This window comes from Natator depressus, chromosome 12 (assembly GCF_965152275.1).
Source record: "Natator depressus isolate rNatDep1 chromosome 12, rNatDep2.hap1, whole genome shotgun sequence".
In the NCBI taxonomy this organism is placed as follows: Eukaryota; Metazoa; Chordata; order Testudines; family Cheloniidae; genus Natator; species Natator depressus.
This window is the reverse complement of record NC_134245.1, coordinates 16,069,199-16,213,377: the sequence shown is the minus strand read 5'-3', so window position 1 is coordinate 16,213,377 and position 144,179 is coordinate 16,069,199. Positions and strand designations below refer to the sequence as shown.

The following is a 144,179-nucleotide window of genomic DNA, read 5'->3' as shown; positions in this document are numbered from 1 at the left end:
TTTCATATCAGTAAAGATTCCCCCCACGTACACCTAGAAAAATTCCTGCTTTCCCTGGAACTGATTAGCTTTCTCGCTTAGCTTCTGGTCGGTTGGTTTTTCATGGTTCAAAAGCCTTGTAGTACTGCCAGAAAACTTGAAGCATTATCCCATTATCACTGGGGATCAATATATAACTTTACCTCCAAAAATACTTTTAAAATGTCTGGTTTTCTTATGGTCACTCCTGTGCATACTCTTAATTATGGTCGTGACTAATTTTAACAAGTTAGCTGATACTAATTCCATATCCCTGTGTAATATCTTCCCCAGCTGATTTAGAAAATCAGAGGCATTTAACTGTAATTGTTTAGGTGGATTGTTTAAAGAGCCAGCACACAGCTACATGTGTATGAAATTACACATTCGCAAATTGAAACTGTTTCTTCCAGTTTGTGGACTGTGCTAGAGACAGCTTGGATAGCCAGAGTAAAAGAACATTATTCCTAAACTCAGCAGTTTAAATTCCCCAAAATATAAAATTAATGCACCTAGATTTGTCCTCTAATACTTAGTATTTCTATATCTACTTAAAATTACAGTGAGGCGAAAGCTGCAAAATTCTCATTTGAATCTTCCCAAAGTGATGGGATCTGGAATTGGGAGTCTGGCCTATTGCAGAATATGAGCTTTTGGGCTATCAGTTTCATAGCTGGGTCTGGATCTCTAACATATCAAAAATTCAAGCATCTTTGGATTTAGGGTTTTAGTTTAGCCCATACTTTGTTAAAAACAAAGTAGGAGGGGTCTCCAGTGATGTGTTTTATGATGTAAAGCATGGTGTATGAAGTGATTCATATCCTATTATGATGATCCTCTAGGGGAAGCCAAATGGTAACTTTTTACCAGGCAGACTATGGTAAAACAGTTTTGGGGTGTGTAATTAGTTAGGGGGAGGTAGCTGTGAGCTGGGAAATAGGTGAGACTATATATTCTCCAGCCCTTCTTGAGGAGTTCCCTACTGAAACATTCCTCCTGCCAACTTCTTAACTGTAATAAACTATAACACTTTTTGGAAACTGACTTTATTTGCGGAGGACTCTTCTGTGAGTCCTCCCAATGTACGTTAAATGAGGGGTGGTGCCTCATCCCACTTCTTATACAGTGTAAAACAGGGAGACCATGTTGTTTAAAAACCCAACAAACCTTACTACAGCCAGAGCCCTGGCACAGAAGCACCTTCTTCCCCTAGAACTGGTGACAAGCAGTTCCAACCTGCAAGAGACCACTTTGTTTCAATTCCCCAGCCTCACCCTCAAACCCCCACCAACCTGCAGCCCAGCTACTATGGGGAAGAGAAGCCCATTACAATCCCCTACATGGAATTGATATAAAGTCCTTCATTCACACGTTGTCTTTTACTTCTCGTGATTACTGTATACCCTGTACCGATCTGTATCTTTCCTATTACAAAAGGAGTACTTGTGGCACCTTAGAGACTAACCAGTTTATTTGAGCATGAGCTTTCGTGAGCTACAGCTCACTTCATCGAGCTGTAGCTCACGAAAGCTCATGCTCAAATAAACTGGTTAGTCTCTAAGGTGCCACAAGTACTCCTTTTCTTTTTTCTTTTTACGAATACAGACTAACACGGCTGTTACTCTGAAACCTTTCCTATTACAGGAGTTGTTCCTTTCAACTCCTGCTCCTCTCATTCATACTGGCTTGACAAAGGTGCCTCTTCCTAGCTTTTAAATCCCTTCTAGAGGGAAGTGTATTGACTTCACTAGGATAGATTTTTTGTGAGAGGACCAAGTCTCTGCCGTTTGAGCTAGACTCTCAGGGTGAGAAGTATGAGAAGCTCATGCCATCTGTAGATTGGGCATAGTGTGGGACACGCACAGGTAGCTAGCCCCTGCTTAGCAAAAATACATGTAAGAATATCTTGGCTATCTCTGGGCACTCCCATTTCCTCCTTCTGCCATGACCTCTTCAGTGTGTGGCATTTTTAAACCTCTTTCTAACCCTTGTTCATTCTGCTGCAGGATTTTTGACATTTTCTTATTTTCTTCTGCCCCGTGTTCTCCCTGAATCATTTTGTGAAGAGTGAAAGCCTCCTCACCCCTCCCAATCCTGTTCTCTTTTCCCAGCTCATTTTTATATGATTTGCCTCTTTTTTTTTTTTTAACCTGCAGCAGCTGCTTTACAGGGCTCCTGCTGTGCAAATCGCCCTTCACACAGAAGCTCTTCCTGTCAGTGACTGACGAGAGGTGCCAGCAGCAGGTTGGGAGACTTTTAAAACCAACGAGTTGGCAAATCAGCAGGTACCTGTGAGCAATTCTGGATCCGCCCCTAGGATTAGTTCCTATCTTATATCAAAGGGTCCTTAGGATGATGTGGCCCACAGGCAGTGTTTCAGGTTGAAAAGGAAGCTCATAGTGTCTGGCTGCATCCATCCACTCATTTTTGTTTCGTTTTGTTTGAAATAGAATGACAACAGCAGTTTGCTCTGTTTTTGTTATTTTTACACAGAGCCATAAAGAGACCATCTACACAACAGCCTCAGAGAGAAGAAAATGCTTCTAGCAGTTAGCATTAGCTGCCACTTTTCTTCTCCAAAGAAAGAGCCACTTCACCCCATATGCAGTTCAGAAGGTTGCAGGTGTTAGATGATACTCCTAAAGCCAAAGGGAAAAGAGGGTTATGAGCTGTAAATACCAGCTCATCTTCATCTAAGACATGGGTGGGGCTGAGGACAGGAATACTTTGGACAGAGCTTGTCCCCCATGTATCAGACAGAAGGTAGTGTTGTCCAGTGGTTAAGGCACTAGAGTGGGACTCAGGAGATTGGGTTCTATTCCCAGCTCTGTCCCTGATTTGCTGTGGGTCCTTGAACAGATTTAAATAAGTTCTTTCATTTAGCAAAGGTAAAGACACCAAGTCAAATCTTATGGCCTTTACTCAACCAAACACTCAGCTGAATTAATAAAGTTAGTGGGAGTTTAGACTGAGTAAAGGCCACAGGATTTGGTCCACTGTGAGCTTTTGACTTGAGTGGTTTAAAACATTGTGTGCTCCAAACTTCCAAACAGCTGTAAAATGCAGGAAATACAAGTAGCCATGGTCTGAAGTTTTCCCCATCTGTTCCCAATATTTAATAACTTGCTGTCTTCTCTGAGCATGTTAAATGTATTTATAAATCTAAAAAATATGTTTTATTTTATGTAATGACCTTACAATCATAATAACCTCTTTGCTCCAAATTGCTCTGGGCACCCTGTTCTACCATGTGCAGGGTACTAATTTTTCCTTAGGAATTTATGCCTAAATTACACATTTTAAAAGCAATATTTGACTTATAGTTCTGTGTGCTTGTATTCTTGTGCAAAACTTCTGTACAGTAGATTATCTCTTCTGACTGCACAGAGATCAGCCAAAAATATGTGTGAAACATGCCTCTGCACACACCCTATGTGTGAATTTTTGACTAAGTACAAGAGAGAAAAAGCTTCAAGAAATGTAAGTGCATGGGTATTCAATATGTTTTACAAGTGGTAAAGAATAGTCTTACCTGCTGCATAAGCAAATCCCCTCAAAAAATTTATCTCAAATCTCACTAGGTATCTTAGGTACTTACAGGTCCCATCACCCTAGAATCTAAGTACCTCACAATCTTTTTATCATCACAACATTCCTGAGAGGATAGGAAGTTCTTCCTCCCATTTTCCTGATCGGGGAATTTAGGAACAGAGAGACTAAGTGACTTGCCCATGCTCACACAAGATGTTTGTGGTAGTGCAGGGAATAAACCTTGCTCTCCCACAACAAAGGCTAATGCACTGGACAATCCATGCCCTCTAGACACAGCTATGTTCACCTGTGAGAAACACTGGCTGACATCCTGGCCTCATGGAAGTCATTGGGAATTTTGCCACTGATTTCAGTGAGGTCAGAATTGCACCCTCAGTTGTCTTTTTTCAAATATTGCAGAGTGTATCTGTTTGGATATAGGACTACAGAAGTGAATAGTGGGGAAAATATATTGTCCATTCTCAAAATAAGTATACCCAAATATTGCATTGACAGAAAATGATCTTAACCAAATTGTGCACTCATGCAATGCGTACAACCTCAACTGATGTCTGTAGTAGTTCCATATGCAGACGATGCACAGTGGAGATCTACCCTGTGTAGAACAGAGGGAAATGTTACCCTGAGGATGCTCTGATCTTTCTGTGCCTCACAGCTCTGTTTTATTGCAATGTAATCTTAAAACAACCTGATTTTCTTTTTTAAATGACTGTAACTTTTAAGACTGTTTAGAATTAATGTTTACAATTTGAAATAAAGAATATACTATAGGACTACATCATACCCATTTGTAAGTGGATGCAGCTTCATTGAAGTTAATGGAATTATGTCTGTTTAAGCAAGGGCTAAAACTGGCCCATTACCAGTTGTTTTCCCTTTAAAGATACATATCATTCAGGAAAGGTAAGATTTTTTTGGTTTAATTTGGAGATTTTTGTAATAACTTCATTAAAATGTATTGATGTTGTTTGATTTTTCATATTTTTGGCTCCTAGACAATTGAAGGCAGATGTGAGGGGCTGGGTAGATGAGTGGGAGGAGGATGTGGTAACTAGGTTCCTATTGGTTTTAAATCCTCATTTGCCTAATACCCATCATGATGACTTTGTACACTGACCAGCTAAAATTCATAATGGTTATAAAATCTCCTCATTTTACTGTAAACATTTTGTAATGTTTCTAGGTGGCTCTTGTCATGCTGTCTGGAAGAACTCACAACCATTGGTGCCTACCTCAGGGAAGATTGTCAAAAACTGGGTTGATCCCCCAAACTGGTGATATGTTCTATAATTAGCTTTCACCAACCCACTAACAAATATGATCTCCTGGATTGCTATAACAGTCTTACTATGGAGTCACAGAGTCCCCTTAGGCTCTTCAGTCTATATTGCCACCCAGGCAAGCTGCACTTAGTGATAATTGGTCACCTATACCAGCGGCTCTCAAACTTCATTGCACTGCAACCCCCTTCTGACAATAAAATTACTACATGATCCCAGGTGGAGGGAGAGGAGGCTGGAGTCTGAGCCCTGCCGCCCCGGGTGGGGGGACGGAGGGCTGGAGCCCGAGCCCTGCCACTCTGGGTGGGGGTGGAGCTTGGGCTTCAGCTTCAGCCCTGGGTCCCAGCAAGTCTAATGCTGACCCTGGTGACCCCATTAAAATGCAGTTTGAGAACTGCTGACCTATACCAAATATCACAAAATATTCAGGTTACTTCCAGCCCCAAGGGATCATTCACATACCTCAGCTCAGTTTGTAACTCAGATCTAACACCAAAGACAATGCTTGTAGCCAATCCTGTAATAAACTAACTAAAGGTTTATTAACTAGGTAAAAGAAACAAGAGTTATTACAAGTTAAAGCAAGGAAGCACATACACACAAGTGAGTTACCAAAGTTCCTAAAGACGACAGAGATGTAGTAATGTGTCTCTGGCCCTGTGAGAGTTCAAGCGGCAAAGACATGAAAGGTTTTCTTGTTAGGAATATAATTAATGTCAGTCAACATGGTTTTATGGAAAATAGCTCCTGTCAAACAAAATTGATTTAATTCTTTAAAGAAAGCACAAGTTTAGTTGATAAACGTTACCTCATAGCTGTAATATACTTAGACTTTTGTAAGGCATTTGACTTCGTACTGCGCAGCATTTTGATTAAAAATTTAGCACAATACCATAAAAATAAAGCACATTATGTAGAATAAGAACTGACAGATCTCAAGAAGAAGTTGTCAGTGGGGAATGCTCACTGAATGGGGGTGTTTCCAGTGGAGTTCGGCAGTGATCAGGAGTAGGCTCAACATTATTCAACATTTTTGTCAATCTAAAAGTAAATATACAATTATTGACCATAAAATTTGCAGATGACATACAGATTGGCAGAATGGTAAATAATGAGGGCAGTCACACAGAGCGATCTGGATTGCTTGGTAAGCTGGGCCCATTCAAACAAAATGCCAAATGGAAAGTTGTCTATCTAGGAACAAGGAATGCGGGCCATCCCCGCATAATGGGGGACTCTGACAAAGATTTAAGCATCATCGTGGACAAGCACCTCAATATGAGCCACGAGTGTGATTCTGTGGCAAAAAGGGCTAATGTGATCTCTGGATGTATAAAAGGGATTAGTGAGTAGGAGTAGGGAGATGATTATACCTTTCTATATGGCATTAGCAAGGCTGATACTGAAATACTGCATATAGCTTTGGGGTCCCCATTTTTAAGAAGTTGAAAAATTGGGGAGGGTGCAGAAAAGAGCCACAAAAATTATTTGAGGGCAGAAAATGCCTTACAATGAGAGATTTAAAAGAGCTCAACCTGGTTAGTGTGTCAAAAAGCATATTGAAAAGTGACGGTGATTAAGTGTGTAAGTACCTTCACAAGAAGAAAATACGGGGTATTAATGGGCTCGTTAATCTGACTGAGAAACGCACAAGAATCAATTGTTGAAAGCTCCAACTAGACATATTCAAATTGGAAATAAGGCTCAATGTTTTAATAGTGAGGGTGATTAATCTTTGAAACAAACTACATCTCCTGATGTCTTTAAATCAAGACCTGATGTCTTTTTGGAAGCTTATGCGTAAGCCCAATACAAGTTATGTTTCAGTCAGCCACAAGTTATTGGACTCAGTACTGGGGAAATTGGATGAAATGTAATGCCCTGTGATGTAAAGGAGGTCAGACTAGATGATCTAATTGTGCTTTCTGGTCTTATCTCTATGAATCCCCTGCTGTGTTTGCAATAGGTTGGCATGGAATGCCACTTTGGTGGCAGTGCAGGGACAGGACTGGGAGGGGTTATGAGTCTGCATTTATGTGGATTCAGTGGTCCTAGTACTCTGTACAACTGATGCAGAAGGTCATGGACATTGGGTGGAGGTGGTGAGGGGAAGTTTGGCCGAGTGTATGTGTGTGGGGATTCCATCTCCCCATTAAGAAAAGGAGTACTTGTGGCACCTTAGAGACTAACCAATTTATTTGAGGATAAGTTTTCGTGAGCTACAGCTCACTTCATCGGATGCATGAGCTGTAGCTCACGAAAGCTTATGCTCAAATAAATTGGTTAGTCTCTAAGGTGCCACAAGTACTCCTGTTCTTTTTGCGAATACAGACTAACACGGCTGTTACTCTGAAACATCTCCCCATTCTCCCTGAACTTCTTGGGCTTTATGTTGGGGGAGCGAATTTCACCCTTTATTTCTATGCAACATTAAACAAAGCTTCATTACATTGGGCTTCTGTAACATATAGGTCTGGCTAGAAATGTTTAAAACAGAATAAAAGTTAAACTAAATGAAACATTGAAGAGGCAAAGTGCTCTATGTGTGCTAAATGTTAAGCTACAGTAACACATTGTTAAGTACCTAAGACCAATGCATTGAAGGGGCCACAGCACCACCCAAGCCATAATGTGATGTGACATGGTAAATCCTACAGGCTGTCTACTCTGGGACACTCAGGAAAGTTAATCTGAATTAACTAAAACTGAATTTAAAGTGGATTACTTAAACTGCATTAAACCCCTGTATGGACACTCATTCCACACAAGAGTTTAATGTGGTTTGACTAATCCACTTTAAATTCATTCTTTTAGTTAATTCAGATTAATTTTCCTGAGTGTCCCCATGTAGAAAAGCCCTAAATTATCTCAAGATATTCAACTAATAGCCATCAAATGTAACTTTTCACAAGAATAACCATTTCAATGACACTGCTATTATAAACTCTTCTGGCTAATATTTGACTTGAAATATCAGTCTTTGTGATATTGTATTTGGAATCTCTGGTACTGACTTACAAGCATTCTTATCCTTTTACATGAAAATACTAATTTATTATTTTATTTCTTTAAATTTATACAACAAAAAAAGGTGTGTCCCAGCTACTCTGAAATGATTTAAAATACAACAATAACAAAACCAGCTCCAACCCCCTAGAAAAACACTAGCACCTTTCGCTTTTCATTTCCACTGCATCAATTCCTTTGTTCAACAATTCCTTTGTTCACAATTTTAAGTCAATAGTCTTAGAATTTTTCTCATAGATGTTACTGAAGGTACTGTTCTGTATTTTACCTGAATGAAGAAAAATGCAAATGCACTGGATTAGGAGTCAGGAGACCTGGGATCTATTATCAACTCTGTCACAGACTTACTGTGTGACCTTGCCCAAGGTCATTCAACTGCTTTGTGTTTCAGATCCCCTACCTATGAAAAGGGAATAACAATTAGAAGCAACTAGGGAAAAAATCCAAACTTTTTTTTCCTATTTCAAAGTTACGTTTTTAACAAAAAAATAATTTAAAACTCCAAATTTTGAAAAATTCAAGCATCTCTAAAAAGAATACTTTTTTGCCTTTGTACAGTGTTCGAGATAGTTCAGTGAAAAGGGCTATGTAAATACAAAGAGTTGCTAATTACCTTATAAAAATGAAAAAGGGAGTTACATCGCTAAGGCCTGGTCTATACTAGAAAATTAAGTTGGCTTAACTACGTCACTCAGAGGTCAGAAAAATCCCAGGTTAAGTCAACCTAACCCCCAGAGTAGACAACGCTAGGTTGACCGAAGACTTCTTCTGTCAACCTAGCTACTACCTCTTGGAGAAGTGGATTACCGACACCAGTAGGAGAATTCCTCCCGTCAGTGTAGACGCTTCCTATGCCAAAGTGTTGCAGTAGTGCAGCTGTGCCGCTCTAGCATTTCAATTGTGGACAAGCCATAAGCTGACTACTGAGTAGAAACATACACAATACATAGAAGCATCAAGAGGACCGTTCCAGGGTCCCACATGGAAATTCACATTAATTGAGACCTTGTATTATTTATTTTTCTAGCTACTTCCTGCCTTTTTCTAATTTTACTTGTTTGTTTTGGTTCTTTCTAGACTTTATTCCCTATTTTTTCCAATGCACTTTTTCCTTTTACACTCAATTTCGTTAACTTCTAATTCTTTGACCCTGTTTCATTATTCTCTCCTTTCTTTTAATTTTTGTACTTTGCTTCCTCCTGCGCAATTCCAAATCTGTTATTTCTTACCTTTTATAACTATCTTAGGGTCACTTTTTAATGCCTTCTTTATGTCTTAGTTTCTTCTCTATACCTTAACTCACTTGCTTTCACTTTTCCTTTAATCTATTTTTTGCCTGAGTTTCCTTCTTTGTCTCCTCCCCACACCTTCCCATATTCTTTTTCTTTTCTGCTGGATGCTGCTGTACTGGGAGAACAGCTGTGCCCTTGATATTTTCATGATAAAACTGCTGAGGACAGAAAATGCTGATGGATTGAATCGGGAATATCAAAAACCCAGGGTATACTTTTAAATCTGAATCCACTAATCCACAAGAGTTCTGAGATTCTAATTCCAAAGCAGCTATCTCAGCATCACTATTAACAGGCATTAATTGTTGGTTTTGTTTTCTTTTTGGAAAGTGAGCTAGTTTCAAGTTTTGTTTAGCGTTGCAATCTGTAAACAATAGAATCACTGAATTGTGTAGAGGCAAGAATTCAGGAGCATAATATGAGGTCAGCCTGTCAACATCCAAAAACACTTAGCTGTCTGTCTATCTGATTGCTTGACAGGCTTAACATGCTTAGCAAGCCAATCCAGTAGTCAGCCTCCTCTCATTCTTCTGAGAATGAGATTATTGCTATTGCTGTGCCCCTGGTTCATTTTCAGCTTCTGTTCTCTCTAGATCTACTGTGGTCAGTTTTGCTGTGTAGGTATGGAAATTAAGCACATGGTTTTCATGAAACAGAGTCAGTGTCCTCCTGACATGCCCTGCAATATTTTGTTGAATCAAGCTAAGTTGTATTTCAAACTAAGTTAGGTGTTTAAAATTCTGTCTATTAGAGACAGGTGCAAAACAAGACCCTTATTTTGTCTGCAAAAGTAGAATGGAAAAGATACAAGAACTGTCAGTTGTGTAGTAGTTTAGCGTTTTTGAAATCCTGGATAGGACCCAAAAATACATAGGATCACAAATCTCAAAGTGATGAATAGTTCTTAAAAAGTTAGCTGTGTGGTTTTGGGGTTTTTTTAACCCCAAAAGTTTGGTTCCAGTTTTGGGCAGAGACTTGAGTTGGTTCTTATTTCATTCAAACTGGTTTGCCTTTCCCTGATAGAGTCCAATCCTGAGTTCTGAGCACCTCTTGTCAGCTAACTACTAATGCCCTCAATCCTCGTTGACTTCACTGAGATTTCTAGACTTGAACCCAAAGGTTCTGTCACATTGTTGTCTTGTTTCCCGGGTCCATCCCCACTGGTTACTAGAATTGCATGAAATAGTCAATCCAGAATTCAAAACACTAAAAATCTGCCCAGGTTTGAGCTTGTGATGGAGTGTTCTTTTGCAAGTTTTTTCTGCACCCGTGCAAGTTTTGTTGAAATTGTGCATGGGATTTTCTTGCCCCGTCTCAGGATGTCAATACAACTCTCATGGTGCATCTTTGAATTACAGTGGGTTAGCTGGGACGTATTGCATGGTATTTCTTCTGGTTTACTGATTGGCTAAACTTACTGAATGTGGTGAGGAAGGTTGGCAGAAGCCATCCTTCTGTTCTTCAGTGGGGAAGAGTTGCTGTCTGATCCCGCAAGAAAAACCTGTGTGTATCTGTTATTTATGCTTTTCATGAAGTCGCAGTTATTATCAGTGTCACCATTTTACAAGGAGAACACACCCTTGAGAATTTGTTCTGTGGTGGCCTCAGAGGCATGGGCTAAGATCACCCATGGTGTTAATTGGTGTTTCTGCCCAGTGAAGCTAATGGCCATAGAAACTGCCTCCGCTGTCTGTCTATTTATGGAGATCTACACTCCCCTAGCCTACTTGCCCAGTTTAATACCTTTCCTCAACCTGCCTGGAAAAAAAAATGCGTTTCCAGTATCTGAGATTCTGTAGAAGCTTTCTATTTATAATTAGTATAAAGGAGAAATAGCCCCAGGAGAAAGATCAGCGTTCTCTTCTGCTCAGGCATCAGCGTTACTCTCCCCTTAATGAAGAGAGTCAGCAACAGCAGGAGCAGAAAAGGCATTTCTTCAAGATGAGTCCCACATTACCACAGAGTCATATCTCCTCCTACAGTGGCCACCCCTCAGCCAGGCTGTTCTGCCTGCAGACTTAAGAGAGCTGTTGCTGAAAAGTGTAGGTCTAAGTCAATGTGGAGGACTGTGAGATCAGCAAAGCATTTGGAAGAGCCAGGGGCTGAAGCGCAGGTTGTCCACAGAAAGCATGATGACAGGTTTCAGAGTAACAGCCGTGTTAGTCTGTATTCGCAAAAAGAAAAGGAGTACTTGTGGCACCTTAGAGACTAACCAATTTATTTGAGCATAAGCTTTCGTGAGCTACAGCTCACTTCATCGGATGCATACTGTGGAAAGTGTAGAAGATCTTGCTTTGTGTGTATATAATAAGATCTTCTACACTTTCCACAGTATGCATCCGATGAAGTGAGCTGTAGCTCACGAAAGCTTATGCTCAAATAAATTGGTTAGTCTCTAAGGTGCCACAAGTACTCCTTTTCTTTTTGAGAAAGCATGATGTTGCTACGACCTTTTGATACATCAATTCAACTGGAAAACGAAGGGCATACTGCTGTCAAGGCCATTAGTGATGGGAGGAGCAGGAAGGTGGGGATGAGGCGAGGTAACAAAAAGTTCTGTCTCGGAGGAGCTGAACCCATTGTTAGATTTTTTTCAGATTGTCCTTGTCAAGGCGGATTCCCCACTCTGGCACGTCGAGTGCAGAAGGTGGGCGCCCTCAAGGACTCTAAAACTTAATACTGGCCACTCCAGGCTTGTATTAAACTCCCAAGGTTACAGCTTTTCTCTGGCCTTGGATGGGTAGATGCTGCCACCACCCAAGTACAGAACCCGTTTGAGAGACCAGGAAGGCGCACTTGGGAATTTCTTCCTGTGGGGTACCCTCAAGCCCTTTAACCCTCCCTCTGGGGAAGAGCTGAGAAAACAAACAAACAAACAAAAGGAAGTCAGCTGTTGCCGCCAGCTAATTAAACAACATGCACACAAACCTGTTAAGACACAAAAATCCAATCCTGTTCTTAAAAAAGGTAAATTTTATTTAAAAAAAAGAAAGGAAAGAAAATTCATTTGGGAACTCAGCTATTTTAAAAGAGCAATTACCAGGACTAAGCACCAAGAAGAGTTTTCTTGAGGTACAGCTTAAAAATTACAAGCAAAACAAAAGCATTGGGGTTAGCAAAGAGGAATCCACAAGCCATAAAGAAAAAAAGGGATAAACCTAATTGCGTCTTCCTAGACATTTCCTGATCTACTTACATCTCTGGGGTTTCAAATGAGTGGTTTCTGGGTATGATAACTGATGATTTTTCATATCTGACCCCAAGCTTCTTACAGCATCACTGCTCTGTCCCCCCTCCTCCCCGGGAGAACAAACAGACAGACAAAGGGGAAGCTTTTTCTCAATTTAAAAAAGTTCTGGCCTTCCCATTGGCTCTTTTGGTCAGGTGCCCACTCATTTCCTTTTACCTATGCATAGCAGTGAGACTTTTTAACCCTTTACAGGTAAAGCCAGTAGAGAACAGCTACGAAAAGGGATTTTATAACTAACTGGCTGGCTGGGTGTCTATAAAAGGGAGGCCCCGCCCCCTTCATTTATCACAGCACTTATGGAGAAAATGTTTGGAGCTAGTCTTGTTCAACTAAAAGTACCTCTTTATGGGACACCAGTTTCATCATTTTTAAAAGGGAAAACACATCATGTAAGTAGGGGACATTTATTGGGTGAGACTTCAAGATGAACCAGGGTAACCTCTAGCCCTGGGAGTAGTCTCTAACTAGCATCTGCCATTCAGCCTCCCCCAGCTCAGCATATTATGTCCCTAAACCATTCCCTTATTTTCATTCAGCCATTGCTTCAGTTAGAGAGAGAGAGAGAGCAACCAAGAACTAGATATTTCTACCTGATGATGGTACGATTCTGCAGAATCTCCCTTATCAATGCTCTCCTTTGTGCATAACTACTCCCTTCGAGTAGGACTTTGGGGTAAAATGTCGATAACTTTTCAGATGAGCAACCAGGGTTGGCAACCTTTCTTCTTTGCCTTCCCCTATGCTTCTAAGCTGGGTTGAGAGCTCTGATTTAATGCAGGGACCAACCTGGCAAGCAAAACACAGAGAAGATGTTTGCAAAGCAACCTAGAAACAGCAAACTAGACAAGTCATTCTTTCAGAAAGCCAGTTGCCCCCCTCTGCCCTGAGATTAAAACCTAGCCATCTATTTAGAAGCTTATCTCAGTACACTCACAACTTTGACCGTTTAGGCTTGATTGGATTTATCCCTGGCACACCCACCTCATCCCAAGGTGTGTGACCAGGGACACATCAGTGATTTAGGGCCCAATCCAGTGTTGATTGCTTTCAGTTCTTGCAGATTCGGGGCCTTACTTCTTAAACTAAGAAACATTTATATTAATGGCTTGGTCCTGTGGCCTTTACTCATGCAAAATACGCACTAAAGTCAATGACAGTTTACCTTTTGCAGATCCTGAAAAGGTAACGTATGGTGTCCAGCTATGCAACAGAGAAGTGCAAAGGTCTACTGCAGGATCTAGGTTCAAGTTTTAGCATTGTTGTTTCATAAATACTTGGCTAAATACATTTCAGCATCTGTAGTATGGGGTGGGGGCGGAGAAACAGGAAGTGAATACTATTACACAAAGCAATGAGACTCTTAACATCTTCCATAGACAGTCTCGCTAGACTGCTATTTGGGAGTTTACCTAGATGCAGTTTCTTGATAGAAGTATTTTCTACTGACTATTGTCCTGTTTTTTTGTTTCTTTTGTAAAAGTCCCTCCTTTTCCCCCCCCCGCCCCCGGCCATTGCCTTTGTGCCTAGTATTTCCCACACTTTATTTCCTAAAAGACTAGCAGGTTTGACGATGCATTGTGATTTCTTTTCTACGGGGCTTTATGAAGGAAGCTGGAGGCAGCTCTCATTAGTCTCACTGACATCTTTTATCACTTATCAGAGGAACAAGCAAACGGAGAGCAATTCCTTTGATCATGGCAAAAGTAGAAAGAGTATTAAAAACCCTATGAAGATTTGCTAAGTAGAAAGTGGAAAAGGCAGTCTGTGGGCATGTTTCAAAGAAGTAACATGATTTAAAGTTGCCAGATTTGCTTGTATGTATTAAAGAATTGTTAATGATGCTACATTCTACATGCATCCTTAGATATTTTTTTTTTTTAAACAGGCAAAGAAGCTCTTAGGTAGAAAGGATGGATTAGATCAATTGGAAAATATCTTTAAAAGGTGAGCTGTGTCGGAGAGGAATTCTGTGAGGCAGTGAAAATTGTTGAAAATAAAAATAAGGTTGTAGCAGTCGCACAATGGATTGGGGCAAAAAAGTGGCTCTCATGGGAGAATATTCAAGAATCTGTTAGGGAGGCATGCGGTGTTGGTAATAGTTATTGGATGTTAGTGAAAATTGTTGATAGACATTTGAAAGCTTGTAGTTTTCCATGTATGACTCCCTGCCCCATTAACTGCCCATTCTGACTTCAAAGTGCCATTTCTTCTTCCGTGTTTAGGAAGATAAGAGTTGTCCCACAGGATGAGACCACAGGTTCAGCTGACATGCTGCCTGCAGAGCTGGCTTCTCGTCATATACCTTGCCAAAATGTGCAATACTGGCGTGACCCCTGCAAAAGGAAGGAGAATAAAAGGGACATACCTCCTCCTCCACAGCTTTCTGAACACCCTGGCACCTTTAGTATAGCTGCACACTTGTCCATTTTTAGCCTTGCACCCCACCTGTGCTTTTGAGTGGTAGCGTGTTTGTGTAATGCTTACAGAATCCCTTCCTGACCAAAGGATCACCTTGCACCCTGAAGCATGAGGTTTCATTCCCTTTATCTCAGTTTGCATAGCTACAAAGGCCACAATTATGCAGGTATTTTCTTACAACGCAGACACCGTGCCAGCTTAATCCCTGCAGTATTCTTTACTACTGTAGCTAATTTTAAATGGTGTTGAATTTGATTCAGCTGCTGTGCATTTCTGTAGCACCTTTTATGCAAGTATCCCCAGAGCACTTTCTGATCAAGCTAAAATTAGCACTGAACTACAAACAAATTCCTAAGAGTCATTTAAAAAAAAAAGCTAAATATGGGCTATTAATGCATATGTCTAGTTAGAAGTTACAACAGGCAGAGGGCCAACTACAGCTCTGTTACATCGGAGCAACTGACAGGAGAGACTGAACCAGTTGGCCCTTACGCAAACAGACTTTGAGATTGAACCTATTGTGATGGCAAGGAGCTGTTATGTATTAATCTAAGACTACTGATATGTAATGAGCAAGGTGAGGTCAATTTCAGTACAGTTATGGTGGGTTATTGGAATGTCTTGTATGCATGTGCTCTGTGACCCACTTGACATGTGTAGATCATGTATTCAACTGGCTTCCACAGTGCCAGGATGAGCTACAGTCACAGCATATTGGGAAGGGCAGATTCATATGTTACCATTGTGACTCTGACAGGCCAGATGCCAGCCCATGCCAAGGCCCCTAAGCTTCAATGAACACTGACCAATGCATAGCTGAAAACCAGTCTGGCTCACCTGTGTGTTCTCATTGTTAAAACAGATGTTAAGTTTATAAGAATGTGCTTAGTGTTTGGATTTTATGAACTGCTTCTGAGTTGCTGCATGCATCAATCTCACTTATAATATCTGCATCCCAGGTTATAAGGTAATAGCTAAGTGTTTGCTATGAAACTGGAAATAGTCAGGGAGTGTGAAATGCTAGTTTTACCACAAGAGGTGTCATCTCCTGCTCAACAAAAGAAGGCCGATAGACACCAAATGAACCATTGTGGAACATCAGTGAACAAGACTTTGTTGATTGCTGCCCCTACACCTATAAGAGAGGATGTACACAAACTCTTGTCCCATCACAGTTTGAACTTTGGGGGAAGGGGAAAAAAAATCCCTGACCAGAAGGAACTGTATCAGTTTGCTGTTGGGAATTTGGAGAGGGCAATATTTCTAAACATAAGCAAGGGATACCCAAGCTGTTTAGCTTGGGTTAGCTCTTAAGGACATAGAGCTTCACACACTACAGCAGCTTCTGTTGCTTTTTGGAACCTAAGACTAAACTGATATGTGTGTGTTTGTGTGTTTACCTGCATTAACCTTGTAAATAACCAGTTCTTTTTCCTAGTTAATAAATTTTCAGTTAGCTTATTACAGTATTGGCTACAAATGTTACCTTTGGTGAGAGAGCTAAGGTACAATTGACTGGAGTAAGTGACTGGTCCTTTGGGAGTGGGAGTAACCTGAATATTGTGATTTTTGGTGTAAGGGACCATCTATCACAAAGCCAGGCTTGCCTGGGTGGCAAGATAGTTGGAGTGCCCAAGGAGGCTGTCTGTGACTCCCTGTTAAGGCTCTTATAATGCTTGAGGAGTTCACACTGGATACTTGGGTTGGCAAAATCTAATTATAGAACACACAACCAGTTTGGGGTTTGTGCCCTGGTTTGTAATGGTCTGCCCTCAGGTTAGCATCCACGTTTGTGAACCACTCCAGACAGCGTGACAACTATGTATAGCCTGAGCCACACGTTTATTTATTGTAACATAAAAAGCCGTTTCTAAGGCTGTAGGTTTTTGTCAAATATTAAAGATACGAATGCAGCAGCTTTCCCAAAAACATAGTGACATTAGACAGGACAGGCTCGAAGTCCAGGAGATGTAAGTCTGGGCAATATGTTTTAGCAGAATTCTTGTTAAAGTTCTTTAGTATGAAGAAAAATGTGAGTGGAACAAGAACAAAATAGAGATTACCTGGGCTGTAGCAATGGGAAAAGTAAACTCTGGCAGAATTGTTTATTATAGTGCAAAAAAAAAAAAAAATGCTGGCCATATATATGTGTTACATTACCTACCAGCTTCTGGATAGACTCTACTATGGTCTGATCCAAAGCCTTTTGAGTTCAGTGGAAAGACTCTTATTGACTTCAGTGGACTTTGGATTTGGCCTCTGATAAGCAGTGTTCCATGCTGCTAGACATAATTACAGGGCATTCATTCTTGCTGATTTATCAAATGAGTGAATGCAGAGAAGAATCAATGTACAGCACTTATTCCGAGTTGTACAGTAGATAGTGTGGTTTTGCTGGCATGATGGTGATAATTCTCCCTGTAACACCTAAATGTGGATGCTGAGCATTTGAAATGTGACTATTATTGAAGCAACTGGGCCCAAACCAGAAACCTGAAAAAATGGAGAATTACCTGGGCCACAGTCTGGTCAACACATCCTGAAAATCAGCAGTGAACAGAGCTGGAAACCCAGTAAGATGTAAGTCAAGATGCTGCAGTTGGGGGAACAATGCATTAGATGCGAACCAACCTAACTCAGGTGACCATGGCCAGCCCTCTGTGGAGATAGAGGTGGTTAGGGACTATTTAGAAAAGCTGGACGTGCACAAGTCCATGGGGCTGGACGAGTTGCATCCGAGAGTGCTGAAGGAATTGGCAGCTGTGATTGCAGAGCCCTTGGCCATTATCTTTGAAAACTCGTGGCGAACGGGGGAAGTCCCGGATGACTGGAAAAAGGCTAATGTAGTGCCAATCTTTAAAAAAGGGAAGAAGGAGGATCCTGGGAACTACAGGCCAGTCAGCCTCACCTCAGTCCCTGGAAAAATCATGGAGCAGGTCCTCAAAGAATCAATCCTGAAGCACTTACATGAGAGGAAAGTGATCAGGAACAGTCAGCATGGATTCACCAAGGGAAGGTCATGCCTGACTAATCTAATCGCCTTTTATGATGAGATTACTGGTTCTGTGGATGAAGGGAAAGCAGTGGATGTATTGTTTCTTGACTTTAGCAAAGCTTTTGACACGGTCTCCCACAGTATTCTTGTCAGCAAGTTAAGGAAGTATGGGCTGGATGAATGCACTATAAGGTGGGTAGAAAGCTGGCTAGATTGTCGGGCTCAACGGGTAGTGATCAATGGCTCCATGTCTAGTTGGCAGCCGGTGTGAAGTGGAGTGCCCCAGGGGTCAGTCCTGGGGCCGGTTTTGTTCAATATCTTCATAAATGATCTGGAGGATGGTGTGGATTGCACTCTCAGCAAATTTGCGGATGATACTAAACTGGGAGGAGTGGTAGATACGCTGGAGGGGAGGGATAGGATACAGAAGGACCTAGACAAATTGGAGGATTGGGCCAAAAGAAATCTGATGAGGTTCAATAAGGATAAGTGCAGGGTCCTACACTTAGGACGGAAGAACCCAATGCACAGCTACAGACTAGGGACCGAATGGCTAGGCAGCAGTTCTGCGGAAAAGGACCTAGAGGTGACAGTGGACGAGAAGCTGGATATGAGTCAGCAGTGTGCCCTTGTTGCCAAGAAGGCCAATGGCATTTTGGGATGTATAAGTAGGGGCATAGCGAGCAGATCGAGGGACGTGATCGTTCCCCTCTATTCGACACTGGTGAGGCCTCATCTGGAGTACTGTGTCCAGTTTTGGGCCCCACACTACAAGAAGGATGTGGATAAATTGGAGAGAGTCCAGCGAAGGGCAACAAAAATGATTAGGGGTCTAGAGCACATGACTTATGAGGAGAGGCTGAGGGAGCTGGGATTGTTTAGTCTGCAGAAGAGAAGAATGAGGGGGGATTTGATAGCTGCTTTCAACTACCTGAAAGGGGGTTCCAAAGAGGATGGCTCTAGACTGTTCTCAATGGTAGCAGATGACAGAACGAGGAGTAATGGTCTCAAGTTGCAATGGGGGAGGTTTAGGTTGGATATTAGGAAAAACTTTTTCACTAAGAGGGTGGTGAAACACTGGAATGCGTTACCTAGGGAGGTGGTAGAATCTCCTTCCTTAGAGGTTTTTAAGGTCAGGCTTGACAAAGCCCTGGCTGGGATGATTTAACTGGGAATTGGTCCTGCTTCGAGCAGGAGGTTGGACTAGATGACCTTCTGGGGTCCCTTCCAACCCTGATATTCTATGATTCTATGATTCTATGATTCATTGCTGGTGCTCACAAATACATTCTCTGCTGTGGCCAAGGCTGGAGCCAGATGGAAACTTTTTTTTCAGAGTAAATTTATTTTCCATTGTGGTGCTGCAGCTGTTTTTACCACCATGTTATTGAGCATCACCAGACAGGGCAGCATTAGGCATAATCTAAATAGACAACTGCCTAACGGCACCATCTCTCACAGGAATGGTATTGGAACTTCCCTGATTGTTCACCACCAGCACCATCCTGATCCACTTCTGGGCCTGCAGCATTCCAGCCCCACACGACCTCTTGTGATCTTGTCTCTGTTCACTGGTGTTCAGTGGGTGCCTTTGGTTTTAGGTGCTGTCCCAAATCCTCTGCATCTCCTGCAGCCAGTGCACAGCTTTCTGGTACATCTTTGGGAATTAAGGTAATCTGCAGCCCTGGGTGAATTGTGAGCATTGGTGATCGAAACAGGGCCCTGCATCCTAAAGCATGAGCCTCTAATGACTGAGCTAAAAGACTCAGCTCTGTTAGTTAATGTTCTGGCAGGTTCATACGCCTGGCCCAGGCACCACTAAAAGGGAATGGAGCCCCACACTGAGTGGGCGTGGGTTACCTAAAGATACCCCTGCACTGGCAGCAGAAATGGTGTGTCCTTTCAGAGGAAGATGTAACACTGAAGAGAAAGGATCTGTTCTATTGTGTTATACCTTTTGGTTAGGGTGACCATACGTCCTGTTTGGTGGGGATGGTCACTTTTGTAAGCCCTGTCCCAGCTGTCCCGACTTCTTTGACAAAAGTGAGCATTTACCCATTTGCTCTTGCCAGTAAGGCAAGAGCAAACGGGACAAATGCCCAGTTTTGTCAAAAAAGTGCGGGGGCAAGCGGAGATGCCAGCCCAGTGCAGGCGGGAGGCTGGACTGGATGGGACAGGAAGAAGGGTTCCAGTGTGTGTGTGTGTGTGTGGGGGGGGGGGACGGGGACAGCAGGGTTACAGCGACTAGCGATAGCCTCGAATGGGGGGCCAATAGGGTTCGAGTGACCAGTGACAACGTCAAGCAGGGGGCTGGCAGGGTTTGAGTGACCAGTGATAGTCTGCGGAAGGCATCTCGGGCGAGCAGCTGGGGCCAGCCCTACAATAGGGGGTCCTGGGGCGAGCAACTTGGGCTAGACCTGGGGGAGCGGGGGGAGACCTTTAGGACAGCCTGCTCGGTGTCCTGTTTTCCCTTTGGGAAATATGGTCACCCTACTTTTGGTGCACTGGAAATCTAGATTTATTTTAGATGTTTTTTGAGTTACCATTTAAATGGACTCTTCTGAACTTCTGCACAGGTACACTATAGATTTAGGTTACAGAAAATGTGTTGATTTCATAGCTATTTTCAGGACCAGTTCACACAAATTTGGGCCACTCTATGTATCCACAGATGTGTCCAGCTACAAAGCCTAAGATCCAGTGTGTGAACTGTCCGAACTTCAATTCAATTGCTAAGGTGGAAAGAGAAGGGGGAGGCATTTACAAAAGGGGTAGCAAAATAGTGGCTGTAGGTTTGTGTAAAAGGTGGATGGGCTTGTGGATCAATTCCTACCTCTGGCACAGACTTTAGGTGACCTTCATCTAGTCACTTAATGTCTCAGTTCCCAATCTTCTTCTTGTATGTAGTATTTATTTCTCCCTTGTCTAATCTCTGCTCTATTGTATCTTTATCCTCTTAGGATGGAGCTCAGATCCTGCTCAGCCTCTGACTGCAGGTGATGAGTGTTTACGGTGCTGAGCGGATGACAGAGTGAATTTGAGAGTGCGCTGTCCTCCAAACATGAGTTGATATCCTGCTTCTTGTACAATATGATAGATTTTAAATGGCCTATTCAATCAGTTCTGATTTAAATTTCCTTGCAGTAAGGACCAATCGTGATTTAAAATAAGCTGTGAAGAAACAATACAAATCAATATGCCGGTTTTGGTTCCTGAGAGGAACAGTCAAATGGAAACACAGGATCAAATGAATCCATGGTTAACTTGGAGCTGAAGTTATTGGGCTAGGTTCACAGTTGTGCAGGAATATATAAATTACACCATTATTTTATGTTTAGCTACTTCCACCCTTCCTCTCTTGACATAATGAAAGTCTAAATAAACAAGGTTTATCAGACTCTCTTCTTCCCCATGTTTCTCTGGGTTATAGGCTCTTATCGGAGGATTTTTGCATATCTTTGCACCTGAATGTAAAGAAATGAAAAGGAACTTGTGCCCCCCCCCTCCCAGAAGCTCCTACCTTGGGTCCTGGAAAAGGAAGTAAGTAGCTGGCTTGGCGCTTGAGCCTTCTGCAATGTTCCCTCTAATTTTTGACAGGCCGTGTGTGCAAAAAATTTCTTCTGTGCAAATTGTTGTGCTTCTGTGCAAATTTTTGTGCGTGCGATGTTTCACCATGTGCGCGGTGTTTAGGATCTGTGTGCGCGCGCACATGTGCACAGCTTAGAGGGAACAGTGGCCTTCTGTTTCCTTGCCCAAAGTGGCTTGTTCACTTCTTCCCAGAATTCTTTGCTCTCTAGAACTGTGAACTTCCCCTTGCTTGGGTTTCTTCTCTGACTATCCACTTCCCTTCCCCAGGGTTTCTTCTTTGGCTGTCCACCTTCTGTGTGTCCTCTTTATGTCATCAGAACTGAGTTTCATGGCAGGCCTTCTAATCTCCTGGGCACCAGAGCCCTTTGCCACGGTTCATGCAGACATAAATCCTGGATTAATCTAGCCTGAGATTTGTAAAGAGCTTTGAACATGTAAGACTCTATAAAAAGTGCTGTATATTATTAATGAATTCACAGAAGTCCCTCCTGAGCTGCTGTTCCTGGAGGTGAGGTACGGTGACAGTCACAGTCAAACCTGCCTCCCGATTTCTGAGATTACATCTGTCTTTTCAGGTTTGCAGGAAGAAATTGCATAGGAAGGAGGAGGAGACCCCCTTCAAAGATTTCACCTCCCAAGGGACTTCTTTCAAAGACTCTTGCATCGTCTTCATGATTTTTTTCCCCTGCTACTGGACTGCCCCGTCTCCTCGCGCTGACTCCTAACCACTTCTGAAAGCTGGCAGCCTCAACTGTCTTTGAAAGGGGAAAAGAAAAAAAAAAAAAAAAAGAAAAGAATCTTGATGCAGGGGGATGCTTTCAAACTTTGTCTGCAGCCAGCACGCGGGGGGGGAAGGAAGCAGCATCAAAAACTAGGCCATTTCAGCAACTCACTGAAATCACAAGCACAATGCATGAAAAGCAAGGCCCACTGCTCCTAAACCTACACAATTTGACATTTTTCAGTGGCTGTGCCAAGAACATCTATGGTGTCTGGTTACTTAAAGCAAGGGAGAAACGGGTGGGTGGTGAATCTAATCAGTCTTGCCCAAACTTGAGGTCTCTTCCTTTTCAGCATAAGTAACAATGGGAAAAAGATGAAATTATAGACAGTACAATCCAAATTCCCTTTACCTGAAAATCCTTGTTATCCGAATCCCCGTGTGTGCCCCACGTAGGCCTATGATAGTTAATGACACTTCCATTTATCTGAAAGTTTCAGATATCCCCCAGGCCATTTGGATAAATGAGAGTGTATTGTGTGTGTATATATAATTGAATAGAATTTAAAAAATATTCTATAGTAACTAAAACCAGAACCTGATCAGAACCCAGGGTCAAAACTGAGAATGTTGACAAGCTAAAATGGAACCAATAAATGAACAGTCTTTTCACTCCCCCTAGCACTGTTCAGAATGCATTATGGGTTCATTTTGTTTTACTCCCCTCCCCCCATTATTTGATAGTTCTTTTAACAGTTGCGAGTTTTACTCGGTTCCTTTTGATCAGAAGGAAAAGGTACTGTAGGAACTGAGACACTGCAGTGACTCTGTCTTTGAACTCACCAGGTCTAAAAGCCGACAAGAATATTTTCTCTTTCTGCTTTCTGCTCTGCTCATATAGCTGCCTGATAAAGAGATGCTAAATTGTCCTTAAGGACAACTAGAAAGGTAGGAACTATGCTCTAAAACTCATGCAATTTATTTTTTTTAATTTTAAGTGCATTAAAAATTTAAATGTTAGACTTTTCTAAGTAGAAATTTTTTTTTCCAGACATTTTAATCCTTTTGTTGTTTAAAAAAGTTTTTTTCATTCATTTTATATGGTGCAAGTTTCCAGGTATGTGTTCTTGCAAATGCTGCAGCTCCATCTAGTGGTATCGTTGCTAGTTGTCAGAGCAAAGACAAACCTCTTTGAAACAGTAATTATTAAGAAAATGATAAGGATTTAACTTTCTGCATCTTCAGTGAAATCCTTCAGAATTTACTTCAGATAATCAGTGCAGTGTGAGCTATTATGGGTCAAAAGTCACACACAGTTTTAGGATATAGCAGCGTTTGATTTTTTTTAGAGATACTAGTGTATGAAACACAACCCAAAGTGGGTGCTTTAGTATTTTCATTGTCAAACAATAGATTTATAGGCACTTGTCTATTTGTAATGTAAGAAATTATTATATTTAAAAATGTATGTGTGTGTGTGTATATATATATAAAATAAAAAAAAATCTATGTCTATAAAATTTGACACCTCTTATAGTTCTTTTCATCTGAGGATCTTAAGGTGCTTAGCAAATATTTATTAAGTTTCATGATATCTTATACCTACATCTCGTATCTATCCACTCTATATATTTTAAAAATAAGTGTCTTGTGCATGTATTTATAGACAAAGTAGGCATGATTCTGCTCTCACACTGTAATTTAATTAATTTCATTTGAGTTACTCCTAATTTACACTGGCATAAGATCTGAATCAGTACGTGGTTTGTGTGTAGTTTATGTAATATGATCTTAATGTAAACAGGTCGGTCTTTTAGGATGCTCTCCTCATCCAAACAGGAGCTGAGATTCAGTATTTTACACCATTACAACTGATGTATCATTTTTCAACACATCTTGTCCCTGTCTTTGATCTTATCAGAAAATAAACATTCTTGACTTGATTTGCTCAGCTGCTGCTGGGCCCATGGTCTTTCTAAAGTCCAGCTGATGTCCTGAGATTGAATTTTGTGCTGCCTGTGCAAAGCTGTTGAAATTCAGTGACAGTATTTAATACTTATTAAGCTACAAAGAAGCAGATATTATCCTTTAGTGATGCAGCAGATAACAAGAGTTAATAATAAGTATGTGATAAGGAAGATCACAGGATTTCCTGTAAACAAGATGCTGCGTAGCACAAGGAGCATCCTGTCTGCATATGTTTCATAAGTAACTAGGCATCCTCATGGGCTTTTCTAGTTATTTTAGTAAATTGTGTAAATGGTATTATCTACTTAATGCCCCCAAATGATCTAATAATTGATATGGAAATGGGCCAAAGCTCAATAGATTGTATGCAATTCTCAATGGACTTTTAAGGATGGTCTGCCCAGATTTTATTTAAAATTTTCCCTAGTTTGTGTGTATTTGTGCAGTCTGCGGTTTGCTAGACGCACCAGACAGATGTTGGTTGGATGATGTTTTTTTTTTTAATATACCATTTTTAGCATGTTCTTGCTCTGTACTTGGCTTGACAGTTTTTATAGGTGTGTTAAAGAAAAGAGCAGCCACCAATAACATCAAACAGTGAAAAGAGTAAAATCATGCCGGAAGGGTCAAATCCATCATGCAGCACATACCTGCGTTACATGTTAAGAAAATGTTATCGCAAATAGTCTCATTACTCTCCAGTGTTGAACTGATGCCTACAGGAGTGACGCAAGGAATGCCACCACTCTAAGGTGAGTTGTTTAGAGTTTTTTGCAAAGAGATTTTGTCTATTTTTTTTGTGCATGTGGAAAATGTTAGATTTTCTGAAAAATTTTGACCAGTTGTATTTCTAAATGTGTTTCTGACATTTAACTTTCTCTCTCGTCTATTTGTAATTGGATGATAGTCCTAACAATCCTCCCTGAACAAACAGTTTGCTATTTCTTCACGTTTATCAATTTAAAGGTACTCAACTTTTCCCCCCTTTTTATAGGTTTATCACAAGCAGTTGGCTGCAAGTATTTGATACGAGAAAAATTTGAGCTGTGTTGGTTAGTGTGATTGATCACAAAAGAGGTGTATTTACAAGCTGGAATAATTTAGGCCACCCACCATGTGGGAAACACTGATTTAGGGCACCTGAAAAATACCTAAACATTAGGATGTTTTTGTTGAGTGGTGATACCAATAATACATAGCTTGTATGTGTGGGAGGCAGTGTTGTGCAGTGGTTACAGCACTTGATTGTGACTCAAGAAACCTACATTCTATTCTTGGGCCTTCCTTTGGCCTACTGGCTGATATTGGGCACATCGCTTCACCTCCCTGTTCATCAGTTTCCCCATCTGCAAAATGGGGATAATGATACTGATTGCCTTTGTTAAGTGCTTTTGAGATCTATGGATGAAAAGTGCTAAATAGATCTCAGATAGGCTTCTGAAGTTGATGGACAAGGATTCATTGGTAATGATTCATATCAACGCTAATGACATTGCATCATGGGATAGCTTGCAGATAATAGATGACTTCAGAGAGCTCAGAAGTGTACTCAAAAATAAGAATGTCTAAGTGATCTTCTCCGAGATCCTTCCTGTGCTGTGAGTGAAGGAAGACAGAAGGGAGAAGATTCTGGAAGTGAACTGCTGGCTAGGTGAGTTATTTAGGGTTTGGGGGTTTTGGAACATTGGTCCACCTTCTAGGGGAGAGAATAGTTAGAACTTCTGGGGGCTGTATAGTTAGAACCAATTTCCCCTTGACAGGCTGGCTAGAGTAGTTAGAAGGATGTTAAGCTAATAACAAGAAGGGAAGGTAAAAAGAGGGAAGATGTGAGCACTCATTTGACCTGAAATCAAGATGTTGAGAACAAAATTAATTTAGGAACCAAAGGACATGAAAGGAAGAAATTGCTTAATTGCCTATACACCAATGCTAGGAGCCTAGGTAACAAACAAACAGAGCTAGGATTGCTAATTGCTAAATAAACTCAATCTAGTTGGTTTTACTGAAACCCGGTTGGATCATTCTCATGATTGGAATTTTATAATCAATGGTTATAACCTATCCATGAAATATTGAGTGGACAATTCTCTAAAGGAAGAGTGAGTAGCACTCTGTCAAAAATGGCATTACCTGTTTCAGAGTCACTGATAACTCAGAAGAAAATGCTCTTTAATGGTTATGGTGAAACACAAGATGGGTATTAGTTAGTGTCTGCTACAGACCTCCAAATCATACTAGGGAACAGGATGACCCGCTCCTTATGCACCAATTTATAATGGGTAGGGAAAAAAGCTCCATAATCATGGGGGATTTTAATTTGAGTGACCTCTGCTGGAGATCTCATACTTCCAGTACTAAAACATCCTTGGAATTTCTAAATATTATAGATAATTTCCTAATTTAAAAAGTGTTGCATCCTACATGTGGGAATTGTGTCAAGAAGAGGTGTAACACAGACAAAGAAAAACTTATTACAGTTAAAAATTAAATGGTAGCTTAGGTACAAGTGATCATAACTTGGTCGCACTTGTAAATGCTTATAAATGTGTAAACAGAATAAAGACCAAACCACATATTTTCACAAAGCTGAAAACAATCATGAACCAAATCAAATGGGAGGAAGAATTTAATCAAAAAAAGGGGAATGAAAATTGGGAATTGTTTAAGAACACTTTATCAAAAGCCCCAAAAGCCATGATTGACTTAGAAGAGAAGTAAAGGCAGCTATAAAAAATTAAAAAATAATATATAACAAATGGAACAAAGGGGAAGTTTGTAATAATGAATATGAATCAGAAGCTAGGAATTGCAGAAAATTGACAAGGGAAGCAAATGGACACAAGGAAATCTGTCGCCAGTAGAACAGAGGAAAAGAAGGTTTTTAAAAGTATATTAGGAACAAAAAGCTTCCTGACAATGTTACTGGTCCATTACCAGATGGAAATGATAGAATTGTCAATACTAATGCAGAACAAGCAGAAGTGTTCAATAAATATTTCTGTTCTGTATTTTCCAAAAAAACATGATGTAGTTATCATATAATAACACTCTTTCCATTCCACTAGCATCTTAGGAGGATGTTAAAGAGCTGCTGTTAGTTAGACCTTTTTAAATCGGCAATTCCGGATAACTTTCATCCAAGAGTTTTAAAAGACCTGGTGAGGAACTTGTTGGACCATTAATGTTGATTTTTCAATAAGACTTGGAACACTGGGGAAGTTCCACAAGACTGGAAATAGTTAATTTTTAAAATATTGGCACACAAGGGTAAACAAGATTACCTAGGTAATTATAGGTCTGTGAGTCTGATGTCGATCCTGAGAAAGATAACAGAGCAGCTGATGCAGGATTTAACTAATCAAGAATTAAAGGAGGGGACCATAATTAATGTCAATCAACATGGATTTTTGGAAAATAGATCCTGTTGTTCTAAGTCAGCCATAAAAATGTTGGCATAGTGTGGGGCCGTGCCCCTGACTTGAAGGTATACATTGTCCCCACATGTGAAATAGTTGTGGGTGAGAACAGTATACCAACATTTTTATGGCTGCCTTAGAACAATGCTTCCTCAGCTCTCATCCCCTAATGCCCCTACTCTACTTGTGCTACATTGATGACATCTTCATCATCTGGATCCATGGAAAAGAAGCCCTTGAGGAATTCCACCATGATTTCAACAATTTCCATCCCACCATCAACCTCAGCCTGGACCAGTCCACACAAGTGGACTGGTCATTTCCTGGACACTACTGTGCTAATAAGTGATGGTCACATAAACACCACCCTATACCAGAAACCTACTGACCACTATACTAACCTACATGCCTCCAGCTTCCATCCAGGACACACCACACGATCCCTTTTCTACAGCCAAGTTCTAAGATACAACTGCATTTGCTCCAATCCCTCAGACAGAGACAAACACCTACAAGATCTCTATCAAGCATTCTTACAACTACAATACCCACCTGCTGAAGTGAAAAAATAGATTGACAGAGCCAGAAGAGTACCCAGAAGTCACCTACTACAGGACAGGTCCAACAAAGAAAATAACAGAACGCCACTAGCCGTCACCATCAGCCCCCAACTAAAACCTCTCCAGCGCATCATCAAAGATCTACAATCTATCCTGAAAGATGATCCTTCACTCTCTCAGATCTTGGGAGACAGACCAGTCCTCGCTTATAGACAGTCCCCCAACCTGAAGCACATATTCACCAGCAACCACGCACCACACAACAAAAACACTAACCCAGGAACCTACCCCTGCGACAAAGCCCGATGACAACTCTGTCCACATATCTATTCAAGTGACACCATCATAGGACCTAAACACATCAGGGGCTCGTTCACCTGCACATCTACCAATGTGATATATGCCATCATGTGCCAGCAATGCCCCTCTGCCATGTACATTGGCCAAACTGGACAGTCTCTACGCAAAATAATAAATGGACAGAAATCTGACATCAGGAATCATAACATTCAAGAACCAGTAGGAGAACACTTCAACCACTCTGGTCACTCAGTAACAGACTTAAAGGTGACAATTTTGCAACAGAAAAGGTTCAAAAACAGATTCCAATGAGAAACTGCTGAACTGGAATTAATTTGCAAACTAGATACCATTAACTTGGGCTTGAATAGAGACTGGGAGTGGCTGGGTCATTACACAAATAGAATCTATTTCCCCATGTTAAGTATCCTCACACCTTCTTGTCAACTGTCTAAATGGGCCATCTTGATTATCACTACAAAAGTTGTTTTCTCCTGCTGATAATAGCTCATCTTAATTAATTAGCCTCTTAGATTTGGTATGGCAACTTCCACTTTTTCATGTTCTCTGCATGTATATATATCTTCTTACTGTATGTTCCATTCTATTCATCTGACGAAGTGGGCTGTAGCTCATGAAAGCTTATGCTTAAATAAATTGGTTAGTCTCTAAGGTGCCACAAGTACTCCTGTTCTTTTTGCAGATACAGACTAACACGGCTGCTACTCTGAAACCTGTCATTTTTAACAGTGACGGTAATTAACCATTGCAACAATTTACTAATATCATGGTGGATTCTCCATCACTGGCAATTTTTAAATGAAAATGTGATTTAAAAAAAATTCTCTTGGATTTTTTTCAGGGAAGTTCTATAGTCTGTGTTATACAAAGGGTCAGAACAGATGATCATAATAGTCTCATCAAGCCTTGGTATCTGTGAACCTGGGAGTACATAGCATTGAAATTAGGAGGAGTTTATTTTGTATAAGTCTGATTCAGCATCAGGGAATAACCCCAGTCCAATGCCATAAATACATAGTTTGTAACTTTTGTAAGTGTAGAAACCAGAGCAATGTCCAGTTCTAAAATGAGACTGTACTAGTAATAAATTATTAATCATAGAATCAACAATAGGCTCCTAGACTGGTGACTTACTGCCTGCGAATTTCTTTTTTTCCTGTTTAAGAAAATACTAAAAGAAATGAAAAAGGCCTGTATAGGTTTCAACTATCTTCTCCTTAATGCTTATTTCTAGATTAAAGTTTGGAGTTATTTTATTGTATATTTTATAGACTTTTGTGTAGCATTCATTGCCGTAATATCTCTCAACCCATCAATGAGCTTAGCCTCATTTAAAAAAAAACCTATGAAATGAAATATTATTTTTCCATTTTTTTTTTAGCTGGTGGCACAGAGAGGTTGAGTGACTTGTGAAAAATTGCACATGAAGTGTGCAGTAGAGCTGGAAGTAGAATCCAGGTCCCTTGATTTGCCTCATCCAGTGCCCAAGCCACAATACTGTCCTTTCTCTTTCAAGTATTTATTTTTTAATGTCCACCTTGAATTTGTTAATAAGCAGCTTGTGCTGTCACCAGAGGTCTATAGTCTCAGCATTTCCGGAGATGGAATATATTTGTATTTCTTTAGTTTGTGGGGAGCATTTGGTTGGTTTGTTTGTGGCTACTGGAGGTGAGGTCATAAACTGAGCTGAAGCCTTTTATGGGCTCATAACTGACCCTGTGCCATTTGTGCACAGTTGGTTTTGCCGATTCATATGAGAAGCTCCTTGACTGGAAATGTCAAAGCAGCAGAAAATAAAATCAGCGCTTTAAATTAGACAGTTGATACATTCTCTCTGAATAGCACTCGAGATGAATGACTTCTGCTCTAGGGAATGATAAAAGTCCTGGCCAATCAGTTAGCACATAGGCAACATTAAAATGCCTTTCATGTAAAGCAGTTCGCAATGGGAGAACTACACAATGAACAGATTGCTCTTTCTTCTGCCTATGTCCTGAATTCAGTTACTAATTAGAGCACAGTTTTTCCATAAGGCAGGGGAACTGGTGTCTCTTTTGTAAGACACTTGATGATGGATGGCCTGAGGCTAGGGCCAGGTCTAGACCAGGAACACTTTGCTCCGACTACAAGTTTCAGCAAAGCATTCCTAGTGTGAATGCCATTTGCCAGCATAGCTTATTCCCTCCTTTTCCCCACAACCCCGAAGTGCAGGGGCTTCTGCCAGCATAGCTATATTGGCCAGGGATCACACCCCTGACTGACATTGTTATGCTGGTAAAAGTTTGCAATGTAGACGTGGCTTCTATCTGCATGATCAGCTGTACCCTTTCAGAAGACAGAAGCTATGGCATCACAACAGGGGTGTAGACAGAATAGGCATTAATTGAGATCTCTTATTTCCTTTCTCCAGCAGGACTTTTTTTGTAATGTTCATTAGTATACAACATGTACGCCCACATATAGTCAATAGCAGGATTAGGGCCTGAAGGCTCCATTTGGCTATGTAGGCATATCCCCAAGTTATCTCTGGGGAGGGGGTGGGGGTGGGGGGTAGAATTCCACCAGACTCTGGAATATTCTAATATGGGTCTCCCTCGGTCTCTCCTGTTGAAGCTGTTCCATTCTGTACACATAATTACGTACTGGGCCAGAGAGCCAGTGAGAGTGATTCTGTAGTCTAGAGGTTAGGGCACTCATCTGAGAGTGAAGAAACCCATCTTCAAATCCTTTCTCCCCATCAGGCAGAGCAGAGAATTGAGTGGGTGTTTCCAGCCTGCTGGGTGAGTTCCCTAATCACTGCGATACAGGTTGTAAGGGGAGAATCCACCTCCCTTTTGTGTGGAGTTAGGTGTGCTCTGATAACACCTACCAGAGCAGACCCAGCGAGGGAATGGCTGTCTTCACCTGGCTTGAGGCTGGTGCTGGGGCTTGAGCATGAGATGGCACTGAGGCATTGTGTGCATGCCCAGTGGCAGAAATGTAGGCACCTGGAGGACTTTTATTGTGAAAATGTAGGCACCTCCAAAGTTAGGTGGCAGCTGAGCATTGGGTTTTGAGGATCTCAGTGGTGCCTAAATTTTTTATTTTTTAATTTAGGCACCAAGTGCTTTTGTGGATCTGAGCCTCAATGTCTAGAGCTCAATATTCAGAACTGCTGGGATTTTAACTCTTTATTGCTTGATTCCCCATTCTGTGTTCAATGCAACAGACCACACCACTGCCACCCAATATTGATCTACATGCTGTAAACATCCATGAACACATATGAACTTCATGTATGCCATGATGATTCACAGAATGGTCACCATGTGGTTAAGGGTGACAGCAAGGATAGAGTTCAGTTCCTTCTGTTCCAAAAGCGCAGGTCCCTCCCCAGAGGCTGCTCAAGACAATCTGCTACTCTAGGCAAAACTACAGTGTGCCACCTGCTCCTATCTGCTAGAACAGAGGTTCTCAACTCGGGTGGGGTGCATAGGGAGTTCATAGGGAGCCTGCTGATAGTTTGGTGGTCATGACAGAGGGGTGACCAGGCCAAATTTGTGTGAGTGCATTGTGCCCTTGCCACCCTAGACAGAATCTGCCTCCCTAAGCAGCGGCCTAGTTTGCCTATAGGTAAAACAGCCCCTGTCCCTCCCAAGAGAATCTGTCAGCAGCATAGGCACTATGCGACACAGCTGAACAGTTCCGAGTGTTTTCAAACTTCCACTTGAGAAGCTTTCACAGAAATGCCAGGACCACGGGGAGCTCAACATCTTCACCGGTGGGTGGGGCTCCTGAAAGAATTGTCATGTCAGTGCTAAGTTGTGACATTTCCCTAGGTCATAACAGGCTCTAAAATGAATGCATTATAACTTTAAACAAAATCCTAACCATGTGTATTGCAGCTTGATCAGAATTAAAGGCCACCATTGTATTAGCCAGATGTTCCCTCTACAGCATTCTTTTGTGGTTCCTTTTCATTAGGTGTATTTTGCATGGGGTATGAATTTTCCTCTCAAGTAAGAGCTCTGTTAAAAATTGCCAGTAACAGGAATGTGGTTTCAATGCAAGTCATGAAATCATATCAGCTTTAAAAAGGAAATTAAAAGTAACCCCCATCCCCAGTGAAATGATGACCACTGGTAGCTGCTGCTCCCATTGAAGTAAATTGTAAACTATCCACTGACTTCAATGGGAGTGTACCCCATGGTATTAAAAGTCAGAAAATGATTGTGAATTTCTGAGTAGTCTTTGACAATGCTTTGATCATAGTTGCAGAAAAAAATAAGAGCTAATTTCTGACAGTATGGTCTTTAAATAATAGGTCCTGAAAATTTATTTTAAAAACATTTTCTCCTTCCTTCTTTGTTCATAAGGGTTTTTTTAGTAACAAAGTCCATGATCCTGTAAATATGTAAACACTTGCATAACTTTATTTATATGAGTGGTTCCATTTTAACTGACTATACAGATGAAACCGTGAAACTGGCTACACACAAAATACTGTCAAAAATAAACAAACTGAAAAAAGAGTTTTTTCCTGCCACAAATTACTTCCCATTTTAGTAAGCATCGGTGTTACTTGTAACTATGTAGTAAGCATTGTCTTACAGAAATGGGATAGTGTCCCTTTTAGCTTTCAATTTAAAAAAGTATGATAAAATATATCGGAATCTTAACTTTAGCTGTCTGTATTTGTAAGCTGCATTCTCCATTCAAAACTGCTTTAAAAACACATTTTGAAGTCCATGTTCTTCAATGGGAGCATGATCACATGTTTTTGCTATTCAGTGAAATACGATCAGTGATCTTTTCTTGCACTCATTGTATATACTCTCGAACTGCAAGTTCTTTTAGGGTAAACACTTTTATTTGGTCTCTTTTTGCCTTGCTCTCTTCCAGTTTCTCTTGCAAGGATAGAAAGTCTTTGCCAAGTTCATATGCCAAAGTGATCATTGTCTCTAGCAATGGAACATAATACCTGTGCCCACCATGCATCTGTAGGCAAAGTAAAGCCTTCTCTCCATATTCATAGGCACTTGCTGGGTTCTCTAGGTCTTTGTGACACACAACTAAAGCACAGAGTGTAGGGACTATTAAAACAGGGCTGTGTTTGGTTAATTTTTCCTGCAGAGCGATGACTTGCACAAGTATTTCCAAAGCTTTGGTATATTGGCCTCCCCTCAGACAGCCATAAGCTTCCTCCATCTCTGGTCTTATTAAGAAGTCGATAAATTTTTTGGATCTCCGGACACATTTAATAGAATACAGAAATCCCAGATAGTCCCTGAAGGCTAATTTTCTCTCAGTGATCATTTCCTCTGTGAAGTTTCCAGTTAGGCACTTTTTGGGAAAGGTCACATCTTCTATTTCTTCATTAAAGTCCTTCAAAAGATTTTTGTGCAGTTTTTCAAAATCTGAATATCGACGCTCAATTACAGATTTGTTGCCATCAAAACTGCCTGTCTGGATGATGATGATTTTATACAACTGGCAGGAAAAAAAAAAGCAAATAGCAAGAAATTTTCAGTCTTGTTACATAAAACTGTAGTCTTGCTGAATGTTGACAAACATATTTTAAACTTTACTTTGGTTTTGTCTGTATTGGGATTTTGCCCTGATAGGACTGACACTGGGGCAGGTGCAAATGTAGACAAGGAAAGCCACAATTTGCACCAATGGAGTTTGTCCCTGCTTGAAAAAGCCTCCCCCAGCCCCCATTGCAAATTGCACCAATTTACACCTAATTGCGCTGATCTGCATTCTAGATGACTGTGTGCAGCACTGGTTCTGCTACATCAGTGACTAACCATCAATTGCTAGAATTAGAGCACATTCCCAATATAAACAAGGTCTTTGAGATAGGTGTCCATTAAGTCAGTAATTCCTAACCACTACTGTTTCAGATTGTTCGACTAATACTTAGTGTTTGCATGTAGCGCTTGCATATAGGGCACTTTAGGGGCTTGATTTCAGTAAGAAGGCACTCGGCACCTTGGGGTCCTTAATCTGGTAAATTAGCAAATTGCTTGTAAAGGTTTAGAAGGAGCGCTTTAAATAATTTATGGTTCATTCATGTAACTGTACTCCTTAATAACACATATGGTTACTACAAACAATCATCCATAGCAAACTGAATGGATTTCCCAGGCCTAATATTGAATTTAATATATTTTTCATTGGTTATAACTGTTAGAAATATTTGCATCAGATATTTCTGGGCATTATTAATGCTCTGAAGGAAGAGGAGAGAGCTGAAGGGGACATTTGGTATATGCAAAAATGAGATGGAGCAACTGCAGAGATATTTTTTTCTAAATCATTGTCCTATTATGCAAAGCCTACCACTTTATGTAAATACTGCAAGAGTGACTGCCACCTTTCTAAAACAATCTGTTTGCTATCCAAGATCCTTCAGCAGCCTCTAGCAGAAACACTTTTTATACAATAATTCACAATTTAATAGTATTCAAGAATAAATTTCCCTGAATTTTGCACTGACCTTGATAGCAAAATGAATTTAGTAAACATCACACACACACACACACACACACACACACACACACACACACACACACACACACACACACACACACACCTCTTAGAGTTGCAAAACAAAATTTTGATGCTACATATTCTTCAAATAGATTTCCACCCAGGGCCTAATCCAAAACCCACTGAAGTTGAAGAAGTCTCCCATTAGGCTAGATCCTTCACCAATGTACTTCCATTGAAGTCAGTTGGGCTATGCCAATTTACACCAGCTGAATGGGGTTTGGATTGGGTCTAGGCGTTACTCACATACAATCTCATCCTGTTCCCAGTGAATTAAATGGATTTAGGCCCACAGTTTGCTTAAGTCAAACTGCTCCTTTATGGAAATAGACATTAGATGTTACAAACCAATACTAGCATAAGAATCTCCCTCATTCTGTTATAAAATACATTCTCTGTCCTTTGATTTTAAGCCTGATAAATCATCAGTTTTAGCAAGCTTTCTGTAGCTTCCTAAAGGTGAGGTGCCACTGCTCTGATCTCTTGTCATTCATTAACACTGTGACGTTTTCCTATACTCTGCCTTGCTCCCTGCTGATAATAAAGTACCTACTGGTTATGCAGATTCGTAACAACATTGCAAGAGAACAAGAAAATTGCACAGAATGTAAAATGATGATTTAAGAAATCTGACTACCAAGGGCAGCTGAGTGAATACTTCACAACAAACAATCTGTTAGATGACTTCATCCCTTATCCCCTCTTCCCTGGTTTAGGGAATGTCCATGAGCAAAAGAGGTGGTTTCCTCTAATAAAGACATTATTCAAATTTGTGCAGCAATTTTTTTAAGGTGAAAAATCTTTAAGTAGTTATTGAGCTCTTGGAGCTAAGTTCTACAACCCTCACACACGCTATGTGGTACCTTTATTCCTTGAGCACTTTTATTGAAATCAGTGGGACTGCTCAGGAAATCAGATATTGTTCAACCTGTGCAAGGGTAACAGACTCTAACTAGAACATGTAGAGCATGTAAACCTCCTTTGAAAATATAAGGTCATACTAGGCCAGACTCTGAAACCTTTACTCACATGCTAAATAGCACCTTATTCCAAGAGGAGTTCTGCTGGGATCAGTACACCAGTGTCAGTAATAATAATACATAGTTCTCAGAACTTTTCATCTGTTTACCTCACTTTACAGAGGAGGTAAATAGTAAACTGAGTCACAGAGTAACTCGCCCACAGTCATCCAGCTAGTCAGCGGCAGAGCTGGGAATAGAACCCAGGTCTCCTGAGAGCTCAGCACAGCAAGTAAGAATATCAGAATCTGGCCCATTGGGTTGGTTTTCCCCTCTTGACATTCAAATGTTAGATGAAAGAGCAAATTGTTTACACTAATTGGGAAATGTGATTAATAGAAACACGGGGGTTTTGGGATATGATCAATAGGGGATTTTTTCCCTTACTGTTGATAAATAGATCTGAAATGTCACAACAGTGGAAATGCATGCTCATTCACTTGCTATTGTCCCTGCCCCTCTCACTCATGCTTTAAAAAACAAATACTCTACTGCAGAACTGTGTGTGCAAGAGGATCCAGTCCAAAGCTGGTCTAGTTGTAGGATTGGAGCCTTAGGCTTTGTCTGCATATGGAAATGTGTACTTACACCAGTGCAAACCTCAAATTATAGGTATGTTATACTGCCACAATGTGGGGCTTACACCAGTGTAGCTTTGATGTGCTTGCACCAGTATGAATTTCCTACTCTGGGTCTTGTCTTAGTCTTAGATTTTAAACTCTTTGTGGGCAGGAACTGTCTCTTTGTTTTGTTTGTACAGCGCCTGGCACATGACTGGGGGTGCTTCGTGCTACTAATACAAATAACAATAATGAAGACAAGGCCTACAAATGGCTAACCCTGTTAATGTTTTTCCTCCCACTGATGCAGTCTTTATTATGAACTGCTTGTTGAAAGGCTTTTTTAGGGCAATATTCTGCCAACCATGCTTGCTTTAAGTACTTTCTTACTCTAGGAGGAGGTTCTACCCAATGTGAACAAGGGTTGCAAATAGGGTTGCCAACTTTCTAGTCACATAAAACCCAACAGTGTAGCCCCTTCCCTTCCCTGAGGCCCCTCCCCTTCCCTGCCCCTTCCCTGAGGCCCCACCCCCAATTCACTACATTCCGCCTCCCTCGGTGGCTTGCTCTCCCCCACCCTCACTCACTTTCACTGGGCTGGGGCAGGGGGTTGGGGTGAGGGCTCTCACTGGGGGTGAGGGCTCTGGGATGGGGCCAGAAATGAGGGGCTCAGAGTGTGGGAGGGGGCTTCAGGCTGGGACAGGGAGTTGGGGCATGGGAGGGGGTGAAGGCTCTGGCTCAGGGTGCAGGCTCTGGGGTGGGGCTGGGGATGAGGGGTTGGGGTGCAGGAGGGGGCTCCAGGCTGGGGGGGTGGGACCAAGGGATTGGGAGTGTGGGAGGGGGCTGCAGGTTGAGGCAGGGGGTTAGGGTACGGGGGGGGGGTTGAGGGCTCTGGGGGTGGGGCTGGGGATGAGGGGTTCCAGGTGTGGGAGGGGGCTCTGGGCTGGGGCAGGGGGTTGGTGTGCAGGAGGGGTGCAGGCTCCGGAGTAGGACCAGGGATGGGGGGTTTGGGGTGCAGGAGGGTGCTCTGGGTTGGGAGGGGGCTCAGGGCTGGGGCAGGGGTTGGGGCTCAGAATTGGGGCGTGGGCTTACCACGGGCGGCTCCTGGTTAGCAGCGCAGTGTGAGGGCTAAGGCAGGCTGCCTGCCTATCAGAAGGCCAGGAGCCTCCAAACGCTGCTCTCACCCCCAGGCACTGCCTCCTCCCAGCTCCCACTGACTGGGAACTGGCCAATGGGAGTGCGGAGCCAGTGCTCAGGGTGGGGGCAGCACATGGAGCCCTGTGGTCCCCCCGAGACCCCCCACCTAGGAGCCAGACCTGCTGGCCACTTCTGGGGTGCAGTGCAGTGCCAGGACACGTAGGGACTAAGCCTGCCTTAACGGCCTAGTTGGCCATGCTGACCGGAGCTGCCAGGGTCCCTTTTTGACCGGGTGTTCCAGTCGAAAACTGGACACCTGGTCACCCTAGTTGCAAAATTTGGCCCTGAGTGAGGCTTTCAGGTAAAGACCCATGCTGTCCAGACATCTGCAAAGTGAATGAAATTATGTTACAAATTCATTTATTAGCTTACCACATATTTAGATAAATACTGTTCTACAATTCTGGTTGATGGGATTTCAAAAAGGAGTTTGACTTGTCTACAGCGACGTTTCTCATTCCTCCAGTAGTCCTGAAGTTGCTTAGTTGTCATTGACGAGCTGGGACTTGGGGATTTACTGGTATCTAAAACAATATGTTTAATATCTCATGTTGTAGCCAGTGCATCTGGGAAGAAAATCCGTGTACATTCACCAGGAAAGTGGAGAATTGAATTTCTGATACTATATTGCATGAATAATGTGTATATCACTACCTTTAAGACTGATAAAGGCTAATAGGAACATCTAATTGTGAACACTGTTGCTCCGAAATTTGAAAGAAAATAAACTGATTACACAAAATTAAACTCATCCAGTCCACTGTAAAATATGAAGGCCTGTTAGTAAAATCCTGATGACAACAACTTTGCCTGAAGAAAACGTGGTGAAAAAAATATCCTACAAGCATATTGCAGAGCTAGGTTGTGAATTCACTATAGGTGAACAGGCTGCACTCTCTCAGGAGTAGCCACAGGGAGGTCACGACTCACACGTGCCTCTGAGTCACACTGTTGTCTTGTTTACTTCTTGCTGGGCCAGTGCTGGGGGTGGGGGGAGACAGGGGAGAAAGGGAAGGGGTACTATATGGCTGGCTCATATCTACAGCAAATTCTGAAACCCCCTGCACCTGCTCATGTGCTCTGGGTTGATGACTAGGGGGGTGGGGTGAAGCCAAGACTCCTTCCATACTCTGCCCTTTTTTCAGCTCCAGGTAGCCAGTGCAGGAGCAAAAAGGGAGTTCTTACTGCCCCAACTCCTTTTTGTGTACACATGGTCCAAGCTACAATCTAGACCACAGTAGTTAGGTCATAACCAAAGCCAGAATATCATTTGTTGTAAATGTAAAAATGGGGTATAATAGGCTGGGAAGTTAACTTGAAGGGAAATTGGGACTAGATTTTAGCAATGAAAGATACTTCTCTGTCTTTGGAATCCAATCCTGATAATTTTGCTCAGGTGAACTATGGCACAGCAGTGTGGATAATGTGGGACACCACTACAACTGCTATTTCGTATGGGCATATCTTGACTTTCCATCACTGAAATTATTTGTCTAGACAACCTAGATCATTATGAGCAAATGATTCAGCATTGCAAACAATGGAAATGCATTGCCACAAATGGATAAGAAGGAAATCACTAAACATTTATATTTTTCACATTAAAATTGTAGGTGCCCAGAAAGGCCCTTACATAGCTGAATTTGTTTTAACCTGCTATTTAGGTTAAAATACCATTAAAACGAGTTTCACTTCCTCAGGGTTTGGCCCAGTCTTTCCTAAATGTATGGTTTTAAGAAAGGTGTGCTGTTCATAACAGCATTACAGAAAGAAACATGAATAGTCAGTTTTCCTTTAAATAAAACCCATACCTTTAAAAAATTACCAGTAAATGTATTTGCACAATTGACAGCATTGGAGTTCTTACCCATTGTACAAGTTCAGTGCAAAACTTCCCACACACCATACCACAGCGAGCCTTCACCCTGGCCTGAAGAGACTACCACTGGAATGGAAGTGGTCATTCACTTTTCATTCCTGTTCTCTCCTTGGTCTCTGTGCAATGTGATGGCAGATTTTTGTGGTATATGTGAGAACTAAACTGAGAGCACTAATTTATTTCATTTCGGCCACCTAAGAGTCACCAGATAGTAACTAACTTTGATCACTCCTGTGTAGCTTAGAACGGAGTAAGTTTTTGAAGAAGGCTTTTGAAAGGAAAAGTTTGTGCTTCTCTCTCTCTCTCTCTCTCTCTCTCTCTAGAGAGAGAGAGAGCGCCTGATTTGCCATTGCATTACTCCTGTGTAGCTCCAAGTTCAGTAGAATGATGCCAATTAAAAACTGGAGTAATGCAGGAGTGAATTAAGTACACTGTTTGTAACTCATGAGACACGTAGCACTGATAGCTCCATGAAAAATAAGTAGAATGAATGGCGGAGCCTAACCTGAGAGAGCAGCAGTTTCTGGGTTGTCATTGTTCACTTGAAATGAAATTTCAGCTTCGGTTTCATTTTGTTCTTCATCTGACTGAGCGGCTGCAGAACACATAGTTATGTCTGTTACCGGCTCCCACTGACCTCCTTCTGCGGTGTGGTGCTGGTCTCTGTCCATTGCAAAGCTGTCGCAGGAGGAATACAAAATCATGCACTTCTCATCATCAGACATATTAAGAGCTTTAAAAGTCTCCCAAAGTCCATTCTAGATAACTGTTTATTTCACTGAGTTAGGGCTTGATCTGACTCCCACTGAGATAAATAAAAAGTCAGTGGGCCGAAGCTTACAGAGCTGCGAATTCCTCAACACCTATGTGCTTCGACACAAAGTTAAAGAAACAGACATTGTATATAAATATCCATAAGGGATAGCAATAAAGGAATGCTGCAGCTGCCAGTAAGATTGCTGGTGCCTACATGGTCATTTTGTCAGGAATTAAGATCAGACAGACAAAAGCAAGAATTTATGCCAAATAATATGTGTATTTAAGGTGAAATCCTGAATCGGATGTCAATGGGATGTTTGCCGTTGGAGCCAGGATTTCACCTCTTGTATTTTGCCTCAAAGTTTTCTGGACTTGGCCACAGATTAGTTGTTGAGGGGAACAAATTCTGGAAGCCCTTAAGTGAAAGAGCCAAACTGCTGGAGAGTTTACCCCCCAAGATTTAACAGTCTAGCTGCATAGGCAGTAGCTCAGGCTAGCTGCCCAAATACATTGAATCACATCTGAAAGCTTAGGTATCTGGGCAAGCTGCTGCCTTGCCACCACAGCAACACTGCTGGTTTTTAGCTCAGTCAGTCCATGTGAATGTCGACCCAAACTGGAAGTTACACCTCCTGCTGCATTGGAGATGAACCCCTGAATCTGTCAATGGCTAGGCAGGTGAATTACTAAGTTTTCTATTTATTATGTAATAGCATGTTCCTCCTGTCCCCATTGCTTGTCTGTTTCAGCTACTTGCTGAGTCTTGTCACATTCTAGATTTGTAAACTCTCTGGGGTGGGGCTTGGGTTTTGTGTGTGTGTGTGTTTTAAACTATACGTTTGTATAGAGCTTATTATAATAGGGCCTTAGCTCCCATATGGCAGTACTGCAATACAGCTCCCTAATTGGGACCTATAGGCACCACTATAATATAAATAACTATTTATAATATCATTGTGAAGAAAGGGTTTTAAAAACTTGTAACAACTTTGTCAATGATTTGTGTTTGATCAGTTATGTGAGATGAACTTTTTTGCTCACAGTTTGGCTAAAAAAGACGGAAAGACAAATAATATAGGTTACTTTAAAAAGTCACAGCTCCCATTCCTGCAGTAAAACAAAATATTAGTGAAAGATGTTATTAAGAGTGAACTGGTGCAGTATGTTTAGGAAGTGGGAGCTACTCAAGACTGGTTGGTTCTCACTTCTGCATCATTTAAGGATCTTTGTGTACAATCATGCAATGTTGTACTTAGAGGTGGGGGAATTCCTTCATGGCCTCTCTTGCAGTCTATTGTGTCAGTAGACATTTACAAGGTTGCAAAAGCACTTACTTTAACCCCTCCCTGACAGTAAGGCGGAGCAGAATTGAAGAGAATGCAGCTTCCCCAGCTCTACTGAAAGTGCGGAGGGAGAGCTGCCTCTGCTCCCTGGCTTGGGCAAGCAGCATTCCACAAAACTCTCCCTTCTCCTTGGCAGGGACCTGATTCCAAGTCCATTGGCTTAAAAAAGGTTTGGATCAAGCCCCTGATGCAGTGAGAGGTGCAGTCACAAAAGTGAAATACCTGCAAACTTCATGGAAACTTTTAAAAAACACCATAATAGAGGCTCAAACTAAATGTAAACCCCAAGTTAAAAACCACAGTAAGAGGACAAAAAAAAGTGCCAGCAGCGCTAAATAACAAAGTATAAAAGAAGGGGTTAGAGGCAAAAAGGCATCTTTTAAAAACTGTAAGTAAAATCCTACTGAGAAAAAAAGAAAGGAGCACAAACTCTGGCAAGTCAAGTGTAAAGGTATAATTAGGAAGGTCAAACAGAATCTGAAGAACAACTAGCCAAAGACTCAAAAACTAACAGCAATTTTTTTTAAGTACATCAGAAGCCGGAAGCCTGCCAAACAACCAGTGGGGCCACTGGATGATTGAAATGCTAAAGGAGCACCCAAGGAAGATAAGGCCATTGTGGAGAAGCTAAATGAATTCTTTGCATTGGTCTTCACTGCAGAGAGCATAAGGGAGATTCCCACAACGAAGCCATTATTTTTAAGTGATAAATCTGAGGAACTGTCCCAGATTGAGATGTCAACAGAGGAGATTTTGGAACAAATGTATAAATTAAACAGTAATAAGTCACCAGGACCAGATGGTATTCACCCAAGAGTTCTGAAGTTCAAATATGAAATTGCAGAACTACTAACTGTAGTATGTAACCTATCATTTAAATCAGCTTCTGTACCAGATGACTGGAGGATAGCTAATGTGATGCCAATTTTTTAAAAAGGCTCTAGAGAGGATCCTGGCAATTACAGATTGGTAAGCCTGACTTCAGTACTGGGCAAACTGGTTGAAAGCATAGTAAAGAACAGAATTATCAGATACATAGATGAACATGATTTGTTGGGGAACAGTCAACACGGCTTTTGTAAAGGGAAATCATGACTCACCAATCTATTAGAATTCTTTGAGGGGGTTCAACAAACATGGACAAGGATGATCAGGTGGATACAGTATACTTGGATTTCAGAAAACCTTTGACAAGGTCCCTCACCAAAGGCTATTAAGCAAAGTAAGCAGATAAGAGGGAAGGTCCTTTCATGGATCAGTAACTGGTTAAAACACAGAAAACAAAGGGTAGGACTAAATGGCCAGTTTTCAGAATGGAGAGAGGTAAATAGTGGTGGGGACCAGTGCTGTTCAACATATTCATAAATGATCTGAAAAAAGGGATAAACAGTGAGGTGACAAAATATGCAGATAATACAAAATTACTCAATATAGTTAAGTCCAAAGCAAACTGAGAAGAGTTACAAAGATGTCTTACAACACTGGGTGACTGGGTGACAAAATGGCAGACGAAATTCAATGTTGATAAATGCAAAGTAATGCACATTGGAAAACATAATCTCAACTATACATACAAAATGATGGGGTCTAAATTAGCTGTTATCACCCAAGAAAGAGATATTGGAGTCACTGTGAATAGTACACTGAAAACATCTGCTCAATGTGCAGCGGCAATCAAAAAAGCTAACAGAATGTTAGGAACCTGTAGGAAAGGAAAGACAGAAATATCATAATGCCACTATATAAATCCATGGTATGGCCACACCTTGAAAACTGCATGCAGTTCGGGTCACCCCATCTCAAAAAAGATATATTAGAATTGCAAAAGGTTCAGAGAAGGGCAACAAAAATGATTAAGGGGGTAGAACAGCTTCCATATGAGGAGAGATTAAAAAGACTGGGACTTTTCAGCTTGGAAAAGAGACAACTAAGAGGGCATATGATAGATGACTATAAAGTCATGAATGGTGTGGAGAAAGTGAATATAGAAAAGTTATTTACCCCTTCACATAACACAAGAATCAGGACTCACTCAATTAATAGACAGCAGGTTTAAAACAAACAAAAGCAAGTTCTTCTTCACACAATGCACAATCAACCTGTGGAACTCCTTGCCAGCAGATGTTGTGAAGGCCAAAACTATAACAGGGTTCAAAAAATAACTAAATAAATTCATGGAGGATAGGTCCATCAATGGCTATTAGCCAAGATGGGCAGGGATGCAACCTCATGCTATGAATGTACCTAGCCTCTGATTGCCAAAAGCTGGGACTGAATGACAGGGGATGAATCACTCAATGACTGTCTGTTCTGTTCATTCCCTCTGAAGCACCTGGCATTGGCCACTGTTGGAAGACAGGATATTGGGCTAGGTGGATCAAAGGTCTGATCAGTATGGCCATTCTTATATTCTATGAATGTTTTCACTGCTCTTTCAGTCTTTGTCAACCACTGCTCATTGCACATTCAGAATAGCCAGTTATTTAATGTTCAGTTAGTCAACCAGTTTGATTTATTACACTGAAATCCCAGAGAAACAAGTTCATTTTATAGACTATATACTTGAAAAACCTTACTTTTTAAAAATGGGAATGTGACAATAAGAATCACAAAAAAGCAGATTAAATTATAAAACTTACCTTAAACACCTGTAAAGTAAAAAATGGCTGATCAAATTTAAACTAGATATTCCTCCTGAGCTGCAAGTTTTGATGAGCTACAGCAGAGTGATATTTGTGTTCAAGATATAAACCTCTGAAAACATAATTGTATAATGGAAATGCTGACATGCTCATAAATATAATGGTTCTAAAGGTGCCACCCTGGTGATTAAATAGGCCCAAACTTCATTGTTCATTGTATTCAAAAGTATAGTACTACATATATATATATATATATGAAGGAATAGTCTATCATTGTAACATACAAAAATTAATCTAAATTATTTTAACTAATTATTAAACTACTATTTACCTTAACATCTAAAAGCACAATGAAGTGAAATCTGCACTACCATGCACAAAGAGAGTCTGTTGCTTTGAACAGGTTGTTTCATGGTAATATTTATACTGAAAAATACCATTCAAAGTTATTTAATTGAATGCTTATTAATATTATAAAATATAACACACAAAATACAGACCTTTGAGCTTCTGAAGAGTTTTCAAGGGTGATGAGATTGCAATGGGAGCCTTGTTTTTTATTTTCAGAACATAGAAAAACATGTCTGTTGTCTTGCAGCAGACAAGTTCTTTATTTTTACAAAAAGGAAGGAGGAAGTCTTGCTTAAATCTGACTTCCTCATTCAGCTGGTTTGTTGCTTTAGTGGGTGGTTACCTCAAAATGAAAATGGCTATCTGCCTTAAGTCGTTTTTCATATAGTTTACAAGCAGGATAAACCTAATCCCGTTCCCATTGTTATACTCTTTTTTTTTACATTTTTTTTTTTAACAACATTGCAAGTTACAGATAACGCCAACTTTAACTTGGATTGTCTTGGTTTCTGTCACAAGTCTAACTCTTTTAAAGTTAGATGGGTATGTATTTGCTTACATTGTGAACAGACAACCATGGGTGAAATCCTTGACTTCAATGGAGACAGGATTTTTTCACTCATGATGATAATATACAGCTATATGAGAATTTAAAATTTTAAATCTGCCAGTTTATGTGTAGCCATATTATTTTATGGTTCTCAAGGGTCTGAATACTCTTTGGTCTTGCTAAAGGAAAGTGGCAAAGAATCTCTTTCAGCATTTTAAGACCTATGTGCTCAGTTATTTCAAGAGAAGGAACTCCAAATATAATACCCTGCAGAAATATAAGCACATTGTTATTACCAGCATTGTTCATTGACTCTAAAAATAATTTTTCAAACTTTGACTTGATTACTAAAACCTGTCAAAATGATAATTAGCAATCTCATAAAATTAACAACAATAAAATTGGCATATCAATGAAACTCTGAATATCAACAGAATAAATATGTAATAATATGTCTCTTTATATCCCCAGTTTCATTTAAATAATCAAATGAAGCATGAAAAATGGATTTAAGAGCACAAAAATAGATTATACAGGTTCTCTCTAAATGTGAATTTTTTTTAAAGTTTAAGCAAGTTTAGCTGTTTGGGAGTACCAGGAGCGTGTGGGGGCAGGGGGAACCTTTTTCTTATTGTAAAGAAAATATAATTCTTGCAACCTGTATTGAGTGGTACATTGAGTGTTCTGGTGAAACATTGGTTTTGATTTTTCACATGCAGAACAATAGTGCAATTTTAATAGTGGTAGCACACATTCTGAGGGAAGAAAAGATTTTCTAAAAGGTTAATTTAGCTGACTACTTAAAAATTATGGAAAGTTAGTAGTGATTGAGGCCTGGATCCACATGCACTGGCTCATTCATCATGCATTTTGTATAAAATACTTCCATTCACTTCATTTGTCTGGCATATACAGATTAGTGCACACTACTAAAAGATGATACAGGTGTACTTAGGGCTATAGAAATAATTGTGACGTTATATTGTATTATTGGACAAATGGTATGTTTCTAGTCCTATGTCCATATGACTTCAGCACATAAAAATAGCGTCCCTAAGAGATGTCAAGACTGTATCGCGCAGTTCAGCTTGCTGGAAGGAATGTGGTATTCATTTTAGGGAGAAAAACCTGACAGTTCCAGTGAGGGAGGCTTGGGGGTATCAGCTGCTATGTTGACTGCTGTATTCAAGCATGTGCACATCAGAGATCATGTTATTCATAGATTATAAGGCCCAAAGCCCCACTGTGGTCATGTAGTCTGACCTCTAGTGTAACACAGGCCACAGGGCTTCCCTGAACTAATCCTGTTTGAATTAAGGCATATCTCTGAGAAAAAATCTAGTCTTGATTTAAACTTTCCAGTGATGGAGAATCCATCCCAACCCTTAGTAAGTTGTTTCAATGGAAAATTGCCCTCACTGTTAAAAAAAAAAATCTGTTCCATATTCTGCTATTGTCCACTGGGGATAGTAAGAACAAAAATCTTATTTGGCCATCTGACTACATTTGTCCATTCAGATTCAAATTGATAAAAATATTTAAATATAGAATACACAGTGTAGTGGGTGCCAGCTTGTCTCAGACAAGTCTCAGACAAGCAGCTTGTACATTTTGTGAAGACACTAGTTTTCTGAAAATGTTATCTTCCTGTAATGAGCATAGCAAGTTAACATTGTGCTAATATTTTGAGGATCCTGACATGCTAATTATCCTGTTTACTGGAGCCATGTCCATGTCTCAGTCAATTCATGGCTGTGATATTTGTATTACCAAACAGTACTCCGTTCCCTTTCTTAGCAAACATGACTTGAGTGTCCATTGTTTTTTTTCTTTTATGGCTCAAACTGTGTAACTAATCCTTGTTTATCAACATCATGATTCATTAGACACTGAGTGACAGAAAAATCAAGATGAGGCAGAAATGCCCAACACATTTATCTGAAGCCCTTTTTAAATTACATTACTGATATCTAAATAGTGTGGTACTGTCACTTTACATGTTTCCCCCAGAAATCTGCCTTTTTGGTTTTTTTTAATGCAGCAGGGTATCTGACGAAACAGAAAAGTTCAGCTGCTGTACATTGATGAAATTGTGACAAGTGTGTGTCAAAATACAATGCCAGTACAGCACAAAAAATGACTTCATATTAACTTGTATAATGTTTAAATGTATAATATTGTTTAATTTGAAACTGAGATTTGTTTTGCCTCAGTTAATATTGTAAAAGAAACAGTGTAGTCTGCTTCCTTTTATCAAGAATGTGATTCATGAAATTTATTTACACACCTTGATGGAAAGTGTGTTCTTGTGTCAATGTTAAAACAAAGGTGGGGCCTTTAAAGTGGGATTAATTTAATAATGTACTCACTTTAAGGCCCACTTACACTGCCAGAGTGATATAAAGGGGCCTTAATGTTCTGTAAAATAACAATCAGGTGCCTTGTTCCTTCTGTGATTTTTTCATAAAAGTACAGCTAAAATTCATGATCTTTAAATCTGTGTGATAGAAGTCATTAAATTTAGCTTGAGTAGTGAGGCTATTCTATATACAGAAAGTAGATTTGCTAAATGAAATAATGTAGTCATTTCCCTCCCAAAATACCTGAAAGGATCAGTCCATAATGTAGGTGGACTACAAATTTATTTTCAAAATATTCAATTTGTTTTTGAATTACTGAAATACAGATGGGAAAGGCAATCACTCCTAATATTTTAGATGGTTCATTCTTATAACTTTAACAAACAATCCAATTTTATTTTCAAATGTGATTAAGATATACTCGGATTAAGATTTATATGCCAAATTCCCAGTATAATGTATTTATCGGCAAGTTATAAACCCCATGAAATTTGGGATAATAGGATTTATAATGGACATACTGATGCATTCTATAGCAACACAAAGGGAGCCCTAATAATGAAGGAAAATGCCTTTGCTTTGCATAGATAGCCATCTTGAGCATTAACAGAGTATAACTTGGTGTTATGATGTGCTTTTAGCTTGCAAAATGAAGGAAACATACTGCACAAATCTTATTATTTTTTCAGCACTGTCTATTTTTGATAAAGTAAATATGACTTTAAAGTGCAATTTTACTCTAAAAAGTGACTGTGTAAAATGATACTGTGGTGAGGTTGTATATTCATTGTGTCTCACTAATTACATAACAAATTTTATCCATTTGTAAGGAAAACATATTTTTCCTTACAAGCAGTCAACCCAACTCACCTTGGATTCTGACATTCAGACTGAATCTAGTCCATCTCACACATCATCACAATAACCGAGGGTCCTTACTTGGGCCCTCTCTCCATTTTACCTAAAGGTGGGCATTTTTCAGTCCATAACTTTTACCACAGTTATGTTCTCAAGCCGTGATTCTGGCTGCAGCTGAGCTTTTTGTTGCTTGTGTGTTAATTTTGCATCTACTGGGTTCTGGAGACCTGTGAGGACCAGAACAGTACGTACTCAGCATAAACTAGGACAGCCCCAAGGATTTTTTAAATTAATGCTGTGTTGCAACAATTGCTAAATTACATTAAAAAAACACATTAAAAGAACATTAAGGATGCAAAGTCAAGCTCTGAAAAATTAGGAAATACCAGATTTAAGGTTGCCTGTGAAATCTTAATTTGAACTCCTTCTGCATGTGCATTATGATACAGTCTTTAATTACAGCTTTCTATGCTTATTGGGAGCTCACTGCTGGAAGCACAAGCTTCAGAGAGGGCAAATGTTTTATATGATTTAAAGGAAAACAATTATTTAAGTCACCGGTTAAAAACACTCTTATATGCCTAAAAGGATGAACCATAAATCTGCCTAAAAATAAATGCCATGGTCCAGAAACCCAAAATAAATAATGAATGAGAGAAAATATTTGCTTATATATAGATATACACACACACACACATAAATAAAAAGAGGGTCAGTTAAACAGCTGCTAAGTTTGGATTTTAATACATTCATGTATATGGTAATCTTATTTTGTACTACTACTTTTCACTTTCCTAAGAGTCTGAAGCATTTTTAAACTGGATATTAAGATTAGAGGAAGTTTAATGTTCACACAAAGATGTGTGTAAGTAACTGTGCCATAAAGTCTTCACTATTGAGTATCCCATGAAGCACTATTTAAAATAATTATCCTGTGAGTTCTGACTGACAATGCTATAGATTGCGGAAAAGTTTAATTTCATATTTGTATTAATTTAAATAGGTTTATAATAGTATTATTATAATGACTGACTGACATTGAATTCTAAAGGGAACATTAGTGGTTAATTGAAAGCATGCAGTTAACTGTTAACATGGAAAAATTTTGACTGGAAAACCTTTTTGCTATAAAGCATTGAAAATTCTGCTCAAGACTTCTTTTTAAAAGTGCTGTATGTCTTTGAAGTAGCAAATGTGCTAACTGATGCAAGAGTGGCTGTGAATTTACTTACCAGAAGAAAAAATTACAAGATATCAAGTGGATTTATTTAACTAATGTACAGGTGCCAAATAATGTATTGACCACACATATACTGTATAATTAAAGTGTTATCCTGCCAAAATATTTTGTCAGGGCCCAATTCAAAGCTCACTCATTCAACAGGAGTCTTTCCAATGATCTTCGATTCAGGCTTTTAAATCCCCAGTTATGCTGACTGTAGGTAATCTAGCATACAATATTAATTGGATTCTTCACAAGGATAATGAATGATTTAACAATACACCCTTCGCTTTTTCCTACTACATAAAACTGATGTAGCAACTGACATCTTGTGCATTGCAGCATATTGCCTAGTTAACTAAAAAAATAAACTTCCTTCTTCTTCTATCAAAGTGTAAATGAACATTGTGCACCGCCTCCAGTTTGGATAAATGCAGTCTAACTTGTCTGTGAATGTGCAAATGAGGTAAGTGAATGTCTGATACAGCATCATGCATGGATATCAGGTAACCATACCAAAATATGTTAAATTTGCACTTACTGTTTCTTTTATGTGGAATTGGACGCTTTCACATTTAAAGAAGCGTGGTAATCAAACTGGGTATTTGCACATCTAACAGTTAGTGATTGTATCTGCATCACTGATTGGGCCATATGTGCACTGCACATAAGTTCATTACACATTTAAAGTGTGGGTTGTGAGGACCTGGGCATGTTGAGTAAATGCACATCTGAGGGATGGTGAATATATAGGCATGATGGGCTATTTCATATCTAACGGACCATGTTTTGGACAGACCTGGTCATTATACATCTAAAGGGTGAGTATGTACTTGTACAAGACAGGTCACTGCAGGTTACCTGCACAGCTACAGGTCACTGCATGTCTAAAGTGAAGATGTAGCAATTTTATCACAGATCTTGCAATATTTGGTGTTTTTCTTCAATCCTCAGGTTCCTGTAATTTAGTGAGAATCTCTGTTTTCATTAAAAAAAGTGCTGAAATCAAAAATATAAAAAAATCTCCAAACTATGTTGTGTTTAAAAAAAATCCAGAACAAAACAGCTCATTATTGTTAAGCCAATCTCATGATTTTTTAACACATAGTGTTGCCAGTGCTGGTGGTATCATGTTAAGAAGCCTGGGGCTGGTGTACTTGGGGGCACATTATGTCATGCATGTCTAAGGGGAGAGTGAGTTTGCGAGTGTCATGTTCGTTTAGGCATGAATGCAATGGTACATCAGGTTGCTGGATATCTGATGGGGGCATCCCAGCTTATTAGCAGTTTGTACAGATGCAGGTGGGGTCCTTGTAGAGCTAAGCGGCTCTGTGTAGTGGTTTGTGGGTTTACATGGGGTTACTACATGTCTTAGGGGCCCAGTGCAGAGGTTGCTGTTGCCAAGGACACATGGGCTCAGTGCACATCTAGGGGGTGTTGTGATAATTGGGCCTACAGATTTATCTAAATTGTAAGCTCAACTGTGAAAAATGAATGACAGTTCATAAAGTGCCACAATAACCTATAACAATAAATAATGATGGTAAAAGATGCAAAAGGGCGATTGATTAGTACAAACAAAAAGCCCTACTGATAAAATTCAAAGATTGTGCCTGATAAACAGGAAAAATGTGGGACCAAAATTGGTGTATTGGAAATTAGGTCTAAGTGGTGGATATCACTACAGAAGTTTTTTTCTCCTGCTGATAATAGCTCATCTTAATTAATTAGCCTCTTACAGTTTGTATGGCAACTTCCACCTTCTCTGTATGTGTAGATATATGTCTTCTTACTATATGTTCCATTCTATGCACCTGATGAAGTGGGCTGTAGCCCACGAAAGCTTATGCTCTAATAAATTTGTTAGTCTCTAAGGTGCCACAAGTACTCCAGTTCTTTTTGTGGATACAGACTAACACGGCTCCTACTCTGAAATAAGAGGATTGGTTATGCTTCCCATCACTCCCTTTTGGGGTCCGTAAAAGAAGAGACTGTGGAAGGAAATCCAGCATTTTCTATCCTTGCTTTACTTTTCATTCCTGTTTCATGTGTTTTTGTCTTCTAGGAAATGGAATTGGCCTTTAACAACAGCAACAACTGCAGCTTCAGCCGATCTCAACTAACTTCTAATCTTTCCCCTGAAAGGATGGGTTTTACCTATGGGCGGCAGGTACCATAGACTGTGGGAAGCTATGCCTCCCCAAACAGCCAAGTGTGGCCACAACCATGCTCCGCTCCCAGACCCCTGCTTCCCGCTCTGCGTGCAGCTCCAGTCCCCCTGTGCAGTGGCCCTGTTTCAGGAGCCTTGCCACTCGTCCTTCCAGGGCTACAGTGGGGGGCCAGTAGCCGTGGCTCTGGGCTCCGGGGGGTGGTGGTGCAGAAGGGGCGGGGCCTTGGGTGGAAGAGGCGGAGCTGGGGCCTAGCCTCCCCCAGCCAGTCGTTCACGTGCTGCCCATGGTTTTAACATCTTTAATACCATCTAAGAGACTGTCCAACAAGGGAATGGGAGGTTCTTTCTTCAAACAAACAAAAAGAAACCTCTCTAGCTAAAAGGAAAGGGAACAAGGGCTGTTAAAATGAAAGCCTTATTTGATACTTTATATTCCAAATGTTTTAACTGCCCTTCCCCTACCCCACCATCTTTCATACAAAATGTAAAGGTTTGCCATGGCACTAAGCTGCCTGAGTCCTCTGTATGCCAAACCATGTTCAAAACTGGGCCAGTTACAGGGTCACATTAAATCCTTGGAGTCTTCGGGCCCATATATTTTGCCTAACTGAATGCACCAGGGACAGGGGCAGCTCAAGGGCCCAGGGCAGGGTAGTGCTGCTGGGCAGGTGTCAGGGCAGACCCCAGGCCTGGGCTCACTGCATGAGGAGTACTGATGGGTCTGGGCCCCTCCCCCCCACTGCCACTGCTCACTCTACTACCCCCCTAGGACAGGGCTACTGCCTGCTCCTGAGCCCCACCTTCACTCCCCCACTGCAGCTAATAGCAAGCCAGTTGCTGAAAGATTCAGCCAATCAACTTGTCCTACAGCCCACCTGGTTAAACTCTACCAATCGCTAGACAGCGAGTCTGATGGCTCAACCAATCAAACCTCTGCTCCTCTTATGTTCCCTCCACCCCCTCTCTGTAGCCAATCTACGGGCCGGTCGGGATTAAAGGATTTAGCCAATCAATCCCATCGGTTTGACTCCTCCCACACGTCTGTTCCCGCCTTCATCTGCGGCTCTGCCAAGCATGATGGAGTGGAAATCCCCGCGTAGGGGCAGGCTGTGAGTGTCGGCCCAATAGGAGGGAGAGTGGCCAGCTCCGGGCCTTGTAGTTGGCTCCGGCAGATGGCAGGGGGCGGTGCTGTTTGTATAGCAGGGTAGGTTTTACAGGCCGGGCCGCCGAGTGGGTGGGTTACGGGCTGCGTCGCTCTGATGAGCCCCACGGGGGTGTGAGCGGGCGGGGAAAGTCCCCGCGCCGGCGGCTCCGGGCCCTGTCAGGAGGGGCTGCCTGGGCAGCAGCAACGAGGCGGCTCGCTGGTCCGAGGATGAAGAGGTGAGTGAGGGGTCCGGGGCGGTCGCGCTGCGCGCCGGGGCTGCCGACCGCTGCCCTGTTCGTGGGGCTGGTCCCGGTCCCGGTCCCTCGAAGTCGGCGGGGGCTGCTGGCCGCGGACCGTGCCGCTCTGTACGTGAGGCGACAATACGGGCCTCACCCCGGGGCCGCGCTCGGCGGGATAGCGGCGGGCCGGCACAGGGTAAGTGCTGAGCGCCGTCAGCCCCCCCTTGTCCCGGGCGCGTACCGGACGGGGAGGTTGGGTCGCCTCGGCGGGCCTGCGGGGTTAGACGTTGGCTGGAGCGCCGCATAGCGAGACGTGGGTTCCAGTTGTGCGCGCGTGTGACCTTTCCTCTCCTAGGACTTCGCACAGTGAGGGGTTTGGTTTCGCCTTTTCCACCAACGTGCAGCTGGCAGGTAGGTAGGCTGTGCTGCCTACCTGAGTTAGGCCCCGATCCTGCAGCTGGCTCCGGGAACTCACGCAGAACACTGAAGTCAGCTGGGTGAGAGGTTCACACTGTCAGACGTGACTGTAGGTAGGATTAAGGATTTAGTAACATAGTGATCTCTGGCTTTTGTCAGGGGCACACTGAAATAGATAAGGGCTGTGCAGGGGGCACTGATTTTTTTTTTGGCTAGTTCAGCTCACAGCTTTAATGTAATGATCTGGTCACCAGTCATCCCATTTATTTAAAAGTTTAAACCTCATCTTCACTTACACACGTGCCCAAAAGTTTAAGAGAAAAAGTCTAGGTTAATGAAAAATAAAAATTTGTTGTGTTTTTTTTTTTTAAATCAGCATGGAAATGTTTAAGCATATTTTATGCTGTTCAGAAAATAAAAATTTTTAACAAGTATAAGGAAGTATATATTAACTTGTAAGGCAAGAACATTAAATCTGACTGAAAATAGTGTTTTCATCTTTCATCTCAAAATATGAACACCATGCACAACCCCTCTGAATTGGAGACAACTGGCACATACTGACACAAGAAGTGTCATCCCCAAATCAAGTCTACGTACATAGTATACCAAACAGCTACAGTGTAGTGCTTTTTTCTTTTAAACAAATTATATTACCAAAACATTCTTTTTAAAACTGAAAAATATTTTTCATATTTTACAGTATTGCTTAAAAAAAGTTAAATAGTAAAATCCAAATAGTAAAAATACATTTAAAAATTCCAATAATTCATTGATCTGTGTTAAGATGCATGATTTCACTTAGCAACTATGCATTCTTTAAAATGCAGATTTTTATTTTTATTTCATTTAGTATAGCAAACATACAGCTTTGGCCTCCCTTGGATGCTATTACATTTGCCCACTCAACTACTATAGCTTCTTCCACTTAAAAACATTTTTCAGACTGTTTGACAATTTTGATTGTTTGCTCTGTACATGGGGTTATTCAAAACATGATATTTAAACTGAGGAATCTACAAGAGACAATTAGAAACAAGTTGATCCAGTTTTCCCCACTTGTTCTGTAATCTGAATCAAGGTAATAGATTTGTGTATATTCATGCTGAAACGTGATAGGAGATACAAACCACACTGCTTACTCCAAGTAATGCTATCACAAGGCAGAAACAAAGTTCTCAAATTTCAGAACAAAACTTTTACACAGTGAGATGTAACAGTATATGCTAGTGACTCAAAGGGCGACGGGATGTGGGGGAGGAATTTAGGGAACTTCTGACTGGGCTAAACTACAGAGGCTTAAACATGTGCAAAGGTTCACCCCCTTAGCCACACTTACAAAGTTTCAGTCACTTGATCCAGGTCTTTACTCCTGTTCCAAAGATGTTGTCTCTCTTACCCCTCAACCCATTTTGGTACTAAGATAGGCTCAGATATACCATGGCCATCTTTGTGATAAGAACCTAGCTGGATAGAAAAAAGTTCTTCAGTTTGTCATACGGGACTGTGACAGTATTGTTAAGTACTCTGTCATACGCAGGGCTTAATATTCATCACCGCATTGCTATGTAATGTAGTAAATTACACATGCAAATATCATAGGCTCTCTAGCACTAGGGAACGGGATGAGACCCACTGACATCAATGGAGCAGTTCACAGTGGAGATATTGTTTCAGGCTGTATTCATATGCAGGAGGTATGGTCTTTCAGCTGAGAACATCACATAATTTTAGTGGAGTGTCAGCATGCTTCCATGAGACAATGCAAATTTCAAGACAATCCCTGTGAGTGTAGGATAGGGTTTGTGATGCTAATACGGGTTAATTTGAGTAAGGCATTCCTGAGATACAGCCCCAACCCCGTGGAAAAAATCCAGTATTTCATAAAGTTCACAGATTCTAGCAGCTTGTAAGTTTGAAACCCACTGATCCTTGTCAGAAATCTGAGAATGAGCTGTGTAAACATAGGGGTGAATCCACCTCTTCAAGGTGTACATCGGGTTTGAGAGAGAGAGAGAGAATCTGAGTATGGAAGATAATTCAGAGAACACTTCAACTGTTTGAAAAGAAAATAAATTATACATGTGAATGCTTGCTTTGAGGGGATGGTGAATGGGGTGGAAGAGTAGATGGGGAGTGGGGTGGAGAGATTTGAATCTACATTGGAGGATGGGGTGTTATGGAGAGAGGGATAAATGGCAATGGGTGGTAAGGAAAGGAAGAGAGGGTTGGGGCTCAAATAGAGGGAGGAAATAGGGATTGGTGGAGTGAGAGATGGAGGTATAGGGTTGGGTGGGCCTATTAGCCCAAAATTCTACCCTACCAGGTATGTGCTGGGATCCAGGCGAGTCCTACCTGTGCTGTGTGGTCTGGGATCAGGGAAACCTTGCTTCTCTTGGTCTGCTGAGCCCCTCTCCTTGCTCTTCCATGTGAGCTGCAAAATGGGGATAACAATGTAAAGTTCTTTCAGCTCTACTGATGAAAAGCACTATATAAAAGCTAGGTACTTCAGTAGTACATCCGCTGTAAAGCTGGGTGAGAACGACAACTGTCTAAATGACCACAGTCTCCTACCAGCAAACATGTCTGTCTTTCTTAAAAAAACAAAACAAACAGAAAAAAACAGAAGGAAATTATATGGCAAAAACTTTAACTCAGAGTTAGTTACCCAGCGATAGCTCATAACCTTTCAGAATGTCAGGTTCAGCAAAATTCAAGCTCTTGGAAACAGAAATACAGGAAATAGAAAGTTAAGGTAAATGTTTGCTGAAGCTTAACTCTGCTCTCCTCAAGTGATGCCCCAAAACACACATGCTTGAAATCTGCCTTTTCGTTCCAATGCAGAGGCACTACCAGCACCTGTCCTACACTTACAACAGTGAGCGTACTCCCCTGATAGATTACCACCCTTGTAAAATTTAACAACCGCTTCTCACAGTTCTATAAACCCTTCATCGTTGCACACAGGAGATGAACTAAACCTTATGTTTTCTCCTACCTATCATTAAATCTGCAGACTGCTCTCACTACTGACAATACTCATAGATAGGGCCCTACCAAATTCGTGGCCATGAAAAATGCATCATGAACTGTGAAATATGGTGGTCATCCCCCGCCCCCGGTGATATCTGGCCTTTTGTGTGCTTTTACCCTATACAATACAGATTTCATGGGGGAGACCAATGTTTCTCAAATTGGGGGTTCTGACCCAAAAGAGAGTTGCAGGGGGTCGCAAGGTTATTTTAGGGGGGGATCACGGTATTGCCACGCTTACTTCCGCGCTGCCTTTAGAGCTGGGTGGCCAGAGAGTGGCGGTTTTTGGCCAGGTGCCCAGCTCTGAAGACAGCCCCCTACCAGCAGCAGCACAGAAGTAAGGGTGGCAATACCATACCATGCCATCCTTACTTCGGCACTAGTGGGGGGCTGTCTTCAGAGCTTGGCACCCAGCCAACAGCTGCTGCTCTCTGGCCACCCGGCTCTAAAGGCAGTGCAGAAGTAAGGGTGGCAATACTGCGACATCCTCCCTCCCCCTCAAAGAAACTAACGACCCCCTCCCCTCCGGCAACTCTTTTGGGTCAGAACCCCTACCATTACTACACCATGAAATTTCAGATTTAAATAGCTGAAGTCATGAAATTTGCAATTTTTAAAATCCTTGGACTGTGAAATTGACCAAAATGGATCATGAATTTTGTAGGGCCCTACTCATAGCTAAGGCTAAGATTTTTGTCATGGAGGTCACAGAAGTCACAGAATCTGTGATTTCCAGAGATCTCGGTGACATTTTCCACTTCAGCCCCAGCTGCTGTGGTTCCCCCCACCCTCTGCAGCTCTCAGTTGCCGCGGGCAGTGTGGGGGGACCCAGGCGCCCCAGCAGCAGTGGGTGCTAAACACTCCTCCCTCCCCATTTTGTCAGTTATTTTTAGTAAAAGTCAGGGACAGATCACGGGCTTCTGTGAATTTTTGTTTACTGCCTGTGACCTGTCTGTGACTTTTTACTAAAAATAACCATGAGAAAATCTTAGCCTTACTCATAGCAAGAAACCACCAGTGCCCTGTTATTGACATAGCCTACACAATGCTGTATTGAAATGATGCAGAGTGGAACCTCAGAGTACCCATTCACCCCTTTCCTTTGATCACAGGCATTGAGAGACTCAGACTGACGTCTCCTCATATCACAGCCAAAGCTGTGATGTTTCTCATATCACAAACACATCTACCAACCTGTCCCATGTACTGCCTCCACCATTCAGTACTGATATACCTAAAATGCTGAATGCAACTGGAGTGCATGCAGACAAATCCCAGTGGCTCTTGCCAGCTCCAGTGGGACTGCATTAAGATTGAGTGGGTGTTTACCTTAACTATGTATTTCCTGGTTTTCAGAAGTTTGAGATTCGCTGAACTCTGTTCTGGATAGACACAAGCAATCAGTGGGTAAACGTATTTGAGCTAATTTAATTTTTTTGCCATTTAATAATTTTTAAAAAATTTGCTTGCTATAGTGAATAGAACTTCGTAAGGCTTATGTAAATGCTGAGTGACTGACCATAAACTGTATTAAGGATGCCATTATATAATCTAATTAAAACTGTTACACGTTTCCAGATGAATTAAATGCTCTTGATCAAATCAGATTACAACATCGCAGAACTGGCCCAGTTAGTAAGCTATAGTTTATGTAATAGTTACAAAGGAGCCCTAATTAAATAGAGCTTCATCTTTCCTTCTAAACTTTTGTGCAGACTGCTTTAAACATTTCTGTTTACACATCTTCGTTTTCATGTGTTTTCATATTTAAGTGAAGTCTAAGTTTTAGACCGATGATATTTGAAATGGTTAAATCGCCAATTCTGCAGCAATTGATGTTTGTGGTTAACTTTACGCAATGTGGGTAGCTCAGTGATTTCAGTGCAACCACTCAGTATGGAAAGTTGAGCATGTGCATTAGTCTTTTCAGGATCAGGACATAAGACTGAATGATGAAGAACGGGGCTTCTGACTCTCTGCGTTGCAAATAAAAGTTTGTGTGGCATCAGTGCATAGAAATAAGTTTATGAAAGTAACTATGAATGCATCAAATTTCAGATTTTAATATCTGGGTTTACTGGTAATGATTTGTATTTGATCTAATGTGTCACGTGTGCAAACGCTATTAGTGTATCCTGTCAGTTCTTGATCAGCTTCAATAAAGTTTACTGGTGTTTGGCAAGGAAAACGGCAAACAGACTATTGATTCTATTTTCTCATTGGCTAATTTCCAAAACAAAAATTGAATAGTGTATTTCTATTTTTTTAATTTGAAAACAGATTGACAGCCTCTACCAGACTTCAGCTCAATGAGATGTGAAACTGTCCAGATGTTGTACCTCAACTATGTGACTTATTCTGGAAATGCAAACAGACTTTTAAATGCATTGGTGCTACCAGTTGCTGCAGTGATACAGAATGTTAATGACGTTGATATTCATGTGCCCCATTAATAAAGATGAAACAAGTAGTGTATTCAGGAGCTGAATGGCTGTGTTATTGTAAAAGAGCATCAGAAGAAGGTACTGTTTTTCAATGCAGAAATCTGTGAAAGCCTAGTGATTAGAAAATGTTTGGTTACGTTAGATGTTTCCATTAACCCTCTGCTGCTGTGTCATAGCATAACTTTTGGTTTGTTCTGAAGCATGAGAAAAATGTACCTTTGTTTTGGGCGGGGTGGGGGGGGAGGGTGAAATCAGCATGAGTGTTCGTTACAAATGAAAAGCTATAGCCACTTCAGCGGCTTCTGGATAGATTCCAAATGTGGGAACAAACTGAGTGACAGGAATATTAATAGATTGGGGAGTGGGGCTGGCTGAATGCAATAGGAGAAAAGATGTGAACCAAAAAAAAAATCACCAGAATTAGAGGGTAGATTAGTAAATCATCAGTGAAATAGTCATCCACTAACCAAAATGCAGCAAAATTATAGACATCAAAAATTTCAGCTGGAGAATATATATTTAGCCTATGGTAACTTTTACTTTCTGAATATAAATAAATTGTGATCTATTTCCCATGATTATTTTAGAGTAAAAGAGCTTTCTACAAATTGTACTATACCACTTGATGATTTTTCCTTTATCTCCTGATAGATAATCTGCAGTTAAGTGTTTTGGAACATTACTTATTAAAGTTTAATTTATACATCCTATGGCTTCTAGTTTACCAGAGCATTTAAATGAGATGACCTCTTCTTTCAATCTTGTTCTCTCTGGCACTTGTTAAAATATAAGCAACAAAGTTAAATGTTTTGTTACATTTACTACATTTTAAGGATAGCTTTTAAATGGAATGGATAGAATCCGATATCGTCTGTTTAAAAATAAGTATTGCAATGAGTTCTGTCTGATGTGGTGTCTTATGGCAGATCCCATTATAAAACCTCTCTCAATGTTTCTCACATTTCACTAACTATTCATTAGCGAGCTAGCTCAAATAACTTAACTAAACTTTCAGCTTTCTCTTGCTTCTTGGAGAAGACCTGACCTTCCTTCCGCTTAAGTCTTCATTGTTCCACTGTAAGTCTTCTCTTCATTACTCTTACTTCTTTTGCACATCACAGGAAGTTGAGTCTTAAACCTTGTGTCTTCAAGATCGGTTAAATTTATTTCCTTCTTCCCAGCAAATTTTTGTGTGTGCATAAGGTGGCAAAGAAACAGTTCTTCTAGCAAGTGCACCCCTTCCTATATGGGGGCTGTACTGTAGTAGGCTTCCCTAACTATAAGCAAGAAATAGGCCTCTTTAAGAGGGTTGCTTTCTGTCTAAGTCAGCCACTATAAATGGATGAATTACTCCCTTATTGCCCTTCCAACCACTGTAGTTGAGAGAGTTGCCTCTGTTCTGCTGGCATTGGAAATGAGATCCTACCAAGGTCAATATTTCATTCTGGATTACTAAACAGCAGTACAGTGCACTTTTAGGCACCAGGATGGCCTTTTCTAGATATTTGTTACTGAAAAGTATGATCCACTTGTTGATTAGTTGTCATGATCCTCAGAGTTGTTGCTCAGGTGTTGATCTTGAGAACCCCAAAACATGGCTGTACAATAAAAAGTAAGGGGTGTTTCTGTAACCTTTCTCTGTAGTCAGTTTCATTCCATCCCATAGGGTGTTGAGGCTGATATATTTTAAATATAATTTTTTTTAAGAAAAGTGATACACTGTTGAATACTAAATTGATCTAGTTTATAAACATTAGCTTTGATTTAAAAAAATCGTGTATTAGTCATAGTATCCTTCACAAATTGTACTTTTCAAGTTCTAGTTTTGTTCATTTCATGAAAATACTACTTAGCTTTATGTCTTTGACATAGCATTTCATAGCAATAAATACACTTTACAATTTCTAAACGTGGTAGGTTCAGAAAAAGTTTCATACATGTTCAGTAGTGTACCTAATATAACACAGAAATAAGTTTGTATCAGAAATGGACAGTCACTAAAATGCATAAAGGATCATTTGTTGTGGAGGTAGTCTTCTCAAAAGGTCACTATATGTTTGGTTTGACCTTTTTCTGGTCACTTAAAATTTAAAGACTTTCTTTTCCTTTTAACTTATATGTGGTTGTTGCATTTCATTGAATTTAAATTTTATAGTTTCTTTATTCAAAACACTAGAGAAGGGTAACTAGAATGTAATCACAAGCATATTCTGCAAAAATATGTCTGTTTTAAGCTATCTTCAATGTTACCCAACTATTTTATTTTACTGTATGTGAAAAATGATTGCATTTTAAAATGAATTCTTATTGTGCTTAATTTTAACTGTGATTCTCAAACTTAATGTTATTATGTTTGTTTTTTTTGTTTATCCTAGGCTTTCTGTTCTGGATTTAGCCCTTAACAACGACACAGAATCGTTAAACAAATGTTGGATCCTCTAGGAATTTTCCTTTGTAACTCCTGTACAACTATGTCACCAGATCATCTTTCTTGAATATAACTGCTTGGTTATAAAGCTATAATCACAATGAATTCAGGCTTATGGAGTCAAGAAAAAGCCAGTTCATCCTATTGGGAAGAGCGTATCTTTTATTTGCTTCTCCAGGAATGCAGTGTTTTAGACAAACAAAATCAAAAGCTTTTGAAAGTACCCAAGGGTAGTATAAGCCAGTTTATTCAAGATCGTTCTTCTGTGGGACACGGCAGAAATATTCCATCTAAAGGCAAGAAAATGCAGATTGGTTTAAAGGTTCTGGAACAACCGTATCCAGTTCTGTTTGTGGATGAGAAAGATGTTGTTGAAATAAATGAGAAACTAGCTGAGTTGCTTTTGGCTATTACCAGCTGTGAGGAAAGATACAGCCTATTTAAAAGCAAAAGCCGATTAAGTAAAGGCCTGCACATAGATGTTGGCTCACCTGTGAGAGTACAGCTGAGGTCGGGAGATGATAAATTTCCTGGAGTTGTTCGCTTCCGGGGACCCTTGTCACAAGACAGATTATTACCAGGGATATTTTTTGGAGTAGAACTACTGGTAAGTTTTTTGCATGCTTGATACATTAGCTCAAACAAAATTTGTCACATAGTTCAATTTGTAAAAAATGGCATCCATCCAGAAGGTCTGGATGCCCTGCAATTACTTAAAATTGAATACAGAATTATACAAAGCATCTATTTTCAGCCTTGTTACTTCCAGCACATTAAAGTCAGCTAGCAACAAGGACAACTTATGGGTGGTTTTTATTATTTTTATTAAATGAGGCTCCAATTCAGCAAAGTATTTAAGCACATAGCTAACCTTTTTTAAGCATATGAATAGCCCTGGAACTTAAGCCAATGTGACTGCTCAGGTGCTTTTAGTTACTCACCTGCTAAAATACCTTGCTGAATCAGGTCCTAATTGTTTACTGGCATTTCTCCAAAATGATGAATTATAGTCCCTACAAAAATATTAGTATTTTTAATGTTTTGGTTTCTCTTTCCAAAATCCAGGAAGAAGGTCGTGGTCAAGGCTTTACTGATGGACTGTACCAAGGAAAACAGTTTTTCAGATGCGATGAGGATTGTGGAGTTTTTGTTGCCTTGGACAAACTAGAGTTGGTGGAAGATGATGACAGTGAACTGGAGAGTGATTATGCAGCTCCAGTTGACACGATGCAGGTAGAACTTCCACCTTTGGAGATCAACTCCAGGGTTTCTCTGAAGATAGGAGAAGGTATAGAGTATGGGACAGTTATATTCTGTGATGTCTTACCAGGAAACGAAAGTTTAGGATACGTTGTTGGAGTGGACATGGTAAGAAAATCTGATTTTAATAACTTTTGCGTGTGTGTTAGTGAAAGTACATGCAATTAGAAGATAAACAGGTATCTATCTACAAGTTACTTTGGTGGAGGCTAATGACAGGAAAGTGGAAAATCAACACCGACATATATAGATGGCATTCAGCAGCTATTTTTGGCATGAGGTAATAATATAGTATTTGACTCAAAAGTTTTTAGGCAGAATAGTCTGATTAAGTTGCCTCCACTGCGTTACTTGCTTTGCTAGGTATCACATGAGGCTTGGTATTATTGAACTAATGGTTTGGCTTGTGAGTATGATTTTTACATTTATTTTGCCTTTAGGGGAAATACACTGAGTTACTTTTTCCTCTTTGTTTTGGATTTTATTTTGGTATAACCAGTTTGTTTGCATAATTGCGCATATATATTAATTTTTTTTTTTTTTTTTGGTCTGTATTTGCAAGAACACTGAGGTTTTGAAGAACGATACTTTACCTACCTATAAAATACTAAATCTTTTCTCTAAATTTAGTTGTCATGTTCATTTTGTTTAACTTACTCTTAGCAATTTCTGAAAAATTTACTTAAAATAAACAATACCCATGCTTTTGATAGAACCTGCAAAATGTTTTGGCCTGTGCTTCCTTTCCTGATTGCAGCAGCAGCAGCAGTTTGAACAGCTCCAGTGCTTGTTAGCTAACCTAATTATTAGTACAGAAAGAGAACTTAGTAGATGGCACATTCATGCAAACAGGAAATATTTTGTGAGGTGGACTGGAAGAGGTAATCTTTTTTTCTTTTTTTTTTATATTGCTTGTAAGATTTTTTTTTTTTTTTTTTAAAAGCCCATACATGTTATAAGTAAGTGGAATATTTTAACTCTTAATAAAAGAAGAGTAAGAGTCTTCCATGGTGCAAAAACCTATTGTGCCATTGCATCAGTTGTGGCATTTCTATATTAATGACCAGTATTAAATCAAGAACAATAATTTTCACATTTTTATTATCTTTAAGGCACTTCTGTTAATTAATGATCACATGTCTATTGCATGTTAAAATATTGTAGCAGAACATTATCTATTGCCAACACTTATGGATTCTGAGAATGGTGTACTATGGATTTTTCTTTCTTTTTTTTTTTTTTTTAAATTCTATACTTGAAATTTTATTGCTAAGCAAGAATTTATTTTTTCAAACCTTACATTTTTCCACTTTGTGCCACATATGGCCAAACCTGCATCTAAACTCTCAAGTGTGTGGATTTTTTTAAAATTCTGTAAATACTTCTTTTGGATAATACTTTGAGATCTTAATATTTTATTTTTAGGATAATCCTATTGGAAACTGGGATGGAAGATACAATGGAAGACAACTTTGCAGTTTTGCAAGTGTAGAAAGTACACTTCTCTTGCATATCAATGATGTTATCCCAGGTATGCTTTGTGGATTTGAAAAACACCTGGCTAGTTAATGTTAATCAGTGCAAAGTATATAATTGCAAAATAAGTGCATTAACATTTTTAAATATACCCCACTGATTAGCTTTCCTGGTATCTGCAATCCCTTCTGTTTATGCAATAACCATTCAAGTGGAGAGGATTTTTGATGGGAAGCAGATTGTCTCATGAATACTTGTGGATAAATATTTGAGTACTGGTGGTGGCAATGCACCCATTCTTGAAAAGATTCTTATTAATCATCCATCAGATTGTGTTGAGCAATTGTGAATATCTGGAATAAGAAAGTAATTTCTTGTGTAGTATGAAGCTTAGGTCATCCAGTACAATGCAAATAATACTATGTGTTTTACCAGTATCACACAATGCAAATAGCAAATACCCATAGTAATAATTTCTGAAACATCCAAGTTAAAACTGTGGAATGCATGCAGTTTGTTCACATCGGTTCACCAAACTAACCTGCAATAACTACAACCCTTTTTTGTGTGGATACTTCACAAATGGTGTACTAAGATTCAGTTTTCAAATTGTGGTTTTTCTAGCTCTGGTCAAAATGCTGTGCTCTGTGGTAATCAAAATTCTGATCTAGAATATGTAACCACCTAACTAAAATTTGTTACTTTTAGTGTATGTATGTAATATATATATATTTATTTATTAAAAAAAAATTATTTTTGGGGTTGGGGCCTAGCATAGTTGCGGTATTACACAGCTGGGGTCTGTAACTACAACCTTCTCCCCACTCTAACCGTTCTTCAAGAGTACATTCATGCTGAGGAGTGGTGTGAAATGGCACAGGCACATAATGCCACTCATGGAAGCATTATGTACATCTCCTACTCATTTGTTTAGTTTGCAGTACTTGGGGTGCACTGGATTCTGTTTTGTTTTTCCTCCAGAAAATAGGTTTCTTAGGGACTCCCACATATTATCCGTAAAGAACGTTTGTTTGTTGCAGCAGTGTTAAGTCATAAGTATTCAAAATTGTGGGTCTGTCTTAGTTGTTTCTACTAGCGACATACATATTTATGCTTTTGAATAGGAATTTTAATATCACAAAACCTGAACTCAGTGAATCTAGTTTTTCTGCTTTTAAAATGTAGACTTCAAAGTACAGAAATAATTTGTGGTCTTTTACTTAATAAATACAACTGAGTATATCTTTTAGTCATCCAAAAATTAGGTTTTGTTCCGCTCAGTTTTGTTACCTTGCTATATTTGGGCATTACACAGCAACTTATTTAAGCACATCCCTGCCTATCTTTAAGCAGGTGTGTAGTCTAGTTTATTTTAATGGAGTTACTTGCATGCTTAAAGTTAAGCATATGTTTAAATGCCTTGCTGACTTGGGGCCTAACAGGTCAAAAGGAATGACTATAGTCTTTTTATATTTTAAATACAGTTTTATTGTCGACTGTGTCATGGTAAGTTGTTGGAACTTAAAAGGAACTATACACGTTATCATGGTAAAATGGTAAATCCTTCCAAAAAAATCCCAAGTATCTTCAGGGGATGTTGTTTTGGATGGCTGGGCAGAGATAAGCTAATGTACTCCAGCAGAAGTCACTGAAGTGTATTTAAATGTACTACTCCTAAGGGGTTATGCTGCTAAAATGTAAATGAACTGCTATTCAGAAACATGAGGATTTTTTTTCATTTGAACTCTAAAAGATATGTTGCATGTTCCAAATCTTCTGATGTTATGCAGAAGAAATGATTTTCTGCTTGCATGATAACTTGCTGTTTTCAATGAACTACATTTAGCGCATTGTGCATAAAATAGGAGGAAATGCAACCAACATTATATTTAAATTGTTGCATGACCTGTGTGTGTGTTTTTTTTTTTTTTTTTAAATTCTCTTCATTTTTTGCCAATTCTTTCTGTAAAGTGTGTGTGGGGGGAGAACATCTTATACTTGGGGGGTGAGGGGAGGAAGAGTTCTTCATTGGCTTGCAATTAATAAGTGGGTTTTTGACCACATGCAGAATATGAGACATTACAACATACCAAGACAAACCACAGCCTAACAAACGTATAATTGATATAATTTTGGAAAACTGAGGCAGCTAGATTGTGGCATAAGTTCATTTAAAGTTATGCTTGTTTTGCGGGTCTTGTCTTCTATATTGTCATCTTGCAAGGTTCTATTATTTAGTTTCATTTTGCAGTGTACATTGTAGATTTTCCAGTAGCAGGGAACTGTTTCTTAAAATTTCATTCATAATCTCGTGAAAAATCCCATGGATAGTTCTGAAATACATTTTGGTTCTTCATGCTTCAACTTCTTGCAGTAAACATAAAATTGACATGTTACAAAATGCAAGTTTTTATCTTTTTGCTTGTCTGAATTGTTAAAGGATGTCTCGTGGAACAGTACATAAAATATAGTTAATAAAATGGGGGGGGGGAGAACCTTACAATGAAATTGAAGTGTTTCTTACACCTTCATCATGACATCAGACCTATTCAAATGTAGTCATTATAAAAGGCCTGATATTAAAAAAAATATTTTGTAGGTCTGCTTCCTCAAGAATATATTTTATGTGGAACATTTGTAAATGCGCTTTTTAAAAAGGTACCATTGACTTGAAATCTGGCCCACTTAAAAAACTAAGTGGGGAATACTTTCAGGTACCTACCTCAAAATCCCATCCAATTATTGTGAGAACTGATAGGCCAAAATTTTCAAATCTAGGTGCCTAAACTTAGGATACAAAAGCCATACTTAGGTACCTCATCATGAAATCAGTCTGATTTTTTTTTTCCCCTCATCCAACCTCCACTTTCTATAAGGTGATGGTAACCCACAGATACCATTTTAAATCAACAGGAGCTGCATGTGCCCAGTAGTCTCAAAAATCGGGCCACGTGTTAAGACTCTGACCTTGTATACCCAGGCTTGAAATCTTTGGCCTTAAGTTTTTAATAGGAGAAATGTTGATGATTGTTTTATTTTACTGATTCTTGGTAATGGTAGTAGAGGGACATTTACTGTGCTTTATTGTACTATGGTTTTAAAGGTTTTATACTTACTTTTTGCCTTATAAGCATAGTTGTATAACCTCTGTTATGCTTGCACCTATGTGAAAAAACTAAAATTCTACCTCTATGCCTATTCTAGAGACTGTATCACAGGACAGGAGACTTCCCAAACTTGCCTTTGCGTCAAGAGGTGGTGGTGACAAAAGCTTATTCAATCATAGTAAGCAAAAGGTCACAGGTACTTGAGAGTAATTTTACTTCTTAAAAACAGTCCTCCTTACTTTATTTTTAGGGATGTTTGTAGGAAAAGGGAGCATTTTTAATTTATTTATTTGTTCATCTGCTCTTCCTTGGCATTTGAAGTCAGTCCTTTGTGAAATCGTAATAAAGACTTCAGGTGAGGAATAGCAGCAACTCTGTTTCCATGAAAATGGCCGCAGGAAAAAACACTGGCAGGGAAATGCAAAAAAATATATTGCATAGAAGCAGAATACAAAGCTGAATGTGTGTGTGTGGTTTTTTCAGTTTTCCTGGAGGTTCAATTAGTTGGTTGTAAATAGGTTTGGAAAGATTAGACTTTTCGGTAAATGTCAATTTCTCACGCCCCCCCCCCCCCCCCCAAAAAAAAAAAAAAAAAGAACAAACCTGTTGATTGGCGATTACAGATAGGCAAAAGTAAGAAAAATGCTACTCGAGAATTTGTTTTGGTTAAGAATATTTACTGTATTTTGAATATTTACTATATTTTGACACATTACATTATAGTTTGCCTTTTAACAATGTTAAAGCTTTAACGTCTTGAATCTCAATGTCTACCTTCATTAAATAATTCTGAACCCCCTCCATAATTTTGCGCAACTGTAAAAAACAATTAAAATTAAAATGGTTAAAAATGCAGTAATTTTTTAAATAAAATCAGTTTTTTGCCAAGCCTAGTTGTAAAACTACCATCTGCAAAGTGAATATTTTGCAAAAAATATCCCCACCCCCACTCCCCGGCTCCAGTCCTACATTAAGTGGTTGTCCATTGAGGTCTGTGTAACTCTGTGGGCACAGGGATCTACCTGCATGGAATTCAGTGTGGAATTGGACCTTAGTTTGCTCTTCTACTCTGAACTAGTTAATTGAATAATTTTTATTTAAAGGGTAACCAGTTAAATAAATAAATTATATAAATAATATGAAACTTCAGCTTGGACAATTAAAATAGTTTTAGGAGCCATGTTACCTCAGTGCAGGCTTTGAACTTTGTTGTCTTTGCTGCAGGAGTACTCGCTGCCCCTGGAAAGTGGGAGGCAGGATTGCTTGTGTACAAGATATGTAATGAAATGAGCACAAAGCAGGATTTTTATTAATGCTGTTTCTTCTAGGATCTACCTCCGAGCCTGGAAATAGAAACAGATCTGAATTTTTTTACACATTAAATGGCTCTCCAGTTGATTCTCAACCACAAACTAAATCAAAAAACACATGGTATATTGACGAAGGTAATGAGGGATAAGTTACCCTTTTATACAAATGCATGCTGTTTCACATAAGGCTATACTGAAATGTTCATTAGCACCGTGGAAAGTGAGTGTTACTTGGGGGAGGGGGGAATCAAACTGTTTGTTTGAAATAGGTGTTCTGTGTTTGATGATGCCAAACATTGATGAATACCCCTTTAACCAGTGGTGGACAACCTGCGGCCTGCAGGCCACGTGCGGCCCGTCAGGGTAATCCACTGGTGGGCTCCGAAACAGTTTAACATTGACCGTCCTGGCAAATGGGACCTTGGGAAGCGGCGGCCAGCACATCCCTGCAGTCCGCGTCCCTTCCTGCAGTTCCCATTTGCCGGGAACAGCGAACCGGGGCCGCTGGGAGCTGCAGGCAGCCGTGCAAATGTAGACAAACTGTCTGGTGGCCCTCCAGCAGATTACACTGACGGCTGCAGGTTGCCCACCACTGCCTTCGAGGTATTATATACACTTAATCTTAACTTGAAGATTGTAGCTTTTCAACTCTGTTGTAGGTAGGTCTGTAACAAACTCATTGTATGTAAATGGGGGCGAGTTATACGTGTTACACATGACATTGTTGAGGCACATCACTGAATGTGGATGATACCTTCACACCTCCTCCTGGTACATAAAGGAGTTTTATCTGACTCATCCTTCTGAAGTTTATTTAACTCTCCAGTTTTAAGTGGATCATAATATTTGTCATAGTCAGTACACCAGTTGTTCAGAGTTATAACAAAATCAGCTAGTTATGTTTGATAAAACAAAATGATACAAAAATGCAAGTATCTCTAAAGTTTCTTGAAACTGCACACTTGATTTTAAGGAAATACCTAAAGCATGTAGAATCAGTAAATCTTGATAGTTTCTGCTCTTAGCTAACAAAAGACAGAGAGGTTTATACTATCCCCAGAAATTGCTTCAAAGGTCATAACAGGTGTGTGTCATCTGGCAAGGAGTTCTTATGGCTGAAACTGGGGAGGGGGACTGCTAAAAACATGGGTTTACAATGAAAGCACATACAGCAGTAACAGGCACTGAAGTCCAATAAACTTAAAAATGAAACTGAGTTAAGATCATTCCTGGCTGCCTAGCAAATAATAAATGCATTATTTCAGTGTAAAATCGGTTTGAGAGAGAATTTCTCTGATTTAAAATGAGTAAGAACTTATTTCCTGGAAACTAACAAGCGTGAAGGAGTTAATTTTGTGTTTTTGGAATTTTTAAATACTATCTCATGACAAGGCTGACAAGAAAAGGATAAGTTGCTACTTGCTCTGTAAATGCCAGTTGTGCATCATAGACCAGCTAGGGAGTTGAGACAAGACGTAAGACGCTTATAAATAGTATCAAACTAGTACATCTGCTTGTGACCTCATTTATCTAGCACTGAATTACTCATGATTTATTTACGTTTCTTCAGGTAGCAAGTCAGTTACTTTATCCTGCATGAGCACTAGATGACAGATCCTATCTCTGCATGAACCAAAATGTACTCTTACGATATGCCCAGGGGATAAATGATGTCCTAAATCAGATATTTATAACCTATAGTTAATAACAAGCAAATGTGAAACATACTACACTAGTTACTAACTGCCAGCTGTCAAGTCATTCCATGATTCCTGTTGACATGTATATTAAGACAACTGTTTTTTTTTTTGGCTTTGGCCATTCCACATAGCATATTTCTTAAAATTTGTGACACTTGGACACAACTATAAAGATTGGCAGTGTAAGAAAATTCTATTCTATATTTATCTTCAGACTAAGCCTTCCTATAGTTGCCCGCTAATGTACCCTACCCTGACTTAGAAAATCTGTGCTCTTTGCTGCATTATGCTGTGGAGTCTCCTCACCAAACACTGCAAATATTATGCCTAATTTAGGGTGATAACTTTGTGAAAGGGATTATTGTCCATTAGGAAGAGATGTGAGGTTATAAACTATTTACTTAGTTTGGCAAACTTGACTATAAATACAGGAAAAATCTAGAGGCAAAAGGAACAGTGTTTTTGTGATGTCAGGAAATGTTGCTCCACAAGCATCATAGCATATTAGCTGCCCTTTTCGTTTTAAATGAAATGAAATAATTTAGGCCTTCAGCAAAGTTACGTAATTTTGAATACTAGCTTGTGCGGGAGGAAGGGGGATAGACACTCTTCCCAAGCAGAAGACATGCATCTGGGGGACACAATTCTTGGAGCTTTTTGGCATACTGGGGAAATGTGCTTACAGCACCATATACAGTAGTACAACATGGCATATTCCCTTCTCTGTGCCTAGCAGTTCTGTTGGCTGCTGTGGAAGTGAGCACAGGTCTAGCCCTACCTACTCACCCGGGTGTCTCATACTTCCAGTAGTGTTTGGAGGCAGCGTGTAGAGAGGCTAGCTGGGGCCCGTCTCTCTCTGGGCGGCCAGGAACCACACCGCCTCACTACCTTTTGGGCTCTTGCGGGGAGTTAGTCTGGCTGCGGGAGTCTTCCTCTGTGGCCTTAGTGAAGGTACAGATAAACACAGTGAGCCTAGGTCAGGGTGGGGCAGTGGTGAGTCAGGCCCTCAGGCAGGGGCTGAGCAGTAACAGTATATAATAACAGGCCCAAGCCCTAGGTTCCAATGGGCCTGGGAGAGGGGGAGACTGCCACCCAACTTGTGGGTGGCAGGGGGATGCAGACCCTCCCACTCCACTGCATCCCAGCCCGGGGCCCTAGCAGCAGCAGAAGACCCGCTACTGAGTCAGTGGGGATCCTGGCCACAACACACTGACATGGGTTCTCGCAGTGCTGCAGCCAGACTAGACTTGGCTGCCCCCAGGCTATTCCCAGACTCCCCCTCTTGAGGTACCTGGGTTAGGGTGGTGTCCTCATGGGGGTCCAGCACCATGGATTCCTTGGGATAGCTGGCACGGGGCAGGCTCGGCAACTCCTCTGGGTAGCTGGGGCGGGGCGGGGCAGGTCGGGCCAGTCCTCGGGTTTTCCGCAGGCCGCTGGGCTTTCCCAGTTATGAGCTAGGCTGGAGGCATCTGGCCTTCCCAGCATCTGCTTTCCCAGTGAGCCCTGAGGTTGGGCCTTTATACTTCCAGGGCAACGCCTGACTCTCGGGGGCGGGCTCAGAGCTCCCTGGCTCCGCTCACTGTGGTGTCTGGAGGGGCTCGTCCCTCTCCGGGGTGGCAGGGAACCACGCTGCCTCACTACACAGCGATTCCTGGTATCTCTACAATTTGTGACTAGTTTCCGCTTGCAGTGGTAGGGAAGACCTTCTGGTGCACCTGCACAGGGACCAATCATAACTGGGCTCAGCATTTTCTATCCACAGCTACAGTAAGATATTGTTTTTGACCTACAGAGCCTTTCTTTGGGAAGCGAGTGAGCTACTTAATTGTCCCTTGTTTCTTTGTTAACAGTTGCTGAAGACCCTGCAAAATCACTTGCCGACCCATCTTCTGGATTCGGTCATTCTTCACCACCACTACAGCCGCCTCCAACAAACTGTTTATCTAACGAAAATAGATTTCACTCTCTACCTTTTAGCCTGACAAAAACGTCTCATACTAATGGTACTATTGGACATAGCCCCCTCTCTCTGTCTGTTCAATCAGTTATTGGGGATTTGAACACTGCTGCCACCCAGGAAAGTCCATCAACAGTAGTGCCTGTCAATAACTTGCATGGTCTTGAGGCAGGTTCACTGGCTGAAGTTAAAGAGAATCCTCCTTTCTATGGAGTAATCCGCTGGATCGGTCAGCCCCCAGGAGTAAATGAAGTATTGGCTGGATTGGAACTGGTAAATAATACAAACTGCACAGTCGTATTGTTTACAGTTCTATTTTCTGTCTGTCTTGCAATTTAAGTAATTGTTTTGTAACTGAGGACCAGAGCCCATGTACTCTACAAAATACCAGTAATTTGGCTTGGCTGAAATATAGTTGTCACGTGATCTGAGTGCAGCATAGTTTAAATTTTTGAATAGGACTTAATCATTTTATAACTCCATTAAAGCCTTGTTTCATCACCAAGTTATGAGATGGTTGGGATCTTTCTGTACTACAGATAAAACTGTTGTAGTTAGACATTTTTGTAGTGTAGAAGAGCCTTAAATTCCTTTTATTTGTTTCTTAGTTTATATAGGCTGCTCCATCAGAATTTGTGAATTACTGGACATCCATCATTTTCTCTTTAAAAAGACAGGGAATACAACCTACATAAAATATTGTCTGTAATAGTCTTTAGAATGTGAAGGCTGTTACCAGATGGTAGAATATTAGCACAATGATTGCCACCATAGTTCCACGGTAACTAATAGTTATATTCAGAGGCTTGAATTTAGCAGTGGATTTAAGTCATACTTAATAGGTAGAGCAGAGCAGAAAATGGTTTTCCAAGTCCTGCTCTGCTTTGGAACAAAACTGGGACTTTTCAAACATTTTTCTTTGGGGGGAGGAAGGGAGAGAAAAGAGACATCCACCCCAGAATAGCCCTAACCACTAGATACTAGCATTCACCTGGGATATGGGAGACCTAGGATCAAATCCTTGCACTGCCAGATGAAGAGTGCTCTAACCACAAGGCAACTGGTTATTTTGGGGTGGGTTTCTCTCGGTCTCTCCTGTTGGAGTGTCTTCACTTCATATGAGTAATATTTATTGGGCTAGAGAGAGACTCTATAGCCAAGTGATTAGAGTATTCATTGGGATGTGTGAGCCCAGGTTCCAGTCCATGAGTCTTTCATGTCCCATTTGAGTGTCCCAAGAAATCTTTCCTGACAAAAGTTACTGGGAAAAGTGTTTTTTGTTTTTTCCCCTCCCCTTTCAGTTTTGATGAATTAGCATTGTCATTGACAAACCATTTTGCCGAAAATTCCCAACCAGTTCTACTTACAAGGCCAATTGCACAAATTTCAAATAAAGCCACAGCTGCAGCAGAATTATGCAGATTTGTGTTATGATTTTGATATTTTTATGGTAGTCGTAGACCTGGTTGTGACTGTGCAGCAACTAAATTATTTTCTGTGCACGTAATATGATGCCTCTTAAGAATAATTTTCTATTAAATTTTACACAAGTATCTATTAAAATCATAGCAGTATACGTATGGTAAACATGTTTCCTCTCTTAAAGAGGAGGCAGATGAGGACATGGGTGCATTTTGATTTGTCACCAAAAAAACCACTGTAGCTGATTAACTTTGTCCTTCATCCTATATTTGCAGTCACAAATGATCTGCAGGCTGTGTTTTCTGACTCCATGGGCTAAACTTGGCCTTTGGACTTGCACATAGTACACTTCTGCAATAGGTCTAACATCTGTTTAATAGTCATTAATAGCTATTTCAGGGATGCTGTCAAAGGTATCTTCCAGTCTTAATCATTCTGTTCCCTGTTATAATTATACTTCAGACATTCAGACTTCCTTCATGCTCACACGGTTACAGAGGCTGCACTGGTATATTTCCCCCCAGCCCGCAATGAAAAAATTCAAATGATAATTATTTATGGTGGTGAAAAATACTGCATAGAGAATACCGTAAACTTACCTGATTGCAGAGGGGTTGAAGGGCAGAGAAACGTGGCTTTGCTGGTCTTATCATTAAACTAAAAATAAATCACTCCTGAACTGAAGCCATATATACCAACTTGTAGCCCTAAATCAGTCTTGCATCGCAGAGTAGAAAACTTGAATAGAGGTGTCTTTATCGTAGATATCTTGTCAAACACCTAAATCACCAGAATCCTAGGAATTGGAGTTCTAGGACAGTAGTTCTGCATGCACTTTTTTCCATTTTTAAAAAAAAAAGTGGTAAACCCCCTCTGTTTCATTTTCAGGAAGATGAATGCGCCAGCTGTACAGATGGAACGTTTAAAGGAACTAGATACTTCACCTGTGCCCCCAAAAAGGCTCTCTTTGTTAAACTCAAGAGCTGCAGGCCGGATTCTAGGTTTGCGTCACTGCAGCCTGTTCCCAACCAGATTGAACGCTGCAACTCTCTAGGTATTGAACATGTCCTTCTCAATTATTTACTAATGTGGATGTAACATTGTTTCTGATTTTGGTTCTTCATGCAGTAGTCAACTAGAAATACATAGCATTTAAAAGGCTGTACAAACACTACTTAATCTGATCAGTAGTTGGTGAGAGTACTATGCACAGAACACAATTTAACATTTTTCTGTGAATTATTCTGTCAATGACTTTAAAGCAAAAAAATGTTCTACCACTACTTTTAAGAAAGTTGAAGCTTTTTCTTATTGCAGTCTTATATATCATGTGACAAAGATCAGTGTGTAAATTGTGAAATGTATTGGAAATTGAAGTTTTTAATTACACTTGGCATTTCTTACTTTACTGATGGCAGCAGCAATCTTGCTGAGAGTTTTATAGAAATGTAGAGTTGGAAGGGACGTCGAGAGGTTATCTAGTCCAGTCCTCTGTGCTGAGGCAGGATACCCTGACAAGTGTTTGTCTAACCTGTTCTTAAAAACCTTCAATTATGGGGATTCCATAACTTTCACTGGAAGCCTGTTTCGATGCTTAACTATCTCTCTAGCTAGAACGTTTTTCCTAAATCTCCCTTGATGCAGGTTAAGCCAATTACATTTTGCAACTCCAGCAATATATGATCTGGTTCAGATCCTGTAAGTCCGCTTCCATTCTCCTTCAATACAGCTCATTTTGAGAGGGGAAAAAATCAGCGTGTTAATACTAACAATGAAATGGAAAAGAGTGCTTGTGTACATGGTGGAGGCATATTCTTTGGATGCAAAATTATTCAGACTGTCTTGATCTTATGCTAGATGTGTTTTGGCAAAGAGAAATAGTTTCTAAATGTTCGTACCTTTTTAAGATGGTTTAAATAAAACATGTAAAAATTAGGAAGAAATTCATTTATGCACGCTAGATGAAACTCTATTCCAGTGTAGTGGGCTCAACCCAAGTGTGGTAATGTGGGGCTTTAAGGACTTGTGCACCATCGCTGCAGAATGTGTTTCACTCACTGAGAATAAATAGTACAATAAATGCCACACTGCTTCCTTCCAGGACCTGAAGAGCAGCTCTCTGTTCCTTGAAAGTTTGTACATTCCTTCAAGACAAATTGGTCCAATAGAATGTTACATCACCAACCTTGTCTCCCTTTCTAGTATAGGGAAAGAATGGTTTCAAAGTAAGCAATATGTTGTCTACAAAACACTTATAGAAAAATCTTGATGGAGGTGAAATTTTGAAGCTTTTAAGTAACTTAAAAAAAATATTTTCAGCCTTTGGAGGATACTTAAGTGAAGTAGTAGAAGAAAACACTCCTCCAAAAACAGAAAAAGAAGGTTTAGAGACCATGATTGGAAAGAAGAAAGGTATCCAGGGTCATTACAATTCCTGTTACTTAGACTCCACCTTATTCTGGTAAGGTTTTTTTTTAAATTTTTTTTTTTAATTTGTGCAACTGAATTCAAAGATGTGGATGAGGAGAAATGTTACAAACATAATAGAGTAGCAGAGTTCTAATTTGTATTGAATGTTTTGCATTATTGCTGTGCAACGAACAGTACATATATATGATTACATACTGGAGATGAATATAGTGGAATAACTATTGTACATGTAATCCCTACAGTGGCATAACATTATTTTCAATTGAATGGAACCCACCAGGGCCGGATTGGCTCCTGACTATACATTGTGATATTCACTGAGCGGGTTAAATAACTTCCTAACATGAAATGTTTAATTTGAATTCTTGACTGGTTTCCAGTCATTATTCTTATCTTCTACCTTTATTTTCTTTGGTGTGGGGTAATTTATTTTTGCTTGATTTGTTCTTTACTTCCTCCTCTGGCCTTCATTGGTTTGTCTTGAGACTTAGTTATGTTCCTCAGCATTTTACAGACTGAAAATAATTTTTTTTCTCTTTCAGCCTCTTTTCTTTTAGCTCTGTTTTGGACACTGTTTTACTTAGACCAAAAGAAAAGAATGATGTAGAATATTACAGTGAAACTCAAGAGCTGCTAAGGACAGAGATTGTAAACCCTCTGCGGATGTAAGTAGTTGCATAGAAAACATTGTACCAGAAGTAGCCAATGAGTCTCCAGTCTAGTATAAATTTCATAAATACCTAGCCAACTGTGCAATACTATGTCAAGGGAATGAAAAGTTCCTTCCTGAGGACTGCTATTGTAAGGCAGTGAGGATAAACTGCTCTGGTGATTTTTAATCTAATTGGTGTAACTGCAGATGATCTTACAAAGAATGTAAGACGGCATAGTTATATCGGCATTTCCATTTTCTGGAACTGGAAACAAACTTGTCTCTAGCTTTAGATAAATCATATGTGTTGGCACAAAATAAGTGGTGGTAGTCACCAGTGGTGACTTGGACAGACAGACTGTTCTAACTACCCAACATCTTGATAACTATGGCATGAAAAACAGTTGTTGTGCCTCAGTTTCTCTTCTGTTTAGGATTGTGTGATTCAGATGGACTCTTCTCTTCCTCGTTAGTCATTAGTAACCATCACAACTGCTTTTAAAAAGTTTCAGAAAATCCTGCTTTGTGGGTATATCATACACTGAAATCATTTAGCAAATTATATTAAAAGAGAAATTCAAAGGTAATGAGTAGAGGTGAGAAGTTTGAGGCTTATAGAACAAAGGAAATGTTACAGTAGGACATACATAGCAATATGCAGTGGGGATTATAAATTCATCTTTAGTTCAAAAAAAGATCACTGGGGTCTATGAAAACATAATTAATTAGTAATGGTTATAGTTCTGAAGCTATACTTTGGTTTTACCATTAATAACTTCTTTGTAAAAGTTTTAGCTTTCTTCCTTTGAAGAAAAATGCTGGATTTTGAATTCTTAGACGTGAAGATGTGCACACCACTGGTGTATTTTGTGATTCCATGGCCAGAGAATGGATTGCACAGTCTATCTCCAGCCAAAGAAATCTCAGATGATTGCTAGGACAGAAAATTAAAAGCTTTTTGTTTTTTGTTTTTTGTCTCCCCTTACCCCCAGTGTTTCAAGGCTTTTTGCTACACCTTCCCACAATATAGAAAGAGGAGACACATCTCCTCTCTAATTCACAAAACTTCAACCACCTCCATGTGTCAAACACAGTTTTTAGCATTCAGGAAAAAGTGAAATACTCTTAACTGGAACAATTTCTGCAATGCTGTTGTGTACTGTCATTATAAAATTTGGTGAATACTGAATATGGTGGGGTAGTGCAAGTTAATTTGACGACTATTCCAAAACTGAAATGGTGTAACATTTTAGTATTCAGATAAATAACACAAGAAACTAATTTGTTTCATGTTTTATAAAACTCTGAATTTACATGAAGCTATCACAGAAATGTCCATGCACCTCAGAATTCAGCAGCACTCTGTCACAGAAAATTGTGGCCATGATAAAGAACTTGGTCCATTGTGCTGCAGAATACAAGAGGTCTGGCATTTAGATTTATGAGGGGAATGCCAGATACTATAAAAGTCAGTAAAGGAAATAAAGTTTTTTGAGCAAATAGTCTGTATTCTAGCTTCTGGTTATTAAGTCTCTCTTCTCTACTGACTTGATGAAAAGGTTTAGCTAATAGTTTATTAAACCAATTTCTTAATGTAGTTACGGATATGTGTGTGCCACGAAAATAATGAAATTGAGGAAAATACTTGAAAAAGTTGAAGCTGCATCAGGATTCACTTCTGAGGAAAAAGGTAATTGTAGAGGTGGTTTTTGTTTGTTTTGCTTCTAGATATCTAGTAGTTGCTAAAGGCTGACTGAAAAAATATTAATTACATATTCTATGTTAAGATATACAGAGATTTTTTTTTTTCTGTAGCACCCATCACTATAGTATCAAAACTTTGATTTAGGGATGGAGATTGAAGAATTTACTCTCCTGCTAGCTACTGCTGAATGAGGAGGCCTAAACTAGCAATTTCTGCAGAATCGAAGCTTTTGATTTCCCCCGCCCTTCCCTGTATTACAAAGGGGAAACTTCTTCCACCAGCCAGAGGAGGTCCAAGGCTGATATGAAAAAAAATCAGAGACCATGAGAGAGGCTGGAAAAAGAACTTTCTTTAGGAAGGCCAGCACCTTCCTCATGGAATGACCTTGAGCTCCTCCATAAGGCCCTTCCCCTTTCTGCTTTCAGGTCTTTCCTGAAGACTCATCTATGTTGTGAGGGAAACTAAACCTGACTTTTACTTACAGGTCTGAGACTAATTAGCTGTAAAATATATTGAAAAAAACAACAATCGCAATATTTTATCCAAGATGTGACCAGTCACTGCTCAACTATTCAGCTAATTTCCTTCTTTTCTGTTGGGAAAGTAGCATGCACTTTGCAGGTCCTGCTAGAAGCAAATTAATAAACCCTTCAATTAGAGTGATAAGACACCCCCCACTCTTTTTGATATTGAGATCTGGATAGCAGATGTCCGTCTGTCTGATCAATATTAAATAGGAGGCTGTGACACACCAACAAAGTAAAAATGGTTACCACTGTAGATATTTCTTGCATCGATTAGCAGATACTGTAATTACTTTCCTATTTCCTCTGCTCGTGGTAGCTTTTTTCCGTCTTCTCAGGATAAAATTTCACAGGGTCAAATAATTCCCTTTGGAGTAGGATATCTTTGTTCATCTGTAAGTCTTGTTATCCAGAATTTAGCCTTCATCTGTTTATGGTTCTGTTTGGTGCTTAGTAGATGATGAAGTTGAGGATTGTGTGCTCCCAAATGTGGCAGTTGATAAGTTGACATAACTACGATGCTACTAAAATTGAATGTGTTTTTTTTTGTTTTTGTTCCAATTAGAATAAAGCTGCTTAATTTTATTACAGAAAACAGTCTTGGAGATTTGTATGTGCTTTAACATGCTACTATTACTTTTATTTTTGTCCAGATCCAGAAGAATTCTTGAATATTTTATTTCATCATATTTTAAGAGTAGAGCCACTGTTAAAAATAAGGTAAAATGCTCTTTTGACTAAGCAATAAAAATGTACATGTTGAACTCTTACAGCCAGATTTATTCTGCCAGTGATGGTAGTGCCAGTGCAGGAGCTGAAGAAAGGGCTTCCACCCTTAAAGCTGGTCTAAATTATGCTCCTTGCTAACACTGCCTTCAGCCTCATTTGGGGATGTGACAGGTGCAGAGTAAGGAGGGCTTAATCATCCCCCTGCCACTCCAGCCTCAATCAAGGGGGTTGGATTGGGGCTGGTTGAAGAGCCCTGTGCCTGCCTGGCAACAAGAAACAGCTGCCAGCCTTATTAGTTAGGGGCCATAAAAGCTAGGGGAGGAGAAAGGCCAGGTACAGGGAAGGGTGGGGCTGGGACTGGGCCCGGGCCCCTGGTCTGCTGCTGGCAAAGTTTGGCTGTAAAAAAAACCTGTACATAGGTAGTAAGGTGGTGGTGGGAAACAGCTGTAAATAAAGAACACTGGTGTTTGCCTCAACCTGAGGCGTTCCTGACTGGTTTGCGAGGGAAGCAGGGGCAGAAACCAGAGGGGCCCAGCTTACGTCTCAAGACAGGGGAGTATCAGCAAAGCATATTGCTGCTTTGGCTGTGCCTACTGCTGCCTCTGGCTTGCTCCTAAAAGCCCTTTGTGTCAAGGTTTTTGGTTCCCTGGGGATGGTATAAAGGTCTCCTGCCCCTGTTTGTTGTACATGTTGGCCTTATGTGCCTGACCTTTTATGGCCCCTTTGTACCAGCATAGCTAACCCACAGGGCCCATAGAGCAATTCTGAATCTAGCCCTTACTGTGTAGCCAGTTACTTTTGGAACAATTTTTTGAAGCAATCTTAAGCAGTAGAATCTGACATAAAATATTGTGGCTTTTCAGGAAAAATGTAATAGTTTGTTGTGGAGGAGGCATAAAGATTTTGATTTCTTATTTCTTTCAAAGTTAAACACATGCAGTCCTTATTAAAAATAATTCTTTATAAAATTGTAGGGCCTCATTCTCCCCTATGCAAGTTATTCTTTCTAAGGCAGGAGGAGAGAACTAATCTAACTCACGGCGTTTTATATTCATTCTTTGGGAATAGGATGTTGGGGTTTATTCAGAATTGGCAGAGATTTAGCCCCCTAAATCTGCATGTCTTTGGGCATGCAATGGACGGCCTATTGCTTCCATGCTGTTGCCTAGCCGTTGCCTTTCTGTGGCCCCTTGACAATACATCTCTCGCAGCAGCCTTCTTGCCAGGAATTTCTCAAGGGCTTCTTTCACTGGGAATCCCTTGCTCCCCATAAGCTCTGCAATAAACTTTCCTGAGTTGCCCTGCAGATTTGAGTTGAGATTATTAAACCTATTGTGGTCAGCTCCTAGCCCTCTCCTTTGGAGCTTCTTCAGAGAAGCTTCTGTAAGTTGTGGGAAAAGATAGAGGAAGCATGCTGTGGAGCTGGCACACTCTACTTTCTTCCTATTTCTACCGTAGCCCAGATTCATGGGCTTTTGTCTCCCCTCCTCTCTCAAAAAATAAGGAAAAACTGAGTCCATATAGAGAATATTTTCAGAATATAACATGCAAGATCCTGGCCCGCTATACTGCAGTATTTCAGCACTGTTAAACAATGATGATTTCCCTAATCAATCTGTAGAAATTGTGGATGTTCCAGATTTAACAGTTTTGGGAATTTTGGATATTCACATTAAAATAGATGTAGTATAGTTTTATAGTTGAACAAAATTTTAAGAATGCTTTAAGCCCAAGGATACCCTGTGCTGTGCTTTCTTAAAGGAACACTGAAGAGACAAATCATACTTTCAAAGGAAGTTGTCAAGGTTCCTTCCCCACTCTGAACTCTGACGTGGGGACCTGCATGAAAAACCCCCTAAGCTTATTTTTACCAGCTTAGGTTAAAACTTCCCCAAGGTACAAACTATTTTACCTTTTGCCCCTGGACTTTATTGCTGCCACCACCAAGCGTCTAACAAATATATAACAGGGAAAGGGCCTGCTTGGAAATGTCTTTCCCCCCCAAAATCCTCCCAAACCCTACACCCCCTTTCCTGGGGAAGGCTTGATAAAAATCCTCACCAATTTGCATAGGTGAACACAGACCCAAACCCTTGGATCTTAAGAACAATGAAAAAGCAATCAGGTTCTTAAAAGAAGAATTTTAATTGAAGAAAAAGTAAAAGAATCACCTCTGTAAAATCAGGATGGTAAATACCTTACAGGATAATCAGATTCAAAACATAAAGAATGCCTCTAGGCAAAACCTTAAGTTACAAAAAGACACAAAAACAGGAATATACATTCCATTCAGCACAACTTATTTTCTCAGCCATTTAAACAAAACTGAATCTAATGCCTATCTAATTAGATTGCTTATTAGCCGTTTACAGGAGTTCTGACCTGCATTCCTGCTCTGGTCCGGGCAAAGAAAAAAAACAGACAGAACCCTTTGGGTTCCCCCCCCTCCCCACCTTTGAAAGTATCTTGTCTCCTCATTGGTCATTTTGGTCAGGTGCCAGCGAGGTTATCTTTAGCTTCTTAACCCTTTACAGGTGAAAGGGTTTTTTCCTCTGGCCAGGAGGGATTTAAAGGTGGTTAGCCTCCCCTTTATATTTATGACAGAGGTACTCTTTATCAGAGTTCCTAGTGACAGACTTTATTAAAATGCAATACATGCTAATCTGGAGCGCCGTATTCCACACACAAGCAGATGGATGGGCTGGAGAATTAAATGAAAGTGAGGAAGAGTGCCTCTGCTGTATGCCTGCCTCTTACTTGTCTTTTCTGCAGCACCTCACAGATGCCTTTTGTCCCTGTTTCATAAAGATGGAACACTGAGGCAGTTTGTGTAAGGGGTAGGGCAAGGCAAAATAGCAGCAACTTTGAGTTTTGTGCTCTGAGAATCCTTCTTATACCCAGGAAGAAGTTAATGCTGCTTATTACAGCACTGATCTGTGCTCTAAGGTGGCAGTTATTGCACAGACAAAGAAGTTTAATGACTGTGTGTCCTCAGGAATCCATGCTGGCTGGGCAGAAAGTCCAGCAGTGTGATGAAGTAGCTCTTCTATAATGTCCTTTCCCTGTGATCTATGGGGTTAGAGACCAGTGATGGACTCTCTCATACCCCCTTTCCCTGATGGGAGCGTTAGTCAATCTCTCCAACATGAACATTTAACTTACTAAGGTCCTTTTGCAGACTTACTGCAGGAGAGTATGATATGACTTATGATGTAATTTTCAGTCTTTCTGCTATCTTACTACTTGCACCTTCACTCAGCTTTCAGAGTGAAAATTGCCTTGGTGTGTCTCGTTTTCTGATACTCATGCATTTGAAAGTGTTCCTGTTGGTGTTTCCAGCAATGCATAGTCCTGCATTTTTAAAACATTAATCAAAATATTTCTATTCCTTTAAATGTTTTTTTATAAAACACCCTTTTCCTTAACTCTACCTGTGCTTATCCACTACTTGACCATGTCTCTTTAAGCTTTTATTTGTGGCAACCTGAAAAGTGCCTAGCATTATGAAGTTGTTATAAAAAATGAAAATACACTTAAAAGTAAAGGGAATGGTGTGAAATGGTTTTCTTATTCAAGTATTTGTACATGTGGATCCCACTCATGGTCCACGTGCACAGTATGTGTAGGAGTTCAGAATGTTTTTTCTAGCAGTATCTTTTAGGAGTCATTTGTGAGTCGTGCATGCCTCATGCACTACCTCTCCCAAGGGCATAAAAGCCCATGCAACCGCCACACGGTTCCTTCTGACTCTCTGCCAAGGGGCAGTCAGAACAACCTCCATATTCCTTGCTTAATCTTAGATAGTTTTTACTTTGTGTTCACTGTAGCTTTTTTTTAATAGTTATTTGTGTTTCCTTTAGCCTACTGGCTGTATGTAAGTATATGTTAACGATTGTTAAAAAATTCCATTTATTTTCAAGATATTTTTTATCTGTATTCTTAGGTCAGCAGGTCAAAAGGTACAAGACTGTTACTTCTATCAAATTTTTATGGAGAAAAATGAGAAAGTTGGAGTCCCGACAATTCAGCAGTTACTAGAATGGTCTTTTATCAACAGCAGCTTGAAGTTTGCAGAGGTTGGTCACAGCTGTTAGTTTGTTTATACAGATGTGACCTTTATACACAGTGGAAAATATTCTGTTTCCTAAAAAAGGAGAAATGTATATCTTGTGATATCTTAATCACTGGGTGAACATTCAATATTTATGAGAAAAGTGGTCTACTAGTACTGGTAGGAAAAAGTGCGTGACATGATGCTAGACATTACCTTTTATAGAATCTCATTGAGATGGTTTAGTGTCTCTCTGTCTTTTGACCAAACTGATTGGAAATAAGGTTAATGTTTTGGTATATTTAAAAACAAAGTTTTTGACATTTAAATAGGTTAATTTTCTTTTGTTAATCATTTAATTTTATAGAGGAGTAACACTTGTGATCCCTTCCTATGTTAAAATTGTGCAGATACGGTCTGTTCAGGGGAGGGGAATTAGTATATGTTTTAATATACTATATAAACATGGCCGGTACCTACTGCACGGGAACAATTAGGTTGAAGTCCTTTCTTCTTAATTTTTTTTTAGGATTTTTATGAGATTACAGTGATATAGTTGTAAACATTAAATTATTTTTGTTTCATTTGTTGTTTTGGTTAATATATAGACATGTAGCTTTAAAAACATTATGATGTAGCAACTATAAACCAATATAATACTAGGTGAAAATTTATAAAATGTATATTTGGAAGATGTAAATTGCATTCTATTTTGGGATTTTTGGTAGGCACCCTCATGTCTGATTATTCAGATGCCTCGATTTGGAAAAGACTTCAAAATGTTCAACAAAATATTTCCATCTCTGGAATTAAATATAACAGACTTACTTGAAGACAGTAAGTATAAATATTGCTAGGTATTGTAAAAGTAAGTAGCCTGGTAGCCATATGCAAGATTATATTAAAAATGTAGAAGTCCGCAAAATAGACTGAGCTTGGAATGAACTTTTGATGATAACCAATAATTTTTTTTTCCTTTGATCAGTGTGACCACACCCCACCTTTAAGTGGGGGAACTGTTGTCCGGCTTGCTGAGGGAAAGGGAACCGTGATTTACGGGTAGGGTGCGGGAGGAGAGGTCAGAAGCCACTGCAAAAGGAGGTGTGGATCAATGTTGTGGCAATGACTCCACCCCTGGGACCAGAAAGGTGGAGAGGGGGGAAAGAGAGTAAGCCCATTTTCTGCAGAGGAGGCGAGACCGCACCCACACTCTCTCCCCTTGAGGTGGCAAAATATCAGGTTTGGTCAGGACCTGCTGTGGGTGACACGCTAGCCACTCCTTTAGGGGATTTTGGGGTGAGGGATTTTTCCCTCACCACCAGATTGGCTGGGCTGGGGGGGAAGGGGTTCGCTTTCCCCACAGCAGTTTCAAGGAGGGCTTTGTTATGGTGTGGACTGAAAGGAGTTAAGCTATATGTTGCAACTTATCTAAGTGTGGCTCAGATGTCCAGTGCAGGTAGTCCATAGGGAAGGTGTACAGTGACTGGATAAATGGCCTGGTAAAGGATTTAAAAAGGAAGTGTTAATTAATGGAACAGGACAGAGGGATGGGTTTGGGGCTCCTATGAATGGCTCAGCTGGGAGCCAACCCCCTCCTTTCTTATAGCCCACCTTACAAAGAGGGGGTTGGATGGTAAGGACCCCGCAGTGGGTTGGCTGGGGGACCTGGCTAGGAAAAGAACGGGGAGGGCTGGCGGAAGCCCCCGGGGTAGTTATTGAATGAACATAGTTACCTGCACTATATGCTTTTATCTGCCGGGTACTCCCAGACATCTGATGAGAAAGTTGCTGCCTGATTAAAACCATATCCGGTTTTTCCTGTCCTCCTTTTGGTATAGCTGGACAATCCCTGTGGGTGCTCCACTTGGGGTGTGTCTGTGCCTTTTTGAGTGGAGATTTTTGGTAGCAGTGCCCATTTGACACACACGTGCCCTATGAATTATCGTGCCCTGCACTGGAGTTATAGGGAGCTGTGTGGATGAAAATGTCCTCAGTTTCTTCTCCACCATCTTTGGCCAGAGATGGAGTCTACTGTGTGCCTGTTTGCTATAGTATTCTTTAGTTAGCATATAGTTAGTTACCTTATAATGTGCGGTTTCAGAGTAGCAGCTGTGTTAGTCTGTATCCGCAAAAAGAAAAGGAGGACTTGTGGCACCTTAGAGACTAACAAATTTATTTGAGCATAAGCTTTTGTGAGCTACAGCTCACTTCATCGGATGCATTCAGTGGAAAATACAGTGGGGAGATTTATATACACAGAGAACATGAAACAATGGGTGTTACCATACACACTGTAACGAGAGTGATCACTTAAGGTGAGCTGTTACCAGCAGGAGAGCGTGGGGGGGAGGAACCTTTTGTAGTGATAATCAAGGTGGGCCACTTCCAGCAGTTGACAAGAATTTCTGAGGAACAGCGGGGGGGAGGGGAATAAACATGGGGAAATAGTTTTACTTTGTGTAATGACCCATCCACTCCCAGTCTTTATTCAAGCCTAAGTTAATTGTATCCAGTTTGCGAATTAATTCCAATTCAGCAGTCTCTCATTGGAGTCTGTTTTTGAAGTTTTTTTTTATTGAAGAATTGCCACTTTTAGGTCTGTAATCGAGTGACCAAAGAGATTGAAAGTGTTCTCTGACTGGTTTTTGAATGTTATAATTTTTGACATCTGATTTGTGTCCATTTATTCTTTTACGTAGAGACTGTCCAGTTTGGCCAATGTACATGGCAGAGGGGCATTGCTGGCACATGATGGCATATATCACATTGGTAGATGTGCAGGTGAACGAGCCTCTGATAGTGTGGCTGATGTGATTAGGCCCTATGATGGTGTCCCCTGAATAGATATGTGGACACAGTTGGCAACGGGCTTTGTTGCAAGGATAGGTTCCTGGGTTAGTGGTTCTGTTGTGTGGTGTGTGTGGTTGCTGGTGAGTATTTGCTTCAGGTTGGGGGGCTGTCTGTAAGCAAGGACTGGCCTGTCTCCCAAGATCTGTGAGAGTGATGGGTCGTCCTTCAGGATAGGTTGTAGATCCTTGATGATGCATTGGAGAGGTTTTAGTTGGGGGCTGAAGGTGATCTGTTGTTTTCTTTGTTGGGCCTGTCCCATAGTAGGTAACTTCTGGGTACTCTTCTGGCTCGTATAATGTGCATAGTTGTTGGAACAGTTCCCATTTTTCTCTTCGTAAAAATGTTTTAAAAATCTATTACTGTATATAGTCAGATGGCAGTTAAGAGTGCCAGACTCTCCAGGATTCAAAAGGTGCCTCCTCTGTGAGGCAATTTCCCTTCTGTGGTTGACATTCCCAGAGCCTCTGCTGTTTGGGAGATACAGATCCTTAAAGGGCAGATTCTGAAAAAATAGGGAAATCCAGTTCAAACTTCTGATGATGGATAAAGCTTTATGCCCAGCTTCAGATCAAGGGGCTGAGGTGTCCCCGGTACATAGATCTTCCAGTACTGCTAGTGCCCTGTCCACATCAAGATATTGGTCACAGGAGACCAGTAGAGAGGTCAACGGTACCTTGGTACCAACGTCCTCTATAGAGGTAGCCTCAACATCTGCCTGTAAGCAAAAGGAGGTGGGAGTAAATCTCCAAGAAAACCTCAGGCTATGTCTACACTATCATGGTAAGTCGACCTACGCTATGCAACTCCAGCTACAATATTCATGTAGCTGGAGTCAACGTACCTTAGGTCAAATTACCACGGGGTCTACACTGCGGCGGGGCGACGGGAGAAAATCTCCCATCGACTTACCTTACTCGTCTCGTCAGGGGTAGAGTACAGGGATCGACTGGAGAGCGAACTGCAGTTGATTTGGTTGGTCTTTAGTAGACCCGCTAAATTGACCACTGGTGGATCGATCTCAGAGCGTCGATCCCTGCCGTAGTGTAGACCTGCCTTTAGTCACTGACACAGAAGTTGACAGAGACCTCAAGTCCCGAGGGGAGCTCCATGCAGGCTGAGTGATGCTGGTACCGAAAAGGTGAAGAGGAGTCAGCCTTCTAAGGCAGACTCAATACTGGGTTCGGGTACTCATACCCAGAATGGCAGAGACACTGGTAAAAGTTCTAAGCCTGTCCCTGGCTACTGGTAGCATGAAAGTCAACAGTACCAAATACTGTTGTCTACCTATGGAACTAATGGAATTGAAGTCGGCTCACTCCTATGCCAGATGTTTGGTACCAGCTGCATTGGTACTGAAGCCATCTTCTACAAGTTCTTGCTTGATCCCTTCTTTAATAACATTGATATTGCAAGAATTTAGGTACCCTGAGGACTTGCTAATATCTATGGAGCCAGAGTCTCCTCTGTTAACAAGTTGGTGGTTGGAGGGGTGTCAGCATCAAGACTTGGTCACTGACCCCTCTGTTTACAGTTTCATACTCACCTTCCTATACTTGAACAAGCTGAACAACGATCTCTCTTCCCCTCCCCCCTCTTCAACATTGAAGTGTATGAAAGAGGATTCTTCAGATTCTCAAACATCCCTGCAGGGTTCCCCTGTCTATTGTGGGACATATTGCTCTCCCTCCTACACTGACATAATACAGAAGGATAGACCTCAAGTGGAACACAGATGTATGCCTCCACCTATGTCATTTGCCCCCCCCCCCCCCCAGTCGTCTTTCTGGGACTTGTATTCTATTGTCAAAATTTACAATGAATTGTCACACCACAGGAAGGGGCAGAAAAGGGCCCATTTTCCAAAACCACCTATATCGGGAAGAGACCTTTAAGGAGCAGGAAGCTAGGGTGAATAAGGCGCTGACTCCTCTCACTAAAATTTCTGCCTCATCACCGGATGCAGCCATGATGTTTCCACCACCTTCTATGGCATATGACTTCAGGCAGTTCCAAGAATTGCTGAAATGAATCACAGACACGCTTCAGATTCACTTAGAGGTGCAGGAGCTCCATCATAAACTCCTAGATATTTTGAGTACTTTGACAACTATAAGGATCACCATTCTGGTCAATTAAACTGTTATGGAGCCAACTAAGACTGTTGGCAAATCCTAGCTTCTGCACCTGTAAAAGGCCAGATAAAAAATATTAGGTTCCTGCAAAGAAATCAGCATTTCTGTTTTCTCACTCAGCTCCTAATTCCCTACTAATGGAGGCTGTTAATGAACAGGGCAGACAGCATAGCTCAGAGTCCACCCTGTACAATAAGAACTACAAGAAACCAGAGCTTTTGTCACGAACTTTTATTCTTCAGCGAAATTTCAGAATAGCAAACCATCAGGCACTCCCGGCCAAATACGACTATTTGAATTATAACAGATTTAATTAGTTTATTGAGCGCTTGCCAGAGGAACATCATGAGCAATTTAAGACCATTGTACAAGAGGGTCAACTGCTGGCAAAGACATCACTCCAGGCCTCCTTTTGATAGTGCTGTTACATTAGCATGGTTTATATCCACTGCAGTGGTTATGGAACAGCATCTTGGCTATAGCTGTTGGGCTTCCCCAGAGAGAGGTCTTGATGACCATTGAAGACTTTCCCTTTGATGATCGCACACTCTTTGCAGACTCGGCAGATGCATTTTTTCCACAGTTCAAGGATTGTAAAATGGCTCTTGAGTCCTTGAGAAATTTATGCTCATGTTAATAAGAGGAGGAGATTTAGTATCGTGCAGGGGTGGGCAAACTACGGGCTACCTCCAGCCCATCAGACCTTTTAATCCGGCCCTCAGGCTTCCTCTGTTGAGCGGGGCTCCCAGAAGCAGCAGCATGCTCCTATTCGTAGGGGCAGCGAGAGGGCTCTGCATGCTGTCCCCGCCCCAAGCGCCGGCTCTGCAGCTCCCATTGGCCAGGAACCACAGGGAGCAGCGCCTGCAGACGCGGCAGCACACATTGCTGCCTGGCCCTCTGCTGCACCTGCACGTATGGAGCTGGAGGGGGCGCATACCGCTGCTTCCAGGAGCTGCTTGAGGTTAGTGCTACCTGGAGCCTGCACCCCTGACCTCCTTCCATACCCCAGCCCCCTTCCCCAGCCCTGAGTCCCCCTCCCATCCTCCAAACCTCTTGGTCCCAGCCTGGAGTCACCCTCCTGCACCCCAAACCCCTCATCTCTGGCCCCACCCCAGAGCTCGCCCTCTCCCGCACCCCAACCCCCAATTTCATGAACGTTCATGGCCCGCCATACAATTTACATACCCAGATGTGGCCCTCAGAGGGACTTACCAGTGGAGAAGGAACTGAGGGCAGTTTGCCTGCACAGCTCCATATAGCCTTGGTGTGGGGCACAAGGATGTGTGGGTCACGAGCACAGGAAAAGGGGCACTACTACCAAAAACGTCAGCTCAAGGGTGCAGGATGCAGGCGTACCTGAAGTGGACCACCGACGGGGGACACATCTCAAAGAACTCCAGTTACTGCACAAGGTGAGTAATTGCTCCTCCTCTTCACAATAATTCAAAGCTCCATCTTGAAGATGTTTTAGAATGTAGATTTGTGTCTGGATATACTCCTTTCCTCTCTCTCTTTTTATACTTCGGGGATAGAATTAAATCTTAATTCAAGTCATTGTCAGGTCTTGTGTGAATAGTGTTTCTTTAGAATTCTTTTGTTTTTCTAGTTCTAAGGAATAATTAGATGTTAGCAGCTGTAAGAGGTGTTTACAGCACAAGTATGATATGTATCAGTATTGTGGGTGAATAGTGGTCATCTAGAGGCAAGCAGTAGCTCTGAGATCAGCTAAGTTAAAGACTTTGATCAGCCAGTGACAGTCAAGTTTCACCTGCCGGTGCTCCAGCTCCACCAGATTAGTGCCTAAAACACCTAAAGTTCATTTCACACTTAGGGCAGGTCTATGCTATCACTTAAGCCTATTTAACTTACATCGCTCAGGGGTATGAAAAAGACACACACCCCTAAGCAATGCAAGGTAACAGTGATCTAAGTGCTGTCCACACCGTTGCTTTGTCGGCAACAGGCACGTTTCCGCCTCTCGTGGAGGTGGAGTAATTCTACCAGTCAGAGAGCTCTCTCCCATCAGCGTGGAGTGTCTTCACAAGACGCGCTACAGCAGCATCCGGGCAACTGCACTGATGTAGTGCTTCTAGCGTAGATTAGCCCTCTGTCTTGTCTTTCTGTAGCTTGCCTTGTCGGTGTCGGTTCACCAAACTGGGCCAAAAATCAGTTCAATTTTACCTTTTTTTTTAATTGAAAAGAGGAAAGGGAAAAAACTGGGAATTTTAGTATTTTAGCTGTAATTTGTGATGTAGTGTTTATATTGGAAAGGCTGGGATGACCTTAATTTCTGGGACTGCTAGTCAACTTTTGAACAAAAACACATATAATATCTACTTATCTGTGTTTCAGTACTGTACCTGTAGGTAAATCTCTAGTTTAAAATTGGTTGAAATTACTTCAAATATCTAACAATAGCAACTTTTTATTAAGTCCTAATCTTTTGGAATGTGGCTTTTAGATGACCCACCATGGATTTTCAATTAGTTGAGTTAAGGGTTTGTTTGTGGTTCTTTACTTAAGTTCTGCTTAAATGCTAAGCTATTTTAACTAGTGTAACACTCACGAGATTAAGAAAATACGTTTTTAACAGAGAGCAGGAATAACTTGTGGAGTAGGCTTTAAAAAAAAAAAAAGCACGTGTGCGGTTACATCTAGTAAACTCATATGGAAACACTTTCTATATCAGTATTTGAGCTTAAGACTAATACTTAAGTGTGTGTGTGTGTGTGTCTCGCTCTTTCCCCCCAGCCCCTCTGCTGTAGACTAGTAGAAGAGCAAAAGTAAGCCCACAGAAAATAATGATGGACTTTTTTTTTTTATTTTTTGTCTTTCTTTCTTTAATTGCCAGCAATGATGTTAACTGGCTTAATGTAGGTTATATTTTTAGGTCAAAATAGATCTTTTGTACAAAAATCTGAGACAAAGCATTTTTTTTTTTTTTTTTTTTTAAACCACAATGTAGCTCCTAGGCAGTGCCGTATATGTGGAGGACTTGCAATGTATGAATGCAGAGAATGTTATGAAGATGCTGACATTTCTGCTGGAAAAATCAAGCAGTTTTGTAAAACCTGCAACACACAAGTAAGTGTACCTTTTTTTTTTTTTTTTTTTTTTTAAATTCTATGGTCCTTTTAAACTAATGTGTACTCTCAACTTGGTGTAGTATAGTAGTATCAGAAGGCACAGACTGACACGTGGAAGAAGGGATATTGGCAATTGGGCACAACATGAAGGTTGCAGTCCTCATTAACAAGATCAGTCTCTTGATTTAATTCATTAACACACCTTTGACTACATCAATTGAGCATTTACTGTAGCCTTTGGTAACTACACAGTCCAACCTTGTGAACCAGTGAGGAGAATGCAGTAATTCCAGGTTACAGGAGCTTGGTATCCTTTAACTTTGGTCAACAGGAGTGCACCTAATAGTAAAAGCATTTTACTCATTTCCTGTGTTGCTCGTTCAAATTCAGCTCCAGGTAGTAGTGATCAAGTACTGTCTGCTTACTGTTTTGGCATGTCTGGTTACTGTTACTGTTTGGCTGTCTGGTTTGGCATACTGTTTGACGTGTTAAATTATTCTGGTCTTGATATGGTTCCCAGTGGACAGATAGATGTCTATTTCCACTAAAGGTGTCAATAGTGATTATTTTTGTAAGTCTGCGGGAGGAGCGGCGCAAAGACTTGAATAGGTTTGGAGACTGAACTCCTCTCATCTCTAGAGTGGTCTTCTCCATGGCAGGTTGGAGTTACATTTGGTGAGACAGCATAGGGGAACTTGCACTGCTGTTGTCCATGTCAGACCTGTTCTTTGGTTAAGACAGACTTCATTCTCTAGTGCTGTCGGTCTGCCCTTTCATAAATACTAAAATCCACACAGCCTTTTAAAAAGAGTGCCGCCCCCCCAATACAGTTGCCAACTTTCACGTGGTAAATAAGCACTCCAACACTCGCAAATAAGCCAAAAATCAAGCTAATCCCATTTCAAAACAAGGCCAATTGAGAACCCCAGCACTGTGACCAGAACGCCCCCGGCAGGCAGTCTGGGACTGTGGTGGGCCCTCTGTGCACCCCTGACTTTGATCAGCCCGTGCTTGCCCGGAGCTGATTTAAAAAAAAAAAAAGAGCTACAAGCCAAAAACTAGCTAACAAGCAACTCTCAAGCCAATTAAGCCAAAAACAAGACCAATTTCTACATTGTCTTCATGAGTCTGTCCCTCAAGTGGGTTTGGGTGGGATGGTTTTGTTTGTCTGTTTTTTGTTTTTTTTTCTCTTTCTGAAATATTGACCTAATTCTAGGTTCACCTACATCCCAAGAGACAGAGTCATAAATTCAATCCAGTGTCACTTCCTAAAGATCTACCAGACTGGGATTGGAGACATGGATGTATCCCTTGCCAGAAGATGGAGTTATTTGCTGTTCTCTGCATAGAAACAAGCCATTATGTAGCTTTTGTTAAATATGGGAGGGATGACTCCGCCTGGCTCTTCTTTGACAGCATGGCAGATCGGGATGGTATATCTTTACTTAATTTTTTCTGTTAGACTGTCACATTAAAAAATGTTAGCTCTTAAATACTGTGACTTTAAAAGTTTTCCAGTACCAGAACACATACCTTTTTATATGTCATGAGTCTTGAAAAGTAATTTTTTTTTAAATGCCAAGACACAAATCTGTTTTTGTTTAGTTCAAATCCACTGGAATGTAGCTATTTAATAACTCTACAGTGTGTAACTGTCATTCTCACTTCTCCAAAATCTCAGGCTTAAACAATTCAAACAGTAGCTGTCTTTGGCATAATAGAAATAAAATCTCTCTATTGCAAAATCAGTGTCCTCTGGTTTGGTAGCAGTGGGAGACCATTATCCTATGATAACATTTTCTTTAATTGACATTCTCTGAATTAACACTGGTGAATTGAGGAGGACAGTACATTCAGTACTTGTGGCTAGTGCCTTAAAAAAGCAGATAGTAATAGATACAACAGGAGTTGTATATTTTTGTGGTTCGCACATTAATAGTTTAATACAATGCCAACTGCAGAATGTTTATAAGTAGCTCCAATGATGATAGGCAAGCCACAGTAGACTCCAGCTCTCTCTCCTATAGCTGTATTGCTAACAGGAATAAAAAGTTACAAAAGTAAAAGTCCAGTAAAATACACAAATCTGACTGGATGCACACAGCAGATCTGATGATTAAGTTGTAATTTTTCTGACTATAACTGCACTTTCCTATTGAATGTGTCAGCACACCTGATAGCACCCCATTAGTTAGGCAAGTAGTTAAGATTGGGGTGATGATGGTTTTGTGTGGTACAGCAGTGCTATTTGACGGACACATTGTCAAGTCCTCATGCTAGCTATGGGAATTAATTCACTAATCTTGTTTCATATAAACAGATAAGACCAAAATAATTTATATTTTGTTCACAAAGTTTCCATAAGCTTACAAATGGTTCCCATGGGGTTAGAAAAGCCTACTGTGGCAGTTGCAATCATTGGAAGTGTTAATACTTAATACAGAAGTTCACCATGTAGTAGCCCACAGTGACAGCTTTGGATTTGAGACATCTCCAAGATGTGTTTCAAAGATGTACGCGTTAAAGAGGAAGTATGGATGTTTAAGATGCTAGCCTAACCTTGTTTCTCTCCTTGCTCCCCCCACAAAAGGAGGCCAGAATGGTTTTAACATTCCACAAGTTACACCATGCCCAGAAGTTGGAGAGTACCTAAAAATGTCTCTAGAAGAACTACATTCACTGGACTCCAGAAAAATTCAAGGATGTGCACGAAGACTGCTTTGTGATGCTTACATGTGCATGTATCAAAGCCCAACCATGAGCTTGTACAAATGAACATTATACTCTGGAAAGGAGAAAAAACTGTACGCAGATTTCTACTGTTGCATTCACTATACACCGTAGTCAGTTTTGATGCAACCGTTGCCGGCAATGGATGCTATTATAGGGGGAAAGCTGACTGCTAGAACAAAAAGATGAATGTTTTATAAACTACATGTAGAGTTCTGTTGTTGAAATATCTAATAAGCATTTTGCACTCTAGGAAGTGTGCGCGTGTGTTTGTTTTATAAACAAAGTCTAAATGAAGTTGCTAAAAACTAAAGCTTTAAGTTAAGTGCATTGATAAGATGTTGGTTTTTGAAATGAGAAGCTGAAATGTAACAGGAAAATCCTCCTTAGTCCATTGAAAATGTAAACACACGCTGTGTACTTGCTCAGTGTATTTCTGTGGACCAAGGATGATTTTTTTTATTTTTTTGGTCTGTAGCAAACAGTTGCCGTCAGGAAGGAATAATTTTGGTTTTAATAAGATCATTACAATTTACTTCTGTGGTCTTGTTAACCCTTAGCTGTCTACTGATATCATGCATGTCTACTTCTATAGAATTCTAGGTCTTCACAACACCCATGATCTCAAAACTGCTCTATTCCTGAGGGTTTTATTCCTGTTTTATTTGGGTGAGTCAAACAAACTTTCCTTTCGTATGTGATACTTTTTTCTTCAGGGACTGGGGCAATATTGTCCAAGCGTAACCGTAGATACGTGAACTAACAAATGGAAGTGTCTTTCATATTTTTTTTTTTTTTTTTTTTTTTTTTTGGCGAAACATAAAATTAAATATATACAAATGTTGGATGGCAAGCTAAACAATGTGGCTTATTGCCTCAGGGAGTGTTAATAAAGTAGAATCTGTAGTCTTTAGTAAAATGAAGTTGACACTTTGTCCTACAACGTACTGAGCTGCTATGTGTAATAGGTCTAAATTTTTCATTGTTTGGGATCATCAATGTTAAAAATATGAACATCAGGAAAGATAAAATTACAAATAGCATTTTAAACATTCTACTTGGTACTTGATGCGTATGAACAAAAAATGAATTACACTAGTTTAAAAAAATCACTGTATAAAGTATTATTATTATTATTGATATTTTGTGACTTGGAAGTTGATTCTTATTTGCAATGGAATTCTATTATATTAATTGCCTTTCAGCTACTTCTGTCTAAACTATTTTTAAAAATGTTTGGAAATGTCGTGTGTATGCAGAAAAATTTGGATGTAGAAATAATTATAGGTCATAAACTGCATTATTGTGGGTTGTAGCACATATTTTCAGATTTGTAAGAGCTATTTTACATGTTTTACAAGAGCCTCTCTGGGATCTACTCTGTAGAAAGAATGAACAGATAAACACACTATATCATTTAAAACAAAACAAATAAATCAAATACCAAAAGATTTTTGCCTTCAGAATATTGTAAAAACTTGGTTAGTTTTGCACTTTTGTGCCAGAAAATGTAGAATATTTCTCTCTGGCTGTTTGCTGATTGTTAGATACATGTTAGGGCAAGACTTGAGAATTGCATTGGAGTAGCTGGCGGACTAAAAGCTGCCAGCTGAAGGTTGGTACCAAAGTTAGGGGTTGGGTAAGGAAATGGTTGGAGTTAGTGAGATGCAGGGAAAAATTGGTATTAAGTCCAGATCATAGCTAATGGGAACATAGGGAGAGAACTTAATCTCCTCATTCTCTAGAGCTGCCTGATTGTTGAGGAGGGGAAGAGACTGACATTCAAAGAGCCTCCTGGCTTCTGTGAGATGTGAGGAGGAAATAGGTCTGTGTTTCATAGCCTTTGCTTCCTCAGGTAGGTGGTTGGTTCTTTGTGCAACTCCAGGGCCTGCCTCCTGGTCCAGAACTCTGGGTGGCAGTGAAACTGAGTAACAACTATGAAACTGTTCATTTGTGGGGGCCGCACAACTACTGGAGAAAGCATGCACGCAAGTTGTCTTTCTACAGACTAAAAGTCAACACATTCAGTTCTGTTACTAGGTTATCTTAAGCACAAAGGCTAGTGACAATTTACTTTAAACAAAAAATTAAATTTAACAGAAATTGTTTAGGCCCTCAGGCTAGCAATGGCTTTTGGCTCAGCAGTGATAAGTGGATTTTTCAAGCCATGTGCTCGACTCATATGCATTTCTTTCATTTGTTCTGTTAATAAGTCTGATATTTAGTCAGCTCCAGGGAAAACATGAGCAGCAAGCTGCCTCCTAACACCTGAGAATCTCAGACTTATTTGAAGTGCATATAGGGGAAAGACAGGAACATTTGAAGAACAAAAGGGAAGAAGCTTCTGCTTAGAAATAGCCAAGTCCACTAACTGTAAAGGTGGTGTGTGGGTTTTTTTTGTTTTTTTTAAATATTGTCCTTGATTTCTATGGTCCTCATCAGCCTCGTATCAGAGTGCATCTCACAAATTTTAAGATTATGGTGATGCACACATTTGTTTTTCCTTTCCAACAAGAAACAGCCCTTAGGGATTTTAGGTGGCTTTATCAGTTTCTATGAAAAGAAGGTTTCTCTTTTGGGGGAAAACTTGGGTGAAGAGGTGGATGATGATCCTGCTTTGAGGTTACTTTACTTCTGTAAGGAAGAGGCAGTTGGGTGTGTGGTACATATCCAGCCAGAGTTATTTTCTATAGTTTCCACACACAGTTTTGGTGAGAAGAATGAAACCTTCAGCATCTCCTTTTCACTGGACACCTCTCACTCTTCCGGTCCCAATATCTATTTGTGGGGTTTTTTTTTAAATATACCGATAGAATACCATGTGCTGCCATGAAAAATTGTAGGAAAAACTTCTGTTCCTACCATGTCCACAGGCAAGACACTGAAAAGGCTATCTCTAGCTCTTCAAATGACCATCAGTGGTGGGAAGAGCTGGGGGGAAATTTTTAATGGAAAAATGCAGATTGGCATTGACCAAAATATTTTGCAAATGTGTTGAATGTGTGGAATTGTCAGTCAGAAAATTGGTTTCAAGATTTTCAAAACAAAACTTCTTGATTTTTTTTTTTTTCTATTCAAATTGACTTTTTAAGAAAAGAACTTTTTTTCAAAACAAAATTTAACTCAAAGGAAATATTTTTGTTGGGGTTGGGGGGAGCAAACTGAAAAAACCAGTGGCAGGCTTGTGCAGTCATTTTAGCTGAAAGTATTCAAATAAACTGAGAGAGAGCTTAGAAAAATCAATCAGAGCTGAGTAGTTCCACTGACCCTAATGTTTCAGAGAGAATAGAAATGACTACTGACCAATGTGAATAAGGGCCAATATAAATGGCCTCTTGGCTTCTCCCTCTCAAATATTGGACTTCTTTCCAAAGAGTGATTTCTTACATAAATACTTTTTTCACTGTGTTATACTTGGAAAATTTGTATAAAGAATTGAGGGAATGTCTGTATGTTGCTTTGTACATTTTTGGTGATTGTCTAATATCGTTTTAATAATCGGGTTGTGCAGTATGCATTTGTTTAATTATGAACCACTCACCACTTTGGGGATTGTATGTTAATACGGTAGTTTGCTATATAGCTCGTAGTCTAGTCTTGAGGAGTAAAATAGGTGGGAGAGATGCTTGTAGTAGTTTGGAAACACTTTTGAGGAAAAAAGAACTATTTTTCTAATCTCAATCTTCGTATTACTCTATGGCATAGTTTTGCATCAGATTAGAGAAACAGATACGTACTCTGACACAGTATAGTATGTTTTAAAGAGTATGGAAGTTGACCATTCTGGTTCTCTTTACTGAAAGCATTATGCAAATATATAAAACTGACTTCAATAACAGGAGAAGTTTAAACTATGAAGAATAACTTGTGAATAATGTACAAATTTACCAGAGTGATGTAAATCCAAGGCAGTTACCCCATCTTATTTATGAGGCAACAAAAAAATGAAAAGGAATTTGAGATTCTGTAGGGAAGAAAAGATGCTTTTCTTTACACTCCATTATTTCCTGGAAAGGGAGCTCACAGAAAGTCAGCATTTTTTAAGCAGTTACCACTGTTTTATACAATGCCAACATGCATTTGGGGGAGACTTTTTTTTTTTCCAAGTCACCAAAGGGCAATTAGTTGCCCAACTCCCTGACGTTCAGTGGGAATTGGATGTTTAGCATCCTTTTTATTATTTTGAAAATCTCCCTTTTCCGTTCTTACACTATTGTAATGAAGTGCCTATCTTCTCCTGAAGTAATGATGTTCAGAGGATAGGATTTTATTATTTAAACTAAGATTTCCCTTCTGCAAGTGTGCTTAAGGAAAACTTTAAACCACTAAAATTGATGTGAAAATAACATGGTTCACCATCATGAATTTTAACTTCTAAATACCTTTTAAATTGGATAGATAGCCCCAGGAACAGCACATAACACACCTGTGTATTAAGTTTTAGCTCAATGAACAAACTTGGAGTCAATGGAAACATGAGCAAGTCACACCAATGGTCATATACTTAGGCTGGGGTTATGAGGTCAGAGAAAGGTCATTAAAGCAATTCCTTGCACATACATCAATGCACAAGCAGCATAGATTCGTGCATTACACACAGCTGCTTCTGGTTTTTCGATTTGGAGGTGATGGAAGAAAAACGTATGAAGACCTATGTTCAGTTGAGGTCTTTTCAGTGACTGTCTTGTCGTTTTCTGTGCAATGAATTTCTAATGTATTTGATGTTTGTGCTGATATTCTGCTCTTAGAAATTGTGTTTTTATTATATGGGGTGAGAATTTTCCTTTTAAGGAACTGTAGCTATAACAATTATTACTCATGGTCATAAGCAGTCAGTTACTTCAGTTCAATACATTTTCAAAAAAAATTTTTTTTATTGTGCACTTTACACTCCTTTGGAATGGATGAGCTTGTCACCTCAGTCCTTGATAGTCTGCTTTGTAGTATTAAACCACAAAATGTTTTCTGTTTGACTCCTACAGTTCAAAGATTGAGTTGGCATGAAGGTAATATTAAGCTTTACCTTTATTAAGACTGCCTGTTTTAAGGTGTGAGTTAATTGTTCTGCCATTGTAATGAAGCATGTTTTGCATTTGTCTGCTCTATTTTTGGTATTTTGTTAAATAAACATACCAAGTTTTTGTGCATACATAGTTCTTTAAATTTAAAAAGACCCTTTCCTAGGGTGGTTAGAGAGTTAAAAATGAGGTTGCCCTGATTTAGCCTTTATAGTTTTCGGTAACTTCAGAGAAGAATGAATTGCTACTGGAAAGGCCTGTACTATTTCTGTATTGATATTTGTTATTAAACTTAACATTCTTCTGGCTCTCATTTCTTCAGGGGCTTAGAGGTCATCTGCATGTATTGGAAATAGAAATATTGACTTTACCCTGTGAACTAGTTTGTGTTTTTTATGAACTTTCTACAATCTCTCTGTACAGGAAACAGAGGAATTGCTATATCTGATCACATCGGGGTCCCGTCTAGGACTATGTTCTATCTTGGGAAGTGCCTAGTACCTGATGTGACAATAGAAAGTGCAAGAAATCCTACAGTAGACAATTGTGAAATTAGGTTCCCCTCGGGAAAACTTCTTAACTTCTATTAGTTACAGATTGGCTTGTCCTTAAGCACGAGGTTTAATATCCCTTCCAAAACTATCCCTTATGTCTGGCGGGGGGGCAGGGGGTGGCAGAGCACAAGGATGTGGCTAGGCAGAAATTATCTGGCAGTAGGTGGGTGAGTGTATGTGAAACTTGACATTGGGACACATTAGGGATAACACATCTCAAAAAAACAATAGTTAATACAAGGTGAGTAACCTCTCCATATAAGTGTAATATTGCTATAATGTCAATTTTGTTTAATGCCTGTTAGCTGAGAGAGCCACTCTCATTTGCGTAACGTAACTTTTTTCTTTAAAATAAATTTATAGTCTAGGACTTCGCAATCACCACTGAAAATGTATTCAAAACAACCCCCACCCCTAGTACTAGGAAGCCTCTGCCTACCTTGAACCAAGTAGTTTGCCAAAAGTTGAGACACAAAAAATGACTGACTACTGGAAACTGGGCTGCATATTTCCGATATCTCCTCACAGGAGGACACTGACTTGTAACAGCTGAAAAACCTGATTTGGAAGTATTGTCCTCTGTGGTGTTTGGCCAAAGGAGATTAACTCTGAAGTGCTTTTGGGTGTTTAAAACTGCACTTGGATTTATAATTTTCAGTTTACTGAAAGATTACTAGTTTTAACTTAAAAAGGAGTACTTGTGGTACCTTAGAGACTAACAAATTTATTTGAGCATAAGCTTTTGTGAGCTACAGCTTGCTTCATTGGATGCATTCAGTGGAAAATACAGGGGGGAGATTTTATATACACAGAGAACATGAAACAATGTGTGTTACCATACAGACTGTAACAAGAGTGATCAGGAAAGGTGAACTATTACCAGCAGGAGAGCAGGGTTACTAGTTTTAATTTATTTACAAAACGTTTGTATTTAAGAAGCCTTTCTTTATTTTTCTTAGTCTCGAAAATTTGTACTCTAGGGTGTTCTGTCTGCAAGTATTTGCTGCAGGAAAACACTGAATTTGCTTAATTTGCAGTAGTAAATTCACACTTGTCAGAGAGGAGGAAAGATTTAAATCCCTCTATGACTCTTAATAGTCAAGCTAGGGCTGCTGTCACCTTCACAGCAGTGTCTTGGTTTAAGCACTTAACCTCTTGTTCATAGTATCGGTTTAATCTCTAGCTGTAGACCTGACATCAAGACTTGCCACAGAAAACCCCAATTGTCCGATAGTAACCCGTGAAACCTGTCATCCTCTCCATCATCTGTGCCCTAGTCATCCATGCCAGAAGCACAAAGGGCTGGCTTGCTGATGAGAATTGTAATGGATTAGGTCACAGAAACCCCCCTTGAGAACTGCCATCTGATGTGTTGGGTCTACCTCGGAGCCTGTTTTTCCTGGCAGCTTGGGACTTCAGGGCCTTGCCTGGTTGTGCCAGGCCTGCTACAACCACAGACCTAACTGAACCACAACCCCCAAAAGCTGCAGGCTTAACTGAAAACCGCTTAAGATGTGTTCCTGTCTCCAACACCCAGCTATCCAGTTCCCAATGTGATCCAAACCCCAAATAAATCCCTTTTACTCTGTATAAAGCTTACACAGGGTAAACTCATAAATTGTTCACTTTCTATAATGATGATAGAGAGAGATGCACAGCTGTTTGCTCCCCCAGGAATTAATACTTGCTCTGGGTTAATAAGTAAAAAGTGATTTTATTAAATATAAAAATTAGGATTTAAGGGGTTTCAAGTAATAACAGACAAAACAAAGTGAATTACCAAGCAAAATAAAACACAAGTCTAAGCCGAATACAATAAGAAACTAAATGCAGGGAAATCTCACCCTCAGAGATGTTCCAATAAGCTTCTTTTACAGACTGGACTTCCTCCTAGTCTGGGTCCAGCAATCACTCACATCCCTGTACTTACTGTCCTTTGTTCTAGTTTCTTTCAGGCATCTGTTTGGGGTGGAGAGGCTGTTTCTTGAGTCAGCAGAAGACAAAATGAAGGGGTTTCCCATGGGCGTATATAGTTTCTCTCTTGTGGGTGGAAACCCCTCTCTCCCCCTGTGTAGAATCACAGCTACAAGATGGAGTTTTGGAGTCACATGTCCATGCATGACTCAATTCTCTACAGGAATGTTCCCAGGAATGTTCAGATGTGGATTGGCATCTATCAAGGTCTATTGTTAGCCAAGTACTCCCATTTACTTGACTAAGCCCTATGTTGATTGAATCTGCTTTGGGTGCTTTCTACTGCAAACGCTTTAAATACAAGCATAGAGCCAACACTTATAACTTCAGATATAAAAAAGATACATGCATATAAAAAGGATGAATACATTCAGTAGAACGTAACCTTTGCAAAGATAGGTTACATGGCATATCTAGCATAAAACATATTCCAATTATGTCATATTTACACTCATAAGCATATTTCTATAAAGCATTATGGGGTGCAATGTGACAAGAATCTGGTCCAATCACAACCAATAAACATACTTTGAGTTATAACCAAACTAATTGCAAGTTACTGTCTAAAAATGAGTGGTAGAACTTACTGCATAAAAATTACAGTAAACTACTTGTAAACAAGAAAAAGAAGGTAGATTCCCTATTCTATACCTATCTAGCGCTAACTCTATGGTGTTTGGAACAACGGTTTTCTAATAGCTTGTCTACACAGCAGAGCTGCTGGCAGAGCATAAGCTGACGGAAGGAATTGTGCTGGCATAGCGAAACCAGCTTCCTGAACAACATTAGCTAGGTTGCCAAAAAACACTCTTGTGGTAGTATAGTTTTGCAGGCATAGATATGTCAGCCAAGAGGTGTGATCCCTTCTCCTCCCACACTCCTCGCTGACAGTTATGCTGTAAAACTTGCTAGTGTAGATGAAGCCTAAGTGTCCCTCCCCAATCCATCCCTTTATAGAAATCAGCACTCTCTTTAAGTGGATTGATTCTCTAGGTGTTTACCTCCCACCACACTGGTGGGGGTGGGAGGAGAGGCACAAAGCAATTGGGTAATTTGCTCAAAGTCATACAGGAAGTCTACTGGCATAACTAGGAACTAGGGCTGTCAAGCAATTATAAAAATTAATCGTGATTAATTGTGCTGTTAATAATAGAATACAATTTATTTAAATATTTTTGGATGTTTTCTACATTTTCAAATATATTGATTTCACTAACAACACAGAATACAAAGTGTACAGAGCTTCCTTTATATTTATTTTTGATTACACATATTTACACTGTAAAAAAACAAAAAAATTAGTATTTTTCAATTCAAGTACTGTTGTGCAATCTTTTTATCATGAAAGCTGAACTTACAAATGTACAATTATGTAAAAAAAAAAAACTGCATTCAAAAATAAAACAATGTAAAACTTTAGAGCCTACATGTCCACTCAGTCCGACTTCTTGTTCAGCCAATTGCTCAGACAAACAAGATTGTCCACATTTGCAGGAGATAATGCTGCCCGCTTCTTGTTTACAATATCACCTGAAAGTGAGAACAGGCGTTTGCATGACACTGTTGTAGCCAGCATTGGAAGATATTTATGTGCCAGTGGGCTAAAGATTCGTATGTCCCTTCATGCTTCAGCCACCATTCCAGAGGACGTGCGTCCATGCTGATGACGGGTTCTGCTCGATAATGATCCAAAGCAGAGTGGACAGGCGCATGTTCATTTTCATCACCCGAGTCAGATGCCACCAGCAGAAAGGTTGATTTTCTTTTTTGGTGGTTCTGGTTCTGTAGTTTGCATCAGTGTGTTGCTCTTTTTTAAGACTTCTGAAAGCATGCTCCACACTTCATCCCTCTCAGATTTTGGAAGGCACTTCAGATTCTTAAACCTTGGGAGAATGCTGTAGCTATCTTGAGAAATCTGATATCGGAATCTTCTTAGTGTTTTGTCAAATCTGCAGTGAAAATGTTCCTAAATCAAACAATGTATGCTGGGTTGTCATCCTAGACTACCATAACACAAAATATATGGCAGAATTCAGGTAAAAGCGTGGAGCAGGAAACATACAATTCTCCTCTAAGGAGTTCAGTCATAAATTTAATTAACACTTTTTTTAAACAAGCATCATCAGCATGGAAGCATGCCCTCTGGAATGGTGGTCGAAGCATGAAGAGGCATGAATGTTTAGCATATCTGGCATGTAAATACCTTGCAGTGCTGGCTACAAAAGTGCCATGCAACTGCCTGTTCTCACTCTCTCTGGTGATATTGCAAATAGGAAGCGGGACACATTATCTCCTGTACATGTAAACAAACTTGTTTGTCTCAGCAATTGGCTGAACAAGAATTAGGACTGAGTGGACTTGTAGGCTCTAAAGTTTGTTTTGTTATTGAGTGCAGTTATATAACAAAAAAAACCTACATTTGTAAGTTGCACTGTCACGATAAAGTGGCTGCACTACAGTACTTGTACAAGGTGAATTGAAAAATACTATTTCTTTATAATTTTTACAGTGCAAATATTTGTAGTCAAAAGTAATATAAAGTGAGTACTGTACACTTTGCATTCTGTGTTGTAATTGAAATCAATATATTTGAAAATGTAGAAAAACATCCCAATTATTTAATAAATTTCAATTGGTATTCTATTGTTTAACAATGCGATTAAAACTGTGATTAATCATGATTAATTTTTTTGAGTTAATCGCATGAGTTAACTGTGATTAATCGACAGGGCTACCAGGAATTGAATGCAAGTCTTAGTCCAGAGCCTTAACTGCACCTGCCCGTCCTCTTACCTACAAGCCAAAACTAGACTAATATTTGAGTCTGCACCTTAGTATCTGGGGTTTGAATTCTCTCAGTCTTCAGAGGTGTGTGCATCTAAATGGGAGATGGACCACCTGTGAAATTCAGAAGTAGATTTGGATTCTGCCCTTCTACCCATTTCTCTCCTCCCCTCCCATTTGGATGCAGAGGTGGAGGTCAGATTTCTCCTTGAATTCTTTCAAATGTAGCTAAAAATTGTTAAATCACCCTGAATAACTCATTAGTATTCCTCAGTCCCAGGCTTTTGCTCTTTCCATGGCTGCGTTTGTAAACTTCTTTCCCTGAGTTGATATGTGCAAGGGATCCCAGCATGAACACCACCATCCAGAGTCATCCTCCTTCCCCTCTGAAAAGAAAATAAATAAAACGATTTTCAAATGAATTTGGCTCTTGTTCACACACACAACTCTAACCTGCTTAGATTGCACTGTTTGAAGTGGCTCACCCAGTACAACCTTTGCTTTGTAATGTACTATTCCACTGCGGTAATGTTGTCCAGTGTTTACACAAGGAGCTGTTCAGTGTGCCTGTTTCACCGATTCTGGAAAAGGCCAGCCACTGCTTATTTGCATGACCATCTGAATATATGTCTAGGTCTCTAAACAGCTGCTTTGTAATAGTCAAGATTCTCGCTGGTGTAAAATGATGAAAGACTACTGCCCCTAAGGGAACTAGACTGATAGTAAATGTAACCCTTCTGCCAGGTGGAGCCAAAAGAACCTACTATGAATAAGTTCCAGGGTCCTCTCCATTCCTAAATGTCCAAAGTCATTACGCAGGGCCCTCACGGCCAGGGTTCTGTACTCCTTTGGTAGCACTAGTTGCATTCGTTGCTTTTGTGAAGGGTCAGTGGTAATTCGGTGCAGCACTCTCTGAATCAGTTTTAGTTTGTTCCATTCTCTCAATAGTTTACTATTAGGTGGGTTAGGTGGGATAATTGCAATGGGGCTTTTCCCGTCCCTTTTGGCAAGTAGTGTATCACAAATTTCAATATCTTGCAGCTGGGCTTCTTGCCAGACAGACGCATTGAGCATGGGCACGGAGATTAGTCGTACACAATATAATGCACTGAGGCAGATGGCATGCTTTCAGGGGGCAGACCCAGAGCTTCTGCAACACACCCATGAAGGCTCTCATGGGCCTCTGACTCTCGACAACTCACACTGCAAATAACTCTCACTCTGTCCATAGGTATCACAGCAACAGATGCCTGGACAATGTATCCGCATCTACATTGCTTCTCCCTGATCAGTACTGAATGCTGAACTCATAGCTTGTCAAGGCAGCCACTCATCTCTGCCCTGTAGCATCCAGCCTAGCACTTGTTAACACAAAAGTCAGTGGATTGTTGTCTGTCCACACTTGAAACTGAGCACTATACAAGTAGTCTCTAAATTTCTCAGTGATGGCCAATTTCAAGGCCAAGAACTCCAGCTTGTGTTTGGGATAGTGAGTTTCACTATCAGACAGCCCGTGGTTGGCAAAGGCTACAGGTTTACAGTTGCCTTCTACTTTCTGGTACAGGACTGCTCCCAAACTGGCATCAGTATGCAGGATAAACGGCTTGCTTGGGTCAGCAAAGACTAGGACTGGAGCATGAGATAGGCAATTAATGATTTCCCAAAAAAGCCCTTTCACATCTCTCATCCCACCGTGGTCCAAATGGTTCTAAGGGGCCATATTTTCTCTGCTTGGGATGTTTGGGGACTTCCCCTTATTCTTGGTCTTAGATTTGTTTTTGCTGGACTGGTAGCCCCGGGTAAGATCTTTCAGGGGTTTTACAATGGTAGCATAGCTCTTTACAAATCTGCGGTAGTAGCCACTAAAGGTCTTGAGTGCTCTGTAATTACTTGGCCATGGCCATGTAATGAGGGCACCTATTTTGTCAGGATCAGTACTCACACCCTCTTGAGACACAATGCGATCCACATACTTCATCGAGGTTCTGCAGAACTCGCATTTGTCAACTGAAAACTTCAACCCATAGGCTTCCAACTGATCTCGAACTTTAAGTCTTTCTTCATGCTCCTCCAAGCTTCTTCCAAACACAATCTGGTCATCCAAATAAACTAACACTTGCGATAAATTCATGTCTCCCACAACTTTCTCCATAAGACACTGAAATGTAGCAGATGCTCCAGAAATCCCTTGTGGCATGTGCTCAAATTGATAAAACCCTAACGGACAAATCAAGGCCGTCTTCTCCTTATCTTTTTCTCCCAGAGGGATCTGGTAGTTTCCACTTCGAAGATCTGACACTGAGAACCACTGGCTCCTCAACAAACAGTCCAAGGCATCTTGTACCTGAGGCATGGTGTATTGGTCAACTACAGTGCAGCTGTTTAGGGTGCATCTGGATTTTCCCGCTCTTCTTACAGACCACCACAATGGGAGAGGCATAGGGCTGTGGGACCCTGTAATGATACCATTTGCGATCAGCTCTTGAAGACAATGCCACACGTCTTCCATCTCAGAGAGAGCCATCTTCCTAGATCTCTCCCTGAAAGGTCGGGAGTCTTGTAGCTGGATGTGGTGTTCCAATCCTTTTGCACATTCCATGTCCCACTCATGCAGTGAGAATGCCTTGGATCTTTTGCAAAGCTTCTTCCTCAGGTGATCCTTCCACTCCTCAAACAGCGGTGAGTCTCCAAAGTCAAACTTTGCAGGATCTATCGCCGGAACTTCAGCTTCACACTGGGGGGGTCTCAAGATGGTTTCAGGCTCAAAGAGGTCTTCTATCTTCTGTCCTTCTTTCATAACCACATCACGGCTTGTTTCATTAGCAATCAGTGTACTCACCTTTTTCTGGGCTTCAGCAGGTAGGGTTATGACCCCATTGAGAACCAGCACTCCTTCAGGGAGCCCTCCCTCAGCTGGCTGCTCTACAATTGCTAATGTTCCTTTACTGCCTTTTAGCCTTAGCCTTTTATGGCTGTTAGCTAAGGCTGTAGCGAAGGGTCATTAATCTCTCCCTAAGTGGTCTTGGTGCCAGTAGATGGGACAGAGCACCACACCCAGGAGATGTGTGGGTTACATAAATAAAAGTCAGGTATAAGTTTCTGGACCTGTGTCTTTTTGCCTGTCTTACTCACAGACTTTGAAAGGAAACCTCTGCAAAATTTGATTAAATATTTCCCTGTGATGCAGACAGCAATCCCCAACTGCTCTCTTCCACATGTCTCACTGAAAGGCCAAACACAAATGTATTTTAATTATACTTCTTGCTGTATTAAAACAAACTGTCGCTCATCATTAGTTTGAGGAAGTTAGCATTCCTGTGACTGAATGCATAAAGTGCCATCTTGTGGCAAAAGGGCACTGCTGCATTCACCAGAGCCTGGCTAATCTTTTCCCCCTCTTCAAATAGATTTTGATAATATCAGAATCTCAGCACAAGGTATTGATGTAGAAAGCACAGTTATTCATATACTTTACACTCAGCAGCAGGGCCTTAACCTCAGACATATAAATTTGTCATTGGATTGTTTTATTTTGAAATACATGTGGAAATGATTTTTTTTTCTGAGATTTTAAAAATAGTTGTTAATTCTAAGCAGGGAAAGCTAGTTTCTGCGGCTGCTTTAGTTTTCACTAGGGCTGTCAAGCGATCAAAAAAAATTAATTGCGATTAATCATGAGATTAAAAAAATTAATTGTGCTTAATCATGTGATTAATACTAATAGAATACCATTCATTTAAATATTTTTGGATGTTTCCCACATTTTCAAATATATTGATTTCAATTACAACACAGAATACAAAGTGCACAGTGCTCACTTTATATTTGTTAGCAGTGTGCGTTTTGTATTCTGTGTTGTAACCAAAATCAATATATTTGAAAATGTAGAAAAACATCCCCAAAAAAGGTCATACATTTCAGTTGTTACTCTATTATTGTTTAACAGTGTGATTAAAACTGCAATTAATCGCAATTAATTTTTATCACGATTTTTTGTGTGTTAATCGCATGAGTTAACTGCCAGCCCCAGTTTTCACGTTTGAATAGTAATAGTTTGAGAGGACAGAAGCAAGCAAAGGGGTGGGAGCATTACTGTGTGTATGCATAAGTTTTAAAAAAAAAAATTATACTAAAGATTTCAGCCAGCAGTTTAGAAGATTTACATCACACAGCTAAATCCTCATGCAAGCATGACTTTGTTGTTGTTGTTGTTGCAACGCTGAGACTGTGGGGAGGAAGCCGGGGGTGGGGGGTGGCGGGCAGGGAAATAGATGCTAGACTGAAAGTTTGATGGCTATTGTAAAATAAACACGCCCCCCGCCCCTCTTTTTTTAAACCCGTATTTACTAGAGTCTCATAACTGACCCTCTACAGAAGAGCAAAAAAATCTCTCTCCCTGTTTTTTTATTGTTTTTTTTAAAACATCTTTCCTCCTTCCCTATCTTTTGTGGATGTGGCCTGTACATTTATGTACTATTTTTGCGTTCTAGAGCTGTAGCTGCTGTGTGCATGCTTAAATGAAGTTAAATGCTATCTAAGCGTGAATAAGGAAAACAGGTCGGGTTTAAAAACAAAAACAAAGCCACCCTTAAGATGAACCAAGTTGGTCAAGAATGTAAAATAACAAAGCGCAGCTTTGTAGGCCTTTATAATAGGTTTCTAACTTTTTGATTACTTCAGATACATTTAAAAAGTGGCCGACAGAGGCGCGCAGCTAACTGGGCAGTCACCGCAGCACTTTCTTGTGAATTCAAACCAAGCATCATTTAGCTTTGTCTGAGGGTCAGGGTAGTGACTCTCTGTTGTGCTTGCTTTAAAAGGAAGAAAAAATTAAACAGTGGTAGTTTATAAAACCCCCTCCTTGGCAATGGTGTAGACTGTCATATTTGCATTTTACGGTGCCAATATCAATTAGCGCCTGGTGGCTATGAACAGGAGAAGTGATTATCACTTAGACACTGCATTTTTTATATAGTTGTAATGTGAGCAGGGTCTGACATCTAGTGATGAACTGTGGGAAAAGACTTCAGGAGCAGCCATATTTGCATGGACACACTTACTCTGCCTACGTATTCAGCTGGCAGAGCTGTGTTGTCAAAGTGATCAGGTTTGCCTGGTTTGGGGTTACAATTAATTTTAGAATTGAATGCAGTGGTAATGAAGCACTGTTATCCTGATTGCATGAGTAACCGGCAGCAGAACTATACGTAGCTGCTCTGATGGGGGAGTGGGGGGCGGTCCTCAACTGGACAGCACTTGGAGGGTAGGGAGGCCAACACCCACTGAAAATGGGAGAGGGTGGAAACGGGGGTACCAGTCTGATGGCGTAGACTCTGCCTGACACCATTTCATCCTTCCCATCTCCAATGTTTAAAGACCAGCCGGCTGGATTCTATTGAGAGTCTTTGTTTCTGTTCCCTGATTACTAGAGCTGAAATCACTGATGGACAAGTCTAGGGACTAACCCTTAGACCTGGTCTGAGGACAGGGTTGCAGTGAAAGAAAATGAAGAGGCACCAACAGCTGGGTTAAGGTGACACCTCGGAGGGGGCATCACAGAAGTGGCAATGAGTGGCCAGCAACAGAGCACAGCAGTAAGTGGCAGCAGGGACGGCACTGCTTAAGCACCCCCCGCTCCTATTAAGGGTGGGTGGTGAACCCATGTAAATGTGCTTCTGAACTCTGGGTCTTTGCTGACCAAGGACAACTAACTGTGAGTGAAGTGCAGCTGAAGGAAAGGGGTGTGGCAAGTTAAAGGGACATTTGTTTGTTGAACTTTCACACTTCAAAGTAGGAAACTGAGGCAAAAGTCACTGCCCACGTACTGTGGTGTGGGTTTACGGTCACATGCTATTCAATCATAGTTGTGGTGTTTTCCCAAATTAATGCTGGGGTCTCTTTTCTTAAGTCTTCTTCTGTTATACACAGATTCAGTGCTAGCAGGTGGGGAAGTACTGCCTCTTAGAGGTGACCAGGGGTGGTGTTTACTTTCCTCAGTTTAGTGGGTGGGGGCTCAACCTGGTTCTGTTTTGTATTGTTAAGTTGAACTCCAGAAACTGAATCCAGCCCCAGAAGGGTTACTTAGTCAAAGTGCTTGTTATAGACATCTAATAAAGTAAAGGTGCTCCTCTAATGTGTTAAAGTCCCATCATTCAAAACTTCACACTTTCTAATGGAGATTCTCCTTTTTTCTAAGATTAATGATGAGAAATGTCTGGTTGAAAGGGAATTTTGGTGGTTTCTTGAAGGAGGAAGCAGACGGAGTTGGTTTGAGAAACCTGGGAAGGTGATTACAAATAGTTTCCGTTCTAAATGCTCTGTTCTTCGCTTTAGAAAAAGTCTAGAAGTAGAGCTAGTCAACATTTTTTCAGCCAAAACATTTTCTCTCGGAAAAATGGGGCTTCATTAAAAAAACCTAATCAAAACAAACTTTTTTAATTCTCTGTGAAATTTATTGATTTATTTTATTTCAAAATTTCCTCTGAAAAACCAAACATCTTTCAAAAGATTTTTTTTTTCACAAGGAAAAAAGGGTTTTTGTTTTTGTTTGGTTTTTCTTTCTGACCAGCTCTATTATGGAGTCCTCATTTGATGGCTTCCTGCCACAGAAATTACCTAAGAAGTGAGCAGCAGGAGATGAGTAGAGAGATGTCTTTTCAAGGACTGCATGTGAAGTAAAGTACTCCCCAAAATTAGTTATTGAAAACCAAACCGTAGACAAATTGTTTAATTTTTAAGGACCTCTCACTTTGAATGCTTAATACAACCTATGCTAGAGTTTCCTGAAAGCAGGAAAGTAATGTTACATTATAATTCTTCACATCTTAGTGAAAAATACAAAACGTTTAAAAAGATATTCACGAAGAATGATCCTGGACTCAGGGTTCAAGGCTGACTCACAAGACATCAAACACATTTTTAAAACAAGCCTATTTAAACAATCAGACTGTTCAAAAGCAAAGGGAACTGCTTTTTCTAAATGGTCACTACATCCAGCTGGGGAATTTAAAAAGAGGGAGCGGGGGTGGGAAAAATAACCACAAAGAGAAGGCACAGTTTGACTTGGAAAATACAACCAAACATCAGGAGTTGAGCCAGACAATGATATTTGAAGAGGTCAAAACCAGAACATATTTTGGCCCCCTACCCCTGTGATTGAAGTCCCAATGTCCTGAAGCAATGGGGGAATGCATGCCTTGTTGCTTTGATGTCTGTTAAAAGTACTGTTTAGTTATCCAAGGTGCTCATAATAATCTTGTGCTTTAACAAAAACACACAAACACACCACTTATGCTCTGTCTCAGTTTTAAATGGCTACAGATGTAAGATTTTAAGTAAGCCTGTATAGTAGTTTTCACTGTTAGAAATCACTGAGGTTTATAACCCTCATTTAATGCCTGTATCTGATATTAAATTTATTTTTTATAAAATTAAGTGTAGGCTGAACTTAAGTAAAATGGACCTATAATTAGACAGATGAAAATGTAATCTGGATAAAACAATGGCTCCTATCACCACCCCTTCCCCCAAACCTTTTAGAACTGAACTCAACCCAAATGGGGTTGGAGATTTTCTTTTTTTAGTCGGCAGATGGGAACATTATGAAAAAGAGAAAACTTTCAGTGAAAATGTTTAAAACAAAAAAATTTAACTAGCTTTACTTGCAAGTTGAGAGTGTCGCCAAGAAATGAAAAACAAAGTAGTAACTCCTGTAGCTAACCGGGAAAACAAGAATGACAAATCCCTGGACTAAATCTCAGGGCCCTTTGAAACACAGGATACTGTGCATGTGGGTGAGTTGTTAGAAATTGATTGACTAACTTACCACTGAATGTACGTTACCTACAACCCACAAGTTTCTTATCCAGAAGAAAAGTCTGGAAATCAGTCCTCTATTTGCTTTCTATCTGCTTATGACTGGAAGGGAATCTTGCAACCAGTGACCATGAGTGACTTGAATACACCATAGCAAGAAATGGACTCTTAGGGCATCTTAGAGTACATCAGCACAAGGATATGTACTGCAAGAAAGCAAACCTTGGAAATAAGAAGTTTATGGAAGAAAGGTAATAAATCCTAAAATACAATAGGTCGGATTCTACCAGTCCAATTCACAATGAGTAGTTGTTTGACTTCAACAGAATTAATAACACCATGTGCCAAGTAAAGTACTATTCAGTGTGAACACAGGTATCTAGCTCGGGCCCAATATAAGTAGGGCACAGATTAAAGCTCCTGTGGAAAAGAAAAATGCAGTGAATAAGGATTGGCCAATATGGCTTCATGAAGAATGCCTCGGAGATTTTAAAAATGAATGACTTGAAACAGAAAAAAGAGGAGGTACCCCCTAAGTATCTTCTTCTTAAGCACATGGATAAAGGCAGCCAAAAGCAGAATCAATTAATACTAGTTGAAAAGAGGGATGGGGGGAGCGGGAAGAAAAATATATCACTAAAAACTAATACTATGGAGGAAATAGGTCTATTGTAAAATGAAGAAGGGGAATGACACTAAGTCAAAAATAATCATGATTTTCATAGAATCATAGAATATCAGGGTTGGAAGGGACCTCAGGAGGTCAGCTAGTCCAACCCCCTGCTCAAAGCAGGGCCTATCCCCAATTTTGAAATCTTTCTAAGAATGCTCCACAATGAAAATATAGAAAATACATTTGAACAATTAATAAAGGCTGAATACACTAAAATAATGATTTGTCATAGAACAGATGAGCGAATGTTTGGTAAATGGAACGTACACACGGAATCTGGGCATGATAGCCTAGGGAATGAGTTTAGTGCATCCCTGATCATTACTTGTTAAAAATCATGGACGAATGGGGTGGTACCGACAAGCATATGGAGTACTGATTTTCAGGCGCTGACTCTCCGGGGATCAAGCACCCACCGAAAAAAATAGGGGGTGCTCAGTCCCCGTAGGGCCGGATTAATCTTTTGTGGGCCCCAGTGCCCGGACCAGGGCCCAGCCCCCTGCTCCAGCTGTGCTCCGCTCAAGGCCAGACCTCTCCGCCACCCCCAGGCTCTGCCTGCTGCTCGTATGGTGGGGAGGGGGAGGAGAGGTGAGCGCAGAAGGTGCGGGGGGCAGAGAGGAGCAAGTAGTGGGCAGGACCTTGGGGGAAAGAGGGCAACTACCAGCCGGAGAGTTGGGTGGGGGGGAGAGAAAACCTTTTGTAGTGATAATCACCCATTTTTTCATGGTTTGTGTGTATAAAAATGTCTTCTGTACTTTCCACAGTATGCATCCGATGAAGTGAGCTGTAGCTCACGAAAGCTTATGCTCAAATAAATTGGTTAGTCTCTAAGGTGCCACAAGTACTCCTACTCTTCACTCCATTATCCAAATCATTAATGAAAGTATTGAATGGTACCAGCCCCAGGACTGAGCCTTCCGGGACCCCACTAGATATGCCCCCCCACGCCCCCCCCCAGTTTCAAATGCATTTAAACATACTTTGTATCAAGGAAGAAACCAGAGCCTATTATTATCATCCATGATGGGAGAAGCCAGCAGGCATTTAAACGTCACAAAATCTATAGCACATTAAAGGCATTCAGATACGTGAAGTCATAGCTAATAAACACACACACCCCACTAATATAGCTGTGTGGCTTTTTTCATTTGCAAAGTAAAAACAGCTTTCTTCCCAAGCAGATCTGAACGACTGCGTGTAATGCATGTTGAGTGTAAATTCATAACCAATTATTCTAAAGTTGAGAGGATATTAGTTCACAGCAAAAAGAAAATCATTTTATTGAAATGTTAGTGAAAAACCTGAATATGCAGAATTGATTATGAAACAAACAAACAAAAATTCATAGCAAAGCTCCACTAGGGACACTGTGTCCATTTATTATGAGTCTACTTTGTGCTTATTGTAATAGCATTGATCACAGGGAAATCATTTGGTAGGCTCTTCATGTAGACATCACTGACATTACATTATAATTCATCATTAAACACAAGTTAGCAGACTCTTTAGGATTGCACTCTCCATCTTTCTGCTTACATGTTTATAATTTACCATTCCTTTCCCCTTGGAGCTTCTCTGAGGCAGGACAGGTGCATTAGGCACTTGGTATACAGGAAAAAACAGCATCCACAGGTCCAGTATACTGCTGCAATCGGCACTGAGCGGGAAACAAATTTTTGACTTGTTAAGGCCAAAGGAATGTTATGACGTGCAGCATTTTCACTCTCTGCTGTTTCATAGCATCATAGAAATAAAGACTGAAAGGGACCTCGAGAAGTCAACAAGTCCAGTCCCCTGTGCAGGATCAAGTAAACCGATACCATCCCAGACAGGTGACACCTATTCTTACAAATGATGTCCAATGAAGGGGATTCCACAACCTTCCTTGGAAACTTAGTCCAGAACTTAACTATCCTTACAGTTGGAAAGTTTTCCCTAATATCTGAACTAAACTTCCTTTGCCCCAGATTAAGCCCAACCTTCAGGGCACTCAGTGAGCAATTGATCACAGTCCTTTTTATAACTTAACATATTTGAAGACTGGTATCAGGTTCCCCCCTCTGTCGTCTTCTTTCAAAACTAAACAGCCCCAGTTTTTTAATCTTTCCTCATTGGTCAGGTTTTCTATGACATTAATCAATTTTATTGCTCTCCTCTGGACTTTCTTCCATTTGTCTTCCCAGAATTGGACATAGTACTCCAACAGTGCCAAGTAGACTGGGACAATTACCTCCTGTGCTTCCATGCAGCACCCTTGTTAATATACCTTTTTAGCAAACGCATCACATTGTCTACTCGTATTAAAGTTCTGATCTACTGTAACCCGCAGCTTCTTTTCAGCAGCACTGTTCTCTAGCCAGTTATTCCCCATTTTGTAGCTGCGCCTTTTGATTTTTCCCTCCTGAGTGAAGTACTTTGTAGTTATCGTTATTGCCTCATCTGGCTGATTTCAGACCAATTCTCCAATTTGTCGAGGTCATTTTGAATTCTAATCTGGTCTTCCAAGGTGCTTGTAACGCCTTCCAGCTTCGGTCACGTGCAAAGGCCCACCTTGATTATCATACGCATTGTAAGGAGAGTGATCACTTTACATAAGCTACTACCAGCCGGAGAGTTGGGTGGGGGGAGAGAAAACCTTCTGTAGTGATAATCACCCATTTTTTCATGGTTTGTGTGTATAAAAATGTCTTCTGTACTTTCCACAGTATGCATCCGATGAAGTGAGCTGTAGCTCACGAAAGCTTATGCTCAAATAAATTGGTTAGTCTCTAAGGTGCCACAAGTACTCCTACTCTTCACTCCATTATCCAAATCATTAATGAAAGTATTGAATGGTACCAGCCCCAGGACTGAGCCTTCCGGGACCCCACTAGATTGCCCCCCCACCCCCACCCCAGTTTCAAATGCATTTAAACATACTTTGTATCAAGGAAGAAACCAGAGCCTATTATTATCATCCATGATGGGAGAAGCCAGCAGGCATTTAAGCTTCACAAAATCTATAGCACATTAAAGGTAAAATTTTGGCAAATGCTTGTGTCACAAAACATTTTCCCTTCTTCATTTAAGCTGTTGTTTTTCAGGCGAAATGTACTTAATAAATGTACAAATAAAACAATGGCTGTCAATGGACACCTGTGCTATGCAGACAATAATGATTTGTGTTTGAAATTTAGCCATGACATTGGAGTGAGGTGTGAATTTGGAAAGCAAATTCTTCAATCCCTGTTTCTGTTGTTTAGAGGGGCTGAACTACTTCCACTGAAGTACCTGCTGCTGCCATAGTGCCTTTGGCTATGGACCAGCTATTGTTTCCTTTTTAGTGAATTTATTGTGTTCAGTTCCTCTGTTGCTATACATACAGTCAGGAAGGATATCCCAGACCAGTGCTTCTCAAGCTATCTAATGTGCGGGACCGGCAATTTTTTTCCCAATGTGCGCGCAGATCGGCAGCCGATGGCTCGCAGGCCGGCACCGGTCTGTGGACCACCACTTTGAGTAGCACTGCCCTAGACCACACTTTGAGTCCTTTAACAGGACAAGCAAGGAGTAAGCTTACTTCAGAAAGGAAACTGACTTCAAGACACTTAACACTGGAAAGAAAGTATGATGAAATACTCAGTGGGACCAAAGGACCAGCACTGACGTTAGTCAATGCGCCAGAAGAGATGGATGGAGGACATAGGCTGATGAAAAGACAGAAGTTAGGTGTACATAGACAGGAACCTTCAGATCCAAATATATACCTAGATCTTATCTCTGTATCACATTCAAACTACTATCTTCTGCCAGGTCTGCTGTGGTTTCGCTTCTGAAAAATATCTGGAATGATAGGCACCCTTTAATACTCATCAGAAATATCTTTTTGCATGAGGGTGATCTACACTATTTATGTTCCACATTCCTATCACTTTTTGCCATGGCAACAACTGCTCTCCATTGCCATGCCCACAGATATACACAAATGCAGTTCAGTCAATAAATCACACACATTAGTATAGTGGTGGTAGTATAGAAATAAAAATTAAAATGAAAGGGAAATGCAGATTCATTTTTTAGTAGCCACTAGGGCTGTCACTTAATTGGATTTTTTTAATATTTTCAAATATGTTGAGTTCAATTACAACACAGAATACAAAGCGTACAGTGCTCACTTAATATTTTTTTTACAAATATTTGTACTGTAAAAATAATAAAAGGAACATTTGTTTTCAATTCACCTCATACAAGTACTGTACTGCAATCTCTTTATCGTGAAAGTGTAAATTACAAATGTAGCTTTTTTTTTCATAACTACACTCAAAAACAAAACAAGTCCACTCTGTCCTACTTCTTATTCAACCAATCACTTAGACAAACAAGTTTGTTTACATTTACAGGAGATAATGCTGCCCACTTCTTTCTTACAATATCACCAGAAAGTGAGAACAGGCGTTCGCATGGGACTTTTGTAGCCAGCATTGCAAGGGATTTACAGGCCATTTATGTTAAACATTCCAGAGGACATGCTTCTATGCTGATGACAGTCGTTAAAAAAATAATGTGTTAATTAAATTTGTGACTGAACTCCTTGGGGGGAGAATTGTATGTCTGCGGCTCTATTTTACCAGCATTCTGCCATATATTTCATGTTATAGCAGTCTCAGATGATGACCCCGCATGTTGTTTGTTTTAAGAACACTTTCACTGCAGATTTGACAAAACGCAAAGAAGGTACCAATGTGAGATTTCTAAAGATAGCTACAGCACTCGACCCAAGGTTTAAGAAGAGTGAGGCAGTATCCCTGTCCAAAGTTACATCTGCAAGGTAGTTAAGGCCAGTAAATTCTGAATATAAATGCAGACCTTGTAAGTGTGAAAGCTGGCTGGAAATGCACTAACAGAAGGATAGTCCTAACTTACCCAAATGCGTTGCAAACTTTCTATGTGTGTGGTTCTGATGCACAGCTCCTTCTACTGTTCTATCACTACTTTTCAACATTCCTGCCCTCCTCCCTATTTTCACAATGAGAAATTGAGGAATGTGAGTATAAAATACCCCTCAGTCAGATCATCACAAACATCAGTGGTCCACAAGTTGGCAGTTTAAATGTGTAGCTGATGCTATAAAACAAGATGCCATGTAGTAGATGATAACTTGTGAGCTATACAGATTGCACTTAGATTCTCCACACTGCATGTTATTTACTCTCCAGGTTTCTCACCTATCAAAGCAATTTGCAAAGATAATTCTATTTGCAGCCAGCTATTGCAATAAAACAATGAATAAATAGGTTATAATGTAGCATTTAAATGTATAATGAGATGGGCAACAGCTATTAATGAATGCAGAGATAGATATTTGCCCAAAGGTGAGCAGACTTCCCACTCTTCTTTCAGACCAGGTGTTGGTCGTTGTATGATAGAGAAACAAGCATCTGTTAAATATGTAAATGAAACCAGGAGATATATGGATTCATTCCATAATACTCCTCTTCAACCTCATTACTATCATCAACTCTTCTGTGACTTTTCCCTTGAATATTTAAAGGTGAGGAATGTGTAATTATCTTTAAACAAGCATTTGCCCAATGATTGATTCAGTGATCATGCCTTGGGTCTGTAGGTCTTATCACGTTGGTAACACAACCTACTGTCCATGGACTTCAGTTTTCTATCCAGTTGCGCTAGTTGGAGAACAGAAATTCCATTCAATGATAAATTCTTACATTTTAAAATTTTGTTTTCATGCTGAATTTTTGAGATTTCTGGCAGGACAGAAATTCTGAAAAATTTTGATTCAGAACTGTCAAAAATGAAATGTTTAAATGGCAAAACATAATCTATATTAAATATTACATACAAATATAACGTTGAAATTAACATTTTAATGTAATATAAATGTCTAAACAAAACATTTCAACATTATCAAAACCAAATGAGAAAAATAAAACAATTAATTTGACTTTTCCCTATCAAAATTAGCATGTGCCCATAAAATATTTTTATGTCGCCAGAACTGCATTTTCCGATGGAAAACTGTTCCACCAGAAAAAAAATGGTGCAGTTTTATTACTGAGTACAATAAAGTATAGTTAGTCAAACTTGCACATGAGACCATCCTTATTCTTCCTGAACTCCTGTTTTAAAGGGCTGTCACAAAGGATCCCCAGGCACGTGTCACATATCTTTGGTCCACCCTTTGTGGAAAACTCTCTCGAGTGTCGATATCTTTAATGATTGCTTAATGCATTCATCACTGTATATTCTCTCCTATTTCCGTAGCACTACTGAGAACCAATCCTTCAGAGACCATTTTTATAATGGAATGAACGAAATACTTACTTCTTTGCACGTTTCAGCATACTCAAGCACTGCCAGCACAGTAGTATGAGAGGTACAGTGCTAGCCTAGAACATCAAATGGTTTGTTTGAAACCCTCTTACTTTCATAAGCTGCTGAATAAAGGTTTGGGGTGTTTTATACAGTAACAGAAATAAGGCGAGATCATTAGCTGGTATAGACGTCAACCAGAGCAACAGTGATTTATTTATTCGTTCAGTTAGTGAAATGGATGCCGAGAAACAGAATTCTCTTAACAAATTAGTTTCATAGGTGGGAAATCTTGGTAAATAACATGCACTGTGGAGGCCTGAAGTGCACACATTAGTGAAGTCGGATTTATGTCAATTTAAAGCAGCTGAGGATCCGGCCCGACCTCTTTAGGTGACATTTCTACTTCAAGGAAAAACATGGACTTGGACTCTAAGGTGCTACTGCGGATGTCTCTCTCTGAGGCTGTCCTACTTTGTTGGCGTTTTTCTGCTGAAGTGAGCAATACTAGTGGATTCATGTGTGCTTTTTATGCAGTTCAAACAGGCAATAGGCAGCAGTTTCAGGTAAGGGGTTTTTCAGCTTGCGCCTTCCATTCAGAGCAGTTTGGATGCATTTATAACACTGAGATGAATGAATAGGTTTGATGAAAAAATCCACACCTAGGAAAGAAAGAAAAACAGTTTTCTTGGCTACTTATTGCTGCACACATGCTGGCTTTCAAAATCCAGCAGCAGCAGCTGAATCACTGTGGGCCTGTTGCAGGCATTCCTGGACCTGTGCCCTATATATATTTCTAGAGGAGCTTTCATTGAGCTAGCGCTAAAACCTCTTAAACAAAAAAAAACCCTCTACAGCAGATCACTGTGACTGTATTACTATAGGATACAGCTCTGACTCACGTTGTTAATCACTGAAATGCAGCCATCTCTGGGTGGAACATAGCAGCTGTTTAACAGCACGCAGCAAAACTAGCAGGGGTTAAGGATGGGTATTAAAGGATCCTACTGTTTCCAACTGAAATTACAGGGAAATTTAGTTTGGCAAATGTAATTACCTAAATTGGAACTTTTTATTCATGGGTGGGTGGAGGCCAAGTGGTAATAAAGGAAATCAAGAAACCACACCCTGTTACACATCACTTCTCTTCCTCTGGCTGACTCCTGTAACTTGCCTGCAGACCCTTCAGGATCCTTTCCTGGATGACTGATTATTAACAGTGAAAATGAATTTCTTTCTAAGGCCTGCTGGTCATATGATTAGGTTGGGCGGAATCATTGATCCGTGAATTCAGAGAATGACTCCAACATAGACCCTGATGCAGAAATGCACATATTCATGTGGTTTAATGAGTTGGGGGCCCAACACAGGTGTAAGTGTGGTCTCAAGCTGGCCCAGAGCTGCTCTACTTGAGAAGGGGAAAGCAATGACAGGACGCTGGGAAATATACATGAAATATAATAACCTTTGCTTCTAGAAATGAGAAGTGGGAGCACTAACTTCTCTCCTGAGCATCCACAGGTTCCATGGAGGGGGCCCAGTGTCCACCTCTCTTGGAACTTGCCGTTAAGGGCGTAGAAACAAAATGATAACATGGGGGGAAAACAAACCCTCTTTGCAAGGTAAGGGCTCAGTGATAAATAGATTTGCGCATATTTTCCTGCTTCATTCCTCACTTGCCAAGTCTGATGCTATTTTCATTAGGTCATGTTCCCATACATGTCATTTTATACCAAGGTGCAGTATATCACAACTGGAGGCTGAGGTGCTTGTAGTGAACACAAATGAGCTTGTAGTGGTCCATCTGCTTTGATTTTATTTAGTGATCCCTCAAGGGCTGGGAGCTAGAGTGAGAATAACAATGCTTCAACCCATCTGCTATTGTGGTATCAGCTCCCGGTGAATTATCACATGTTCTGAGTGGCTGGCATATGCTGTGACATAAAGCTACAAGGAAGTGTTGCTCTCCAGCTGTTGCGTTGACAAATACTTTTCAGCCAGTCATTAACTGCTGCTCAATAACCAGGAGGAAACTGCAGCTAAAGGTTGATTATTATTCTGTTTTATTTTAAGCATTAACAATCACAAGTGCAATATATTTTGTGGCAAAAAATGTCACTAAAGGCACACATTGTACATGAGATTTAACATAGCAACTTCCTCGTGATGCACATATGTTTGTGTCAAAGACCTGACACTGACAATGTAAGTCTGCTTAATGAACCAACGGCTAGCCAAGTTTAAGAAGCTGCATATGTGAGCGCAACTGTGTACGTAAAGACTTGCTGACTGAATAGTGCTATATGCCCTTTCCATGCTTAACGATGGGAAGGAGACACTTGGAAATGGACTTGAGAACTGGGGCCATTCCGGTTGGCTGACTATGAGATTGTATCTGAAATGATGCGCAGCTGAAGCACAAAGGGACAGGCACAAAGATATACACCCACCGGATGCAATAGTGTCAGAAAATCACCTACATTCATGACTGAGTCATGCTGGGCGCAGGACTGCCGCTTCACACTCTCCTCCGCTTCTGGAGAGGAAGACAGCTGGGAGCCCCTAGCACAATTCTAGCCTGCTCTAATGTGTTCCTAACTGCAACGACTCGCCTTCCAAGTCAGACAGGAATCTGTGGAGCTTGGCAGTCTATGTGTCTCCTCTGCCAGGGCACTGAAAGGTAGGGGTGGCTTACACAGGGGAACCTTAGCTACCACAACTTCACAAGTTTGCTGGAACAGAGCAAAGTAGAGTTAAGTGGGGTTGAGGAACTGGCCCATAGAGTTAAATAATTAGGATGTTGGGCAAAGAACTACATGGGATGGGATGGGATGGGATGGGGAGTGGAAGGTAATAGTGGCGACAAAAAAAAATTACGCCGACAGATTTCTGTGCTTGCAAAGCAGATTAATCACTGATCATTTGTTTTCAAAGTAGCATCAGAATCTCTACTCTTTATTTTTTCGCCCAATTGCTCCTGATCTGATCTGCACTGCAGAAGCCCCAAAAATCCATCTTTGAGGCTGTATGTATGTGTTTTAAGCATAGCAGACAGGGTCCTCTGTGTAATGCAGTTATGCGATCAGGGCAACAGCTCTTTAATATACCTGTTTGTCAAAGTGCCACATAAATCTCTGTGCTGCATGCACCTTTATTAAAGGCCTTTTCTGGCTACCGTCTAGCTCCTTGACGTGTTTAGTGGTCCACTGGAGGGCACTGTAGCTGAGTGGAGAGTGTGCGAATAGAGGGGATGCAGCAGCATGAAAGCATAAGCACTGTCTTGGTGAAAGGAGGAGGAGGTTTGGAGAGAGAGAGATGGCTGCCATCCCAGAACTCATGCAGCAGTGAAGCTCCACTTTTGCATGGCTAAAGAGCTCCTAAGTCATGTAGCTGTGGTTCTTTGATGCTGCGTGGCTTAGAAACCTTCAAACAGAAGGTTGATCCTACTGCTCCAAGACAGTGTTTGATGCCCTCATGACTCTGCATGACACCTGCTCTGGTACCAGGCAACTTATCAGAAGACTTACTTTGCAATCAATTTATATGACATGTCATAGCTGTCATATTGACTGACACCTTGGAGGGTGAACTGGAAGCTGCCAGAGCTGAATGCATGAGTCTCTACCACTTGAGCGAAAGTCGAGAGAGGGCTGGAACAGACTCAGCTCCCCTGCATGGGGAGCTGTAATCCACTGACCAGTTGCTTACATTAAAATTCTATAGAATACCACGGCATTTAGTACAGCTTTGCTTCAGAAAGCAGGAGCTCTTGCTGCTTAATTCAGGTGCCGGGTATACAATACGGTCATAGTCAGAGCACTTTATACACGTTAAGTAACCAATCCTCATAACAACCCTCATAAGCAGGGCAGGGTGGCGCCTAGAGTGGTATATTTATAGGCCCATCACTGTACTATCTAAATGTTTTGTATCACAATTTCTCAGATGAAAAATGGAGGCAGAAAGATTAAGTGGCTTGTCCCCAGTCACAGTCAGTGTCAGAATTCAGTAGTCCCCAGTGCTGGGCTCAGATCACTGGGACCACATTTCATCTTCTTGCAAGTATTCAAGTATTTGAAGATTCCTCAGAAATATTTGGGGCTGTTTTCAGGCACTTTATATTCTGAGTGACATTATCTGTTAAACATTTGTTTGGCCTTATTTCTTGCCTAACCAAGTAATTATATGCTGACATGCAAGTGTCACATAGAGCAGGGGCTTGACTTCTACCTTACATTCTTATGCGCAGCTCATTCTGTTGAGAAATGCACTCAGCTAGAGCAAATGCATTTTTGGTGCTGTTCTCCTCTGAGCAGAAAGCCTTCCCGTGACAGTACCCCAACCTAAACTCAGGCTTTTGCTATATGAAAACCCTCTCTAGAGTTCTCTGGCTATTGCCAATAGGATTTAATGCTACAAGTAACCAAGAGTTTTCCTTGAGATCTATAGCTGTATCCCAGAGCATATTAAATAGCTGTAATGAATTCTTATAATTGCTAGGGTACAATTATAGTAAAGACTCAGGACAGATTCTATGGAGACATGGCTCTTGCTAAATTCCCATTAGCTATTGGATTCAGGCTTCAATTCTTAAATATTACTTATGCTTGTTTTTGTATTGGGAGACAACAGGGACACTTCATGTTGAAGCATTGCAATTCAAGAGGTTTATATTTCTTATTGTATCCAAAGACTTGTTGTGGGTGCCAGCTGTCACTGGTACTGTCCTTGTATTATGATCTCCTGGCTAACGTATGAATTGCTGATTAGATTGCCTTTTGAATCAGTTGATTGCCATGAATAATAGGGCAAAAAGGCTGTCAGCATTTTGACTTTAACTATAACTGTTACAATTAATTATGGGTTTAATTAGCATACATGTCTGGCTGCGAGAATATAATACTTCTTGGTTAACAGATGACCCTGCAGCTGTAACAAAGTGTGATACAGGTTCAGGATACAGATAGTTATTAATAAATTGCTTCTATTGTTTGAGGTCCTAATTTATACAAATTAGCAGGTACTACATAATCAACTTAAACTGTATAATTTATAATAATTGATTTGGTTTTGACTGACCACCAGTAGGCTTACCAAAGGCCCTCAGAAGAAAAATAGCCCTATTAGGAAAAGTTTAATCCTAAACATAGCTAATGAATCCTATTACTTTAAGGTCATATTTGAAGCTTTTGTTAATTGTCAGAACCATTTTAAATTGATTAGAGTTAAATTAAATCAATGTAATGTTTAGAAAAACAATATTTCTAATGGATGAGGCTGAGCTGACCTCGAATAAACATATTTATCAACCGATTTCAGTGAATGAGAAGGCTAACAGCTGGGCTCATAATTCACAATTGTCTATAATATGGGAAATGTCACTATCTAGGCAATTAATTATGCCAGGTAATAAATCTGTTGTTCACAGTTAACCATTTGCGATTTGGGGTGACAATCCCCATAGCAAATTTATGATGCATGTAGACCCTTCTCCCTCCCAAAAGTATACAATAGCAAAGTTAATAATACAATTTTAGAATATAGATCCTGGGAGCTGCGTTGTATTTTCATAACTGGTAATCACCAGAAGGACATGACTAATTGTGATGTTTTAGGCTTGTATTACCAGTAATTTCTACACTTAGTAGTTCTGAAGGAACCAGACACTATCTTGAAAGAAATAGCATCTGCTGATCTTACACAACAGCACTTCCCTGTACAAGCAAGGTCAGCAGCTACTCGGTCTTTCACATCTCTTAGCTGACCCTAAGAGGGCTGAAACTAGGACCAATATTGATCAAAATAAGCTGGAAGAGGAGGTGAATTGTGAAATTGCAAAATGTTATGATGCAAAATTATTGTTTTGATTAAAACTAAACAGGATTGTGGGAAATTCAGGAATGATTTGACAACTGGTTAATACTAACTGAGAAACAGGACACTTTACTTGATGGCAGATAAAATGTAATGCAGACCGGTCAGGTGTAAAAGCTTTGGAAGGAGCAATTTAAACTACTCATACACTCAGATCAGTCTTAAAGTGGCTTCAACAGGTCAGGAAAAAAATCACTGTGGATACTTCAATGGAAACATCTGCTCTATGTTCTGCTGTGATCAAAGAAGCAAATACAAATTGATTAGTCTCTAAGGTGCCACTAGTACTCCTTTTCTTTTTGCAAATACAAAGTATGTTTGCATTAAGAAAGGGTTAGAAAATAATATAGAAAACATAATGACATTATAGAAATTAGTGATAAATTCTCTCCTTGAATACCAGGCCATGTGCGGTTTGGGTCACCATATCTCAAACAGGTCAGAACAGAAATGGAAGAGGTCCAACAAACATGATTAGAGGCAATCAGATGCTTCCATATGAAGGCAAATTAAAGGAAAAGGACTAATGGTCTGATCCAAAGCCCACTGAAGTCAAAAGACTCTGGAATAGGCTTTACAGACTCATACTTTTATTTGAGGTGCCCTTAAATTTAGACTCATCTACTTTAGATGTCAATTACTGGGTAAGTTCTATTGTGAATTTGAAATATGAGAGTATTTGCATCAAAACACACACTGGAATCATTCCTTAAGTATATAAATACGTTCCTAAATTAACATAGCTATGAAACAGGTCGTAATTCATAAATACCAGGTTATGAGTTTATAATAAAAACAGCAGGTGAATAAAGGCCTTTTATGAAGAATATGTAAAAATAGCACATGCTAATATGGAAAGAGCAGACTACAGGAAAGTATCCAAGGTGCTCTATCATGGTAGAACATTCTGAGAAAGGGTCCTCTCCTGTAGTACTATGTAGTACTGTAGGACTTCTTTGGACAGGTCCATCTAGGCCAGTGTCCTGTCTGTGACACTGGCCAGTGTAGCATTTCAGAGGAAGGTGAAACTTCATAGTAGCCAGATGTGGGATAATCTGACCTCTCCATAGAGTCTCATCCTGATTTCTAATACAGACTGATGGAGGGCCTGGAGCATGAGTTTTAAGTTTAACAAGCTTCAGACCAAGATGACCATGCAGCTTTGGCTGAACATATGTAAGGTGGAGAAGAGCATTCAGTGACAAATGACGGATTGGGTTGTAATGACAATAATTTAATTTGTTCATCTCCATGGAAGTTATTTATCACTATTGCAATATCTGAATTTAGGGATCTGAGGCGCCTAGATGCTACGGTGATGGATACAATGGAAAAATTTGGAGAAAGAAATCTATGAACACATATAACCCACACGACATTTGAACACCTACAATACATTTGAAAACTAAGCACGTTTATCCTGCTGTCAATACAAGGTGGACTAACAGATCCTTAACAGCCCCAGCTGTAGAGAAGAAAACCACTGAAAGTTGTGGTGTCAGGTAATATCAAGCCAGTTACAAGAACGTACACAGCATTGCACACATTTAATTTCCAGTTACTTTAAAGGGGAATTAAGTGTCCAAAACTCCCATACAACTTTGACAATATCATATTATATTGTCCATGGAGACATTTGTTGGAGAATCTCCCATGAGAACTGTGCAAAAGTTCACAATAAAACTAACCCAAGGGATTTGTGTACTGTCTGACTAAAAAACTGGAAACTGGAACCAGGCTTGCTAAAAATCATCTCAGTCCATCTAGGACCAACTGTGAGCCAACATGGGCCAGGTTACAGTTTGTGTCAAAATCATGGGCAATTTGGGCTTTGTCGAAGCTTTCTCATTGAAATCAAGATGGAGTTATAGAGCTTTGCTTTGGGATTTTGGCTTTGTTCAAATACAAAACTCACGGTGCAATTTGGAGGTTGGACATGTGTACCAAAACCCACAGAGAGTAGTGCACGCATATTGCTGCAACACAAAAGGGAAGGGTCTCACACTCCATGCCAGTCAGCAAGGTATAGCTGTCACACAGACTAGCAGCTAGGAAAATGCAAACAATCAGGTTTCTAGCCTTCTGCATAGAACCAGAGAAAGCCATGTATGCTGCGGTCGTACAAATACTGCGAACGTAAAATAAATAAACTAGCAACAAGTTCATTGTGGTTCTAGTTACTGTCCATTAGGAAGAATCTTGTGTAACATAAAATCCCCCAAAGTAGGCTCATCCTCCTTTATTTATCTCTTTGCTTAATTCTATGGAGCTTCAGGTAACCTGGAGGCTACCTGTGGGTAATGAATCTAAGAGAGGAGTTTACAGGTATATACATAGAATTTAAGTGCTAATCACCCAGATCCTTCAGGAATCCTACAAGTACTCACAGACCCACTTCAGTCATGCTTCGTCCCGTTGCTGCATTCATTCGCTATCTGAATGTTACGGCTCTGTTTGTCATCATTGTAATAATTCAAATAATGCAGTGATATTATATTGTTATATAAAGGATCATACCAAGTATTCTAGATTAGGGCTAATAACTGCACGCACATGGGTATGTTCATCAAGGAAACACACAATAGTAGTCTTGGGGCCAAGTTTTCAAATGGTTTCTAGAACAGAGAGGTAGGTTGCATCTTACAGGGCCCTTCCGTTAATCCATCCTGCAGATAGGTGTTAGGATCGTGCACAAAGCTGCCGAGCAGAGCTAACCAGAAACTGGTGTTCCCATTCCGTGGGAAATTCAGGGGGGAAGAATGCTCCAAAGCTAAATGAAAAATGAGATTTTGAAATTTCTTGCAGGATGGAATTCCAAAAATTTCATTTCAACATTTCAACCCCTTTAAAAAAATGTTTCTGAGGCTTCCTGAGGCAACTGGAGCTGCAGTAGCCTGCTGAGTCTAGAAGCCTGGGACCCTGGAAGCCCTGACCCTGAGGCAGCCCAACTGGTGGTTAGGTGAGCTGGCAGGAAACCAGGTGGAACTCATGGAATATTTTGATTTTGATGAATCAGCATTTTCCAATGGAAAACTTCCAACCAGCCTTTCCCTGGAGTTCATTTTGCTGACTCCTGGAGGTAGGTGCGGCAGGATGTCAAAGGAAGGTATGATCTTCTGATCAGAGGGAATTAGGGACAGCAAGGTCCTGCAGGAAACTTTAGGAACAGTCTGGCTTGGCTAGAAAGCTTAGCCTGAGCTTTCAAAGTTCGGTTGTTATTTGAGTTACTGAAAAAGCCAAACCCCTGGAAGGAGGTAAGTCTGATTTTAAACAGTTCATGAAGCCTTTGTTCAGAACAGGATGAGAATGCCATCTGACCCTATTTGGAGCAGATGTGAGAGACCCCACAAAGCCCCTGCAGTAAAGTGGCGTTACAAGTGGAAAACAGGTACATCTGCACACGTTTACCATTTTGCTTGTGCAAATTGGGCTTTTGCATACACACGTTGGTGTGAAACATATATTGGAGCATTAAGAAACACTTTGGAAATTTGCCATGTTCCATGTTTATATTATAGATATAAAATTACTGTTTCATTTCATGAATAAATCCCACCCCCTACCGCCGGTGAGGAAAATTGCTCTTCTAACCTCTCTTCAAAATATAATAACTTTACTCACAACCAACCACTGTAGGCCCTGACTAGACTCTGAATTATTACTGTGAGATGAAACATTTCTTTAACAAAACTGAGTCCTTTAATATCCTCCATCTCTGTTATTAGATGGACAAATGAATTTTGCTTTGAACATAACATGCTGCATTGTCTGAAAATTGCTAGTATGAACTGAAGTTGGCAGGTATTTTCTTGCTCTCCTCGTCAGTGATTGTCATTTATTATATGTTGCACCTTTATCTGTCAAATGTTGCAGAGCGCTATATTGATTTGTGTCTGCTGCAAAGCAAAGGTCACTTTGATCAACATACTACAAAACCAGAAAAAGTAGGGTTCTGACATTTCATTACCTGGGAAAAAAAGGACTAAAATAAATAAGAATATGTTTGAGAACAGAGCACTTCAATATCACAGTGTGCAGTAACTGTAATTAACAAAAGAACCGCTCTATTGAGGTTAAAGAGAAAAAAGAGCAGCAGGTTTTCCTACAGGGACCATTCTTTTCATGAGTGATGTTGTAACATTACAGCTGTGATCTTACTGAAGGGTTACATTCATTACAAATCAAATACATTGGCTTCTCAGATGCAGGCTTTTAATGATCAATATAACTCTGGAAACTCTTTAGCAAATCAAGGAAGATTTTATAAAATTAATTATTATTATTTTATTACTGGAAAATCTAGAGAACACAGATGAGATCAGGGACATGTGCTAGACACTGTAGAGACACACATCAAGACACAATCCCAGCTCGCAGGAACTTTCAATCTAAGTAAACAAGACAAAGGATAGCAAAAAGGAAGTGTGATTATCCCTATTTTACAGGCAGGGAATGGAGGCACAGAGATTAAATGACTTGCCCAAGGTCACACAAGGAGATTGCGGCAGAGACAGGAATTTAAGCCAGATGTCTTGACTCCCAGTACAGTGCCTTAATTAACCCCCCGCCCCAATATTAACATCAAATTTTATACAAAAAGCCTCTTTCCTAGATAATCTATTCTTACTATTCCTTCCTGCCCAATTTCCCTTCCTTGCATCTTCTGGATTCATAGCAGAGTGACACAGAAAAGCTTGCTTCTCAATAGTCAGTTTCCTAGGCCAAACTATGGAACATTTTATTCCTGTTCTTTGGAGATTGTCTAGGCAGGGGACAAGAGGATCCATATGAAAGAATGAGAGTCAGGCACCTAATTGGCACTATAGAGAGATGGAGATTCTGTCCCATGCTTATATGAGCTGGGAGGTGGAGAACTAGGAATCTTATAGTTTAATTTCTATGTTTCAAGAAAATCTGCATAAATGCCATGAGAAAGGACATTGCTCAAGCCAACATCAACTCTTGCCCTCATAGGCTTTAGCATTTACTGTCTCTTATGGATTGCACATCTCAGTTCATATTATTTGCATGAGAAAATACAAAAAATGAGTGAATAAAGATCAGAAGATCAAACCAACCAACCAACCAACCAATGCACACGCAGACCAGCAGCACTTAAAGAGTTGGGGGGGAGGGGTATGTTTGATACAAGAAATGTAAATTTAGCCTTGCACATCTAAAAGCAGCATGCATTTTTCTAAAGTTTACCTTTTGACTCAACTTCAGACAGGGTACAAGTTTCTGCTGAAGTTCTCAATAAGCAATCCCTCTAAATGACTCAGCTGTTAGGGCAATAGAGATATGTTGGAAAGCCCCTTGGATATTTGCATGTAGAGATGGTGCAAAAGAAAATAAATTTTGCTTTTTAAAAAGTTGCCAGATTTTCACAAAAGTGTTGGTTTGTGGTTGTTTGGTGGCTCAGTTTTTCTTATCAGTTGTCAGGATAGAGAGAAAAGCATAAAACCTTCAACCCCATTGTGACCCAATGCACCCTTGTATTCACACCCTTTGTATAACATATGTCTTGTGAGGTATCATTTGAAAACTAACAATTCACTGGTCAATATTATCATGGCACCATGTATGTAGCAACATTATATGTAAAGTTATGAATTCCCCCATACGATGATGTTCGCAAATATTCAAACCCAGATAGCCTTGGCACAAGGTGTTAAACAGCTCTATCTGAAACAAAGAAATGTGTGTTTACCTCAATTTACATATAAGTAGTAAATGGGGACTTTGGGACAGCAAGTGGGGGTAAACCGGTTCCTCAAAGGCAAAGGACAAGTTGATGCCTCCAGCCAGATGTCGTCAAAGTTGATTTGCAATCACCAGTCAAGTGGGCATTCTTTGGCAATGACTGGAGGGCGAGGGGGAGGGAGTAGGAACAAATCAATCTGCATTTTAACAAGCAACAACATGGAACGTCTTTTACCAGGAGACTCCATGTCTCAGTCCTCACAGCTGGAAGAAACTTTATCTAGGGGGAACCCTCAGGAAAATGCATTTCATAGGATGACTAAACTGTAAAAGTGAGGGCAAAACCATCCCAGGTTCTTTCTCTTTCTCTCTCTCTTTCACCTAAGATGACAAATGAACCAGCCCTTGACTTTGCGGGAGTTCCAAACTTCAGAATCTGGTCAGCAATGTTGTTGGGAACATGTGTAAGGCTTTTGCCTTGAACCATGTCTAGCGTGTTAAGCTTTAGCTACTAGAAAGTGCTTTATCTTTATTTCTCTTGTAACAAATTCTGACTTTAAAACCTTATATTTGTACTCACTTAAAAGTACGACTCTCTTTGTAGTTAAATAAACGTGTTTCTTGTTTTAATCAGTGCTAATCCAATATTGCGTTTAGACTGAACAGTTTGGGTAACTCCAGTTAAAGTACGATTTGACCCCTGCCATGGGCAACAGAGCTGTAGTATCTGAACTGCCCAGGAGAGCGCTGGATGGTGCAGAACACACTTTTGGGGGAAAATTCAGGACTGGGGCTGTGTTGGGGTTAACCTGCAAGTAGTAACCAGGGCTGGTGGAAGCCAATGTGTGACTAGAGTGCTGCTGACAGGCTGCTGAATCAGGGCTGTAACTTGGGTTGCCAACCTTCCAGGATTGGCTGGGAGTCCCCAAGAATTAAAGATTAATCTTTAATTAAAGATTATGTCATGTGATGAAACCTCCAGGAATACGTCCAACCAAAATTGGCAACTCTACAGTAGCTACACACAGACACTCAGGGTGTGACTGGCATGCTGTTTGGCTGTTTGTGAGACAACAGCAAAGCATGGTGAGACACCCACAATTACAGGGCAGGTGGTGACACAGCCCCCTCACTAGTCTGGATGGCACCCCAGAATGTGAAATACTCATCAAATCATTTCTAGTGCTACAGAAGCGGAGATAAAAAAAATGCCATTCAGGCTTCCAAGGCCACTCATATGACTTGGTCTTCATCAAGCACTGCTCTCCCTGATCTCTCTGTTGCAGAGTTACCCCTCTCTAACTATCTCCTGGTCTCTTTCAGCATCAACCATCTGCCCCCTATGTCTCACCCTGCCTTTGCGTGACTTGCACTCCATCAGTGATGATGACTTCTCTTCAGCTCTTCTCACCTAGCACAATAAGGCCTGTGACTGGGGTTCCTAAGCACGACTGCAAGACGCGTAAAGAAATAACAACATTTCTTAATGAATTAATTTGGCCCCAGCATGTAGAGCTGATAGTGAAGCTTTTCCTTCCCGTTTAAAGAAAAAAAAATCAAGAAAAATGATTTTTTTCATTTTTCTATAAATGTTTTTTGAAATTTTTGGAGTTAAAACCCAGCCATTTCTTGTTTCCATTTTCTGGACAAAAACATTTAAAATTTTCACAAAAAACTTTCATTTTGTCCATAGGAAAAAATGTTTTGACAGACAATTTTCAACCTGCTTTCCCAGCAGCTTGCCTTTCACATACCGACTAATGCTACTGCTGGGGCTCTGCAAGGCCAGCCTCTCCCCTTGGATACTGGAACCATGTAAAGGTTCATTTCAGGCTTTTCTCCTGGTGAAGAGAACTTGGTGAGTGCAAACTGATCATTAGCGTTAAAAGGTTTTCATTATGACTTTCCTTAAAGATCTCTGCTACTGATGATCCCTTGCTAAAACTGCCCAACGCTGAGCTTTGGACCCTGCTTTTCCTCATTTTTCGGGGACCCCAGAAGCTTGGGCAGTTCTGCACATGCAGTGTTTCTCCAGAGCCCTTTGTGCAATATCCATGGAAAGGCGCATCTCCCACGCTTTCTAACTGAACAGTCCTATCCAGAAATGTCATTCTGCAGATTCATGAATAAAACTCTTTCACTATTGCCATTGTTGGGTGACATCTTAAAATATAAAATAATATACAGTGCCTACTCCTTAGTCTGATCAAGTCCATTTTGACTGAAATACAGAAAGAAATGGGCATCTCGTGATGCCTGAGATCACCAGGGTGCATGTCACAGCTTGCATGGCATATGGCAGTGCTTCTAATGTCAATAGCAAAGTGGAATAATGAAATTCTTCATTACAGTTATCTTTTATCCGCATCACCACTACAGGTCAATTCTGGACTCTCTATCCTTCCATCTCAAGAGGAATTTTGACTTTCTTTATTAATTAAATAGCCAGCCTGATTGAATTAGCCAATAAACTCTGCCTGAAGGGATCAGCATTGATCAAAGTGAAGGCCCTGATCCTGCACGCCCCCTGGAGTCAACGAGAATTCTGCATGCCGCAGAATCAGGCTCATAGCATGTAAATTGCTGTTTGCCTCCCAACGTTTTGATCCGATTATTAAATCTGTTTGGAAATTTTCCCACAGAACATGTTTCCCATCAGAAAATGCTGAATGTGTTGATTTTGACTAATTTCATTAACACCCCCCTCAGAATGAAGCACTTTGTTGTTGAAATGGTCTGTTTCGACATTCAGAATAGAATGTTTTGACTTTTGGGACTTTTCGTTTCAAATTTACTTTATGTTATTTTTCAAATTAATTTTAGTTTCTGAAAATCTTAATTGGAACAACATACTTTGATTTTATCGAAATGGAACATTACAATCCATCTGAAACATTTTTTGAAAATTCTGTTTCACAGAAATGTTGAAGATTTTTGTTCTTATTAGGAATGAAAACAAATGTCAAAATCTTGGACATTTTTCACAGACCAGAAATTTCAGTTCTCACACTGCTTCTATGGAGGATCAACTGAATTAGTGGCTGAATTAAATGGATGGCATTGTACATTTAAAAACAAAACTAACAAACGGGTACTTCATCATTTTTAAGGCTTTGGATCTTTATATTTGTGATGTCTCCCCTGCATGTTGTCTTCTGGTATTTGCGAGGCAGCAAAGGCCAGTGGCTGGGCACTGGATAAGGAGTCAGGAACGCTGGGTTCCATTACCAGCTGTGCCCTGACTTTCTATGTGACGTGGGAGAAAACACTTCTTCCCTCTGTCTTCATTTCTCTTATTTAGACTGAAAGCTCTTTGGGACTCACTCTTCCTAAGTGTTTGTACAGTGACTAACACTCTAGGGCTCTGGTCTCAGTTGGATCTCTAGGTGCTATTTTAATACAAAGAGTAATATTTATAAAGGACTTTTGTTTTCTGTTTGTTCAAGAACTCGAGCTACTCATGGTACAGTACAGGGTGATATAACTATTATTTGTACTGAGACTGGGGCCCATTGTGCTGACACTGTACACAAATATAACAAAGAGACACTCCCAGCACCGAAGAGTTTATAGTACAGAGCAATTAAAAATTCTAGAAATAGCCAGCAAATAATGTGGCCCTGTGTTGAGAGGGCTGCAAGCCCTGTGGGCGGGCAGCATTCGCAGATTGTAGGAGGGGGACAGGTATTTCTGGTGATCTACATCCAGAAAAACTGGGAACTCATTGGTGGGTTGGCCTATATCTAGCTCTCTTTAGGCCCAACCCAAAGCCCACCGAAGTCAAAGGAATGACTTCCAGAGGATTCAATGGACTTTCGCTCAAACCCTGTTTCCAGTGATGATATTGAGATCACAGTGGTAAAACGTGCTTTGAAACAACAGCCAAAATGCAAAAGCCTGAATTTCAGTCAGGTAATGCAGCAATTGTTTCCCTAATTTACCAGAGTTGTTATATCTGTGTTGTACATATCAGTTATGGAATGTATAATTTGCGATAAAGCACAGCTCTCTGTGTATAACCTGCTTTTTAACTAGACGGTAACACATTTAATCATGAATGACTCATCACATGATTTCAGCGGGCCTGAGCCTCAGCTCCCCATCCAGCTGCACAGTGCAAAGCAGCGTGGGCAAAGGGAGAATCCCTTGTATAAGGAATGCCCTGGTGGCATAAAGCTGGAATAGCCAGTTCTACACCACCCATTTGCAGCCCCTGCACTGGAACATGAGTATATCAGGGCAGCCCAGGAGGAGTAGGGGGTGTAGCCAGCACACACACTGCTCTGGTGATTTGGGGATAATGAACCACCTCATCAGCTAAATTATGCCAGAGCCAAATCAGCTCCTGCCAGCCTCATGCTCTTGGAGGGGGAAGAAGTGATATAAGAGCCACCTCTGCCCCCCACCCCATGTGCAGCTTGGCCATCCCTGAGGACTTGAGCCAAAGATTTTATTAAATGTGAATATTAATGTGGATATTTAGAATACTCCAATCAATCAGCTCTCAGCTCATATAGAACCATAAAAGTGTAGGCTTGGAAGGGACCTCAATAGCTCATCTAGTCCAGTCCCCTGCACTCAAGGCAGGACCATGTAGTAACTAGACCATTCCTGACAGGTGTTTTTTACACTACAACAGTAACACATTTTACAAAAAGTCACGCAATAAGAGTTTGATTCTGTCTTAAACAGTTAACCCAGCTGGACAATGTATATCCCACTAAACCCTAATGCTCAGGTCCTGCAAATACTGATGCAACTTGCTTAACTAAAATCATATGGCTGTTTCCATTGAATTCAATGGTACTACTCACGCACTTACGGTTAAGTCTGTACGTAACACTTTGCAGGATCAGGGCCTAAATGACATATTGGATATGTATGTAAATCCAATCTCTGCCTGTCATGAGTAATTCTCCATCCTCTCTTCCCCCTTTTGTCAACATGTTTACCATTTCTTCTACATTGTGCTTTACTGAATAGCAGATCAAACTTCAAAGAAACTTATAGCTTGAACTTTGTTTCTAAGCTCCTAAACTATTCTTTTTCTGACAGCCCTGGATAAGAAATTGTCGCTACCAATGGTGATATGTCATTGGGAGATACAGAAAACAACAGATGGGCAGCAGGAAGTAACTTCTTTGAAAGGCTGTGTTGACATCACAAATTATGAGAGCAGAGGTAGAATGACCCCCAATAGGGAATTCAATCCATTCAGCTTATTCTTGTCCACAGGTGTCTTGGTTTATTTTTTTATTTTACTAGATAATACCTGGATCTAAGATTGTTTGAAGTTTCAAAACAATTATGTTAGAAATGATGGAAGCTATTAATAAATTTCAAGAGAAGAGTGAAGGGACTTAGTCACTGAGTCAGTGTTTTAATGACCTTATTGAAACGATAATTTCAGGACTGCTCATGTAACTGGTTCATCTGAATGCCTTTTCAAAAGTAATCAAAATCCATTAATCTAATGTGAGATCAATGGATTATGACATTTTAATGTCAGATTGACGGACTGGACTTCCTTATGTCAGAACGATTGATTATGCCTTTTAAAAAGTATGGCTTATGATTGGCTTATCAGAGCATCTGTTGACACAGATCATACATAACACCATTAGGCCATGTCAAAAGTTATTTTGGGTGACCATAATTTGCTACAAAATTAATTGTCCTGATTATTGCAAGATGACAACACATCATATAAAATAACATATTGCATTGTGGCTACCAAGAAATTACCACATGAAGAAAAAAACAGTAAACTCCTGATGCCATTTTTCATGTAACTGATGGGTTTACAAGAAGCCAGTTCTCTCTGACGGTATTAAAAAAATAGTTAAAAGTAGAAAATTGGTAATCGTTCTATTCTTCGTGAAAAATCTATACGCTGCCTTTCAGAAGTGCTTAGCGCATTGGTCTAACTCAGATTCCAATTGAAACAATAGTAAAATTTTCATTGATTTCAATGGGAGCAGAAGTAGGCCAGTGCTTTGAAAATCCCACTCTATATTTTCAAGGAAGCCTTGAAAAAAGAAACCACTGTATGCACTTTTGTTATTTAAATACCGCATGCTTAATAATTTATTCATAATGACTTACAATAGTGTCCAAAAATCTTATGCAGGGTTGGAGTCTGGTTGTGCTGGGAGCTGTACAAAAACAGAGGTAGATATGGTCACTGTCCTAGAGAATTTATGAAAGGCAAGGGAGTAATGATACATTCAACAATAAAATGTGAAAATATAAGTCACTAAGAGTCCAGTTCAGTAAAGAATTCCGTACAAAATGCTACATTAAAAGAATATTACAGTTGCAAAGTGAAACACTTAAATGTCAGGGAATGCAAAGTAAAGGTTGCTTGTGCAGAGTTAAGTTATGGTTGTGTGCCTCCTTCAGAGCCCCAGGGGATGATCTGGGCCAATGTAAGGAAATCCATCAGACCAGAACCTGGTGGGAAAATGTTTTTGCCGTTTAGACCCAACAGAGTAAAGTCAAACTAGACAGGAGGAGGTAACTTTATCCCAGGAGAGAAAAGGCAGCAATTTTTGCTTGGCTAACTATGCTAAACTAATAGTTTCTGAATCACTAAGTATAGACAATGCAGGATTTCAAATAGCTCTGGAAAAAAATCCAGCACATTTTACATTATATTAATTTGGCTTGGGGGACATCATATTGTATTGACTTTCTATCTTGTAAGCTGAGACACTAGACAATTACAGGTTCAATAATATTACTAATTCTGCCAAGTCTTGCCAATTATTCTGTGTCTCCCAGTGAGCAAAAACTAAAAAAAAGCTTCAAACTGAGAAAATTAGCTTTTACAAAAAATTAAGGGGGAGGGGAGAAATTAATGTGAAAGAATATTCTTATAAACCAGAGAAAAGGGTTCTATTAAAATTTCCCATGGTGCTTGTTTTTGTTTCCACTTCTGCTGTAAATATATATTGTATCTGATTGATGGTGTGGATCTGTCCTTATCTTTGATAGTTCCAAAGACCTTAGTCCTGTAATCTGATTTGCAGGAGTCTACCCACATAGATCTAGTTGTCGTATTGGGGCTTTATTCATTTGAGAGTTGAATTTTGTTTGTTTAGGCTGTGACCAAATTTTTTTTTGGGGTGGTAAGCGTTGGCACATGCTGACCTTCTAATGGCAACCACTGCACAAGAATTTTTCAAAACGCACTCCATTCTGAAATGTTTAAAATCTCTTAAATAGACTGTGATGACCTGGCTTGCATGGACAACTTCCCTTCTAGGGATTGAATATACCAGCCTAGCCCTTGGGAGTAGCAGTTCCAATACTTGCTAAGCTTCTTGAACTGCTCCTTTAGGTCAGTGAGCATGGGTCAATGTTTCTGTGTTTTTATGAACTCAGGTTTTATATATATATAGGGTTGACTGATAACCATGGGACCTATGGGCCTAATTCTTCATTGCCTTGTGGCCCTGGAGTGCAAAGTGGGTCAAAATGCTACAGTTCTGACTTGGTAATATTGTACACACACTCTGTACTGGTATAAATGACAACACAAACCCTCGGGCACTGGAGAACAAGGCCCAAAATATGCATCCCTGGAGAGCTACCAAAGGCCGGATCTTCATTGGTGTAGTTCAGAGGCAGAGTGTCTAAAGACAACAAGTGTCTGTTATTTAGCTGGACCTTTACGGGATCTTGAGAAATTATTACATTCTTCTGAGTACATTTTAGGTAATTTTTCATCACAACTCAAACTACTAATTGAAACTGGTCATGGGAGACTTAGCTTAGACATGAGGAAAAACTTCCCAACTGTCAGGGTAGTTAAGCACTGGAATAAATTAACTAGCGAGATTTTAGAATCTCTCCATTATTGGAGATTTTTTAAGAACAGGTTAGACAAATACCGGTCAGGGATGGAGATAACACCTAGCAGGGCACTGGATGGCAGGACCCTCCACGTGGATCCTTGGCAGCACATTTCTGCAGGATCCAGTTGCAGGATCAACCTCTAAATTTGTGAACAATGAAAGCCGTATATCCTTGCTCAATACAATATTTTAAATTATCTTTATTCCTGAATTTTGTTTTCAATATTTCTGAAATTGGGCCTGATCCTACTTCCCCTCCTGAAATATCTTTACTTTTACTAGTAGTCCCATGGAAACAGGGCTCTGAAACAGCCAGTACCTTGATGGAAAGGTCCGAGAGAATGTAATGGGGATTCTCCAGAAGTTTAATAGGGATCTATAGAAATTGCTTTGAACACCTATGGAGTTCATTGTATAATTATATCTCTTCCATAGGTATTTCTGAACCATTCTGAGTTCATTCTGTGCTATGTCATTTCCCAGATCCTCAGATTTCAATTTTAAAAAAAGGTCTCTAGCTCTTATACTTCCAAAGAAAACTTCAAAAATGTGAAGTGAGTGTAACTGATGCAGACACGTCTATATAAATTTGCAGAGAACCTGGAGCAATAGCTCTGAGGTGTGAATGGCTCCATTCATTTCACTGAGATGTTAACTCAGGTGTCCAGGGAAGGTAATTTAGATGTCAACATTGTTAACTACCACAGAGGGAGGGTCACAGACCTGCATGATTTGCTGAGAGTGACATTTTGGTGCCACAAGTTGGTGGTATTTGGGAGATATCACCACTTCCCCCCCACACATCAAGCAGCTGAGCACATGGACTTGTGGAAGCCCGACTGAAGGAGCCCAGTGGAGCAGCATGATCATATTTTGACCATCTGCACAATCTGTGAGTGGTATCTCATCTTGACAACTTCCATGGGCAGAACTTACTTTGTGGGAGGCGCTTAAAAGAGTACCACTCCCTTTTCCCCATCCCAATCTGATGCCCACAATGAAGTCAAAGGACTTCATGAGCCAGTTCTTTATCACTACAAAGCCAACTTCACAATGAAGAAATGATAACAAACAAACAGAAAGGAAAGACACATATAAAGCAGCCATTATGCACTACATGGCATTCTGGCCCCACTGAATTCAATGGCAGAACTCCCACTGATGTCAGTAGGACCAGGATTTTACCCAGTAAGTCAACAGAGGTACTTACAGGCATAATGCCAAGCATGTGTGAAAGTCTTTGCAGAACTGGGGTCAATTTCAATTTTAGGTCACCATTATATCTTTTGCTCCCTGAAGTTTTCTTCGTGGCACAGTCAGCTCTAAGCATTTGCTTATAGCCTGATAAAGGATCAAATAAAGGATATACAGATAATTATTCAAACCATGACCAGAGTGTTTCCAGGCTATAACTTATAGATGTGATTTTTTTCTCTCCCCCCACAACAGAAAACTTGTGATTTTATGTGCTTTTCTATGCATGTATTAAACAAATGGCACAGCTGAATAGCTTTTCTTAAAAACTGGACATTCACCAAAAAGAAGTTTGCCAGCAGAGACAATTAGGCTTTCTTCTTTAACAATAGATTGACTGACTGGCACATTTGAAATGCAGGCGTATTTTTTATTCTTCTGTTCACCCTTTGAGCTGATAAACATGAACAATGGGAAACAGCTGGGACAGGAAAACATTTTAGTTTGTATTTTCAAAGCAAGTGAGAAATAAACCCATCAGTGGAAGCCAGATCACATCTCCTGCCTTAGGGGTAGTCAGCAATTGGGGGAAAAATACTATCCATATTTTTAATCAAACATTACATATTTATTAATGTGCAGCTGGCCCATTGTGTGCGTGGTTTTTTTTCCTTTAATGCTGTGCTACGTCCGTCAGCTTGACATTGTTCTGTAACTGACATTACTCTATAAGAATCTGGAAATGCACAGATTTAATAGAAATCATCGAGACAATTGCTTTCTGTATTATTAGGTCTGTGTGACGTAGGTACCATCTGAAATTCAATTTCAGAAGAAAAATAAGGTATTGTTCTGTTAAGACAATTTTGTGCACCTGTTATAGTAGGAATATAAAGACTCCCCTCCAGCTTGGTGGACATCTAATGATACATGCCACTCTTTTGTTAAAATGTTTGGGCAAATTTATTTTGATCCTTATTGAGATTAAACTTTCAGTACATTTCACCGGTAGCAAAGGTTGGGCTGTTCATTAGTTGGGGGTTTGGCCTTGTCAATTTCCATTGACTGTTGGCTAAAAGGATCACTTTATCATCATTTGTCTGCTACCGAGACAGTCTTTATTCAGCCTTGATTCCTCTTGGGTCACAGCTGTCATAACTTCATTGGCTTTATAGTGCAGAGTCTAGTTTCACGGTCCCCTTAGGTAATTGTCTAATAGATCTAGTTTACCTTAATATTGGTAATATGTTACATATAAAATAGTATGCTGGAAAGGAAGAAACAAAATTGGTTAAAACACTGAAAATCTATCCCAGCAACTTACTCCTTGGTATCAATCTTTGGAAAATGGTGTTAAGCCAGATAAGTATAAAATTTCCCTTTTGAGTTTACAATGAGATCTGAGACTTCCTCATTCTCTAATCTTTCATCTGAAAATCTCTGCACAGAATCCTAAGGGCCAGATCCTCAGCTTGTGCAAATCAACATAGTTCCATGGACTTCATTGGAGCTATGGTACTGTGCACCAGCCGAGGATTTGGCCCATAGAGAGCATGCGGGCACCTCATTCAGGGCCAGCATTTAGAAGAACTTGCTTGTTTTTCTTGGCTTAATTTGTTATGAGACTGGGGAGGCAGGGGCAAGGAGTGGGAGAAGTGACACTGAGAGCTACATCACAATCATCATTTTTAATATTTCAGTTCTGTTTTCTTTTTATGTGCTGCTTGCAACAAGTTTTAAACACAGGGTTTTCTCAAAAATGTTCCACCTGAGTGATGTTTTCCGGGTAGCTTTCAACGGCAATTGACAAGAACAATGAAATACTTCACAGAAAGTAAAAAGAAAAGGAGGGCTTGTGGCACCTTAGAGACTAACAAATTTCACCTTTGGCCTCCAGGCTGTGGCTGGAGGCCCCTGCCACGTCACCCAGTCCTCAAGCAGTCCACCATGATCCCGGTCCTCCCAGCACTTGTTAGATGCAACTTTCCTAAGCTTCTGGAGATGCCAGCCATATTTTTCAGCAGCAGCAGGGGTTGTCTTGCAGCTTTTGCTGGCAGTAGCTTCCACTCCTCTGGGTGCCACTAGAGTGCAGAAGCTGGTCTACTCACGTGTGGTTCCTCTTGTAAAAGCTCTGGCAGCCCTCACAAGAGAAGGTGAACTAGTGGCTCCTTTGTGCCAACCTCACATGGGGAAAAAAAAATCAGAGTGCTGGAAACGTCAACCAGGGGCTCGTGTGAGCGACCCAGAGGCCCTCTCCAGCTCAATCGAGTGTTGCTAGGATTTTATAAATGTCAGCCTGCCGCTGCTCTTAATACCAGTCGAGGGAGCTTTGCCGTTGGCTTCAATAGCTGCACAATTGGACCTGGTATGTTTTTTAAGCAGTTACCAAATGTCAATTTGATTCTTCCCTGAAAAAATTGAGCATATTGTCTATGAGAGAATTTGGTAGCAAACTTTAATTTCATATTAATTAGGAGTTCCCTGACCCTTGTTATAAAACCCCAGGCCAGATCCGCAGATAGCAGAACTTGACATAGTTTCACGGGGCTTAATGGAACTATGCTGATTAACACCAGGAGAGCCCACTGGATATTTGATCTTCCTTAAAGTTCCTATGAAAGAACAAGGAAGAGTAAGAGTTTCAGTTGCACATTGATATTACCTCGCTTGTAAATCATTCCTAAGATTTGCTGCGGCATCAGTTACCATAAACAAGAGTAACACATTCCTCCCAAGCCATATTTATGGCCTTTAAGGATGATACGAAAGCAACTGCAGGCTTCATACAATGCAGTCCATATGCTATGTTTTTAGTGGCCAGAAGCCTCAGTTTGTATCATTTTTGTTTTCATTATAATATGCTGAAATATGTATAACTAGAGACAGCTCTGAATGGAAAGCCTTATGTTATATTGAGCTACATAGAATCCTCTTTTCAGGGAACTACTTGAAAGGAAGCATTTTACAGACAGATGATCTGTTATAAAAATTCTCCATTAAAATAAAATTGGGGTCTAAGGAAAACCTACAATAAAAAGAGAATAACCTGTGATGGGAGCCTGGTCTTGAAGAAGGGCTATTGTCAGGGAGACGGAGTGCCTGGGGCGGAGGGAGGGTGAAAGGTGAAGCCTAAATGATATTGCTGATGTCACACAGGTACAAAAATATTAACGAAAGGATTACTGCACATGAAAAGGGAAAGGCTCCTAAAGGACTGGAACTATTCTTAATGAAAAGCAGAGCCACCTGCAATCTGTATTTTTGTTTTGGGGTCTTGTTGATTTCCCCCCACATTTCCATATGAACTTAAAAATGATCCCATTTCCACGAAGAGAATTGCTAGGGCAAACTACTGAGGGACTGAGAAGACGTGTTCTATTTGGGGCAGAAATGGCTGAACAATGGAAATGTTAAAATGCATGCTTTTGACATGAACATAGCCATTTTTGTCGGAAATTTCAAAGGGAGTGAAATTTGGAGGAGGTGAAAACAGCAACAGTTTTTACATCCTCATCCTGTGAAAGAATTGGAACTGCTGGAATTGGTGAGAGCTGTGTCCTTTATTTACCTGGACTAGTAAGTCTGGGAGGCTGAAATGAGCTTCACTTGCATAAAGCCCAGGAATGGAATGGGGGTTCATTTTCCATTGCGTAATCTGTTTTTAGGCCGGTGAAATGAGGGGGTTAGAATAAATACATCCCCCGTCTGAGGCAACCGCATGGAGCATTATAGCATAGTCCACC

General features: G+C 40.3%; 2 protein-coding genes across 5 annotated transcripts; one reads left to right on the top strand and one right to left on the bottom strand.

Moving 5' to 3' along the window:
• Positions 1-33,005: 33,005 nt before the first annotated feature.
• Positions 33,006-44,977, bottom strand: SNX20 (sorting nexin 20). Its single transcript, XM_074969140.1, has 4 exons — positions 44,840-44,977; positions 40,101-40,273; positions 38,089-38,240; positions 33,006-33,875 (listed from the first exon to the last, which is right to left on the bottom strand). The coding sequence occupies exons 2-4, from the start codon at positions 40,264-40,266 to the stop codon at positions 33,207-33,209; spliced, it is 987 nt and encodes a 328-aa protein (XP_074825241.1). The 5' UTR covers positions 40,267-40,273; positions 44,840-44,977; the 3' UTR covers positions 33,006-33,206.
• Positions 44,978-53,057: 8,080 nt separating this feature from the next.
• CYLD (CYLD lysine 63 deubiquitinase) lies at positions 53,058-95,483 on the top strand. Of its 4 annotated transcripts, XM_074968624.1 has the most exons (19): positions 53,058-53,230; positions 58,964-59,205; positions 60,109-60,204; positions 61,503-62,162; positions 62,621-62,923; positions 64,241-64,346; positions 67,496-67,594; positions 68,727-68,843; positions 72,259-72,638; positions 74,676-74,841; positions 76,107-76,248; positions 76,760-76,882; positions 78,468-78,559; positions 79,752-79,818; positions 83,771-83,903; positions 84,607-84,715; positions 91,826-91,944; positions 93,163-93,379; positions 94,537-95,483. In XM_074968624.1, the coding sequence occupies exons 4-19, from the start codon at positions 61,656-61,658 to the stop codon at positions 94,719-94,721; spliced, it is 2,865 nt and encodes a 954-aa protein (XP_074824725.1). In that variant the 5' UTR covers positions 53,058-53,230; positions 58,964-59,205; positions 60,109-60,204; positions 61,503-61,655; the 3' UTR covers positions 94,722-95,483. The 4 variants fall into 4 exon arrangements, with proteins under 4 accessions (XP_074824725.1, XP_074824726.1, XP_074824723.1 ...); XM_074968625.1 differs by lacking the exon at positions 60,109-60,204 and having other exon boundaries at positions 62,621-62,788; XM_074968622.1 differs by lacking the exon at positions 60,109-60,204.
• Positions 95,484-144,179: the final 48,696 nt, after the last annotated feature.

What these genes read in the sequence shown, in the direction of transcription:
- SNX20 (XM_074969140.1), bottom strand. Translation starts at nt 40,266, where the DNA reads ATGGACAGAGACCAGCACCACACCGCAGAAGGAGGTCAGTGGGAGCCG. An exon ending in AGAAACTGCTGCTCTCTCAG is followed by an intron (nt 38,241 to 40,100) that starts GTTAGGCTCCGC and finishes ATATTGTTTTAG; the next exon opens with ATACCAGTAAATCCCCAAGT. An exon ending in AGTATTTATCTAAATATGTG is followed by an intron (nt 33,876 to 38,088) that starts GTAAGCTAATAA and finishes TTTTCCTGCCAG; the next exon opens with TTGTATAAAATCATCATCAT.
- CYLD (XM_074968623.1), top strand. Translation starts at nt 61,656, where the DNA reads ATGAATTCAGGCTTATGGAGTCAAGAAAAAGCCAGTTCATCCTATTGG. An exon ending in TATTGGCTGGATTGGAACTG is followed by an intron (nt 72,639 to 74,675) that starts GTAAATAATACA and finishes TTTCATTTTCAG; the next exon opens with GAAGATGAATGCGCCAGCTG. An exon ending in GAGCCACTGTTAAAAATAAG is followed by an intron (nt 79,819 to 83,770) that starts GTAAAATGCTCT and finishes CTGTATTCTTAG; the next exon opens with GTCAGCAGGTCAAAAGGTAC.